General features: G+C 46.0%; 1 protein-coding gene across 1 annotated transcript; it reads right to left on the reverse strand.

Moving 5' to 3' along the window:
• Positions 1–34622: 34622 nt before the first annotated feature.
• On the reverse strand, positions 34623–89407 carry ZNF638 (zinc finger protein 638). Its single transcript, XM_056855755.1, has 27 exons — positions 88082–89407; positions 84377–84438; positions 82899–82940; positions 80654–80934; positions 80007–80347; positions 77384–77530; positions 76218–76349; positions 74733–75069; positions 72744–73174; positions 69495–69550; positions 69329–69390; positions 66812–67096; positions 66584–66633; positions 63227–63358; positions 62966–63094; positions 58112–58153; positions 55708–55848; positions 55093–55218; positions 54008–54057; positions 47824–49153; positions 47267–47320; positions 42735–43872; positions 42571–42642; positions 39451–39714; positions 37262–37354; positions 35539–35657; positions 34623–34697 (listed from the first exon to the last, which is right to left on the reverse strand). The coding sequence occupies exons 1-27, from the start codon at positions 89405–89407 to the stop codon at positions 34623–34625; spliced, it is 7317 nt and encodes a 2438-aa protein (XP_056711733.1).
• Positions 89408–132812: the final 43405 nt, after the last annotated feature.

The following is a 132812-nucleotide window of genomic DNA, read 5'->3' on the forward strand; positions in this document are numbered from 1 at the left end:
CCAAGCTGCTGGAAACCAAAAGGATCCATTAATCTCCAAGGGCAGTCCATGCAATTTGGTCCAATGCCCCTGCAGTGAGAAGCCAGCAAGCTCAACTGTGCCTTCAGAAAACAGTGATCTGACCATGACAAGGGCGGAACCTTCAGCCCCCTAATCAGATCACTGACAAGAGGCTCAGTACACAAAAAAAGGGCAAGTGTATGTCCCTTTCTATGTGTTGGGACACTTAAAATCTGAGACAGACTCATGGTTGTCACAAAGTTCTGAGCTTGACCCGACCAGGCAGCCTCAGCACGTCTGCTGAAATCCCCAAACTCAAACATCCTTGGGGTCCTCAGCACCTAGTCCAACACCACCTCTGTCCACTCAGCCAGACACCCAGCTAGTAAACTAGGTGGACAATACAACCAGCAGGATCACTAGCCCAGGACAAGGTGCCCAACACAAGGTACATACAATCACAGCCAGCAGCCTCTGTCTGCACGGGTGAGGGTGAAAGACTCACAGGGAAGAAATGCTGCCCAGCAAGCAAACCAGTTGCCTCCAATGCCAGAATATAAGAGAAATGGTGCCTCTAAAAGTGAAGGGCCCTGACCTGGATAGCTCCAGGATAGCCAGATCTCGTCAGATCTCAGAAGCTAAGCAGGGTCAGCCCTGGCAAGAATATGGATGGGAGACCACCAAGGAATACTAGAGCCCTAACACAGAGGCGGGCAATGGCAAACCATCTCTGAATGCTCTTGCCTTGAAAACCCCACCAGGGGTTGGCATAAGTCAGCTGTGACTTGACTGCACTTTCCACCACCGGTCTATCAGTCCTGACCTGGACAGTCTAAGCTAGCCCAATTTCATCAGAATTCAGAAGCTAAGCAGGGTCAGCCCTGGTTAGAACTTGGATGGGAGACCACCAAGGAAGTCAAGGGTTGCTCTGCAGAGGCAGGCAATGGCAAACCACCTCTACTCCTCTCTTGCCTTGAAAACCCTATGGGGGTCTCCATAAGTCAGCTGCAACCTGACAACGCCATCCACCACCACAATCAGTGAGAAAGTTGGGGTGCAAATGAAGTCAATAAAAATGATGCCTAAGAATGTAGAAGCCCCAGGTTGAATGGGATTTCCTGGGCTTGCTCTTTGTCACTGAGGTATTTGTGTGCCCCCTCCAGGGATGGTGGTTCATCAGGGCAAAAAGGCCCCACCAAGCTCCGCTCCTTGCAACGTGGCTCCTTTACAGCAGAAGTAAGGGCCTTACTGAACTTCCTACCAGTACAGGGTTTGCAGGTTGTCAGCTCCCTCCTTCATTGAGCTTAGTTTTCTTGTCTTTCCCTTTCTTCTTAAAGGCTCTTTTCTTGGGCATAATTACGGGGCAATACAGAGAGGGCAGGCCCTCCTCCAGTTGCCCCTACCATCTGAAGCTAGACAGGTGGCAACCTACGAAAGGGCCTTCTCGGTCATGGCACCAAAACTCTGGAACTCCCTCCCCAGGGAGATTTCATATATTCCATCTGTCTCCTTCTATTGGTTTCTTCTGCCTGTGGATGAAGGCTTTTTGGTTTCATCCAGCATACCCCCGATAACGGTTACTAGTCCTACTTTTGGTGTTTGTCTGTGAGTTTTTAATTGAATTATTTTATACTTTTAATGTATTTTTTAATCGCTCAAATGTTGTAATGTTCTTTATCTTAGGCAGGAGGTAGAAAGTGCCTGGTCGAGGTTCTTGAGGTGAATCCATATCAATTAGTTCATGCAGAAATTACCAAAATACATACAGGAATGAATTGATAATGTTCTTTATGTTCGCCACCTTGTGGAGCTTGTTCGGGGCATAATTTTTTGAAAAAACAGATATATAAGTATTAAAATAAGGAAAGACTGACAAGCTTGTTGGATGGATTCTTGTGGAACTATTGACCCATCAGAGATTCATGAAGGCAAGGGCAATGGAATCTGATGCCCAGCTTCCAGTTGCAGCAGTGGATAGTATCTGATGCCTGAGTCAGTGCATATAGTTTCATTCTGGCGGGGCCAGGACTAACTACAATCTGGGGTGGTGGTGGCGGTGGCAGCATCACGCTGCACCAGCTAGAGCTTTTCCTCCAAGGCTGCCTTATGAAGAGATGCTCTTGAATTTCCTGCCTTGATGTAAACTGCACACACCCGGGGCATCAAGAGACATCATGTCCTTCACCCGAACAAAGTTGACACGTGGGATGATAATTGGATTGTGCCATTATTGCTTCACGCTGTTTGGATAAAGATTTTTGCACCATAAAGGCGAAGCAAAAAGAAGCTAAACCTTATTTCTTTCCTTTGTGTCTGCTCCCCAGAAACACAAAACACCCCTAAGGCCAGACACAAAGACATCTGGTTGGTCTTCTCTCTGTGGTAGAAAACAAAGAACATTACCCCCCACGTGACACAAAGGCAAGACAATCCTGTGCCCCGCATCCCAATAAACTCAACTGCCACCGCCAGCCTGCACCGTTTGCAAGTGGAACTGCATAGAGACCAAAAAAGGTGAATTACAAGTTCTCTACAGCCTCACATGGAAAAAGGAAGGCCCATTACCATACCGTACTTGCCACTGGAGAAGTCAATCTACACACTACGCAGGCCGGCAACATAAGAGGCAGGCCACCGAGCAGAAACCTCTGGCAAGAAGTAGTGGCAGCCTGCCCCTTCGGTTATCTCCCTAAGCTTGTGAAGGAAGTCTCACAAGCAGCATTCCGTGACTACCAGCACATACATAGCACTACCTAGCAAAAAGAATAAAAACACACACACACTCACCCAAACTAAAACGAAAGCTTCCAGACATGAACTGCTGCTGCATCGTCTGCATCTTTTCCCACCTGTATGCACCAAAAGCTGGCTGGGAGCTCACGACAGCCTCTCCCACGTTGCTCTGCACTTGTGATGGTTCCTCGGAAAATGACACCGCTTGGTCCCCTTGTCTTGCAGTCTCCTGGCTCTCAGAGCCAAGGTCAGAAGGAACGGTTAAAGGGGCCAACAGAGGAAAGTGCCAACCTTTGCTGAGACCCCCACCTGCTGCTCCGCTAGACTGGAGCACGTGAGTAAGAATCCCGTTCTTTATTTCTTCCAAAAATATGTCAAGGCCAATGTGAGATAAACCATCTCCATGTACTTTCAACATCGGGAAGCTGTTTGAGGTTTCAGCGTGTTTGATCACTTTGCCCCCAAAGTTGGAGATTAATTTCCCCACAGCCAAGTTCACTTTCCGCAGCACCTTTTCAAATTCGCCAGCTTCTCCCGCCGCAGGGCGGGTTTTCTGTGGCAGCATCTCCGACCATATCAGTCTGACCTTGGGGAAGACTTCTTTAAGGAAAAACATTTCTGTTCTTATTATTTTAATTAACTCACGCCATGGAGTACTCTGTAAGTCCTTCTCACCCAGATGAACGAGCAACACATCCGGGGCCTGACGGTGGGCTGTCAGATTCCGCAAGGTGGGCACCAGCTCAGTCCAGGTCATGCCCTCCTGCCCGTGCCACTCCACAGCAACCCCCTGCTGCAGCCCGTCCCAGCCTCCAAATTGCAAGGCCCATTTCTGGGCAGAGACGACCAGAGAGTCCCCACAAATCCATACTCGAGGCTTAGGGACTTGCTCACGAGTCCCTGCGGAGAAATAAAGGGAGGGGAAAAATTGACTTCATATGGAAAACTCAATCTTCTGAACCAGGCACGGAGAGGCAAGCATGTGACTTACTGCCTGCAAAGGAGCATCACCTGTGCCCTCAAAGGTTCACACTCAGACAAAGCAAAATAGTGATAAAAAGAAGGGAACAATTCCTTCTCGGCATTGGATGGCTCAGGCTAGCTGATCCTGTCGGAGGTTGGAAGCGAAGCAGGGCAATTCCTGGTTAGTACTTGGATAGGAGACCATCAAGGAAATCCAGGCTTGCAAGGCCTGGATTTTGGATGAACACCTTAACATGGTGAGGGGGTTTGTGTGTGTCAGTGAAGCTGGGAGCAATGCCGTAAGGGGTCCAGACTCTATCAAGAGACTAGTCTCCCAGCAGAGTCACTCAAGAAAGAATGGTCTCAGCTGAGACACCAGACGAAGATGCATCCACCCCCTTAAGGGATCAATGGCCACATCCGCAGAAGAGAACAGGCAGTTCCAGTGGTGATGAGGGCAGAGGAATCCTTGAAGGCTAGCTACTGGGCAGCAGCAGTAGTGGAAGGTGACACTGGAGGAGGATCTTTTGTAGACAACAGCAGCGCCACCACAGCTAACCCTGGTTAGTACTGCGCAGAAGAAGGCACAGGTAAACCACTTCTGACCAACCTTTACCTTGAAAACCCTATGATGAGACAATCCAAAATGAAAAAAGATATAGTGCTGGAAGATGAGACCCCCAGGTTGGAAGGCTTTCAATCAGCTACTGGGGCAGAGTGGAGGACAAGTACGAGTAGCCCTGTTCTTAAAGATGCGACTGGACTAAAGCCGAAAGGACGTTCAGTGGTTGACGTGAATGGATGCAAAAGGAAAGTCCAAAGCTGTTCGTTGAATATAATAGGAACATGGAATGTAAGAAGCATGAATCAGGGTGGGCTTGAAATTGTAAAACAAGAAATGGAACGTTTAAACATTTCAATCCTGGGACTAAGTGGACTAGTGGACTGGATGAGGACATTTTCAATCAGAAAATTACAAAGTGTTTTACTCAGGGAATGACAAAAAATAGAAGAGTAATGGAGTAATAGTGAGGCAAGATGTAGCAAAGGCAATCAGGTGCTATAATGCAAAGACTGACTATCAGACTTCAGGGGAAGCTTATCAACATAACCATCATTCAAGTCTATGCCCTAACTACAGATGCTGATGAGGAAGAAACTGAATGTTTTTATGCAAGTGTTCAGGAAGAAATTGATCACACACCTAAACAAGATGTGCTGTTAATCATAGGTGACTGGAACACAAAAGTAAAAAACAAAGACCATGTAAAGAACAGATTTGCATTACTTAGTTCAAATGAATGTAAACCAGAAGAACTATGGGTGGAAACTAGAGATATTATCAAGGAAGAGGTGCAAAGACTATTCCTGTAGCCAAAAGAAATGAAAAGCCTCGATGGATGATTGAGGAAACTTAAAATTGCTAAGGATAGACGAGAAGCAAAAGTAAAAGGTGACAGAAACAGAATCAAAATTCTAAGTGCAACGTTCCAGTGGCTCGCACGTAGAGACAAAGAGAACTATTAAAATAACCAGTGTAAAGAAATAGAAGAGAACAACAAAAAAGGAAGAACAAGAGATCTGTTCCACAAGATCCAAGAAATCAAAGGGAAATTTAAAGCATGGTTAGGCATGCTGAATGATCAGCATGGAAATACATGGAAACAGGACAAAATAAAGAAAAGGTGGGAACAATACACTGAAGAACTATACAGAAAAGATGAAAGGATAACAGATTATTTCCAAGAAGAATCTTTTGAAGAAGAACCTACAGTTTTAGAAAGGGAAGTGAAAGCTGCACTGAGAGGAATTGGGAGAAACAAATCACCAGGAGCAATAGAGCTATTCCAAGCCACAGAAACGGAGTCCATCAAATCTTGACAAGAATATGCCAACAGATATGGAAAACAAAACAATGGCCCACAGACTGGAAACGATCCATTTACATCCCAATTCCCAAGAAAGGAGATGTCAAAGATTGCACCAACTATCGAACCATCGCATTAATTTTTCATGCAAGTAAAGTGATGCTCAAAATCCTACAACAAAGACTGTTACCATATATGGAACGAGAAAAGCCTGATGTTCAAGCAGGATTCAGAAGAGGAAGTGGAACTAGAGATCATATTGCAAACTTACGTTGGTTACTGGAGCATATGAGAGAATTTCAGAAGAAAATCACCTTGTGCTTCATTGATTACAGCAAAGCTTTTGACTGTGTGGATCATGAAAAGCTGTGGCTGGTTTTAAAGGAAATGAGTGTGCCACTACATCTGATCGTTTTGATGCGCAACCTGGACAAGAGGCCACAGTTAGAACAGAATATGGAGAAACAGAATGGTTTCCAATTGGCAAAGGTGTTAGACAAGGATGTATTTTATCTCCCTACCTCTTCAATCTGTATGCAGAACATATAATTAGGAAAACTGGATTAGATTTAAAAGAAGGTAGAGTGAAAATTGGGGGGAGGAACATTAACAATTTGAGATATGCCGATGATACTACATTACTGGCAGAAAATAGCGAGGACTTGAAATGACTACTGCTGAAAGTTAAAAGAGAAAGTGCCAAAGCAGGACTGCAGCTGAACATCAAGAAGACAAAAGTAATGACTACAGGAGAATTACACAACTTTAAGGTTGACAATGAGGGAACGGAAATTGTTGAAAACTTTCTATTCCTTGGTTCCATCATCAACCAAAAGGGAAACTGCAGCCAAGAAATCAGAAGGAGATTGAGACTGGGAAGGGCAGCCATGAAGGAGCTAGAAAAGATTCTTAAGTGTAAGGAAGAATGTGTCACTGGCCACCAAGATCAGGTTAATTCATGCCATCGTGTATCTATTACTATGTATTGGTGCGAGAGCAGGACAATGAAGAAAGCTGATAGGAAGAAAGTAGATTCCTTTGAAATGTGGGGTTGGAGGAGAGTGTTACGGATACCCTGGACCGCCAAAAAACAAATCAGTGGGTTTTAGATCAAATCAAGCCTGAACTGACCCTAGAAGCTAACATGACTAAACCGAGGTTATCATATTTTGGTCACATTATGAGATGATAAGAGTCACTGGAAAAGACAATCATGCTAGGAAAAGTTGAGGGCAGCAGGAAAAGAGGAAGACCCAACAAGAGATGGATGGACTCTATAAAGGAAGCCACAACCCTCAATTTGCAAGATCTGAGCAAGGCTGTTAAGGATAGGACTCTTTGGAGGACATTGATTCATAGGGTCGCCATGAGTCGGAAACGACTTGATAGTACTCAACACAGACAAGGCAGAGGCAGGCAATGGCAAACCATCTCTAAGAGATCACTGTAAGTCAGCTGCAACTTGACAGCACTTTCCATCACCACCACTCAATTCAACATTAATCAAGTGAACCTGCAGACCAGAATGATAGCTACGCAGTCTCCACACCTGTATGGTCTACTAAAAGTCAGAAAACTCCAAGAGACTGCCTTGGATCTCTGGTAAGCATTTTTTAAAGGGGAAGGCAAGTGATTAAAGGGATGAGTGCAAACCCCCCTATTACTCTTTAGCTTCTGTCCAAATGCAGGACGTCAAGGAAATATTTATCACAGAACAGTTTCCTTCCACACAAACAGCTACACCTCGCCTCCCCCCACACACACACACACATATCGCAATTAAACCCATCAACAATTACTCGCCTGTGCAAGGAGGGAGGCTTCCATCTACTCGCTCCTGCTCCACGTCTTGCTTCTTGGCCTTGCAGCTTCCAGAAGTTCCTGGCTGGGGACTTGGACGGGCCACACTGCAGTTTTCTGCCGTGCTGCTCACAGGCTGGGAGCTCACAGCAGCCCGTAATCTGTTCCTCTGCATATTTGATGCTTCCTTGGAAGACGAGAGCACTTCATCCTCCCGTGTTACATCCTCCCGACTGACAGAGGCAAGGCCAGCAGGAGTAGCTCGATGCCCAGGTGGATGCAAGTTTATCCTTTTGTTGCATCGACCACTTGCTTCCCTGCTGGGCTGGAGAACCTGAGCAACAATCCCGTTTTTTATATCTTCCAAAAACATGTCAAGGCCGGCATTAGACAGGTTTGTTTTATCAATATACAGGTCAGGGTCTTCCGATGACCTTCCAGGGTGTTTAATAATGCCCCCCCCAAACAGTTTGAGACACTTTCCCAAAGTAGAGTTTACTTGTGCCCGATTCATAACTCTTTCTTCTCCATGCCAGGTTCCCAAAGGCATCATCTCTGACCACAACACTTTGACTGTGGCAAAACTCTTTCTAAGCAGAAAGAATTGTTTTTTCACTCTACTAAGCGAGCCACATTCCAAAGCACACACTAAATTATCCTCCCCCAGATGAATGATCAACACATCTGGGGGCTGCCTCTGAGTTGCCAGGTTCTGTAGAAATGGCAGGAGATCATCCCACTTCAAGCCCTCCTGTCCATACCATTCCAGGATGACACTCTCCTCCAGGCCCAGCTGAGAGCCGATGCTGGTGGAGGCCGCCCGTTCTCGGGCTGCGGCTACCACACCATGCCCACAAATCCAGATGCGGAGCTTAGCAGCCTGTCCAGGAGATCCTGCAGAAAATGGAAGGGAAAAGAACAACCCAGAAAGTGAGTCCGTGCAAGGAGATGAACCTTCTGAACTAGGTACTGAGAAGACAGCACGTGATTTTCCTCCTGTGAATGCAAAGCCAAGCGTCACTCATGCCCTAAAAGGTCCGTCTCAGGCATGCCAGAAAGGGAAGATTTCTCCCCCTTTGATTCCACCTGGATAAAGCTCCTGAGACCGATTCTACTCTTTTCTTACAAGCAGAGGTTCACCACAGAACATTCTTCCCCTAAACCACCACCATACAGCCCCATCCCCCAACAATTACTTACCTGAGCAAGGAGGAACGCTTCCAGCCACCTGCTTCTGCTCCCCAACTTGGTTCTCGATCTTGCAGGTTCCAGATGTTCCTGGCTGGGGACTCGGAATAGCCACGCCGGAGTTTACTGCCTTGCTGCTCACAGGTTGGGGGCTCACAGCTGTCTCTCCGGTGTTTGTCCGCATACTGGATGCTTCCTCAGAAGATGAGACCGCTTCATCCCCCTGACTCACGCAGCCAAGGCCAGCCAGAGCAGCTGGAGTGGCAGGTGGAGGTAAGCTCACGCCTTCACTGAGTCCACCACCTGCTGCTTCGCTAGACTGGAGCACGTGAGCGCGAATCCCGTTCTTTATGTCTTCCAAAAATATGTCAAGACCGGCATTAGACAGGGTTGCTTTACCAGTAAACAGCTCGGGGTCTTTGGGTGAAATTCTAGGGTGTTTAATCACAGCACCCCCGTGGCTTTTGACATGCTGTCCCATAGCAGTGTTCATTTTTCCCCACTGCCCAACCCTTTCTACTCCATGACAGGTTTCTCGTGGTATTATCTCTGACCAGATCACTTTGGCTTGGGGGAAAAGTCCCCTGAGCAGGGACAGTTCTCTTTTCACGACACTCAATACGTCAAACTCCAGGTGAATGATGAATACATCTGGGGACTGACCTCGAGTTGCCAGATTCTGTGTCGTGGGCACAAGCTGAGTCCAAGTCATGTTTTCCTGCCCGTGCCACTCCAGAACCACCGCCTCCTCCAAGCCCAGCTGCAAACCGACTGTGCCGCTGGATGCCCGTTTCTGGGCGGAGACTACCAGAGAGTCTCCACAGATATGTACTCGAGGCTTAGAGACTTGCCCAGGACTGACTGCAGATAATTGAAAGGGAAAAAAAGACTCAGAAGGTTATAATCTGCAGTGCATCACCCAGTGCCCTCAAAAGGGACTTCTCAGCAATGCCAGAACATGAAAGGTAAAAACATGAGAACCGCTTCCCTGCATTTGATTCAACATTGATCAGGAGAGTGAAACTGGTTGCCAGGGACACCTGGAAATAAGAAGTACGCTGTTTTTAAATCTGGGAAGTCTGTTCCCAGCTATGCTGGGAGTATTCTGGGCCACACCAGACCAGCATTTGTAGGCATCCCTGGCCCAGGATGTGGTGATGGCTCCAACTTTGAAGGCTTTAAGAGGGGAGTGGACATGTTCATGGAGGAGAGGGCTATCCATGGGTCAAAATGGATATTGGTCACGATGCATACTTATTGTCTCCAGGATAAGAGGAGCATGCCTATTATAATAGGGGCTGTGGAATGCAGGCAGGGTAAATGCTGCTGCACTTGTCTTGTCTGTGGGCTTCCTAGAGGCACCTGGTTGGCCTCTGTGTGAACAGACTGCTGGACTTGATGGACCTTGGTCTGATCCGGCATGGCCTTTCTTATGTTCTTATATCCATGGCTACTAGTAAAAATGGCTATTAGTCATGATGCATACCTACTGTCTCCAAGATCAGAAGAGCATGCCTATTATACGAGGCACTGTGGAACTCAGGCGGGATAATGCTCCTGCAGTCTTGTCTGTGGGCTTCCTAGAGGAACCTGATTGGCCACTGTGTGAACAGACTGCTGGACTTGATGGACCTTGGTCTGATCCAGAAGGGTTTTATGTTCTTTTGTCAAAACTATGACCCAGTTGTGCAGTGCCAGCAGGGGCCTACAAGAATCGTGGGAAGGATTTCTCCCAGCCCACATGACCCCCGCTTTACCACTACTGTGGTGGTGCCCCCCCCCCCATTCCACCTATCCACAGCTTGACTGCAGGGGCTCCCCATGGGGGCAACTCCCCCTCAGCCCATCCAACTCAGCTGAGCTGCAGCAGCTCCCTCACTTGTGCGCTCAGTGGTGGCAACGGCTCCTCCCCCCCACCCCAGTTGCCCACCAAGCTGCCCAGGAGCACTGTCTCAGTGGATGGGGGGGGGAGTGGGGGCTCTCACTCTTCTTCCCTGCTGGCCTCCTCACTGTGCACCTGCCTGTGTTGAAAGAACAGTTCTCTGCACTTGCACACACAGGAACCTGTTCTCTATTGTTCTGAAATCCTTTGGGGGGGATTTTCTTGCAAGCCTGCGGGCTCCTCCAAGTTTGCAGGAAAATCTCCCTTCCATCGATGTGGCCCCAGTCAGCAGATTTAACTATCTTAAGCATACAGATATGGGGCCACACTTGACTATAGGAATATATGGTGAAGCTAACGACAACGATATAACGATAGTAATGCAGGACATTCCTATTGCAGAACACTCCTCAAATATGCCACAACCTGCAAAAAAAGAAGAAAAACCCCATATCTAGCTCCTTACCAGAACAAGGACGGATGTTTCCAGGTACCAGCGCCAGCTCTGTACCTTGGCTCGCTGCTTTGCTGTTTGGAACAATGTCTTGCTGGGAGCTGGGAACCACCAGGCATTTGCTCTCTGTCTCACAACTCGCAGCAGTGCCTTGGCTGGGGTCAGGATCTGCCACATGCAGGCTCTCTGCCTCTCCCTCTCCAGCAGCGCCTTCGCTCGGGCTACGACTTGCCACGCCTTGGTTGTCTGACTTGCTGCTCGCAGCAGTGCCTTGCTGGGGGCACGCACCCGCCATCCCTTGGTTCTCTGCCTTGCCACTGTCAGCGGTGCCTGGATGGGGGGCAAGGCCTATCCCACTGTCATTCACTGCCTTGTCGCTCGAGGCAACTCCTCGCTCGGGCCCCGGATCCACCCCACATTCGTTCTGTTCCTTACCGCTTGCAACAGTGCCCAGCTGCACACGTGGACTCACCACAGGTTTGTTCTTTGCAGTGCGGCACAAAAAGGTTTCTTCCTCAGGGCATGCACCTGCCTCGGGTTGGCTCTTTGCCTTGTCTTCCTTGGGGCACAGACCTGGCCCTTCTTTGCTCTTGGCCTTGCTGCTCAGAGAGGTGTCTTTCTTGGGGCACAGACTCCCTGGGCTTTTACCCTTCGCCTTGGTGCGCTTCGCAGGGCCTACCTGCGGACCCAGCCCCCCCGCTCTTTTGACAGTTGCCTTGCTGCCAGCAGAGGCCGTAGGCTTGGGGCCGGGACTTCCCACACTTTGGCTCTTGGCCTTCTTCCTGGTGGCAGTATTAACGTTCCGGGGGTTTCGATCTCTTCCACTTGTGCTCGCTCGTGTGGTCGATGCTTCTTTGGAATCTAAGACAGCTGTAATTACCTGCGTCGCAACCCGCTGGATCATGGAGAGCAGGTCGGAGGACACAGTGGACGTGCCTGACACCCCAGCAGCAAGCTCTGCAGAGCTCCCTCCTTGGCTGAGTCCTCCCCCTGCCACTCCTTGGCCCTGAAGCTGTGCCATGGCCTGAAGGACACTTTTTTCTGTGAGAGAAGCCAGGGCCAAGCGTTCCGGCTTTTCATGCAACCGTCCTTCTGGCTCCCGCTCCTTGTGTGTCTGCTCTTGGCTTCCTGCCTCATCCGCAGATGGCTTCTGGCGTGGCGTGCCCTCCTTCATCCGCCCCGAATCTTCACGTCCCTTTTTCTGGCAGACAGAACTTCTAGAGGTCTTCTTCCATTCATCATTCCCTTTTGGGGAGAAAGGCGCCATGGCATGTCGTCCCTCTGTAGGCATTAAAAAAAACACATGTGGTTAGCCTCACCCTGAGTTTAACTGTGCAAAGATACCTCGAATTGCTCCAACCAGTGGGCTTAGAAAGAAGTATTCACGGGGCTGAACTGCCAGTCACCTGCTCGCTTCAAAGAGAGATTCACGTCTGTATGGGATACCATAAGGGTACGTGGGCATACCACAACTCAATCAACATGAGGGTCCAAGGCTTTAAAGACAGTAACCAGCGTAAATTCTGGATGTGGCCTGGAAGTAAACAGATAACCAGGGCAATTGATGGAACACTGCATGTATATTTTCCAAATGACCGACCGCTAACAGGAGTTTTGCTGCCACACTTTGTACCAACCGATGGTGCCGAGGCCTTTCCAAAGGTGGCCCCATGCAGAGCATGTTTAAGAAGTTACACCAGCATGGAACAGCATGATTAGGTTGGTGGTGGAAAGTGCCGACTTATGGCAATCTCTAGTGGGGTTTTCAATGCAAGAGGCGTTCGGATGTGGTTTGTCATTGCCTGTCGCCACATGGGCTGAGACAGTTCTCAGAGAACTGTGACTGGCCCAAGGTCACCCAGCAGGCTTCAGGTGGAGGAGTGGAGAATCGAACCTGGTTCTCCAGATTACAGTCCGCCACTCTTAACCACTATGCCATGGTGAGTCTTATGACTAGGTTAGAAGAGTCTAAATAAGGAGCCAATTTATGAGTTAGATGGAATAAGCAGGCAATCCTAAAAACAGCACCAAGCTGATTATCCATTAACAAGGCCGGGGCCAAGAGCCCTTGTTGCAGCCTATCACTTATAAAGAACATAGAAGCATATATAATTGCATAAATGTGTAGAATTTTCCTATTTGGAAACATTGAACTCCTACTTAAATCCTTTGTAAGCTCTCATAAAAATCAATTTAGAGGTGTGTCTCCTCTTAGCTAGGCAAGGCTAGGCAAAGGACCCTTTCATTCCATTTAAGAAAATGGTCTTGTCTCCTTTTAGCCTCAGAGAAGTATTTCTCTGCTGTCTTTCTAACACTGTAAGGACCTTGAGGATGTGCCAAGTCTGTGGTCAGAAGGAATGCCTGCTTAGTTACTATCTGGCTTCAAAGCATTCTGACTCACCAGCTAAAGGATCCTCTATGGTGGAGGGGTCCAAAAAAATCTTACAATGAATATTATAATGGTATTTAGATTTATTTATCATAGGTATAAGATAGAATGATGATTCTATACTCTTTTTAACCGCATTTCTTAGAATATGAAGATGCAAATAGAGTTGAATATTATAGATATACTGAATAGCTAAAATATCTGAATTCTGTAAAGCTAAAACTGACTGTTTAATATGTTGTCATAACCACAGATAGCCCTGCTGAAGGAGGAAATCCTTCTATGGGAGCACACAAGGAGTGATCAGATGAAGTGGACTAGATGTTCGGGACGTCTCAGAGTACAAACCATATTATTTAGTTAATACTGAAAACATATAAAAAGAGGGGCAGGAAGGCAGGGAGGTTAGATTTTCCTAGCCCTTGGGCTAGGGGGTCTCAGAGATTTTTCTAGTTTTGCATACACTGGAGATTCTCAGAGATTTCTCCAACAAATGGAGGGTCTTGGAGGTTTACCCAGTTTTAGCGTAGACTGGGGACTCTCAGATCTCTCTAGTCCTTATGGACTGCAGAGTTTCACAGATGACATAACTGGGTAAAGTATGTATACTAATTTGCTTACTTATATTCTAGATATTGGGAATCAAGATACTTTTAACTAAATCAGATCTTATTCACTGAACAAGGAACTTACAACTATTTTTCAGATTTCTGTAACTGTTGTGTTTTTTAAATGAAATATTACTGTTTTAAGGTTTGAAACTCTGATATAGAGATTTAAGATAGAGATTGCTTGTAATATGAAATATGCTTAAGACTTATAATGTGCGAACTTTTGTAACATTTAAACATTTTGTATCCATCTACACAAATACATACTTTATATGTTAAAGACTTTACATATATACACATACACATATATTTTGATTGAGGCTATTCAATAAAAAGACTTACTCTTGCAAGTAAACTAAGCTGTTTCCTGCTTATTAGGTGACTAACTGAATAAGATAACATACTTCTTCTCAAAACGGGGTCGATTCTAAGAGCATAGGCACTGAAAGGCACTGACCTGCTTCACCCTCACCAGCGGTTAACCTGATCTATTACAGAAAGCTTAACCTCCCAAACATGAGCCAAGCATTCTGCTATCCCAACCAGCGTCACTTTGGTCTTGTCTGGATCCAGCTTCACTTAGTCCTCCCTCAGCCGCTTGGCCACAGCTCAAAGACACTGTCCTGGGACTTTCACACACGCTTCTGGAGCCTTATGTAATTCCAAGCATGACATCATTGTATATGGGTGTCAACTCCCTCCAAACCTCCTGATGATGCCACACAAAGGTTCAACATACAGAACTGGAGATAAAAATGAACCCTTGGTGCAATACACAGATCAGGTCTCCACTAGCTGCTTCTGCCTCTTGTATGGACATTCTTTGTTTCCTACCTACAAGACAAGTCAAAAACAACGCAGGCTGCAAACTACAAGTGATCCATCAAAATATTGTGGTCAATTGTGTAAATATTGTGGCCATCTGTCAGCAATGCTGATTCTGTGAACTTAGGCAGATCATGAGAGGGAGGGCAGAAAAGGCTACATAGGTGTTTGGCTCTCATGGCCCTTTCTTGCATGTCCAGGGTAGTGCCGATCGCCACTTTGGGGTCAGGAAGCAATTTTCCTCCAGGCCAGTTTGGCCAGGGATCCTGGAGGGTTTGTTTTTGGGTTTTTTGGCCACCTTCTGGGCATGGAGTAGGTGGTCACTGGGTATGTGTGGGGGGGTGGAGGGTAGTTGTGAATTTCCTGCATTATGCAGGAGGTTGGACTAGATGACCCTGCTGGTCCCCTCTAACTCTATGAGTCTATGTATCAGCTGCTGCTGATGGACCTAGCAATATCAACAGAAACTGACTTCCTTTATCCAACTGTAGACAGAGATCATCAACCAAAACCACTATGCTCTTTTAGTCCCAAATCCCAACCTGAAGCCAGACTGAAAGGGGCCAAAGGCACCCCTTGTAAGAGGGCATTTTAATGGTCTTCCTCACAAGGCCTTTCACCGTCCTCCCCAGCATGGTTTTAATTGCCACGACAGACAAGGATCAAGTGTGCAGGAAGTGGCTTTCTCCATCCCAAGCCTCTCTGTCAACACCACTCAGGGAAACCAATCTGAAATTCCCCACAGGGCTCTGACAAGAGGCTGCCCCCAATCCCCTTTCCTTCAAAATCTACCCTCTAATTCAGAAGCAGAATTGCCACAGATGATCTCCAGAGCAGAGCCGAGACTGGTGGGCCCAGGCGACTTTGGCCCCAAGTCACCTTAAATCATTTCGCCGAATGAGATTCAACCAACGCAATGGAAAATAACCCCCCTTTGCCACTCTTCCTGCCGCCTCATTGCCCCCCAATGGGCTCCACAACATGATCTGTCTGATTTGGCACGAGCTAGATGCCCGTGGCACTCTACCCATCTTCCCAACCATTTCGTAGGACCCAGTTCCCGGGTAAACCATGGGCTGTGGCCCACTTCAATGTGTGGGGAGAGGGTGCCAAGGAGAGACCTTGCCAACAGACCTTCCTGCAAATCTTCATTCCATGTTGATACAAGAGCACCCACAGAGTCTCAGCCATTTTGTGGTTCGCTCTCTCTCTCTCTCTTGTGCCAGCCGTTTTGTCCTTGTGCCCACTAACCTGTGTCAGAATACCAAAGGTGCCCACAGGATCAAAAAGTTTGGGGACCCTTGCCTTAGAGACACAGCTGGCTGAGCAAACAAGCTCCAGAATTTCAGCTCAGAAGGCATATCCATCTTGTTACCTGTAGATCTAGTTGAGTTTCCCGATCCTCTCTCCTTGCTAGAATGCCAAAACCATCCACTGGAATTCAGATGTTGCTGTGGAGCCCTTGACCGCTGCCAGGAACTAGGAAAGCGCCTGGGACTTCGACTTCTTGATCGACTTCTACTGCGATACCAAGGGCTCCTCGACCGTGACCGTGTTCGATGCCTGGCATGGCTAGAGCTTGAGTGTCTTGAACGTGTTGGACTCGGACTGAATGAACGTTGCCTTGACTGACGCCTCTCCGGTCTGCCATCTTTGCATCTGTGAAATGGGCAGATACCAAGATTTTCTCAAACTCATTTGATATGAAAGAAATGACCTCATCAGTCTTCAAATGGAAACAAAAAGGAAGAGAAGATTAGCCTGACATGACTTGTTTTTGAGAAACCTGTTCTGGCTCTTAGTAATCACAGCCATTCTTTCTAAATGCTCAAGGACTGACTGTTTGATTCTTTGTTCTAAAACTTTTCTCATTATAGCTGTCAAGCCGACAGGTCAGTAGTTACCCAGATCCTCCTTTTCCCTTCTTGAAGACGGGGACAACATTTGCCGGCCTCCAATCTTCTGGCACCTCACCTGTTCTCCAAGAATTCTCAAAAATAACGGACAGAGGCTCAGAATTTACATCTTCTTCATTGTTTATATATTAATCCAGCCTCAGTCATCTCCATAATCTCCTTGTGCACCACAAACCTTACCTCACAGCAGCAAACCCACTCGCTACCTGTAGAACACCTGCAAACTGAGAGGAAGAGTTACAGTTCAAAACACACCAAGATCCCAAAAACCTTATGAGGCTGTTTGCACCCCCTCAGAAGTAAAGAAAAGGCTTTTCACTATCAGCTTCTCCTGTGATACCTAGGGCTCCTCGATCGCGACCGTGTTCGATGACTGGCATGGCTAGAGCTTGAGCGTCTTGAACGTTTCTGGCTGGGACTGGCTGAACGTTGGCTTGACTGACGCCTCTCCTTTCTGTCGTCTCCGCGTCTGTGAAACAGGCAGATACCATGATTTTCTCAAACTCGTTTATTATGAACCTCATCAGTCTTCATCAGGTTTCTCCCTTGAGGGAATAAAGCTAGGAATTTAGGGGTGTTAACAGACCAAGTTAGAGGGAAAGGGTGGTATATTACTTTGCTGCAGACCCAAACTTCACCCACTCAGATGAGCTCATTGGCTTGTTGCTCCGGCATCCAATCACCTTTGAGAAGGGGTTTTTAGATGCTGTATTGTACACATACAAAGGTAGAAAGAAAGGGTGGTATATTACTTGCTGCAGACCCAAACTTTAGCCCCTCAGATGAGCCCACAGGACTGCTGCTCCAGCATCCAATCACCTTTGAGAAGTGGGGTTTAGATGCTGTATGGAACCAGGGGAAGACTGGAGTTGAGTTCTGCCTCAGGGAGAGAGGGGGCAAGGACAGCTCAGGTCAGGCTTAGGAAAAAAAGCACATGGAGTGATCGGTAGCTCTGCTGGTACCTGTGTGGTAGAGCAACTTAGCTCTATTCTGGGAGACAAGAGAGGGCTCGATGGTTCGGCCTCCCTCTGGTGACGAGTAGACCTTCCACAATTTAGTCTGACTCTGGGGAAAGGGCAAGATGGTATGGGTAGAATCCCGTGTGCGGGAGAGGATCCAACCTAGTGGCTAGTCAATGAAAGTCTGTTTGTGACTGAAAGCCTTGCAGAAAAGTCTGACTACTCTCTGAAGTCACAACCAGTTTAAATTTTTGTGCCTCAGCCAGGTTTCTACTTGGTCTGCCTGGAGACCTCTGCTGCTGGTTAGTTCCTTTAATCCAACCTGTAAATAAATATTCTTGGTGGTTTATATATTAATCCAGCCTCAGTCATCTCCACAATCTCCTTGTGCACCCCAAAACTTACCTCACAGCAGCAAACCCAAAGCTTATATACTCGTTACCTGAAGAGCACCTGCAAACTGAGGGGAAGCTTGATAGTTCAAAATGAACCGAGATCCCAAAAACCTTAGCAAGCTGTGTGCATCCCCTCAGAAGGAAAAAAGGCTAGTCACAGTGGACTTGTCCTGTAATACCTAGGGCTCCTCGACCATGACCGCGACCGATGCCTGGCATGGCTAGAGCTTGAGCGTCTTGAACGTGTCGGGCTCAAACTGACTGAACGTTGTCTTGATTGATGCCTCTCCTTTCTGTTGTCTTTGCGTCTGTGAAACAGGCAGATACCAAGATTTTCTCAAACTCGTTTATTATGAAAGAAATAACCTCATCAGTCTGATGATGGAAACAAGGATTCTCCCTCCAGGGAAATAAAGCCAGAGTTAACAGACCAAGTTAGAGGGAAAGGGTGGTATATTACTTTGCTGCAGACCCAAACTTCAGCCACTCAGAAGAGCTCATTGGCGTATTGCTCCCACATCCAATCACCTTCTAAAAGGGGGATGAGACAATGGATGGAACACAGCAGATGAGCTGAGTTCTTCTTCAGGGAGAGAGGGGGCAGGGACAGCTCAGGTCAGGCTCAGGAAAAAGAGCACACGGAGTGTTCGGTAGCTCTGCCTGGTACCTGTGTGGCACAGCTGTTTAGCTCTATCCTGGGAGAGAAGAGACTACTCAATGGTTCGACCTCTCTCTGGTGATGAGCAGACCTTGCACAATTTAGTCTGACTCTGGGGAAAGGGCAGGCTGGTGTGGGTGGAATCCCGTGTGCGGGAGAGGATCCAACCTAGTGGCTAGTCAATGAAAGTCTGTTTGTGACTGAAAGCCTTGCAGAAAAGTCTAACTACTCTCTGAAGTCACAACCAGTTTAAATTTTTGTGCCTCAGCCAGGTTTCTACTTTGTCTACCTGGATACCTGTGCTGCTGGTTAGTTCCTTTAAAACCAACCTGTAAATAAATACATATTCTTAGGGGTTTATATATTAATCCAGCCTCAGTCATCTCCATAATCTCCTTGTGCAACCCAAAACATACCTCGCAACAGCAAACCCAAAGCCTATACACTTGCTACCTGTAGATCACCTGCAGACTGAGGGGAAGCTTTATAGTTCAAAACGAACCGAGATCCCAGTAATCTTAGGAGGCTGCATGAGTCCCCTCAGTAGGAAAAAAAGGCTAGTCACAGCGGACTTGTCCTGTGATACCTAGGGCTCCTCGACCGCGATCGATGCCTGGCATGGCTAGAGCTTGAGGATTTTGAACGTGTTGGGCTCAGACTGGCTGAACGTTGTCTTGATTGATGCCTCTCCTGTCTGTTGTCTTTGCACCTGTGAAACAGGCAGATACCAAGATTTTCTCAAACTCATTTACTATGAAAGAAATAACTTCATCAGTTTTCTAATGGAAACAAGATATTTCCCTCCAGGGAAATAAAGCCAGAGTTTAGGGAAGTTAACTTACAAAGTGAGAGGGAAAGGGTGGTATATTACTTTGCTGCAGACCCAAATTGTCAATAGTCTGATTGGTCTGAGCAGGCCTGAGAACTTACCATTTCTGCACATAACTCAATGTTACATACTTGAGAGAGAGAATTGTGAATTGCTGGATGGATGTTCAGAAATAAATCTTGGTAGTATGAAGAACGAGGTAATCACTGGTTCAAAACCATGCCGTGGAAAAGTTAATTCTAAGCTTGGAAATGCTGACATTACAGAATCAAAGGAGACAAATGAAATGGTTTTGATAGAGACATGTGAGTTTCACGTAATTGGGCCTACATATGACAGCCACACCTCTTGAATCTCTCAGATGTGGGCTGCATGAGACAATCTTTCTGAAAGTGTTTTGGCAAGAATAGCAGGAATTGTATTCTATTTTTTAATCTTACGAGGACAAAGAATATGTAGGTGTTTCTGATCTCCTTTACATATGCCAGTATTTTTGTATCATGATTTTTTCATATTTACTCATTTCAAGAGTGATTAGACTGATTTTAAATTTAAAAATCTTAAAAGATAAACACTGGTGATCTTTGAGTGGGATACAAGGTTTTCACTTGACACCCGGTGTCCCAGGAGGGGCTCCTGCCCCCATCTCCCGGACCTTTCCCCCATCCCCACACTCACCGGCAGCCCAGCAGGGGAGGCCCCAATGGGTCTTTCTCTTTCCCCAGCGACCCGAAGAGCAGAAGGCCGACAAGAGAGTCCCGCAGCCAGAGCAGCGCGCCCCAGCCCCGCCACAGCAATAACGTCATCAGGAGGGGCCCAACCCGCGCAACAGCTGACATGTGGTCTGGCGAGGGCGGGGAACAGATGTGCCGCTCGCCCGAAGTCACGTGGCTGAGAGGAGGCTTCCTCCAGCCACCCTTTTATGGATTTCCGGGGGGAGGGCTAGGGGTGGAGCCTGGGAGGGGCTTCTCTGGCCTAGAGGGTATTAAAGGCCAGAGAAGTCAAGCAGACGGGGAGGATAGAAGCCAGAGGCTGCCTGCAAGGTGTGTCCTGCGACAACCTGGCGACGTCCGAGGGAGAGTCGAGCTCTGACTCCCCCTCGGACTGGTCTGAGGCGGAAGAGATTGTCTCAGCCACGACATCCTCCAGGGCAGAGACCCCTCTAGTGGTGGGGGCCAACCCCCCACTTAACACCTGGAATATATAAACTTCTGCTGACTCTTTAGCGGGAGGGACTGATAAACTATAGAGTTTGGTTACTGAAGCATGCCATATTAGGAGAAGGTACACTGTGGTCCAATCACTACTCAGTCAAAAGTTCACTGTGGGCCAATTGTTCGACTTGAGTTATCTCTCAGAACACCTGTTGCAAGGATAAAGTGGAAGAGGGGAGAAATCTATATGCTGCTCAGAGCTCTTGGGAGGAAGGACAGGATAAAGGAGGGGAGTCAGATGAAATTGAAACATGATAGATTTGAACTGACCCAACCCCACAGCCTTCCTCAGCAATTCTCCCTAGACATACTATCATTATACATAATTTTTAAAGAAGCCAAACTAAACACAATCTTGATTCCATCTGTTGTCAGAGCAACTTGGAGCTGAATACCCCAACTCACTTCTTTCAACAATGAAAATCAGTTACATTTTATTACTTTAATTCACAGTGGGTAGCGGTGAAGAAGTGAGCTGTGGCTCACGAAAGCTCATACCCTGCCAGAAAATATTTTTATTAGTCTTTAAGGTGCTACTGGACTCTTGCTCTTTTTTATTACTTTAAGTCTTTTATTGTTTGCCTTTCTCATGGAGAGTCAATCAGTCTAAGGCTTATTCTCCAGAAAACTCTTTTACAAGTATGCGACATCCCACTAGATTCAGCCACCGAGGACTTGCTGAGAGCAATGTCTATTGGAACTATCATATTCCTACAGCCAATCCGGCTCACATTTTCTAGGGATGCCCCAAAATCTAATGTTTCTGACAAGATGTTATATCCAGGATTAATCCTGCATTATCTGCTAAACTGTGCCTTACAGCTAGTAGTCCTATCCTAGGCTACATACCAGCTCTACAGGCACTTCCCAAGCATCACATGTTATGGCAGACTTGGCTGCCCAGCAACGTCTCTCACAGCACTGGAAATCTTATTCCTCCCTCTGTGGATGAGTGCGGATCAGTGAGATCTTTGTGTAAGCAAGAGAAACACAGAAAACAGATGCAAAGCTCCCTCTGACCAGATTCCTGATGCGTCTCTGAGCAATGAGGCCTCCCCTTTCTCTGCATTCCTTCAGCTGGGTCCACACAGCTGCCCCTTGCCTCCCCCCTTTAATCCTCGAATTTGCCTCTGTGTGCAGCTCTTTCTTCCTCTTTTTCCCTTTTCCCTTGTTGATGGGCTTTGTTGGGAGGAAAGGGTGGGGGCTTCTTACATTTTCCTGCTTCTTATATTTACCATTCCATGTGGAAAACCAGTCAAAAATCTTAATAAAAAAGGAAGGGGCGTGATTCTGCCAGAGGCAGTACACCCTACAGTTTTTTTTTTATTCATACTAGATTCTAATCCAGCAGCCCTTTAGAGACCAACAGGATTTTTGGGCTATAAGCTTTCAAGTGTCAGGAGCTTTGACTCTTAAAAGGTTATACCCCAAATATACTGTTGGTCTCTAAGATGCTACTGGATTAGAATCTAGCTAGTCTACTCCAAACCAACATGGCTAATCTCTGAAACTAAATGGTATTCGTGCTGGTGCTGTTCCTAGCACGTGTAAGAGTAACTTTAAATGCAAAATAGACTGATAAAGTTGTATTTTCATACAGATGATGCTTTCCAGCTGTGACAGATGAAGCCCAAGAGGGGGAGCCACAGAGGACACGTGCTGTGGGTTCAATGCTATGGCCAAGCCTCAATGAACCAACGTCCTGAAAGGGACCAGCTGCCATTCCCAGATGTAAACAATACATGCTCAGTACTGTCTTTACCACAGAACCACACATTGATTCACTAGAATACAATTATAAGAGAAGATAAAATACACTTTCACCTTAACTGCTGTCAAGGAAAGTCAATCATGGTATAAAAATTACCTTTTGAGTGAAGAAGGGGCTTCAGGAGTCCACTCTGGATGTCTGTTTCAAGAATGTAAATGTCAGTAATTCATCCAAATCAAATCGCTCTAGCTAGAGGCAATCAAGCCTGAACTCTCCCTAGAAACTAAAATGACCAAACTGAGGCTGTCAAGACTTTAAAAAGGAAATGCTGCCTTTTATGGTTCCTTTGACATTGCTATTTACCCATGCTGGCATCCTCTTGGACTTCTACAATACATTCTAGAGGAGATCCTATCGTAGTGTTTTTAAATAACCTTTGAACGTCCTGGATGGTGTTTGGGCTTCCTTTACCTTGCCTTCAATTTCTTTTTACGCTAATCTGCTCATTTTGAGGACTTTCCTCTTCAAACATTGAATACTGAATTTTCCTAATCAATTTTCCACTTTAGGAAAGACGATACTATTCTAGGCACTGTACCCAAGAGTTTCAGCGACATTCACATCTCTAGTTAGATGATGGGCCTTCTTCACTATTAAACTCAAGAATCTTATTCTTTCCTTTAAAAATCAGGAAATTTCAACTATTTGGCAGATCCATGGATTCTCTATCGCTCCAAGGTTTGTTCTTGTCTCATACCTTTATTCTTCACATCATGTCGCTATACAATCTCAGCCCACCTTTCCTAATTATTTTCCCACTGGCATATTTCTGAATCTTTTGTACGAAGGTTTAAATGAAAGTCCTTACTTCTGGAGCAGCCAACGACAGTTCTCAATGTGGAGAATGGTATTCTGATGGTGCATCCAGTCCTGCAAGAGAGAAAGACAGTCACAAATGAAAGAGGGCACCCAAACTGAAGTCAACTCGCAACAAATGCTGCCTTTGCATTAACTCAGGGCTGTCCAGATTACAACATGTAAACAGCAGACGGCACAGCGCTGGAACACTAATGAACGTACCTGCCAGTACCCAGCAAGATCCACTCCCAGAGTAGACTTTCCCCCTCCCACTGTGACTCAGCAAGCCACCCCAAATTGTGTGGCTAGGAAGCTGCAGCGCCTCAGGTGTGGGACAGGATGGAAAGTGGGAGGTCTGCAACAAGAGGAAGGAACTGGAAGAAACCGCGGTGACCTCTTCACAAGAGCCCAAAAGAACCTAAGAAAAGCCCTGCTGGATCAGACCAAGGCCCATCAAGTCCAGCATCCTGTCTTACACAGTGGCCAACCAGGTGCCTCTAGAAAGCCCACAAGCAAGACGACTGCAGCAGCATTATCCTGCCTGTGTTCCACAGGCCTTCCAAGTTGGCAGCCATCACCACATTCCGGGGCAGGGAGTTCTACAATTTAACTGTGTGTTGTGTGAAGAAATGCTTCCTTTTATAAGTTTTGAATCTCTCACCCTCCAGCTTCAGCAGATGATCCCGTGTTCTAGTATTGTGAGAGGGAGTCAGTATTATCTACTCGGACCAGCAGCGGTTCTCCAGGGTCTCAGTGGAGATCCTTCACATCACCTACTTGCCTAATCCTTTTAACTGGAGATGCCAAGGATTGAACTGGAGACCTTCTGCATATCAAGCAGATGCTCTACCGCTGAGCCACAGCCCCTCCCATCTCACACAGTGGCCAACCAGTTCCTCTGCAGGGCCAACAACACGGCACAGAGGCCGAAGCCTTCCTCTTCCCCCGATGTTGCCTCCCAGCACTGGGATTCAGAGGTTTACTGCCTCTGATTGTGGAGGTTCCCGTTAATCACCATGGCTAGTAGCCACTGAGAGACCTCTCCTCCATGAATCTGACTAACCCCTTTTTAAAGCTGTCTAAACCTCATCAGTCAGGGCCAGCCCAGGAACTGTTTGTTCCAGAGTTTTATTGTGTTGGTTATTTAACGTGTTAATTTGCATTTTGTATCTGTTGTGACTTGATTTGGGTCCCTTTGCAGAGAAACGTAGCACACAAACACCATAAATAAATAACTGTTGCATGATGCCCAAACTAAACTAAGTTATATCCACTACTTGGTTGTTACATCCTAGTGCAAGAAGGCCTAAAAATAATCCACAAATTTACACCCAAGCAAAACAAGTCCAGAATATATCATGTACAAGTGTATGATTGGGGGTGGGGGGTAACTCACCATCTTATCTTTACAATCTTCCTTACACAGAGAACAAACGTGTGGAAACATTCTAGGAGTCACGGCATTGTAATCGTTCATCTCTGACGGGCTAGGCAGTTTGCTCATCTTCGGCTGATCTGTGTGCGAAAAAGAGGGAAGCCAAGAGGCTTTCACCACACCAAAAGGGGACCTAATAGGGTCTTTGGCCTCATTCCGAAAATTATTCTGGCCACCTGCAGATTGACATGGAAGATTAGGAGGAACAGCCCTGGGTGTGAGCTCAAAGATGTTGCGCCCACATACAGTCTCAACTTGTACAGGAGCAAAAGGGGGCGGGCGTTGGTTCGCAGCTGCCTTATTAATGACGGGCGGGACAAGAGGAGGTTTTGCAGACTGAGGAGTAGGTTGCGCTGCTGGTAGATTCGCAGGTGGGACTGTTGCCTTTACCCTGAGTTCTGCTGAAGGCGCTTTTGGGGCAGGATCCACAGGGGGGAAGGCCCGGGGATCTCGGGTACTTGTCTGAGACCCCAGCTGTCGTATCAGTTCTTTACTGGGGTTCTTTGGACTGCTAATTAGACTGGAGAGAGCAGCAGGCGCAGAAGCAGGCTGATGGGTTTGAAATCCTTCCGTGCTCTCCTCCGCCACGAAGGTTGAGGTTTTCCCTTCCAGGGGGACTTCATTATACCCATACTTGCTTTTATGTCCATAATCAATCACTGTTGTCTGTACTGTGGTACCACAACCATCAGCATGTGAAAGGGTTTCCTTTTTAGTACTCTTAGAAGGTACCTTAGGAGCCAGTTTGGGCTTTCGGATAGCTTGCAACAGGAAAGGGATATTTTCAGGTGTCAGTTGGTTGTCTGGGTACTGACTAAGTTTCTCCAAGTCTTCATTGGATAAGCCAAATCTTGCCAAGAGGTCCAGATAAGAGGGCTTCAGGGAATGGCCCTGAACGCTTGTGTTACCATCCACAGCCCTTCCTGAAGCTGACTGGCTTCGGGTATTTTTTTCAGTGGGAAATGGACTATTCCAATGGGGAGAACGGCCACCTCTCTTCTGCGCTTGATCCATATTTATCCTTTCCTTGTCTTGGTTCCCTCGGTGTTGAGTGGCCTAAACATCTGCACTTGAAAATCCTGCCCTAATTTCCCTTCCCATCAATCACTGGAGTAATCCATAAGGAGAACCACGAGAGGTTTGTCCTTGAAGACCAGTTGGTCCTGGCACTAGAACTGGAAACAGCTCACATGAGATTGGGTCTCCTTGGTCCTGGAGTCATCTTTCCCCCAGGGACAAACATGGCAGCATTCAGAAGCACCTCATTAAACACGGCCTAAGAGAACGACAGAATTCTGTGAAGCGAACGAAGACCCAGTGCTGTCTTAATAGGAATACAAGCTGAAAGGAGGAGGGGTCCCAGCAGGCGGGCTCTCACAACGCCAAAGTTCAGAGAATCCACGACCAGCACACTTTCTTTCCAGGAATACTGCAAAGCTGGAAATTAGACCACAAATATCAGACAACAATGACTTGAAACACACTCTGTTAAGAAAATTCAATCTAGAGGCAAGCTGTTTGGGGGAAAAACACATAAACAGTTCCTTTTTCTTAATTCAACAAACTAATAATTGTAGCCAAGGGCTTCATTTATTTTGTCCATTTGCCAAACCCATGGTCCTTAAATCAACAAGATAACTGACACAAATATTTAGGTATTAAGGATTTTTAACCTAAACAGAAAAGCTTATAATTCACTCATCAATGACAACCATAAAAACTATGGTGTGAAGATGAAAAGCACTGCAACTTTATTCACGTCTACCTAAGTACTAGGTAGGTACTAGGAGCCCCGTGGCGCAGAGTGGTAAGCTGCAGTACTGCAGTCCAAGCTCTGCTCACAACCTGAGCAACTTCCCAACTTAAGTCGGCTTCAGGTAGCTGGCTCACGGTTGACTCAGCCTTCCATCCTTGCGAGGTCGGTAAAACGAGCACCCAGCTTGCTGGGGGTAAAGGGAAGACGACTGGGGAAGGCACTGGCAAACCACCCCGCAAACAAAAGTCTGCCTAGTAAACGTTGGGACGTGACATCTCCCCATGGGTCAGGAGTGACCCGGTGCTTGCACAGGGGACCTTGACCTTTGACCTAAGTGCTGACGGCAGTTTAACGACGAAGCCGCTAGGGGAAACTATTCATCTGTTTTTAACCCAAAGCATGTTGACATAGCAGCAACAAGGCAAGAACCTGCTGGATCGGACCAGCGAGGGTCCATCCAGTCCACCATCCTGTTTTACACGCTAGCCAAGCGGCTGCTCTGGAGGGCCATCAACAGGGCACAGAGGTCCAAGCCTTCCCCCAGAGGCTTCCTCCCGACACTGGGATTCAGAGTTTTACTGCCTCTGAATGGGGGTGGGTGGGTTTCCTTTTAGTCGCCATGGCTAGTTGCCGCTAACAGACCTGTCTTCTGTAAATTTCTCTAACCCCCTTTTAAAGACATTGATGCCTGTGGCCGTTACTACATCCTCCAGCAGCCAATTCATTCAATCATATATTTGCATCCTCAATCTATTTCCCTTCGACTTCAATGGATGCCCTCCTACTTTGAAAGAGAGAGAAACAGTTCTTTCTGTCCACTCCCCATGCACCAGTTTATAAACCTTCTATCATGTCCTCCTTTGGTCGCTTCCCAGATTCTTCAACGTTTCTTTATAGGAAAGGTTCTCCAACCCCTTAGCTATCTTGCTTGCCACCTTCAATACTTTTCCCAGTTCTAGAATGTGCTTTTTGAGATATTGTGACCAGATGCGTACACAATTCACAGTGGGTAGCCGTGTTAGTCTGTTTGCAGTAGTCAAAAAGGGCAAGAGTCCAGTAGCACCTTAAAGACTAACAAAAATATTTTCTGGTAGGGTATGAGCTTTCGTGAGCCACAGCTCACTTCTTCAGATACAGCTAGAATGTGAATCCATCGGTCTTTAAGTAGAGGAACAGTATGTAAATGTGAATAGCAGGCACGATGGGATTAGGTGTGATATGCAGAAGAGTCTGTGATGTCCAGGGGAGAGATGGGTGTGGAGAATCAGCATTGGTAATGGGCCATGAATGCAAGGTCTTTATTCAGCCCAGGTAAATGCATTGACTTTAGTTTGAATATCAACTGTAATTCAGCAGTTTCTCTTTCCAATCTCCCTTTGAAATTCCTTTGTAAGAGAACTGCTACTCTTAAATCTGCAACAGAATGTCCTGGAAGGTTGAAATGTTCTCCCACTGGTTTTTGAATATTGAGGTTTCTGATGTCAGACTTATGTCCATTTAATCTTTGTCTAAGAGACTGACCTGTTTGTCCAATGTAGATTGTGGAAGGGCATTGCTGGCATAAATCACATTAGAAGATGAGCAGGAATATGAACCTGAGATAGTATGGCTATAGCGTAGGGCTTGGCTATAGACATGCGTCCAGCCACCACCCCAACCATATCAGACAATCCATTGTCTATAGCCAAGCCCTACGCTATAGTCGCATCTGCTCCAATCCTTCAGACAGAGATACACACTTGAGAGACCTACAGCAAATATTTTTGCAACTACAATATCCTGCAGATATGGTGCGAACGATGATTGAGAAGGCCAGAATGATACCAGAATGATACTTACTACAAGATAAGCCCACAGAGAATGACAGCAGAACACCTCTGGTTGTCACTTATAGCTCCCAACTAAAACCAGTCCAACGTATTATTAAGGACCTACCACCAAAGCTGGATTGTGACACTTCCCTCGCTGGAGCACTGGGGGGGGGGGCATCCCTTTCTTGCTTACAGACAGCCGGCTACCTAAAACAACTTCTCACCCATGATGATAAACTACTTAACAGGAACATGGACTCTGGCACCAAGGCCTGCAACAAACCGAGGTGCCAACTTTGCCCTCATATAGATTCTAGGAACATCATCTCTGGACCCACCAATGTCAGCCATACTGTCTCAGGTTCTTTAAGGTGCTACTGGACTCTTGCCCTTTTTGAGATGTGTACACAGTATTCAAAATAAGAACTCTAAGCCGCGCCCCCCCCCCAGTCCCGACCACTGCCACGATCTGCCTCCCCCTCCCATCCCCCACTGTCTTCTGACCCCCTCCCCGCGAGGTAGGCCGGGCGGAGAGCCCGTGACCCGCCACCCCGGCAGGGCTCCTCAGGGACCGCTCACACACACACACACACCCCGCACGCAGAAAGCCAGCAACTCAGAGGCGAGCGCCGCGGCCGGAGCAGGACGGGGGGAGATTTGTCCCTCCCCAGACCTCCCCCCGCCGACGCTTCGGCTGCAGCCGCGTCGCAAAGGGCCCACCCAAACGCTCCCCCATCCCCCTTTCGGCCGCCTCACAACACCCCTCCAGGGCAGGCCGGGCCCAATGGGCTCGAGGAGGAGGGCGGCGGCGACGGCCGGGAGTGCCACCCCCCTCCCCCTGCCCCTCCCCCCCGCGCGCCCCTCCCCGCGCGCCCCTCCCCCGCCCGGGGGTCCGTTTACCTCACTCGGTCCCCTCAGCCCACCGAGGAAACGAGCGGAGCGGCACAAACGCTCTGCGCATGCGCCCGTACGCAGGAACGCCGGAAAGGGCGGGCGGGCGGCGCGATCCGAGGCGCATGCGCGGTGCGGCCTGGCCGGAGGAAGCCCGTAGAGGTACGAAGAGCGGCGCTCGTGACCAGGTGTGACTTCCGGCTACTAAGCGACGGGGGCGCGGAGGGGCTTTCTCCGGAAACGCGAAGGCGGCACCGCCGCAGTCGAGTCCACGGGCGGCAAAGCCCAGAGCAACAAGGCTCTCGGTTGCACAGAGCTCTTCGTCAGAGCCCAAGCCCCCAACGGAGGAAAGGGCGCTGCAGCACAGGCGGCCTTCGGGATGCTATCGCTGGAAAAGCAGTACGGCGTGGTGGTGAAGAGGGTCAGACTAAAATCTAGCCCATCCCCACAACAACATGGGAGAGGAATACCCTCTCCACTCCCTGCCACCCACTATCCAGCCCCGGATTCTAACATTAACTGTCGTGAGCAAAAGGTCCTGTTCCGAAAATCTTGGGGATGTCTGAAGAAAGGCAAGTATATAAATATTTTAGATAAAGAAGTTGGACAGCTAAGGAATGGGGAGCGGTAAGGTGTATTGGTAGAGCCAAATTTGGAAAGGGAAGCCAAACAGGGGAGAAGCACACACTGCCTGACCTGAAGAGCAGGGTCCGGTGCAAGGTACCTGTGATGCTCGACGGAGGTCCAAGTGCAGAATAAATGACGGACATGTCAGGGTTGGGATGTCTTCTGTATGCACCTTGAATTGCCTGGGACTCACCATCAGCTGAATTTAGCACATGGTTAGGACCTGATGGATGAGCATCGTGAACAAAAGACCCAGGGAATAATTCCTAAAGAACTGGAAATTGTATTATGACTATATGTATATGTGTATATGATAATATGAAATGCTACACTAGATATGGTCATAGTATGGTAGTTTAGTTACAACTGTTAGAATTATATCACATGGATATTATATGGTATTCCAACATAACTATATTATTTGAATAGGTAAAGTATATATTAGGTTAAAGCTTGTATTATTAAATCTATAAAACATATAGTATAATTATGTATTGCTAAGTATTTTATCATAGGGGTTGACTGAAAGGCTTACCAAATTATGCAAAATGATATCACAATAAGAATTGCATATACCCTGCAAGAAGGTATAAGTATATATTTAGATTCCCCCCTCAGAACAACAAGGTAGATTGTTATAGAATCACTCCAAATAATAACTGATGTCTTGTCATAGCTATGTAAAAAATATGTATGTTGTGTGTTTTGTTTTATGTTGTGTTGAAAGTAAAGTTTTTTTAAAAAAAGGTGAGGACCTGAGCTGGTATTGGGCCACAGGTGTCAGATGGAGCTGCCCAGTTGGTGGGTTGGAAGTGGTTAGGAGAATGGCCAAACAGGGTCCTATGGAAGAGCAGGATGCTGTGTCCTATGTGAGGTCACAAGAATACTGCAAGGAGACGGGCTTGCTCAAGAGGTCGATCGGCTTAACAGCTGTAGACAAAAGCAGAGGTGTGACTTAGTGGCTCTCCCTGGGCTTTGGTGGTCACCAAAGATGGGGCAATTTCAGAGGTGGAAACTTGCTAGTGGAGCACCCTTTCCCCCCTTGAGGCCTGTTGCCTACAATGCTGTTTTAGGCACCAGGCTGAAACATCTCTGTCGACTGCAGGCTTTTGATAAAGGAATGGTTTTTTTACCACCACTTTATAATGCTTTTAGCCTGGAAACTGTTAATTTATTTTAACAGCCTTTTATGCACTATCTGGGCTTTTAATACTATGGGGCTACAGGCTTTGAAAAAACAAGGGAGACAGGTTTTAGTTAATCACCTCTCCTCTTCCAGCTTTCTCAGGGGCACTCCTGGGGGATTCTTTTCCACCTGCTGATCAGCCCCCATGAGCATTTGTATCCCACAGAGCTGACGGGGTTTTTTATTTAAATATTTTATTTTCAAAAGAAAAGATAACATATACATACACTTCCATCCACACATTTTATGGTTACTTCAGGGATCAGTTTACATCTTAAGCATTACTCTGTTGCTATGAGATTTACTTAAACATTACTAAACTTACTCTTAGTACTTATTCAAGGTGCACGGCTATTTTCTATCCATTAAGTTTTAGTCTACCCTTTCCAGTTAACATATTCAAAATAGCATTCCCATTTCTTCTGTGAATCTTCAATCATTCTTTCAGGATGTTGGTTAATCTGGTCATCACCGCAAACTGTTCAATTTTTTGTTGCCACTTTTCTAAGTCTGGAACAGTCTCTTGTTTCCATGATGCTGCCAGCACTATTCTTGCCGCAGTCATCAAGTATCCAAAAAGTTCTCTATGGTTACTTTCCATATTTTCTGGTGCTATTCCCAATAGCATGATTTCTGAATTCATTGGAAATTTGATTTTAAGAGCTGAAGTTTTCATTTACGAAGTCCCAGATAACAATGTGGTGTAGTAGTGAGGAGCGGTGCTCTAATCTGGTGAACTGGGATCGATTCCCCACTCCTCCACATGAAGCCAACTGGGTGACCTTGAGCTAGTCACAATTTTCTCTGAGCTCTCTCAGCCCCACTTACCTAACAAGGTGTCTGTTGCAGGGAGAGAAAGGGAAGGTGATTGTAAGCTGGTTTGATTCTCCTTTAAATAAAGGGAGAGAAAGTCAGCATATAAAAACCAACTCTTCTTCTTCCTTCCCACTCAGTTGGGTCTTTCATTTAGGAGTGAGATGACAGATCAGTAGTCATAAGAACATAAGAAAAGCCCTGCTGGATCAGACCAAGGTCCATCAAGTCCAGCAGTCTGCTCACACAGTGGCCAACCAGGTGCCTCTAGGAAGCCCCCAAACAAGACTGCAGCAGCACCATCCTGCCTGTGTTCCACAGCACCCAAGATAACAGTCATGCTCCTCTGATCCTGGAGAGAATAGGTATGCATCATGACCAGTAATCCATTTTAACTAGTAGCCATGAATAGCCCTTTCCTCCATGAACATGTCCACTCCCCTCTTAAAGCCTTCCAAGTTGGCAGCCAACACCACATTTTGGAGCAGGGAGTTCCATAATTTAACTATTCGTTATTTCTCAGTTGATTTAGGCTTAGGTTTAGTAAATGCAAAACTTTAGGATTTACCCCTGCCTGTAGTTCCCAGCTCAGCTGATTCAAATGCTGCCCTCTCTACTTCATTCAGCCATATATTGGTTTCTTCATCTCTACTCTTATCTCAGACTCTAACCTGTGTTCATGCCTCCTCGGGGTGGGGGGGTGGCTACCCCTGCCTTGTAATAGGCAGTGGTGTGTACACTCCAATTTCCTCATTGTCAACCTTAAAGTTGAGTATTTCTCCTGTAGTAATTATTTTTGTCTTCTTAATGTTCAGCTGTAGACCTGCTTTGGCACTTTCTCTTTTAACTTTCAGCAGTAGTTGTTTCAAGTCTGCCAGTAATGTAGCATCATCGGCATATCTCAAATTGTTAATGTTCCTTCCCCCAATTTTCACTCCAACTTCATCTAAATCTAATCCAGCTTTCCTAATGATATGTTCTGCATACAGATTAAGAGATAGGGAGATAAAATACATTCTTGTCTAACACCTCTGACAATTGGAAATCATTCTGTTTCTCCACATTCTGTCCTAACTGTGGCCTCTTGTCCAGAGTACAGGTTGCGCATCAAAACGATCGGATGTTGTGGCACACCTATTTCCTTTAAAACCAGCCATATCTTTTTGTGATGCACACAGTCAAAAGCTTTGCTGTAATCCATGAAACACAGGCTGATTTCCTTCTGAAATTCTCTTGTATGCTCCAGTAACCAACGTAAGTTTGCAATATGATCTCTAGTGCCTCTTCCTTTTCTGAATCCAGCTTAAACATCAGGCATTTCTCGTTCCATATATGGTAAGGCTTTGTTGTAAGATTTTGACCATTGCTTTACTTGTGTGAGAAATCAATGCAATGATCAGATAGTTGCTGCAATCTTTGACATCTCCTTTCTTGGGAATTGGAATGTAAATTTATTGTTTCCAGTCTGTGGGCCATTGTTTAGTTTTCCATATTTGTTGGCTTATTCTTGTCAAGATTTTGATGGACTCTGTTTCTGTGGGTTGGAATTGCTCTATTGATATCTCATCTGCTCCTGGTGATTTGTTTCTCCCAATTGCTCTCAGTGCAGCTTTCACTTTCTTCTTCAAAAGATTCTTCTTGGAAGGAATGTGTCATCCTTTAGGACCCCCTATCACCACCCACAGTGATTATATGGGGAAGTTTATTCCCCTTATGTTCCTTATTTGGGTGTTTGCCCCTTCTGATATTCAAAGCTGCCTCCCCCGCAAAACAGTCAGCTTGGTCTCAGAGCCTTGTTGTGGCCTTGAAGCTCAGCTATAGCAGCAGAGTGGTAGAGGCAGCTCTTGGAATGAACTGACCTAGAGATGTGTGGTACATAAATCAGTTTATCCAGACAGACCAACCGACCTTGTTAACAGAAAGCTACTGCAAACTGGGAAAATGCACAGCAGAGAAAACAACTGGTTTCTGAAGATGAAACTCCTCCTAAGTCCCACACCTCTGAACATCTTTTGCCATGGAAAGACCTCTGAACATCTTTTGCCATAAGTTTGCCCTTGCCTGCCTCTGCGTAGCAACCCTGGTGGTTCCCATCTACATACCAACCAGGGCTGGCCCTGCATGGCTTCAGAGATCTCATGAGCCCAGGCTAGCCTGCACCATCTAGGTCAGGGCTAGTTAGACACAGACAGCCTTCCATACTCCAGGATTTTCAAACTCAGCATTTTATGAAATCAGTGAGTGCAGGGAACATAAAATGTTGGGGGGAGCTCCACTAAGAATGGTGGAAAGGAATGAGTCCTGCCTCATGCTCCTTGAAAGAGATGGGAAGAGGCCTCTGAAATGTTTATCAGGAGTGGGGCAGGCCCTGAATTTAGCTTACACAGTGTGTGTCATAACAACAACTCTCTATACAAAGAATTTTCTCACTTCGAGTCCTTGTGAGGACAAGGGGTGGGGAAGTAGTAGTTTAAATAAAAGACAAATAAAAAACATAGCATGTTAGTAATGCTTATCAACCACCACCCTGAACACGGGTGATTCCCCTCACCTTCTGGATTCAGAAGTAGCCTATCAAGCAGTGCCAAGGGTGGCGTTTCCACCAACCAGAACAGCCTGTATTAAATGGATCAAAAACACACCACAGGCATTTGTTGTGACTACATTTATTTAAACACTGCCAGGACTGTTACATACAGCTATCAAAAACCATCACACAATTAATATCCGTCCATACTGAGACTGGTATATACACAAAGCAAATGTCTGCAGGTGGACAAGATTAAACTGAACATAACATAGACCTGACTGGTCCCCTAAAGATCATTTGTGGTGGCTCACGTCTTGGTATCACATTGAACTCTCCCCCGCAGCGTCTCCTCCACTTTCCTTTTTCTCCTCTTCTGCTTTCTTGCTCATGAACTTCTGCAGAAAAGACACATTCATAACTCTTGTGACGACTGGAAACGTTTGTTCACTTACCATGAAGATCTTTTCTTGGCAGTGCTAGGGTGGGGCAATCACAGCCAATGGGCAGAAGCTCCTTCCTGGAGGCAGGCAGAGTAGCGAATCTTTTGCTGACTCTTTTAACCAAAGGCCTTGAGCAAAATGGAAGACGATGGTCCAGATTCTTTTACAATATACCCTCTGATCAAGACTGGTTTGATTTTTCAGATATGGAGTTAGTTCTGAGTTCACTCGCTGCAGCAAAAAATGGCTACAGCATCCAACTAGAAGCAATCGCTATCACAATCCAGAAGTGAAAGGCTTAACTGGAACATGCTTTATTGGTAAAACTGATATACTATCAAAAGGACAAAAAGGAGTCACTTCCAGAACTTTGATAAATTTAACTAACGCTGTTGTGTTTTGAAATGAGAAAAATAAAAGCTATCCACTGGCTTTTTTATGACTGGTGGTAATTCTTTTGTTATTGTACTCCTCTGTAGTATACTTTTTTGTTATTCGTAAAAAGGACTGAAGATTTTTCACAGGATCTTGGGGATTCCTGGTGTCTGTCACACTATTCCAAACAAATACAAAATTCCTTCCTCTTTAAGGCAATAGTCTACTTTTATGCATCTCTGTCAATTCAAGTAGGAACCAACATATTTGTATATACACACACACTGTGTACTTCTGCTGTTAAATCTGATATTATTTGTAAGCTGCCCAAGACCCTGGATAAGCAAAAAGATCAAAATGTTTTAAGTGAAACAAAATAAATACATTCAGTGTTCCAAAGGGAAATGGAAAAAAACGCTACCTTCTTATTTTGCTGGTGAAGTGCAGACCGGCAGTGAGTTGTCATAGACGCTTCATCCACACAGAAGCAGGAACAAATCTGGCAGAAAAAGCCAGCTTTCGGCACAAGGAAGTCTAAATCTGAAAGCAAAACACAAACAAAGATAACAAGGGCAACTCAATCTTTTCCTTTTGCTAGGTAAGGTCAATGGAGGGGGGAAATGCCAGGGGAAAGAATCCTCATAGTAGTTCTCTACAACCTCAAGGGTTCTCAAGTCTATCTTTAGGAAGGTTCTTAGTGTCCGATACAATAATCCAGAACTTTTTTTTTAAAAAAAGGATTGAAACTGTCACATCTCAATGCAGAGAATCAGGTGAAGAATGCAGCCTCTCCAGAACTTCTCCAAGGGAAAAGTAAGGTCATTTATGCATGGTAATTTTACCTGAGGTTCATGGCAAATCTATGCACCAGCAGTCTCCAAGCTTAAATCTGGAAGCATGTGAGTCCCCGCCCCTTGAAACTCTGCTTTGTAATTGGCTGTAGTGCTTACTGTGAGAGAAATGTCCGTCCCCTCATCGAAAACCCAACTACTCTGTTAAAAAGTATTTAAAAACAAACAAACCACGAAGCTCTCTAAAAGTAACGGGGGTGGAAGAAACCCAAGCCTCATTTTTAAAATCCTTTCTTCTGCTCAGAAAGAACTCCAAGGGAGCAGGAAGCATTTGAATCTTCATCCCTTTACACACTGCTTTGTCATTGGCTGTAGTGCTGTCTGTGAGAGAAACGTCACTCCCCCAAGCTTTGCCTTACGCATGGGGATTTCACCCGGGTTGACCTCAGAAGAGATCAAAGAATTGAGTTATTAGAAGAATGGGAAATCCCGGGATTTGTTAGGGCAGGCCACAAGCTCATCTCTAATGGATGGAAAACTCATGCATAATTCCAAGGAACAACCAAGACAGACAAGGGGGGCAGATGAGAGTGAAAGTACCCATGCATAAATGACCTACGTTTCTAGCACAGAAGCCTCTGAGAATTACCAAAAGGCCCATCAGATGGAGTACTTGTGGAAACTGTAGCTCACTCTATGCCTCAATTCAAGCACTGGTTTTCATTCCAAGCTGGCCCCTCGGCCTCCTGGGACCACACACCCCAGCCACTATTCTGACTTCGAAATCTGCTGATGACTAAAGGGCATGGGTAGAAAATGTACCAGGGAATATTTCTAAACTTTACATAGCTCCATGGTGCTCAGGCACAATCTTCTTGCTCCCAGGGCCTTTCCTCCCTCCCCTCCCTCAGTCACAACAGGATCTTGCCAAAACACTGCAAGGTGAAATTAGCACGATGCAGATATGCTTGGCTTAGGCAAGTTTTCATACTCGGAGCTTCCTTAGCACAGCAGAGTAAGCGTGTGTCGGGATCACTAAGCTCCAACAGCACCTGCCTCCGTAAAGAGCCACAAGGGCTCCTTTATGGTAAAGACTACCTCGTAGCAGATTCTTTGATGCTAACAACCCTTGATCTAGGGCCTGAGGACAAAGGGAAGGGGATAGAGAAAGATAAGGTACACCATGTGAGCAGCAACACTGCTTTCAATCTATGTTTGAGCTCAAATGCGAGGACAGATTAAAGTAATCGGCACCAATTAACTCCACTAGTAACTAAACAAACAAGACGCAGAAGGCAGGAATGCTCAAAGGCATTCTGATTTAGAATGTTAGGTAAACATCTCAGGTTTTACCTTCTTCCATGTTATCCGAGGTCTCCGGTTTTTCTGAAGAATTTACCGTTCTCTTTTCAGGCTCCTGTTCTTCACATTCCGATCCAGCCAATTCTATTAAAGTGAACATTGTGTGTATAAAGTGCCGTCAAGTCGCAGCTGATTTATGGCGACCCCTTTTTGGGGTTTTCATGGCAAGAAACTAACAGAGGTGGTTTGCAAGTGCCTTCCTCTGTATAGCAACCCTGGTATTCCTTGGTGGTCTCCCAAATACTAACCAGGGCTGAACATTAGTGAACAGATAAAAGGAAGTATTTTTTCACAACGTATAGTTAAATTGTGGAACTCCCTGCCCCAGGATGTGGTGATGGCTGCCAGCTTGGAGGGTTTTAAGAGGGGAGTGGACATATTCATGGAGGAAAGGGGTATTCATGGCTATTAGTTAGAATGGATACTAGTCATACTGCATACCTATTCCATCCAGTATCAGAGGAGCATGCCTATTATATTGGGTGCGGTGGAACACAGGCAGGATGGTGCTGCTGCAGTCGTCTTGTTTGTGGGCTTCCTAGAGGCACCTGGTTGGCCACTGTGTGAGCAGACTGCTGGACTTGATGGGCCTTGGTCTGATCCAGCAGGGCCTTTCTTATGTTCTTATGATTATATCCACATTAGATTACCGTAATGCACTCTGTCTTTGAAAATGGCCTGGAAACTGCAGCTCATCCAAAATATGGCAGCCAGACTACAATCAGGTAAAGGAGACAGGGGTTGTATTCTCCCCGGTGCTGGGAGATATGCACTGGCTTTTCATTTATTGCCCAGAACAACTCAAAGTGCTTTTGTTCCACTGGCACAAGAGGCTCCATGGGTGAAAGAGGGTGGCTGTGGTAATGAATTTGCTACTGTCCTCTTTCTCTCTCAGCGACTTGTGAGGCTTTTTTGTCCTCCCCGGTCCCCCAATCACCAGCATCGCTTTTTTAGCTAGGGGAAGGGAAAGCAGGAAAGCTTCACCAGCTTGAACCCTTTCTGCTGATACCACTATGGAATCCAACTTAATGTAAATAATGTTGTGGAGGAATTTCAGAATCCAAACTGCCAATTTCTGTTTTGACAGCTCTTTGCTTTCAATCTAAGCCCCTCCCCCAAATGCAAAGGACATTGTTTACTATGTTTTGTACTTTGTCTTATGAGTTGTGCCCTATTTGTTCACTATCTTTGTAACAGGTGACTAGCTGTGTCTAATACTGAAAAGATATTTTCTGTAGATTAACATTGTTATCCCACCCGTTCTCCAAAGGAGGTCAGAATGGCATACATAGCTCTCCCTTTCATATTCTCTCCCCATCCCCAGGCCAGGAAAAATGTCCATTGTTTGCAACAGCTGCCCATAAAAACCAGATGCTAATTGCTGCCCCTTGTCAGGACAATCAGAACTCAACTGAACAAAGCTGCTTCTTCAGTGGAATCTGCAAGTGAACAGGACTGTCTTCTTTCCTCCAAAAAGATTCCTATAGCAGTTTCAGCGAGGAAATAGCTCAGGAGTTTGGCACGCCCAATGGGAAACCCACGGAACCACCACCTTGTGCTACTAACATTGTTGTCCCTTTGTCACAAAGCAGCATTTTAAAAAAAGCCTTGCTCCTTTCCCATGGTAAAAAGGGAAGAAAGATAGCAAAAGGAGATGCTGGTGTTCTCCCCTTTTATTTACGAGCAGAGTAGGAATCTCCACTGCTGCAGGGCAGGTCCGACTGGACAGAACCTTCTCCCACCAGATTTAGTTCACACGGTCCTACCTGTGGAGCAAGTTTGAGCAGGGACCCTCACCATGACACCACATCCTCCACTGCTGGAGGAAATGCCGACAGAAGGATCCCCCAGGAGCTCATGCCCCTCACTGCTCAAGCAAACACAGCACGAAAGAGAGCTCGGGATCAAGCCCAACTGCCAAAGGGTCTGCTAGACAGCAGAAGGGAGCTGTTGGCGTACAGCCTGGACTCAGCTTCCCGGTTGAGCAACAAGCCAGGCAGTTGGTCTTACACAGACAACAGCGTGTATCAAATCGCGGCATGGGTGCCCAGCTCTCCCCTAGCAATGGTAGAAACCCCTCCACACACACAGATGCTGAAGGGCTTTGGGAAGCCATCTGAATTCAGTAACTACCAGCAGCTACTGAGGTGAAACTGACACGCCTGACCAGTGAGACCTACCTTTCTCGAGCTTCTCCGAAGACTGTGAGGGTGTCGCCTCTGCGCAGCTCTCCTCCTTGCCATCTGGATCCAGGGCAGCCTGTTCTGATCCTGCCTCTGGGTCCTCACTTCTTGCAGGCTGGCTGTCTGCAACAGAAACCTCCAGGGCTGGAGGAGGCATCACCACATCCCCCGTTTGCTCCTCGTGAGGAACAGATTCTGAGCATCCCTCAACATCCATTCCCATCGCTTTGGCCTCCACGTCCTCTTCATGGCTCTCCAACGCTGTTGCAACAGAAATGTGACAGCTTGCTTAATTGCTTCCCAGGAGTCAGTTTTAGCCATGTTGCTGAATGATTCTGGATTATTTAAGATACATCATTAAAATTTATCCTACTCTTGTCAGTACCAAAAATGGGCAGCGTAAGTACTTATAATCTTCATCACACAAAGATTGGACCACAAACCACATTAAGAAACACAGCATTTTCTTTTGTGCATCCCAACATACAAGCAGAGATGTGAAATTTCTGGAAATTTTCACACTATGAGGAGGGGACTTTTTTCCAGAAAAAAAACCCTGAAGTTTGGCAGAAAACTGAAATATATGCAATATTTACCTTCCTATCAACCCAAAACGGCTTTTACTGATTGAACAGCATCAAATGCACTATAACTTAGACACAATTGTACTGTCTGGCATGTTTATGGAATTTAGAAGTATGTCTTTTGTCTTCAGTAAGAAAAACTGCAATGCTTGAGGAACAGCTTTAAGCTGCTGTACCCTCTGCTATCACAGCACACATATCTCGCATTTTTGCTATCTGACAGGCTGGGGGAGGGGAGGTGAAAGCAGAAAAACAAAACCTGCAGTAAACAAAAGCAACTGGATTATCTATGCAGAAACTCTCATAGAGTCACAAAATGTAGTTATCAACATGTTTGGATATTAAGGAAAACACTGAATGTTTAAAACAATGTCCCATTCTTAAATACATTACAGCATATTGTTGGCAAAATTATTTACATGTAAACAAAAAATAGAAACTGTTATAATGTTGACATAAACAAGGGTTGTTGTTTTTCCCAGTCCTCCCCCAAAATTTCCCAGTATTTCCACTGGAAAAACAGTAAAGGCCCTTACACTTTTTCATGCTATTCATATCTGAAAAACCTTATATTAACTAGATTTTACTCGGTTCTCGTAGGTTATCCGGGCTGTGTAACCGTGGTCTTGGTATTTTCTTTCCTGACGTTTCGCCAGCAGCTGTGGCCGGCATCTTCAGAGGAGTAACACTGAAGGACAGTGTCCTTCAGTGTTACTCCTCTGAAGATGCCTGCCACAGCTGCTGGCGAAACGTCAGGAAGGAAATACCAAGACCACGGTTACACAGCCCGGATAACCTACGAGAACCAATGAACTCTGACCGTGAAAGCCTTCGACAATATTTAGATTTTACTCATTTCATAGGAGCCCCTTCCCTCCCACTGTGTGCTCCAAATTTTCCAATTTTTCTGCCAGGAACTGAAAGTAAACCCTTGGTAGGGTACGGAACATTCCTCCCCACACACACAAAAAAAACCTGTTATGGTTTTTTTCTAGATCTTCACATCTCTACATGCAAGTTCTCAAAACTCTGTACCAAGAAGGAAAACAATTCTTCTCTGAGAACTGTCCAAATTAAGATTTGCATCCGGATGTACTGCTTGGCACCTGCTTGTGGAACCGCTAGTCCTTGTTCTCCACTGTCATCACCTAGAATATTCTACGCTGGCAAGGTAAAAAGGAAGACCAAGTCACTAGAAACCCTCCTCAGCTCTGTAGCTCACTGCTATAGCACCTGCTTGACAAGCAAAAGATCCTGTATTCAATGCCTTACAAGTCCTGTTAAATGGCCTCAAGCAGCAAGACCAGGGAAGGCTTATCTGAGGCCTTGGAGAACCTTTGACAGCTGGAGTAGACTACACTGGGCTAATAGCCCCACTTGTCCTGGTGCTGCGGGTTCTACAGCTGATTTGTCTTCTGGGGGGAGGAATTGGGCTTTGGAATGCATTCCACTCACTCTCAATCAGCACTACTTGAGGGGGGGAGAGAATGGAGTAAGCCAGTGTTTTCCCCCACAGGATATTCTGCCCTTATGTGCACACCTTACACAATTTGACTCTTTTGCAGATTTGGGTGCTTGTGAGCTTTACTATGTGATACATTCATTTTCACACTGCTTTAGTTCTTTCTAGCGAGGTTCAGTTCTCCAGGCTCATGGCCAGCTAACACAAGAACATCGGGCTGTATCTTATTGATCCATGCAGCCAACCCTTGCACTAGTGGATCACACCATCCACAGCTTCATGGGGTGGTAGGATACAGCCCACAGTATACTGAAAGCCCACAGTATACTGAAAGCACTGCTTAACTTTGTCCTAATTCCTAACCAATCAGAAAGGTCCAAATATATGTTCAAGTTAGAACTCCGGAGACCTCCCAAGGAGTTCCATATGGGTAATGCAGTTTCAGAAAACCTAACATTGCATGTCTAGGATGTGCAACCTGGGACAGATGTGACTGTTTGCAGCAATTTGCAGAGATCTGAAAAAGCGTGAATGGGACACAATGCAGTCCCTGGGGCCCAGAGTCTGAAGAGGGCTCTTTCTAAGCCTGTCCTTGTGATGAGCCTCGTTACACATTTCATGCCCGTAGGTGATCCTCTGACACACCTTTTACAGATGGGGATGTCACCGTTGATGAGGCAGGAGCTGCAAAAGGATGACCACCAGTGATTTTGCCAAGCCACTCATAATATCTACCCCAATATTCCTCGTTCCAAGCCACCCCTTCTAATTTATACAAGTAGAAAGCTCTGCAACGTAAGAAATTCTTGCAGTGGACTGCTACAGGGATTGTATTTAATAGGTCATGGCTAGAACTCAGAATTATTCCAGAAGGCATGAGGGGCTCCTGGTGGTCCATTCCTCTCAGATCAGCCGTTGTGCTCAGTGCCAGCTGAGCCCTCCCAACAGCTTTTAGGGGCAGCCAGTTCAGAAAACAGCACAAAGAGAAAGGAGCAACGGCCCAACTCATAAGGTTACTCCAAACAGGTAACAACAATCATATTTGCATTTGTGGCCCTTCCTTCATCTTACCAGATGGCTGCTCAATGTCCTCCGTATCACTTTCTTTATTGTCTGACTGTTCTGTCCGATTCAAGGTTGATCCTGCAATTAGAAGGCATATAGCTCACTTTTATGGTTTTGCTCAAAGAACTTCCACCTCGTCCTTAAGTGGTTAAGACCAATTCCTTTCCTACCTGCCAAAGGCTGCTCCCTCTGTGCTTCTGCTTCAGTCTCTTCGTTGAGGGCCTGCTCCAAATCTTCCCCTCCTTCACCCTTCTTGGTTTCTACTAAGGGAGTTTCCTGCATGTCTGTTTCTGCAGCAACACTCTCCTTTTCAGAAGCCTCCACTTCAGCCTCAGATGTCTTCTTTTCCTCAGGAGGATCCTCCCCGGCACATGTTTTCTCTCCTGGTGAGGCATCATCAAGAATTACTGTTTCTTCCTGCTTGGCAGCTGACAGTAAATCCTCCGTTGGTTCAGAAACTGCAGCTGCAGTCTCTTTTTCTGGGACTGTTGTGGCAACCAATCCCTCCCCGTTTGAGCTTGTAACGGTGACCTTTTCTTCTTCTTCATCCTCACTGCCGACTTCATCTACAGTCACGAAGTTAAGTTCTCCTTCAAGATGATTAAAGTCTGCCAGGAAGTCATCGTCTTCTTCAGTCACTTCATCCAAAGTCACTAGAGGCTGATCATCATTGTCCTCATGGATCTCATCCACTGTGACTAAAGTGCTGGGATCTTCTGGCACCTGGGAAGAAAGGAGATCTCCAGGATCTTCAAGGGCCCGCTTTTCTTCTCGCCTTCTACTCGAGGTCTCAGTCTTAAGATGCAAAGGCTCGTTCAGAGTTAGCTCTTCCACTTCTCCAATTTCATCCACTGTTACTAAGGGCTCCACTTTAAGGTCTGGTTCGCTGTCTGCTTCTTTTGCAGTCTCCTGAGTAGCAGAGTCTTCTTGCTCAGAGATCTCATCCAAAGTGACAAGCGACTGTGGATTCCGGGCCACTTCGGAAATGAGTTCTTCCTCATCGTTCAATTCGTCGACTGTGACCAACACCTGGGGATCCGGGATGGCTTCCAGATGTTCTGCCGCTTGGGCTATTCCACTTTCATCTTCTCCAATCTCATCTAATGTGACGAAGGAGAGCTCCCTCTCAGCAGCTCCATGAGCAACAGAGTTCTTGCCCTTCCTTCTCTTGGAGCTGGGCTCATGGGGAGTATCCTTTCTTTTACCCCTTGGAGGGTTCCTCCTCGGCTGAGAGGAAGAGTCCACTTCATCTGTAACTTCGTCCACAGTAACAAACTCATCCAAGTTAAATGGGAAAAGTTCTTCTTCCTACAAAACAGTAAACAAACAAACAGAAAAAGCTTTTAGTGAACAAGCAGTTATCTCATTGGTGACAGTAATGCAGCTTTGAGTCAAGAGAACTCTAGACACAGACACGATTCCATCTGCGGGTCTTTCTCCCCATCATCCATTTGGATACCAAGATCAGCCATTCTCTCCCAGTCACATGAAGGCCCCAAAGGGAGTCTGAGGCTATTTGTACATGGTAGGCTGAAGGTCAGCTGGTAAAGGGCACCCATCCTGCTCTCATACCACAGGGAGACAAAGGCATGCTCAGACAGAAAACTGGCATCTCCCCACTGCCTGGTCCCAGACCATTAATCAGAGCCTCTAAGGAATTAATCGAGGTGGACAATGCAACAGCATTCCAATTAACAAAGACCTAGGCTTGTTGCAGGCCTGAGAGGTAGGGTGCCTGTACCTGTGGTTTCCCTATGAATCTCATGAGTAAAGCATTGAAGTAAAAGTTTACAAAAAGGTTTATAGAGGCTTATTTCTCTGAATTGTTGAAGTAGTAAATAAAATAAAGGTCATGAGTTGCTGGCTAAGACTATCCTCAGTATTCTGAGATAAATAAACTACAAGAGTACAAGGTTATGATATGCAATGTTGCCCGCTTGATGGTTGTGTCTGGAAAAATATCAGCAACACTTATCCGAGGTGCTCGACCTCTTCTTGACATTAACAAGATGGTCATTTCTGCCTGGGAGTTTAGCCCCTCTGATAGCTGCCTTGTGAGGAGGGAATAATGCTAACCTAATGATTCAGAGCTAGTCTTCAAACAGTGTAATAGATGCTCTCTCCATCTTGAAAGATGTAAAACTTAAGAAGATTGAAGGGAGACAACTCTGGTTGTCAGGCTTCACTCTCTTGCATACAGATTTACAGTCTTCTTGCCTAAAGCTAGAAATCCCTTTTGAAAGGGAATTCAGTTCAGCAATTCTAGTTCTCATAAAGGCTAGAATCTGAAGTGAAATGCTGGCAGGCTGCTCCATGACAAAGATGGAGACCTTAGAACTCCTAGCACCTACCTTGGAGATGGGAGTCTAAGTGTATTAGATCTTCACCATATTTGGTATATTGAGCCTCAATTGATCCTAGCGAGGATTAATGGAACCTCAAAGAAGATCTGTCTGATCCTGTTCTGGCTTTCCAAATGTTGGCAAGCATGAGGATTGTATATCCTATATAGATCCTATATAGATAATTCCCTGGACCTGTTCAGAAGTCTTTTCTAAATAACAGAAGGTCTTCAGAACATTCCCAGGGTAAGAGGCCAGAGATATTCCTGAAAAGAAAGGAAGATCTCTGTTTTCTGTGGTAATGCACAAGGCACATATAATGCAGTGCTTACATAAAACATATACAGAACCTATTAGGCTTATTTATGGAGACTCTTAACCAAGTAAACATATTCTCTGAAATTGGCAAAGCCAGAGAATAACTGAGTCTTCCATAGAACATTAATACAGCCTTAAGCTTACACATGCCCTGGCCTGGATGGCCCAGGCTAGCCTGATCTCGTCAGATCTCAGAAGCTAAGCAGGGTCAGCCCTGGTTAGTATTTGGATGGGAGACCACCAAGGAATGCCAGGGTTGCTGTGCAGAGGAAGGCACTGGCAAACCACCTCTGTTAGTCTCTTGCCATGAAAACCCCAAAAGGGTCGCCATAAGTCGGCTGCGACTTGACGGCACTTTACACACACACACACAAGCTTACACATAATGAATTATACATAACACATAAGCTCTGCATTGCTGACTGTTAAGATACACACATACTTTCAGCATGTATGTAGCATTCCTGATCTTAACAATGATCATAGGTCCATAAACATAGAATAGATTAAATACAAAGCTTATGGTATTCTATCCTCTACACACAGCATTGGGTAAAGCTAACACATACTGAAACATATAAATATCCTGAACATAAATTCAGTTCCCATGAAGTTAAGATGATTTACAAATGACATGGCAAAATAAAAGCATGTCTTTTGTCCTGAAATATTGCTATGATACCTGAAATGATTTTAAGATGTTTTTCCTAATCATATCTTCCCTCCCATTATATTAATTCATATTTTGATAGGAATTCTGAAATGATTATACATTAACTATGTTTTTACAAGATTCTGTAACACTAGTATTCTAAATGAAATAGAAATACAAGTTGAAAGGTTTAAACTCTCATAGAGAGAAATATTATGAAACAGAAATTGCTTATAGAGATTGTTTGAAACTGCTTGCATATATCATAATTATTTTATGACATGTTTTGAGAGTGTAAATATTCACATGCATATATATTATATATATATATATATATATATATATATATATATAATGTGAAATAAATGTTATTTAAAGGAAGTTCATTGGTTATAAATTTTATGGCACACTTCAATAGAAAGCCTACAGTAGTAGGAATTATCATTGACTCCTGTCTGTGAGGTCTTACTGAATAAGATAACTTCACTTCTCAGTAAGTGATACATTCTAAGAGTGTAGACCCCTTAACGACACGAGCCGTGACAGGCTCACATCTGCACTCTTAGCTGAAAGGTTTCTCTCTCTCTCTCTCTCTCACACACACACACACACACTCCTCCCCTAGACACGTGAAGGTCTGTCTAGTGGGGGGGAAAGCCAGGCAAAAATTTGACAGGAGGCGCCCCCAATTATTATTTTTTCTAGTGAAAAACTGGAAATTTTGGGGTGCAGTGAAAAAAACTCCTATGACCTCCTTTTGGAACGAGTGAAATACCTTTTAAGATAAGACTATACTCACTCCAAATGTGTAGTGTAAAAATATTTACGTAGGACAATCCACAACATTATTAGACAGTGATCATTCCTGCCGATCAAGAGAGTGAACCCATTCGTTCACCAAGATGCCTTTCTCTTCCTCCGAGCCCAAGACAAAGGAAACTCATGTTTGTCATTCAAACCCATGTCCTATCACTGCAGCCCTAATCCATCTCCAAAGCGCATTTCTCATCTGTTCCAAACCCTCAGTGTTTGTGTAGTGTCTAAAGTCCCCGTCTGCCATGCCAGCACATGGATCTTTGCCTCCCTCACCCTGGATTTATAATCTTGGATTCCTGGCTGGCCAGATGACTGGAGCCCCTGAGCATTTGAACCTCACCTCTAAGGCTCTGCTTCACCTTTCTAGCCCCACGCTCCATTCGTGAGCGATGTCAGCTGCACAATGTGCATATGGGGCAATCCATGTCAGAGAAAACAACTGGGCAACATGAACTATCTGTTCCCGGTCATGGAAAAGCAAGTCCCTTTCCCCATCCCAGAATGCCCTGAAACAGAACCCCATTAAAAACTGCAACTTGAAATTGCAGGGCCGTGTACTCGTTGGCTTCCTTACCTCTTTGGGGTTTGCACTGCTGTTAGAACTTCTAGTATTTCTCCCAACAAATACCTGAAGAGTCAGAGAAAGCAAAACAAACAAGCAAAAGTCAAAAACCATTTTCCAAGAGCACCAACACATAACCTTTTACCTTTAAACTGAGAGGAAACTGATTACACTGCTAAGCAAGTTGAAACCATGCCAACTGCTGCTTAAAACTGGGAATTCCGTCCACCAGCTACACTGCAAGTACCATTTCTTCTCCAAGTGGCCAGTATGTGCAGCAGGGCATTTTCGGGTTCAACACTGGAAGTATCACCTCACAACGAGGAGACAGAACACAAACATGGCTTGCCCATCAAACCCATCCATCTACCTACAAGAAGTTTCGGATGTTTGCCAAGGAAAACCTTCTCAAACTGCATACCCCTGGTGTCAATGTGGTTTGCTAAATGGAACACTGTACAGGAAGGGGCCGGGCACAGACTATTGACTGCACCCCCGTTTCACAGTCTGGAAGAAGCGCCAGCATTAGTTATCAGCCAGTCATGAGCCGGCACTTTCACCCTCCTCACCTTTTCTCTGTTGCCGTCACGCTTCACGGTGGACGATCTAGTTTCTTGTTCTTGGGTCTGCTTTGAGCTACCCTTAGTTTCCACTTGGGAGTCCTTGTCTTGCTGCGACGAACTCTTCCCACTGCCTACCTTAACAACAAGAGAACTCAGCCTCACTTTAGCTTTGCTCTCTGGCAAGTTTGACCTGCTGTTCATTGGCCTTTGCTGACTCGCTTCTTTTGGCGCAGGCTTCTTCTCGGCAACTGTGCCGCTCCTGGTCCCTGTCTTTATGGCGGGCTTCTGCTCCTCCTTCCTCCGTGTCGTAGTTCTTTTCTTTGATACATTTGGAACAGACATCAAAGCCTTTAAGATGGTTTTACTAACAGAAGTCATGTCTGCACTGGGTGCGGAGTCTGCATGGGTTTCACTGGATTCCTCAGGCTGGGCTTGCCCCATTTCTTTACTTGGCTGTGACTTGGGCAACCCTTGCTCAGGACCGTCCTTGTCGGCATTCTTTTTAAGTTTCTCCTCCTGGATTGAGCCGTCATTCGACACCAGCACTTCAGGCTGCTTCTCTGAGGCTGATTCAGCCTTGCCCACTTGTAGTTCAGGCTTTCCCTTTGCCACTTCCATAGTCTCAGGTTCCGCTGTCTCAGGTTCCACCTCCATGCTGCCACCTTCCACTGTGGACGAGGGATTCTCAGGCTCCTTGTCTACCTTCACCCTCACCTCAGGGGCAGACATTTCAGGCAGCTTTCTGGATGCGCTGGTCTGATCTGTTCCTGGAGATACCAGCTTGGTACTTGACGGTGGATCTCCCCCTGGCAGTTCCGCCACTGGAGCTTCAGCAGAGCCCAGTGGCAGTGTCTCACGGATGGCAGGAGCGATCTCTACTCCTTCCTCTGTCTTGGCAGGACCTGCTCCTGCCCCTCCCGTTTTGGCTGTGCTTTTCAATGCTTCTGAGAGCTCACCAGCAGGAACAGCTAATTCTTCATCTTTGTTCCCTGCTGTGGATGTAGAGGCATTTCCCAGTGATTCAGCATTAGACTTATCTGTGACCTTTTCCTTGTTTCCGATGCTGGAAGCCAAAGCTTTTTCAGATTTTACTTCAGACAAACTCAAGTCAACTAGTTTGTCAGTTGATACTGCCAATTTGCCTTTCGGCGTTATAGTCTCTGATGGCTTTGAAGGAGCTTCACATTTCATCTTCTCAAGAGGTTCAGTCTTCACTTCGGCCATCGCAGCTTTCAACTTAGAAGTGGGCTCTTCCTTGGCCTCAGCAGGCTTTGCTGAAGGAACGGGAGCTGGGCGCACCAATCCTGATCCTTCGGGATTTTTTTTCAAGTCAGTGCTAAACGTATTTAAAAAAACAGAAGAAATCAAGCTATGTTGAGAACTCCACAGTAGTAAATAACCTCTTGAGGCCAACGGATGGGATTTCCTGATGCATTAAGGCTCAGCATTGGGAAATCTAACCTATCAGCTAAATGAATTCTAACATGGAGCCAAATGCCAATTTACATAGCTTGCTAAGCCACTTCAGTATGATTTCAGCACATGATTTGAGATATGATTTCTTTGAAGGTGATGCTCATTAAACATGTGTGCCCTGCGGGCCCTGCAGGGTATTCTAAAATGTATGACTGAAGGCAGCCACACTGCACATACACATAAAGAACCACCTTCCTTTAGTCCCTGCCTTGGAAACAGGAGTGCTTAACAGGCTGCTTCCCATATACCTGAAATGAACCGGGGGTACGACCACAGGAAGCAGAAATATCCACACATACACACGCACTCGCAGAGCCTTTGTTCCCGACAGTGACATTCTGACTGTATTTCAGCCTTCTGACCGCTCCCAAGGCAGTACCACTCAAGTACTGCAGTACTTCAGAGAAGTTCCACTTACAAGCAAGGAGGTAGTTAAGAATATAAAAGCAGCCTTTTTGGATCAAACAGAGGGTCCATCTAGTCCAAGACCTTGTTTCCAGCCAGTGGCTTTAAGCAGACTATGAAGGTAATAAGCCTCCACAATCACCTATGGAAGAGGGTGAATTCTTCAAAGTTGGATATGTACTCCCCAACTCAAGAAAGGATGCTTAGATGTCAATACTTCAAAGACGTAAGAAACATGAGAAAGCATCAGATCCGGTCTCGCATTATTTAAGTGACGAGTGGTTGTTCTACTGGCAGCAGACCTGACCAAGATAAAAGCAGTTGTCCGATACATTAAAAAAGAAAAAAAAATGAGTGGGTGGGAGGCATGTGACTGTTGAAGTCTCCGCCTGTCTTCATTCCATAAACAATTAGGGCAGCTGGCCATTTCTCATTGTTGCAATGTCCAGCCAAAGCAGCAAAATGAGCAGAACGGGGATGTCCTCTTAGTCAAAGGTAAAATAGCCTCAATGCCACAACCAGCAAAGGAAATAAAAGCAGTTACACATAAAAGTAATGCGAAACTAGTGGACAACAGTTTGGCCTGTAATTAAACATAGCAACCACATGCCAAAACTCTTGCACAGTTCCCCAAAATGAATCAAACCAATTAAGATCACTCCACTTTGAAGTGAAAAAACTACTAGGATCTTCTGGCTGCAATCTGTTGGTAATACAGTTGCAGAGGTCGAGAATGAAGTTCTCCCACTTTCCTACTTGTAAAAAATGGTTTTGTGGAATTTAGCTCATTTCACTATTAACAGCCATGCAAAGAATAGGAATCCAAGGGTCAAGATCACAATATTCTTGACTATGATCAGCTTTAAACGTGGATGCATTCTCTTTAGAGACACACAATGCAGAAGTCTCTTTTCAGGCTGATTTCAGCAGGCAAGTCCCCAAATTTAACCTTGTCTACAAAGTATGGACCCCTGAGCTGGATGGCCCAGGCTGGCCCGACCTTGTCAGGTCTCAGAAGGTAAGCAGGGTCGGCCTTGGTATGTACTTGGATGGGAGACCACCAAGGAAGTCCAGGGTTGCTATGCAGAGGCAGGCGATGATTAACCACCTCTGAACATCTCTTGCCTTGAAAACACTACGGGGTCGCCTTTAGTTGTGATTTGACAGCACTTTCCACCACCACAAAGTGTGGAAAATGGTCAGATATTATTCTGAGTCCCCTAGCGAACTGAAGAGTTTGGCTTTCCAAGAAGGAAGCTGGTAGGTCATCTACCATGAACAGAGAACACTACTCACTGTGTCTCAGAATATGAGTCCATAAATGCCTTTTGACCTAAATTCAACTGAGATAATCCCAGACCTGGTCTGATGAGACAAGATGCTCTGAGTTCTTCAGAAACCCAAAGTCATCTCATCAGTTAAATCCCGAATTCATGACAGTGGAAGAAATACAGCGCAAAGAGAGAGAACTATGCAGGGCCAATGATAGTGATGCCCAAACAAAGAGGTGGTAGATTACATGCAAGTTCTCGTAAGAAAGGAAGGAACCAAGTGTGCCAAGGGCCAAGTGTGGAAAGCATCTCTCCACAGCACTCAAGGCAAGGTCCATTTCTGCACTCACAGCAAAGGTCAACGTGGCAGCCTGACTTTTGCTTCAGACTACTGAGGAACCACGAAGACACATCATGAACAGCCAACCAAGGCTATGCCATGTGTATGTGGAGGGAAGGGAGGGCCACATACAGCCACGCTTCAGTTCTTGAACTAGTCTTCAGACATTTAAGTCATGTTCCAGAAAGAAAAAAAACAGTCTGCTGGAAACACACGATTACCCACCCAAGAAGGAGGTGACCAATGATACTCAGGGAAGCCGTTCCATCACCTCCTCCAGAAAAGGATCAGGTGTACATCACTTGTCCATACTAGCTGATCATCAAGTGTTGAGAAGCATCTTAAGATTTTGTCAAGTATTTCTGATCAACCATGAAAACAAGAATATCATGGGCCATTCAATTCCCACGATAGTGAGGCAAGAGAAAGCTGCCTTCTTTTTTTATTCTCATGACTCAAAACATTTTCCTCCAGGAATATGAGCCCCTATACCACAGTGAGGAGCTCATGCCATGACTGCAGGCAAAGATCGAATGGAAGGATTAAGAGAATTTGAACTGAGAGAACAGGATTTGAAAGAAATGGCTTGTCTTTGTTATCACTCTAAGAAGCAGAGTACCTTATCCACAAGTTCAGAAAATACGGATAAAGCAGATCCATACAGCAGCGGTTAAAAGGTATCCTATGCAGCTTAGGCAAATACATCTTTCAAGGACACAACTTGCTAATGTTGAATGCCTGGTGTTGTACACGTGCCACACAGCATTCATTAGAGGAGAAACGTTTGTTTCCGTTATGTTTCTGTTGCAGGAGTTTATCGTCAAAAACTCAGCAGGCCGATTCTGTGGAAAAACCAGTACTCTGCAAAAGTAGCATCTGAACAGTTATACATACAAAGCTAAAAAACGTTTTAAGTTAACATGCCACCACAGTTGCAGCCTGTGTGCGCCTGAAGACAGACTGCTAAGGGAAACAGCCCTGAAAGAGGTATTGTTAGCACTGGTTCGAATGGGGATGTGTTCACAGTGTTGCCACTCCTTACGTAAGAGTGAAATACGAGGCGGCAACTGGAGAGGGAGGAGACAACCACCCACTGACGGACCGTTAGGCTACAGGAAGCCTCTCTGAGCCACTTTCCACGCCGAGGTTTCTCTCAGGGAGAGCTGCAGCCACCTTTTCTGTCAGTCCCACAGCTCCTACGGAGGCCCCATTTCTCAGCCATGGAAGGTCTTCTAGGAATCTCCTCTGTAACTGGGAGGTGGCCATCCCAGCCACGGCCATGCCACACCACTATTGGCCCGGCTATGCATACCAAGTCTACTGCAGGGTCACCAACCAGCCCCTCCCCCACCATTCTACTTAAAAAAAATTACGCTCAGCATGAAGAGTGTTAAACAAAACCACTTTACAGTAGGTATTATTGTGCGTATTGGCTTGAATGTTAAGTACATCCACAGGCCATACAGCCAGAGAAAAGAGATCTGCACTGCATCTAGAGAAATCTAGAGAAAAGAGATCTGCACTGCAAACATCATTTTGAGAACAAAAATGTTTATTTCTCAGCCAAAGGGTTGGATCCTGTGAATCCATTCTGCTAGTGGCAGAGCATTCTCCAGCAGAACGCGACTCCTCTGTGAGAAGAAGGCGCCCTGAGCCAAAGGAAGGCTGTGCTCCAGCAGAACTGTTTCACACGATGTAAAGTACATAAAATAGCCTTTTTTGTTTTTAGTCAAGAACAGATGAATAAGGCATTTCCAAATACAGTTATTTACTCTGCAATTTTTGATTATTTAACATGTCAACAGTGTGCATTAGATAGGGATGGCCCGTGTGCCTTGATATACTGAAATGTGTGATTTCTGTTTACCCGAATTTTCTCTATTACAAGCAAGCAACCAGGCAGCCATAGTAGCCAAGCTTTGGACTCAGTCACGGGCCGCGTGAAAGTCTGCTTGAAAACTGAGTCACACAAGAAAAGATTTGAAAAAGGCACTGAACCATCGCTTGCAAAGATTTTGAAAGCCCCAACACTTGAAATAACCTGCTTGAAATGTACAACTCAATCCTTAACGGTAGCATTTGGCACAAATGCACATGCACACACACACACACACACACACACACACACACACACACAGAAAGATGTTTTATAGCAAGTCAGGCCACTGGTCCACCCATCTCAGCATCATCTACTCTGACTGGCAGCAGCAGCTCTGGAGAGTCTAACCTACTACCTAGTCCTTTCAACAAGCAATGCCAGGGACTGAACCTGCGGAGGGCTGTTTACCAAGCAGATGCTCTGCCACTGAGCCACAGCACCCCACTCCCCAAAGTGCCATTGCTTTGTGCTAACTTGAACAAGACACCTGAATGGTTCAGGCCACCCCACTGAAGAAAATGGCAAAAGTTCCAGTAATGTTTAGAGCTGGACTGCACACACACACAAACATTCAACAACCAACTGATGCCTTCAGATGCCCTCATGGCATGACAACTCAAAAACAGGACACATGGAAAAGGATACAACAGAAAGTGTAAGTTGTTATACATGTTTATCACTGTTGTAAAGTGATCAGTATGCAGGACTTAACAGCAAAAGAGGGAGAAAGAACCAGAATACTTTGTCTAATCATGGATTTCTCTTTCTCTCTCACACACACATACACACCTCCTACCTTTAGGCATTAATAAATCATACCTCTCTTTGCTTGGCTCTTGTTTTTTCACCTCCTTCTTTGTGACTTCAGCCTGTAACAAAACATCTCCACTTTGAAGCAATTCACAAGTAACAACATGTAAAATATAAGGCTATAAAGCAGGGGACACACAAAATCCTCAGGACAAGCTAACCTCATCCGCTCCAACCCCCAAGTCCCCCCTTTCCAACCCTCCATGGCCTTCTTCCCCAAAGCTCTTGCCATCAGACCCTCAATACACTGGTGACTGGAAAATACTGACTGCAGAAATACCGCTTCCCATGCATCAGGCCTCTGGAAGCCGCTACCACCGCTACCCACCTGCTGAGGGGGGGAGAGGAACGACTGTCCAACCCCCCCTGCGCATCAGCAGGGTACACCAAAAGGCTTGAAACAGAAAGAGTGGAAGATGCACCTTCTGCTTCACCCTCTGCCTCCCCTCACCCTTGCTTCCTCTCTTTCCCCTCCAACCCTCTAGACACTGACTTATCCTAATCACTGGGTGACCTTGGGTGAGTCACTCTCTCTTGGCCTAACCTACCTCGCAAGGTGGTTGTTTGGAGGATAAAATGGAGGTCAAGAAAATAATGTAAGCCACTTTAGGTTCCTTCATTGGGGAGAGAAGTGTGGTATAAGTAACTGAATACATGATGCTGATTTTTTTTAATCCACATTCTGTGACCATATTCAGAATTGGATATGGATTGATGCTTCAGCAACATTTCCCATTTTCTGAACCCAAATTCTTTGTGTAAGACAACAGAATAGGGAACCGGGGGGGGATGGGAAAGAAACCCATTTATCATGAAATTAGCCCTGGAAATATCCCTGAACATGCACTCCACAAGTTATACATGACAAAATTCCAGTTCCTACGGCCAGGTCTTTCCAGTGAGCCAAGTTTGGGCTGCAAACTCCTAAGCAGAGAAGCAGTTATACCAACTCAGAAACTGGCGACAAAAGCAGTGGAGCTGAGGGCATGAAAAACTAGGGAGCATGAATATCCACCGCTCAGTTTCAGTTGCCTGCCCTGACTGTGAAAGGCAAACAAGCAAAAAGGTGTTTAAACTGAAGAAAGTTCACTTACTGGCCAAGGTTCAATCTTTGGAGATCGTGAGACTGTCAGCTTTGACTCCCCCAGACTGTAAGGGTATCTTCTTAGAAAGCGGCACATGGATGCAGCTGACTCAGCGCTATCCAACTGAAGAATCGCCTTAAATGTTTAAAACAGGCATAAAGTCAGCCTGGAAGTATCAATCTGTGCAGGCCATAATTAGAGTTACATGGATCCACGACCACCACAAAAAAGTTGCAGAAGTTAGCGGTGTTGCTCTGAAATAGATTAGACTCCAATAGCACCTTAGGGACCAAAAAGATTTTGGGGGTATAAACGTTTACCCCTCAAAATCTTTTTGGACTGTAAGGTGCTACTGGACTCAAATCTAGCTGCACCACGAAAGGACACATTCTTCCTACAAGTTGGATGCAGTTCACTAAGACATTAAAAAACAACAACCCTTTTGCCACTGTGTGCTCACAATTCTTGTCCACTGAGCTGCTGCCCACCCAAGGTTTGTGGCATAGTGCTCCATGAGCACAGAAGGTGAAAGCAACAGCTTTCAGCGGTTATTAACATCATGATGTCTTGGAGAGGCTCCCTGAAGTGACTTCTTTGTTCTCAAGAGAAGAGTTTTACGTTCACCTTTTTCTTATTGCTCATCACCACGTAGTGATCCACTCGTCCAAATCGAAGCCCGACGCACAGTATTTCGAGTTCCGAGTACCCTCCTTCAGGCAAATTGCCAAGATGTACAAACTGGGCATGAAGAGCTTCCACATTTGCCTAACAAAAGAAAATGCACAAATGCTGGTCAGCAACTCCAAAATTCAAAGGCTTTTGCTGAGAGTTTAACTACCTACTCTCTGGGGCAGATTTTCACATCAGCAAAGCTCTCTTAATTGTGCAACTGTGCAGGTAACACATGGCACAGCACACCTCAGTTGCTCATTCCTGTTCTTTGGTTGAGGCATATGGAATTTTTGCTCCCTTCTAACTGCAATTCTAACATCAGGACTATTACTGGTTACTGTGAACACGTTATTTTTATTCTTAAGATCAAGACAACAGAGTCTGCCTTGTAAATGTCGGGATGTGACGTCACCACATGGGTCATTAATGACCCGGTGCTTGCACAGGGGACTACCTTTACCTTTGGAATGAGTGAAAAGCTTTGTATGACAAAGTTTTTCCCATTCAAAAAGAAAATATTTCATATGAGGGTTTTTCCAGTGCTACCACAAATTGCCCAATTTTTCCATTGGAAAAACAGAAAAAGCCCTGAGATCTTTTCATACTATACAAATTTGAAAAATAATTGCTAAAAGAAGCATTGCAGTCATTATAAAATAGAAAATATTACAAAGGCATTTCTTTTCAGTGTTCCCTCAAACATTCTAATTTTTCCATCAGAATTTTTTAAGACCCCAAAAAGAAACAAGGGGGGACCACCCCGACCCCCAAATTTTTCCAGTTTTTACCCCAGTCCATTACATCTTTATATGCCAGGAATGGGGAGCTCCAGGACCCTGCCATTGAAACGTGGCACAGCACGGCTCTCCTCGAAACTGTTCCGGAAGCCACAGCGTGCAGGAACGCCCTTTAAACCTCCTCTCGCTGCCTGTCTGCTGTTGGGTGGCGAGAGAGAGAGGGGGGAAGAGGAAGAAGCCAGCCGCGAGCGTGCGAGGCAGAAAGCCTTCAGCCCTTCTGGGCTGCGCGCGTGTGCACACGGGGGGAGAGGGAGGCAGTGTGTTTGCGCTCTTCCCTGCCGCCCCCCTCGAAGGTCTTCGCCAGCGGCAGCAGCACCGAGCCAAGCCTGGTGGACGACAGCGGCGGCAGCCTGGAGCTGGACTTTTGGAAGCCGCCTGAGGTGGGCAAGGAGGAGCTGCTGCTGGAGCCTGGAGGAGGAGGAGGCCTGGCCTCGTTGCTGCTGGCCTCCCCACCACCGTCCCCCGGGGCTGGGCTCGGTGCTGCTGCCGCGGATGCCTTAGAGGGGGGCGGCAGGGAAGAGCGCAAACACACCACCTATCTCCCCCCACATGCGCGCGCGTCAGCAGGGCTGAAGGCTTTCTGCCACGCACACGACTGGCTTCTTCCTCTTCCCCCCCCCTCGTCGCCCAACAGCTGACAGGTGGCAAGAGGAGGTTTAGAGGGCGCCGCAGCGTTCCTGCCTGCTGTGGCTTCCAGAATATCGTCCTCCTCCTCAGGCCCCTCTCCCCGGCTGTTTTTGCCCGCCCGGGAAAGAGGCCTGACGTCTCCCTCCGTCCTTTTCTTCCTTTCTCCCCTCTCTCCCACCTTCATTTCTTTCTCCATCCCTCCCCTTCTTTCTTTCTTCCTTTCATCCTTTCTTTCCCAGTTCCTTCCTTCCTCTTTCTTTCTCTCCGTCCCTCCCCCACTTTTTTCCTTCCTGCCATCCTTTCTTCCCCAGTTCCTTCCTTCTCTTTCCTTTCCCAGTTGCTTCTCTTTCTCTCTCTCCGTCCCTCCCCCCACTATTTCTTTCTTTCTCCGTCCCTCCCCACACTTTCTTCCCATCCTTTCTTCCCCAGGTCCTTCCTTCTCTTTCCTTTCCCATTTTCTTTCTTTGTCCTTCTTTCTTCTTCCCTTCCTTCTCCAGTTCCTTCCTTCTCTTTCCTTTCCCAGTTCCTTCTTTCTTCCTTCCCTTCTTTCTCCCCCTCCCTTCTTCTCCTAGGGTTGCCAACCTCCCGGTGGTGGCTGGAGACCTGGCAACCCTAGCATCTCCCCCCCCCAGAGATCTACACCTGGTATGGCCCCCGAATGATGTTATAAATATGCGAATGGCCCTTGGCAGGAAAAAGGTTCCCCACCTAGTCCATGTGCTCTCAACATATAGAATCACCTTTTGACAAAACACAACACATGACTGGTATTTACTGGCGATTACTCAGAAATATCAAAGAATGACCCCAGCAATTTCCCAAATGAAAAGAAGAACTATTATCACCTATTCCTTTCTCATTCCATCCTAGGAGGATCTAGATGAGTCACAAGTGAACATGAGTAACCTAGCAGGTACATGTCTCTTACTTACCTGTGGGTTGGCGTCTTTAATCATAGCAATAAATATAGTTTCCTAGAAAATGAACCAGAACAATTCAGTTAATGAACTAAATGTGTTACCTTTTTATTTTAACAGTATTTATGCACTAACAATATTTTTGGATGGTAGTAATTGGCCAAAATCTCCTCCTGGCTCAAAACGATAGATAATCCATTTTACACAACTAAATTTCACAAATAGATTGCCACCCTTTTTGGAATTAACTGGGGAATCTAAGCAGCAAATCCATCCCAGTTTAAGTAGTCAAATCTAGAATATTTTAAATGTTTTACAAACTACTCGTATTCTATACAATGCGATTACATCATGCTTACTGATCCAAGTATGGGTATTTTGAAACCCCAGTAGTTATTATTATTGGTCCTTTCTACATAATTAACCATTTTATTCATGGAATTATGCAGTTCTGAAATATCCAAAGGTCCTACTAAGGATTATTCATGTTGGCAAAAGCCTTTCCATACACCCATGTGTGTGCGTGTGCGCATTTGAACAATATCATACACTAGTGCTGTCTTCATTATGATTTTCCTAAGTGAGATGCCTCAGCCATTACAGCTGTTAACCAGCCTAGCAAAATTAGAAAAATTGATAATTACTTCTATTGTGAATGGCCTCTGTACTTTTCTATTACATTGCATTTCATGACCCTTTGACTCTACCTTTAAAAAAAATAACCTCTACGGATATGCCTAGTAAGGACCCACTACAAGTATCTGATGAAGCAGGCTCTATCCCATAACAACATATGCCAGAATAAAATCACCAGTCTTTAAAGCACAAGAAGATAAGAGCCCCTGGAAAAGGCAGTAATGCTAGGAAATGCTAAAGGCAGCAGGAAAAGAGGAAGACCCAGCATGAGATGGATTGACTCAAATCAAGGAAGCCACGGCTCTTCAGTCTGCAAGACCTAAGCAAGACTGTTAAGGAAGTCTCAGAGGTCACTAGTTCAGAGTCAGGCACTGAACACACAAACAGTCTTCAAAATGCGCCAGGACTGTTTATTTTCGCTCCAAAAGCCTAACACAGCCTCTGGAATTACTCCCAAGGATGGAAATGCATTGAGTGTTTTACTAGATAAGCTGGCTGAGAGACAGCTCATTCCTGAGCCCTGCAGCAGCCGGGGACGGTGTGGCCAAGGTGCTGCTGTGGCGCCTCCAAAGAGGTTTCCCAGCCACTCTAAGGCTTAAAAGCCCCTTTTTAAAACTAAAAATTCAAAAATGGGGGGGGAGCCCCACTGCAAACAGCAATGATGCGCAAGGAAAAACCTTGTGCAGCAATGCTGTTGCTGGAGGGGCGGACGTTCCCAGGCTGCAGGGGCTTTGTAAGCTGACTACCATTGACTCTCCCCCGGGAACCGCCCCCCCATGCCGCATTTCTCTTCCAGGATTTAGGTCCTGCAGAGACTGGCGTCGGAGGAATGGTGTGCAGCTCCACGCACTGTCGCCAGCGTAAGTGCCTCTTGTTCAGTGGAGATGGTTAAAAAAAAGCGGGATAGCCACTTAAGGATGCCCAAAGGCACATGCCAGGCAAGTCAAAAGAGAGAGACAGTGTGGAGGTGTTTCTATGCTAATGCTAGAAGCCTCCAAGCAAAAATGGGGGAGTTAAGAGTGCATGGTTTTAAGAGAAAACATAGATATAGTGAGCATTACAGAAACCTGGTAAAGGGGAGAGAACCAGTGGGATATTGCCATCCCTGGTTACAAACCGTAGAAATGACAGGGAAGGGCGTATTGGAGGGGGTGTTGCTATGTATATCAAGGAAGGCATAGTGTCTAATAAGCTAGAGACCATAAAAAGGGCAGACTCGTCCACAGAATCCTTATGGGTGATGATTCTGGGCCCCAAAGGTGATTTAGTACTGGGGACGTTTTATTGGCCCCCTGACCAAACGGCTCAGGGTGATCTTGAGATTGAGAATGAAATTAGGGAAGCATGTAAAGCATGTAATGAAGTAGTAATAATGGGCAACTTTAACTAACCTCATATTGACTGGATAAATGGATCCTCCAGTCGAGCCAAAGAGATAAAAAATTTTAGACTTCCTAAATGACTGTGCCCTTGAACAGTTGGTCATAGAACCAACCAGAGGGGAGGCGATTCTGGATTTAATACTCTGTAATGCTGCCAGTGACATGGTGCGGGATGTGGATGTGGCTGAGCCAGTTGGCAATAGTGACCACAATGGCATCAAATTTAGTTTATATGTAAGTGGGAAAGTGACTGGGAAATCTCACACAATTACCTTTGACTTTAAAAGAGGGAACTTCTCTAAAATGAGAAAACTGGTAAAGAGGAGGTTGAAAGGAACAGGAGGGTAAAATCTCTGGAAAAGGCATGGGGGTTACTCAAGTCCACATTATTAGAGGCTCAGCTAGCTTGTATACCGCAGGTCAGGAAAGGTAGTAATAAGTCCAAGAGGTCACCACCATGGTTAACGGGGAAGGTGAAGGAAGCAATTAGAGAAAAAAAGTCTTTCTTCAGAGACTGGAAGGATTGCCCAAAAGAGGCAAACAAAAGCAAACACAAGCTTGCACAAAGGAAATGTAAGCAGATAATTAGAGATGCAAAAAAAGATTTTGAGGGGCATATCGCTAAACACATAAAAACAAACAATAAGAAATTCTTTAAGTATATTAGGAGTAGGAAACCAGCTAGGGAAGCGGTTGGACCATTGGATGACAATGGAAATACAGGAACACTAAAGGAGGATAAAGCGATTGCAGAGAAACTAAATGAATTCTTCTCATCTGTCTTCACTGTTGAAGATACAGGGCAGATTCCTTCTCCTGAAGAGATTTTGGAGAGGGGAGAATGAGGAACTGAGGCAAATAGTGGTAACAAGGCAGGAAGTCTTAGTTTGCAGTTTGTCTAGACCATCTAACAAGTCACAGGGTCCAGATGGTATTCATCCTAGAGTTCTTCAAGAACTCAAATGGGAAATTGCTGAACTCCTAACAAAGATATGTAACATGTCCTACCAGAGGACTGGAGAATAGCCAATGTAACACCCATTTATAAAAAAGGTTCCAGGGGGGACCCAGGAAATTACAGGCCAGTTAGCTTAACGTCTGTTCCGGGTAAACTGGTGGAAAGCATTATTAAAGATAGAATTGTCAAGCATATAGAAGGGGAAGGCCTGATGAGCAAAACCCAACATGGCTTCTGTAAAGGTTGGTCCTGTCTCACTAACCTATTAGAGTTTTTTGAAAGTGTCAATAAGCATGTGGACAGGAATGAGCCTGTGGACATTGTGTATTTGGATTTCCAGAAGACTTTTGACAAAGTCCCCCACCAAAGACTGCTAAGCAAACTTCATAGTCATGGGATAAGAGGACAAGTCCTCTTATGGATTGAGAGCTGGCTGAAAAATAGGAAGCAGAGAGTAGGAATCAATGGTCAGTTCTCACAATGGCGGGATGTGAGCAGTGGGGTCCCTCAGGGATCTGTGTTGGGACTGGTGCTTTTCAACCTGTTCATCAATGACCTGGAGTTGGGATTGAACAGGGAAGTAGCCAAGTTTGCAGATGACAAATTATTTAGGGTGGTTAAAACAAAATCGGACTGTGAAGAGCTCGAGAAGGATCTCTACATACTGGAAAAATGGGCATTAAAATGGCAAATGAGATTCAATGTGAGCAAGTGTAAAGTGATGCCTATTGGGGCAAAAAATCCCAACTTCACATATACACTGATGGGATCTGTGCTGGCAGCGACAGACCAGGAAAGGGATCTTGGGGTGGTAGTGGATAGCTCAATGAAGATGTCAACCCAGTGTGCGGCTGCTGTAAAAAAGGCAAATTCCATGCTGGCCATAATAAGACGAGGAATAGAGAATAAAACTGCTGATATCATACTGCCCTTGTACAAATCTATGGTGAGACCACACTTGGAATACTGTGTACAGTTCTGGTCACCACACCTAAAAAAGGATATTACAGTGCTTGAGAAGGTACAGAAAAGAGCAACCAAAATGACTAGGGGACTAGAGCAACTACCCTATGAGGAGCGGTTAAAAAGCTTAGGGCTGCTTAGCTTGGAAAGAAAGCAGCTAAGGGGAGACATGATAGAGGTCTATAAAATTATGCATGGTTTGGAGAGAGTGGACAGGAAGAAGTTTTTCTCCCTCTCCCATAATACTAGAACGAGGGGTCATCTGCTTCAGCTGGAGGGTGAGAGATTCAAAACTGCTAAAAGGAAGTATTTTTTCACACAACACATAGTTAAATTGTGGAACTCCCTGCCCCAAAATGTGGTGATGGCTGCCAACTTGGAAGGCTTTAAGAGGGAAGTGGACATGTTCATGAAGGAAAGGGGTATTCATGGCTACTAGTTAAAATGGATACTAGTCATGATGCATACCTATTCTCTCCAGGATCAGAGAAGCATGCCTATTATCTTGGGTGCTGTGGAACTCAGCAGGATGGTGCTGCTGCAGTGGTCTGGGGGCTTCCAAGAGGCACCTGGTTGGCCACTGTGTGCGCAGGCTGCTGGACTTGATGGGCCTTGGTCTGATCCAGCAGGGCTTTTCTTTTGTTCTTATGATAAGAGGTCACTTACACTGGAAGCAGAGTCAGGCCGCCTCCAAAGAACTTTCGGCCCCCCACCTCAGGAATGCACTGAGAGACTCTGAGGTCACACTCTCAGCTCATCCCATCAGGCATTACTGCCTCAAGACTCAGCAGCAACTAAACGAATTGGCTAAAATAAAGAGTCTGCAACAAGGGGTGGGAAGAGCACAAATGGAATTTGCCTGAGGAGAAGAAAGAAAAAGCAGCTCCAAACAGATTTCACTTGTATTCTTAAATCATTTCCTTCACTTACCTCGTCTTGTATATCCTTGAATTCAGGGGCCATATTAATGCACAGCTTGTTCGTTTCCACACACATGGGAAAGCAAGAATAATACTTCACCAAGGAGTCTGCAGATTTCTGACTTATTTCTAGGTATGCCTTTTGAAACACAAGAAATATGCATAAAGATACATGCAGACATCTCAGTGATTCATTTGTAGAAAGGCTGTTTATACAAATTAACCATTCCTATTTTTCTACTGGAACACCCAACAAGAATGGCTCAAATACCTTTTTATGTGAAGACAGAACTAAAACATCTTTCAGTCCTCCGAAGGGCTTGGTTAGGTTGGAAATTTCATCCAGAGATAACCCTCCCTCGGGTAGATTAGAAATCACCACCACACAAGTCCCTTCTGCTTCCTGGAACAGTAAACGGGGTGAATCAAATACTGCACTTCGCACAATAGTGGACAAAGTCTTTCATCCAGCATCACACGACTTTATTTTAAAATGTGAACCAATGTGAAAGATTTGTGTTATAATGTGGCTTATAAATGAAAAAGAATATAATCCATGGTGTATTTTTGAAGGCGTCAACAATGGCATGTTGGAGGAATTTATGGTCTCTCTCTTATGAGAGAAAAATATCATAAGGGTGGTAGGTGGAGAGGTAAAATTTTAGGAAATTTTTAAACTACTGGAAAAAGTTTTGTTTTTTAAAAACTGAAATATATGCAATTCTTACTTTCCTATCAAACTGAAACTTTTTTACCGATTTAACAATAACAAACATAACTTTTTTTTTTGCCGTCAAGCCACAGCTGACTTATGGCAACCCCGTAGGGTTTTCAAGGCAAGAGACCTTCAAAGATGGTGTTATGGTTTTCAATACATTTATGATTAAAGGTATAGATTATTGACAACCTACAGCACTGATCTAAAATCCAAGTTAACATTTACGGTTTCATAACTGAGCCTGCTTGGACACAGACACTTGAGAAAAACAAGTTGTTTGTGAGACAGGATGTTAAACCACAAAACCAAGTCAGACACTGGATAGCCTGTCAAGGATACTGATAATACCAAATAGTGGGAAACAAGTTTATCTATCTTTGTGGTTTTCTCTTGCTTTCAAGTCAAAATGAGAATAACAAGTTTATTTGTCTTTTGTGGTTAATAAGCTTTGAAGATGAAAGTGTGAGAATGGAATGTTATTTTGAGAAAAGAGACATATTTGGGTTATTCCAATGACATCTGTTTGTCTGATATGAGATCAAAGATTGGGAAATATGTTCATTAAAGGGATGTTTTGTCTTTTTATACATTGTGATGTCTGGGAATTTCGTAACAATTTCTTGTTGATTCTCATTGGTTCTCATAGCCAAAAGTATATAAAGGGGCTTGAGATTGTGAGAGGTTAAATATTCTTATCCAGGTAGGCTTGCATGCTTGCTGCCAGCTTGGAGCGCTTTAAGAGGGGAGTGGACATATTAATGGAGGAGAGGGGTATTCATGCTGCTAGTTAGAATGGATATTAGTCATGCTGCATACCTATTCTCTCTAGTATCAGAGGAGCATGCCTATTATTTTGGGTGCGGTGGAACACAGGCAGGATGGTGCTGCTGCACTCGTCTTGTTAGCAGCTTCCTAGAGGCACCTGGTTGGCCACTGTGTGAACAGACTGCTGGACTTGATGGGCCTTGGTCTGATCCAGCAGGGCCTTTCTTATGTTCTTATGTTCATGCTGTCTGTCTGAGAATTATAGGGACATATGAGTCCGGATCGGAGAACTGCAAAAGTCGTGGTCGGATTAAAATATTATAAGTCTGAGGAAGACAGTGAAACAAGACGTACTGGAATCTTGTCACACCTTGTCAATTTCAGGGTCGGGCACGGCTACAGTTCTAGCAGCCTCCAATCCTGTTGCAGTCAGCGGTTTTGTCTATTTTCTGGGATCAGGAATGGCTTTAGATACAGATGAGCCTCTGATTCAGTTACATTCAGTGGAATGTAATACGAAGTAAGTTCCTCCTCTCCATAATTACAGTGCCAGCAGGTACTTTGGAAGCTGAGAGCTTGCATTTGGAAACAGATCAAGCTTTGTGTGCTCAAAATTCTGATCAGGACAACATTTAGCCTTTACCAGCTATTGGCTACAGAAGCTTGCACCACGAAGGAAGGACCACTGTGGCGTTTACGGGTGTGAGCCCTGCATTTTCTTGGAACTGTCCCACAGTTCTTCTCTTGTTCCGGAATACGTTGTATTTAATTATTGTCTATGTGGTTTAGCTGTATTTTGTATTAGAAGAATTGTAACATTTGTTGTATGTCTTGGTTATATATGCACTGAAATTTCATAGTGGTCCACGTTGCTGGTATCTTACTTACCTTTTGAGAATTATCCCTGGCATGACACATTGAAGGGTATGTAACTTTACTGCATTTTTTCATTGAAATTTTTACAGCATTTCAGATCTGTGTTATTTTATTAGAATCTGTTAGATGTATTCATGTAATCTACTTTTCATATATACTAGTGAGTGTTTTACTTTTTTATTAGTATTATTAAAGATCTTACAATAAAAAGGAATTTTTTGAAAATTCAAAGTTGTGCCATTGCTTGAGGTGGCTAGTTAAGTAAGATAAAGTATTTTTTAGTAAAATACAAAATCTAGAAACATAGCCACTTATCACAGCAATTGATCTGCTTCAGTAGTTTGCCACTGCCTGCCTCCAAGTCATGCCCCTGGTATTCCTTGGAGGTTTCCCGTTCAAATGCTAGCCAGGGTCTGGGCTGAGAGGTATGACTGGCCCAAGATCACCCAGCAAGCTTCCAGGGCATGAGTGGGGATTCAAATCTGCGTTACACGTCCCAGTACGACACATTAACCACTACACCATTCTGGCTCTCAAGTATAACTTATCAGCATATAAAAGTGTAAATACTTTAATTTTCTATAAGGAAAATTGAAAATATATTCAATACTAAGAAAGAGTTGCAAACTGCTGGACCCCCTTGCTACCATACGCAAGTATACTTTAGTTTTGTTATCCAAGAGTTAGGAAAAAATAAAAGTTGAAGGTACAAAGCAAATTCTGTAGTAAACAAAACAAAGTATACTGTTTGGACAGAAACCCTATCAGGATCACATAGAACCAGCACGCTCAGACATTAAGTTAAACTTCGTAAAATTATCTGATGGAGGGAGCTTTGACTCTCAAAAGCTTATAGCCCCAAAGTTTTGTTGGTCTCTAAGATTCTACAGGACTTTGTTTGGACAAAAGTGCAGTGGGGGGGGGGCAGCGTTTGCCCAGTCGGAAACAGCCCCAGGGAGGCACTATCTCCCCCATGAGGCAAACAGTGTACGCTTGCCCCAAAGTGGCAAACTGGGGCTCCCTGGGGCAGTTTCAGATTGGGAAAAGAGCACCAAGGGAGGCTTAACATGCCCTGTTCCATTCGTAATCCCGACCTGAATCAGACTCGTGCACACCTGATTGGGGGGGACACACATGCTGGGGGCTCTATTTCTGTATAACATGACTTGAGTATCACCTAAATGATACCTTATGCTGTTGTAACCCCTGAATATGGATTTGAAATTATTCTGTGTTTTTTTTCTTGAGGTGTAATGTTTTAAAAGTTACCTTAATGTCTGGGTCACCTGCTTCTGTAGTTCGTACAGCCTCTGCAGTGTCTGTAATAAAAAAGGGGGGGGAGACATTAGAGTATGACCGCAGAGCAACCCAGGAAATGTGTGACAGTTAAGTTCCCAAATCCTGCAACTAGCAAGCCCAAATGTCAGCCTGTCATTTTATTTCTGAAAAAACACACACACAAGTTCAAATGAAAACCACACTTTTAAGCTCACCTACCTGGCACATCTATAGGGTTGTTGGTTTCTTTTGCCTTGGAATCAGCAGTTTTCTTGGAGTCAGCAGTTTTCTTGGAGTCAGCAGTTTTCTTGGAGTCGGTGGTCTTGTTGCCAACTACTGGTTTTTTGGCCTCCTCAGTCTTCTTTGGATCTGCAGGTTTCTTTTGTTCCACAGATGCCTTTGTACCCCTAGATTTCGCCAAATCGACTCCCTTCATCAGTTCCACGGCTACCTTTGCCTCCCCAACCTTTGGAGGTTCTCCAGGCTTCTTCTCATCAGGTTTTGCTAAAAAAAAAAACCCAAAAAACAGGCCACTTGTTTATACAACGCAATGGAACATCACGAGTTCTGTGTAACTTGAGTATCTGGGAGAACATGAACAGATTAGTTTAGGGAAGACAGACACATCAGAATACAGAAATGTTTAATTGAGTTCTGACAACAGAACGTTTTTCGTTGTAAATTAAAATCCACAATTTTGATCAAAGGTAAAGACTGATGCATAACCACAGTGCTGCAAAGTCTCTCAGCATCCACTCGTATCTCCACATACTTCTAATACATAACATCTTCAGAACATGAAATCGAATTCCATTATCCAAAGCTGAAAAGTACCTCACAAACCTTTCGACAACAAGAACTGGACTTGTTTGGCCTCATTGTAATACCACAACTTAAAAAGCAAAGTCTACTCTGCAATGTAAGCAGTGAATAAATAATTTTTTTGGATCATACTGTAAAACAAAATAGAGAAGTTGAAAAATCAATTTACCAAAACCTTTTCAGTTGGCTTCCAACAGACCATTTTGAACTCCCAGCTACAATCTTCCCATACCCCTGGGGAACTCCCTTCCCGCCATACAGGATACTAATTAGTCCACCTTCAGGGGAGGGGCCGTGGCTAAGTAGCAGAGCGCCTGCTTGGCATGCAGAAGGTCCCAGGTTTAATCCCGGGCATCTCCAGCTAAAAGGATCAGGTAGGAGGTGATGTAAAAGACCTCCGCCTGAGACCCTGGAGAGCTGCAGCCAGAGTAGGCAATATGATCTCGATGGACCAAAGGTCTGATTCAGTATAAGGTGCTTCATGTCTGTTCATTTTAGATGACAGACAAGTTTTCCTATATGAGTTTCTAAAATATGACAGGTCACCATGGATAGCCATGTTAGTCTGTCTGTAGCAGTAGAAAAGAGAAGGAGTCCCAATAGCACCTTAAAGACTAACAAACATTTCTGGCAGGGTGTGAGCTTTTGTGAGCCACAGCTCACTTCTTCAGATACCAAGAAGAAGTGAGCTCATGAAAACTCAGCCAACTGCTGTTGAGGAAGAAGACTTGGTTTTTATATGCCGACTTTCTCTACTACTACACCATGCTGGCTCTTGAAGCAGAGCATGCAGGACCCTGCACAAGAAGGGAGGGCTGCAATGAGGCTGCTTGTGGTGGGAACTGATCCCTTTCCCCAAGGAGGAGGGTGAGTCTGAGCTGAAAGAGAGCAGGTATTCAAGCAGAGGTAACAATTAAGTAAGATAATTGCATTAGGGAATTTTACTGTTCTCTAGCCAGATTCTTTGCTGTGTACATTTTCCCCCTGTATGGTTGTGGTTAATTCTTCTCTATTTTCATGACTGTTCATTATTTTTGTTTTATTTATTTATACCCTGCCTATCACCCCAATGGAGATCAAAAGCAGCTTACATCTCCTCTCCCCCATTATATTCTTACAACAACTCCATTAGATAGTTTAAGCTGAGAATGCGTAACGGGTCCAAGGTCACAGGCTCCCAGGGCAGAGCGGGGATTTGAACCTGGGTCTCCCAGATTCTAGTCCGACATTGTAACTTACTGAATTAACTGTTACAGTATTCGGTAAACAGATTAGTGTTTTTTTGCCTGGGCCCTTGGTGCCTCACACTGACCTAGAAGGGCTATGCCTGAAGGGGAGCAGGCAAGGAAGGTGCTTCGGGCCCTCCCCCAGTCAAGCCCAAGAACCAGAGTAGAGGCAGCTGGTTAAGGCCCTTGGTGTAAGGGGAAAGAGGAGTGTGTGGAAGTGGAGCACTCCTTGGAAGGGACCCCCGCCCACACAAAAAATCTCTGCGCAGGTCTGACCTTTCCTACAACAGATCTGCATGAGGATCCACTGATTTCAATAAAAAAAAACCACATAACAGGATAGTGACCATGATTCAGTTTTATATATTTTAGTCATTTATTTTAAAGTGGTGATCTGAATATAACTGTGTGAGGCTTTGCAGAATCTTGCAGATTTTCCCTGTCTGAATGTGGCTACTATATTTTTCAGCTCACTCCTTTCTGCCCAGGACCCAAACCAAATTTTCTCCTAGCTGAAAGACAACAATCAAAAGAAGCCCAGATAATTTCTCTTAGGACGCCTGTGTGTCATATCATGATTCATATCATGGTCATATCATGAGTCATCATTGGATGAAACAGAAGCAGAACACCACAAATTTGGAGTGGAAAAGAAGGAAAATATCTAGAGAAAGCAACTGAAACTCACCAGCAGAGGTCATAGGTGAAGCTATTTTAGGCGTTTTAGCAGCAGAGTTGGTCTTATCTTTCCTAAAAAGTAACAGACCACAATACTTGGATTAGAACAACACCTGAATGAACAAAACAGACATACCTAATTTCTACAGACAAAAGTTAAGCATGATCACACTCACTTTGTATTCAGCGGAGGCTTGACATTCTGCACAGCTTTCTTCTCATTTCCTTCGTTCTGCGGCTGGAAAAATAATCTTCATTCTGATTTCTGCCCAGTAATAATCCATTTCTACTATGAACATGCCTTTTCACCACTGAATCAAGCAAAAAGAAAGCTACCCCCCCACACATACACCTGCCCTTGCATTTGAGTTAATAGCTGCCCGTCAACTTTCAGCATTGTGTGTGGGAACTGATCTCTAACTGAAGATGAAACCACATGAAATTCAAAGATCAAAGTCCAGTCCATAAACTCTTCTGGTTAAACCATATATGGAAACGGAGCCTTGGCTTACCTGCGAGGGCTCCTTCTTTGAGCGGAGAGGACATCTGATGATTGGGTTAGTCTGTTCCTATGCTCAGGGAGAGGCAGGATTCACAAATCTTTACTTTCTGTCCCTGTGCTAGGACCGCCCCCCAACTTCCTGTTCGAGGACTTCCCAAGCATAATTGTAGACAGGAAGATAAACATGTAAGAAAAAACATTCAACCAGTTCTCTACGAACCTGAGAACAAGAATATCAAGTTAGTCACAAAGAACACATTGGACTAATAAACTAGTGTTAACTGTGGGTAAGATATCTTCTTTCCACTTTTTTTTTTTGGTTGTTGTTGTTGCTGTGGATCTTTGCCCTGGGTGGGCCAGATGTCCTCTCCGCTCAGAGAAGAAGGAGCTCTCACAGGTAAGCCAAGGTTCCATTCTCTCTGAGCTTCGAGGACATCTGATGATTGGGATTTTCAGAAACTGTCCTAATCTCGGGTGGGCACAGGTCTCGGTTGCTACGTGTTGAAGTACCCTTCTTCCGAAGGCTGCATCCGCTGAAAAATAGGTGTTAATTTTGTAGTGCCTCACGAATGTGGACGGGCTAGACGTCACTGCCTTGCAAATTTCTTCTTGTTTGTCAAAGGCAGCCAAGGTGGCAGCGCTACGGACCGAATGTGCCGTGATGCCCGTTAGAATAGAAACACATGAGTGTTGGTAGCAGAGTTGGTTGCATTTGCTAATGGAGGCATTTGACATCCGCAGCCCCTTATTAGGGGGAGTAATTGAAATGAAAAGAGCCTCAGATCTCCAGAATGGTCTTGTCCTATTCAAATAGATGCGTAGTGCCCTTTTAACATCCAATGTATGCCAGTTCTTTCTCTCGGATGGTGGCAAAAAGATGGCAGATGTAGCTATTGAAGCCTATGAAATTTTGTGTTGACCTTGGGAATGAAGGTCGGATCGGGACGTAGAACCACCTTGTCTGAATGGAACACGCACAGGCTTTTTCTGGAAGAAAGAGCCCCTAATTCGGAAACTCTTCTTGCTGAAGTCACCGCCGTCAGAAAAAGCACCTTCATGCGTAGCAGCGCAGGAGAAACCTCCCATAGTGGCTCTAAAGGGGGCTTTGTCAACGCGTTCAAGACCAGGTGTAGTCGCCAGGTTGGGAACCTGTGTATTGTGGGAGCAGATACGGTGGAAACACCAAGTGGTGATGTGAGGATGCCTGGTGGTAGGGAATCCATCCAGTTGGGGAATTATAGTGGCAATAGCCGCTACCTATCGTCGTAGAGTGGATGACTTCAGGTTCTGAACTAAACCGTCTTGAAGGAAGTTCAGGAGGCTAGCTGTAGAAGTATGGAGAGGATCTAGGTCAGGGGTCTGCAAACTGCGGCTCCCGAGCCGCATGCGGCTCTTTGGCCCGTTGAGTGCAGCTCTCCGAACTTGGTTCAGAGCCCCTGCTCTCGCGCCCACTCGCACTGGCAGCCGGGCTGCGGAGCCAGCGCACCTGAGAGAGAGAGAGAGAGCAGGCGCACTGTCTCTCCACCCCCCCGCCGTGGAGAATGGCCAGGTCCCCCTTTCCCTTGCCCTCAATGGTTGGGAGGCTAAAGCCTCCCCTCCCCTCTAGCCACGAGATTGCTGGGCGGGCGGCTCGGCAGTTCCTGCCCCCGCCCGCCTATCAGCTGTTGGGCGGGGTGGGCTTCCTTTGGTAGACCTGGCCTCCGGCTGAGTCTCATTGGGAGGCCATGTCTACCCACTGGCTTTCTTGGCGGTAGACCTGGACTCCGAGGAGGGGGAAAAGTCCCCCTTCAGAGGCCAGGTCTACCAATTGGACGGCGAGGCCAATGCGGTGCAATCAAGACGACATGGGCTTGCTCCTTTCTTATCTTTCGTAATACTTTTGGGATGATCGGCAAGGGAGGGAAGGTGTACAGCAGCGCCCTTGGCCACGGAGATTCCAGGGCGTCCACCCTCTCAGCTTTTGGATGGGTGAACCTGGAGAAGAATCTGGTGACCTGGTGATTCTAGCCGGATGCGAATTGATCTACTTCCGGATGGCCAAACCTCTCTTGAATTTGAAGAAAAATGTTCTTGTTGAGAGCCCATTCTCCCTCGTCCACCTGTTGCCTGCTCAACCGTCGGCTTGGGTGTTCAAGGCGCCCTTGATGTGTTCCGCTCTGATTGAGGTGAGGTGTCTTTCTGCCCAAGTTAAGATGATGAGTGCTTCGGCGTGAAGGGATGAGGAACGAGACCCTCCTTGCTTGTTTAGATGGGCTTTGGCCGAAATGTTGTCAGTCCTGATTAGGACGTGCTGGTTGGTGATCATTGGTTGAAACTGTAGGAGTGCTCTTTGAATTGCTTTCAACTCCAGTCTGTTGATGTGAAGACGAGTCTCTTTTGGGGACCAATGCCCCAGGGCTATGTGGTGGTGAAGGGTGGCTCCCCATCCCTCTAGGCTCGCATCGGTAAAGATCTGAATAGCCAGGCCCTGAATGTAGGATAGGCCCTTTGACAGGTTGGGTCTCTTGGACCACCACCCCAGGCTGGTACTTGCTTGCGACGTTAGGATGAGGCGCGGGTTCTTCTTTTGAGTTATTTGACGCTGATATGGTTTGAGAAACCATTGAAGAGCTCGCATGTGAAGACGGGCCCAGGGGACCATGGGGATGCATGATACCATCAATCCTTGAAGTCTGTCTAGAGCAGATAACCTTATCGACCTTGTGGTCCTGGAGGTTCTTGCTAAAGTAGTTATAGTAGCTACCTTGTCTGGAGGTAGGAAGACCATGTTCCGCGCTGTGTTGATAATTGCTCCCAGATGGTGAAGAGATTGAGTCAGTAGAATCTTGCTTTTTGTCATGTTTATCATGAATCCGTGTTGAGATAATGTCTGAAGTACTCTTTGTGTGTGCTGTACCACTAGAGAATTGGAAGGAGCACTCACCAGGATGTCATCGAGATAGGGAAATATGTGTATTCCCTTTTCTCTGAGATGGGCCACCAGGGTGATTAGGATCTTGGTGAACGTCCTTGGAGCTAAGAGCCCGAATGGGAGGGCTCGGAACTGATAGTGGCACCGACCGTGTGTGAAGTGGAGGAACTTGGGATGTGATGGGTGTATCAATATATGCATGTATGCCTCCGTGAGGTCTATTGATGTCATGTACGCCTGCGGTCTCAAGGCCTCGATGATGGACTTCAAGGTCTCCATTCTGAAACGCTTGAAAACGACGAACCGATTTAGGAATTTTAAGTCCAAGATGGCGTGCCAGTCTCCATTGCGTTTTGGGACTGTAAAGAAGACGGAGTAGACCCCTGTGTGCTGCTCCGTGTGTGGTACATGATCTATGGCTTGGATTTCTAGCAGGTGCTGAGCTGCGGAGTTCGGCGACATTTTTCCGGTTGTTGAGACGTGGGTGATATTATGAAGCGGTCTGGAGGGTTGCTTCTGAGTTCTATTCTGTAGCCTTCTTGGATGACTCTTAGTACCCAGGTGTCGGGGTTTGATGACTTCCAGGTGTTTGCGAAGGCTTGAAGTCTCCCCCTCCACTGGGTCTGACCTGAGGTCATTGCTTGTTTTGCTTGTCACCGAACCTGCTAGCCTTGTCGGATCCCTGTCCTTGAAATTGGGACCCTTTTTTGAATCTGGGACCTCTCCTGAAGGACCCACGGCCAGCATTCCAGTTATTTCGGCGGTTGTCCTGTCTAGGTCGTGCCTAGATGTCCTGAAGGGACGAAAGGAAGATGAGAAGGAAGGTTTGCCCTACCTCTTGATGTATTTGGGGAGGGCCTTCTTCTTATCTTTTGTCTCAACCAATATGTCGTCAAGCTTTGGCCCGAAAAGGTGACCTCCTTCAAAAGGGTAGCCAAGGAGCAGTGCCTTTGAACCGTTATCGGCCGACCAAGGACGAATCCAGAGGGCCTGTCTGGCTGCGGAAGCTGCGACTAGAGACCTGGCTGAAAAGGACATAGAGTCCAATGATGAGTCGGCCATAAAGTTGATGGCCTTCAGCAGCCTGTTAAGGCCATCCAAGACCCTTTTATTGTCCTGGGGAACTAAGTCAATTATTTTCCTTGTCCACATAATGCCAGCTCTGGCAAACAAGGCGGTGGTGGCTGAGGCTTGAATGGACAGTGCCACCGCTTCATGCGTTCTTTTTGTGGCGTATTCAGCCTTCCTGTCCAGAGAATCTTTTATGTTGCCTGTGCCGTCTTCTGATATCAGGGTAGGCGACTGGAGAGCTGTGACAGGGGCCTCGACTAGAGGAACCTATAAAAGGGCCATGGCCCTAGGCTCCAAGGTATACATCTTCTTTATAGAAGCGGGGACCTGTTTGTTTGACATGGGTTTTTCCCATTCAGAGCGCAGCAGGTCCTCAAAGTACTCAGGGAAGGGAACTGCACATGATTTTGACTTAACCCTCGCAAAAAATTCCTGGTTCCCCTGAATTTTGTCTGACTTTTGATAGTCTCGGTATCCTCATCCTCATGGAGGTCGAGGGCAGCCAAGGCCTTGCAAAGGAGGGGCTGATAGTCCTCACTAACAAAAAGGCGTGACTGATGATCCTGGTCTGGGACCCCTTCTTCCCCTTCCTCCTTCTCTTCTTCAGAAGAGAACTCTTCCTCCTCTTTTTCATCTTCTCCCTCTATGGAGATTCGCAAGGTGTGCCCTAGCCTGGCTAGAGGGGGGAGCTTTTCTGGCAGCCTTGGTAGGTCAGGGGTTTTGGAAGCCACTGCAGGACGCCCTGTCCATAGGTTCTGAGTAAGCGGAACCCCTGGAAGGAGATGAGGCCCTTGAACTCATAGGGTCCCTACAGGAGGGGTCACTGAGGTGAGCTAACTCCTCTCTAAGGGCTCTCCGCATAACTTCTAGCATGCCCTGCTCGGCCGCCCCCTCCCCCCACCGACGGAGGGAAAGGAGCTTTAACGTTACCGCCTCCGGTGCCTGCAGCAGATTCTCCCTCAGAGCCGGCATTACAGGCTTCTTCCTCCACCGCACCCTCGTTACTCTCAGGGGCCGAATGGGGGGTGGCAGCCGCGACCTCTGCAGTGCGCGCGTCTCCTGCAGCGATCGATCGTTTGGCACCATCTTTTTTCTCTTCCGCCAACTGCTCTCTCTTTTGAGCTCGCACTGTTTTGCCTGGGTGGCGGCTTTTCTGGACGTTTTGTCCGCAGCAGCATCTTTGCAGCGGGGAAGGAGCCCCACTACCTGCTCCTTGTCCCCGCACATTAGTTCTTCCCCGGACTGTTCTCCACTCGCCGCCATACCCCTCAGGCAAAAAGGGCGGGAAGAGGTGGGGAGACGGACAAAGACCGGAGAAAAGGAGGAAAAAGGATTTTGGGGACAAAAAGGAGGGTAGGGTGTTAAGGTTAATACACTAGGATACTGTGGGTATAGACAGATAGGTAAGATAGTAAAAAATAGATAATAGACAGAGAAGGCCTAGCTCTAGAGCTCTCTCAGACACTGCTTCTCCCTCTAAGGCAGGACTAGAACTGGAAGTTGGGGGCGGTCCTAGCACAGGAACAGGAAGTAAAGATTTGTGAATCCTGTCTCTCCCTGAGCATAGGAACGGAATAACCCAATCATCAGATCTCCTCGAAGCTCAGAGAAATTAAATGAATTCACACACATGATTATTTATAATTCAGCAAAAATAAGATAAAAATATAAAATCAGTAGACACATGAGAAACATTAAACACATGAAAACAAGTAAAGGAATTTGATATGTAGAATAATAAACCCATGTGATTAAAAAAAGGTGACTGGATAAAATAAAAAATGTTAACAAGCTCAGGATGGCCAGAGGCTCTCCAGGAGACATTTACTTTTTAGACATTTATATCCATTTCTCCCCTTCTTCATTTTACCCTCTCAATATCCACCCTGTAAAGTAGGTCAGGCTGACTGTGGGTGGCAGGACCTAGCAAGTCTCCATGGAGAATCAAGGCTGGGTCCCCCAGTTCAGACATTTTGGAACGGCATTCACCACACCCTCTCAACATTCCAAAGATGCTGGCAGGTGGAAAAAGGTTGGGCACCCCTCCCATCCTCTAACCACTGAATAATGATACTAAGGGCGCACTCACACATGCCAAATAAAGCACTTTAAATCCACTTTCAATGCACTTTGCCACTGGATTTTACTGTGTGAATTGGCAAAGTCCATTTGCAAATGGTTTTTAAAGTGCATTGAAAGTAGACTGAAAGTGCATTATTCAGTATGTGTGAAAGTGCCCTAAGTCATGGAAGACCCAGATATCACCTCACAGTACTTTGGCCATACTTCCTGTCTGTGAAAAAAGAGACAGATATGGAAAGTGTAAGCACCCTGTGAGTAAAAAACTAGTTCAAAAGATGCAATGGCATTTAGGTCCCAACCATCCTCTGATTACCACAGTATCTTCCTGCTTACCTGGCTGGGAGGTGCTTTGGGCTTTTCTGCTAGGCTTATTTTCACACGCCTTCCATTAACCAAAACTGGAACTGTTTCACCGTATTTGACAGCTGCTATTACCGCTTCTTTATAATGCATTTCTAGGAACGCCTAATAAAAAAAGGGGGGAAATTGCATTTAAGATTTTGTTTTTACATATTTACTTTGAATGAGGTACTGAAGAACTACCAAACAGGACCCAAGTAGATGGTGTTTATTTTCCTGTACTTTTAAATGGTCTTTTTCAATGCAGCTGCAGCTCAACTAATAAATAAGATCATTTCCTAATAGTTTTCTTGCAGGCAGATGATGTGCAGACACCAGAGATAAAAGCCTTGAAATTTTAAGCCTTCTTCCTCGAGCGAGAAATCCTGGCAAGTCACATAACCTCTGCAAGGAACTAGGAGAAAACGGCTCCTAGACCAGTGGGGAGAGGGAGAGAGAAGGACCAACTTTTCTAGAGGCACAAAACATCGTACATTTGAGGAACTGCTGAAGCAGTATCCCCAGCAGAAGCTCCTCTTGAAATACAATTCCCCAAATGACACGGCATAGCTGTCCCTGACAAACCAGAGTGGGAAGTGCCAGTGGTGGCAAAAACCTCCACCCATCTTTATTTTGGGGAAGTTTGGGGAAGGAATGAGAGACCAAGGGCACAAATCACCTTGCAACAAAACACTGAAAAATGACTCCATAATCAGAAAGGCAAAGAAGCACCAAGATGGCACAGAAATTCTAATGGCTAATGCTCTAAAATCCTGTAATTGAAAAGAATGGGGGGGGGGGCAGAGATGTACAAACAAAAACCCAGCTAACCTTGCCTCAGGGGACCATGAATTACTGTGTGTGTGAGTTAAGTGCCGTCATGTCACGTCCGACTCATGGCAACTCTATGAATCAATGTCCTCTAAAAGTCCTATCCTTAACAGCCTTGCTCAGATCTTGCAAATTGAGGGCCGTGGCTTCCTTTATAGAGTCAATCCATCTCTTGTTGGGTCTTCCTCTTTTCCTGCTGCCTTCAACTTTTCCTAGCATGATAGTCTTTTCCAGTGAATTACTACTGCTAGGTATTCAACTATTACCATTACCACCCCCACACGTTATTTTCCAGAAATACCATGATCAGAATTTAAGACACTGCTTACCTCATTTCTAGAACGAATCACTAAGTAGTCACTAACTTTTCCAAAGGGCTGAACAATTTTCTTAATATCTTGATCTGTATAGCCATCATCTGGTAGATCAGATATATGAAGAACTGTACCACAACTCAAGAGTTTATCTGTCAAAAGCTGCAAATTAAACATTTAAACAAAAATGTTAATCCCTTAAATTATTTCCCTCTCTTGTGTATACACAGGTACAAGCACACTAAGAAAGAGCTAAGATAGTTTAAGTCACTAGCAGTGCTTCCCCAAAGCAGGTCTAGTCAATGGACTTTAAATACAGATATGATTGCACTGTAAGAAGGGTCTTACACCAGGGAAATAAAGGATAAAAATCTATGAAATGACTACAGGAACAATCCCTCATAACACTGAACTTGTTATTCAAGTGCCTCTCGACAGGGCTGCAAAACAGTGCAGCCCACATACAAGGTGGTTTCTTCACAACAGGAGAAGTTGAATGTCAGGTGAAGGAGAGAGAAAAAGGAAAACAGGGAGATGATGAGGAAACAGTGTTGGGCTTTGTGCGGGTGTCATAACATTCTCAAGAGGAGACTAGAGCCAAAGGATGAATACCATAAAATGCACATCTTCTTCTTTCCATCTGTCAAGCAACAATTCAATCACTTTTTAAGTACTCTGACTACTTAGACAAGTTGGAAGAGGAACTGAATTAGGGCTGGAGGGAAATGAAACAGATTTACCATGAGGGTTTCTTGTCATCAGCATACTGAAAGGTACCTTTGTATAGGTTATACCTCTCCCACTTTGCTTGACAAGGCCAGGCATGTGACAATCCAGCTAGAGGCAGATCTTCAGTTCATAGCCTCCCAAGTTCTCAGGCAGGAAATCGCCTGACACACACACACCCCCGGCAAAAAAAACTACATCAGGGAGACTGGAAAAGATGGAGAGAAGGACAGCCTTCTGGACTCAACTATCCAGCCAGGACAAATGCAATTAAGCTGGAGTACCTTTCAGAGGGAGAGGCAGATGCCCCAGTGACTGCCCTACAGATCTTTGCCAAAGGTTACAAAGGTGTAAAAAGGGCAGAGTCCTACAAAAGAGGGCTGAACTGTCTGAGAAAGCTGAAGGTGCTGGACCTTGTCTGTGAGGAACTACATGCTTAGGTCACTCCAGTAATAATTACAAACCATCCTTCCATCTCAGGACTATGAGACAAACAGGCAGTCCAAGCAATGATGTAGGGCCATGCTTCTTGAGGTAAGACCTCTATGCCCCTTTTTTCAACTGACTTGAGATGAGGGGAAAAGAACAGAAGCCCATGGCTACTGAGGAAGATTGAATTCACCCTAAGGATGAATGGTCTGTCCTTGGTGCTGTGGAGTCCTTCTGAAGGAGCAAACCACCTGAATGATTGATGTGACAGAGTGGGGAGTTCCAGGACCCTATGAGCCATTAAGAAGGCCATAAGGAATGTGATCTGGAAGGACCGGTTCTGCTGTGAAATTGACCTAAGGAGCTCAAACAATAATTTGTGCAGTATCCAAGGGATCTTGTGGAGAGCCATGGATGGGAAATTTGTGCAGTCTGAGGGACAGGGACTGACAGTCCCTTGAGTAGAGACATAAAATTTCCAGAATTTTTAGGGGAAATAGAAATATATGCAATATTTACTGTCCTATCAAACCTTAACTAATTTTCCTGCTTTAACAATATAAAATGCATCATTATAACAGCATATATAATTGCAATATTTGACAGAGTTAAGAAATGTAAAAGTTATAAATAGATTTGTACAAGCAACATTGCAAATATACCCAATACTTGACAGAAAACTGCAAGCTGATGCACCATATGCTTCTTTAGCACATGGACCTTAATTTTTGCTATCTGGTTCAAGAGTCCTCAGTTCTCAATGAAACCTTTCACAGTTTTCCTCTGAGGCTTTGCTGTAGTTTCTAGCTTTTTCTGATCTTTTCTCCTCCAGGAAGTTAGCATAATAAGATACTTTTTAACCCAACCCGGGAGAGTTGAAAAGGGCAACCACAAATCAGGTCAAAAAGACAACAGAAGGTATACAATAGTTAAAGACAACGAGATCCCTGCATGCCTCCTCACTGAAGATGAGGTATCCTTCTGGATGCTAATTTTGTGTCCTTAAGCATTTCTCCTCTGCTCCAATCAAGCTGATTCCTTTTTTGCATTGTACCTCTGCATCCTGAGTTCCTTCTTTGCACACCCTCCCACCTTCTGACTGAGCTATAAGGACTCTCCATTCTGACTTGTATCTGACGAAGGAAGCACTGACGCTCGAAGGTTTAAACCCCAATAATCTTACTGGTCTCGAAGGTGCTGCTGGACTAGAATCAAGCTGTTCTACTACAGACCAACATGGCTACCCTTTGAAACTGTACACAATATCTATCTCTTGTTAGTACTGGTAGGAGTTAGAAGTCAGACCCACCAAAAAAACAAACAGCACAGGAGTAGGACCACACGACAGCTAAGGGGAGTGAATGACTGAGGGGTTTGAAGGAAGAGCTCATAACAACAGTGACATGAACTGTATTTGACACCAAGTGTTCAGGCACAGCCACCACAAAGAAGTTTAATAAAAGAAACAGAAAAAGTTACTCACCCTATTGTAAGGAGGGTGGGCAACACTTGCATCCTTTGCTAGTGCACCCATGGGCAAGTTCTTGTTTTTGCCTTCCACAGCCAATCCTCCTTTGTTTGACGTAACACCAGCCTCGGGCAGCTTTATTTTGGCATCAGACAGGTTGTAATGAGAAAGCGAGTCTCTCTTGGAAGTCTTCTGAGGGACAGGAGGACCACTCGCATTCTTCTTCACGCTCCCAAGCGACTTCCCTGGCTCAGGCGGCATTCTCCTTGGTTCCGAAGTCCCTCGGCCCGCACTTTGTTGCGACTTCTGTTTATTGAACTGTTCGACAAAACGGTGCCCCAAACATTTCACTATCGCTTCCAAGGCCTTGTCTGAGAGGGGAAATGGGGAAAACAGAGGAAAACAACATCAACTAATTTCTCCCAAGAATTCGGTTCCCTCCTGCTGGATGAAACGGCAGCCAGGGAATGCAGAGAAAGGGCTTAAATAGCAGTGGGAAATCAACTTTCCTATATCTCCCTTCAATCAAGGAGCAAACAGTCATATGAAAAGTAGGGTTGTTGTTTTTAATCAGAAGAATATCACACAACTTAACCCCCCTCCAGTATTTGTCAGAAAGCATGACTCTGCCACTAAACCTTCTGTGCCATCCACGTTCTTACCTTCAGATGTAGTAGATCTTCCTAATTCTCTTTCCTTGCTGAAAGATCTTGAAGGCTGTGCACTAGAATTCGGAGGCCGCCATGGAGACCGTGACCTATGTCTGGGACTAGGAAGGCGCCTTGGACTTCGGCTTCTTGGCCGACTGGTCCTGCGATACCCTGGGCTTCTGGAGGGTGACCAACGCCTGGCATGGTTAGAGCTTGAGCGTCTTGAACGCTTCGGGCTAGGGCTGGCAGAATGTCGCCTTGGAGCATGAGTCTCCTGTCTGTCACCTTTACGCCTGTGAAACAGAGGCCAAAGCCTAGATGATTCCCAGCTTGTTTAATATGAATATACCAGCCTTAAATTGACATAAGATTTCTCTTTCACTGAAAATAAAGCTAGTTTGAGTAAGTAACAGTAAAAAGTGGGTGGGAATAGGTGAACTGAAAATACTGTACTTAAAAATTTCAAAGGAATATACAGAACTACTAAATAAACTATCAGCCTGCAGGAATTCCACCTGAAGGATTACCTCATAACCTCCCCTCCACAGTTCCTTCCACTATAATTAAAGAAAACACTACAGAATGGGAATCCTACTTATCCTAATTGGTGTGGCATGAAAAGACAGTGTCGTGAGTCAGCCTGAGAATTACTCTTCAGAAGAAGAGGCGGCAGAACAAGCCCTCACTCCCTCTGAAGAGATAACACCAGAACAGCAAGACGGGGCCTCTGAGCCAGAAGACCGGCCGGCTGAAACAAGAGACCAGGGAAGAGAAAGCCTTTCACCTTCAGGGTCTCCTCCACCAGTGGAGAAAAGAAGAGTAAAAGGTAGAATGGCACTGCAGCAAAGGAGAAAGTCGGCCCGGCTTTTGGACAAAAGACGTAAGTTGGCGCAGGAGGAATCAGAGTCTGAAGCCGACAGTTGAGCTGAAACACCTGGAGAGTCACGAAGGCAATATAAGCAAGACTGACCGTTAAGTGCCTCGTGGGAGCAAATGTTATTGCATGCTGCCTGTCTCTTATCTTGAGAAGCTTCATTTGGAGTCCGGTTTGCCGTGCTGTTGAACTTGGAAGAAAGCCGTGGCCTGCAGCCAAGACCTTCAAGGCAAGGAGCTTGTGTCTGTTTGTGACCCTGTTCCTGTATTGTGAGTATATTGCTTCTGTCCTTATTAAGGAACTGCCGGGCCCTCCCAGCAAGAGTAAAATACGCGTCAGGCTCTGCTTCCTTCAGCACCGATACGTTGCTGTGTGGAAAGCAGAGACTCAGACCTGCCTATACGCAACAGACAGATATGCCTGAAAAGGAGAGATCTGTGCTGGTAGCCTTGACATAATTTTCTAAAGACAAAACCATGGCATACAGCAGTACTTTAATAGTGAAGTGATTGGGTGACAAAGGGAATAAAATCTCTGTATAACAGGGTGAACCTCCAGATATACAGTATAATATTAGCTTCCCCTTGACCCACATACTGGGGAGGGGAAAAAATAGGACTAGGGATTATACATGTGCACAGCCAAATGCTGCCAAAGAAAATAAGCAATGTAAGAAGAAAGCATTGGAACAAGCCCTTCTAGAAGAGATTTCCACTCAGCTAGCTTGAGTTATGCCCTGATCTGGATAGCCCAGGCTAGCCCGGTCTCATCATATCTCTGAAGCTAAGCACGGTAAGCTCTGGTTAGTACTTGGATGGGAAGTCCAGGGTTGCTACGCAGAGGCAGGCAATGGCAAACCACCTCTGTTGGTCTCTTGCCTTGAAAACCCTGCAGGGTCGCCACAAGTCAGCTGCAACTTGATGCAAAAAAGAAAAAAAGCTTGTTCCATTTTCTCAGAAAAAAAGGAAATGTAGGGATAGCCTGAAATATATACAATCCCATATACATGGAGAGATACACAATACAATTCATGCTGGTGCTGCTCCTAGCATTTATTAAGAGTAACGTTAAATGCAAAACAGACTGATAAAGTCATATTTTCACACAGATGATGCTTTCTAGCTGTGACAGTCAGTCCAAGAGGGGCAGCCACAGAGGACAGTTGCCAAAGTTCAATGCCATGGCCAAACCTCTACAAACCAACGTCCTGCAAGGGACCAGCTGCCATTCCCAGATACAAGTAATGCATGCTCAGTATTTACCACAGAAGCACACACTGATTCGCTATAATGTGTAAATAAGAAGGGGGAAAGAGACTATTGCACAATGACTGGTATCAAACAAAAGTAACCATGACTCAAAATAACTGAGAAGTTACGTTACCTTTTTGATGAAGAGTGAGACTCAGGATTCCAGTCAGGGTACCTGTTTCAAGAATAAAAATGTGCATGAAAGAAGCTGACTATCTACATTACTATTTTAACATTAACTATCTTGTTATGATATAACTGAGAACCACTGTCCTTCCTTGCATACATCCTTCAAGTACCACCCTAGGACTACCATCCCCCACCTGAATTTCAGTGTTCAGCCAAACTCATCCAGGGAGGACTGACCCTTTCATGGGGAGAGACTTAATGGGGTCTCCTGAGAGACACACATTAGGGTCTGAAGAGAGGTGACCAGATGGAAGAAGCAGCTAAAACTATTAACAGGGTCTGAATAACAAACTTGGAACCATTAAGATATTTCTGCCTATTCTCTTTAACATCACAGAGATAAACTACAGGCCTATGAAAAGAGAATGTATGTATACCTATTTCATTTCCCCATACTCAGATGTTTGGAGCCTTTCACATTTCAACTGTAAACTGTGATTTGTCTTCACTTATTGCTTGTATGTGTAAAGATTTTTTTTAATTTGGTCTTTGCAACCATGGAGAAAGCCCTCTGCTTTGACTCACACTTAGCAAAGAAAGGAAGAAACAGGGAGCGTTAGAAATATCTCTAACCAGTGAGATTCCCAAGAGTACCCCCCCCCCTTCATGCTGTCTAAATTAAGGAGGAGATTCTAATTTTTCTAGACAGGGTCTGACTGCTAGCTGTCAAGCTGAAATTCTATTAACGACCTGCTGGTGGCAATGGAGAGTAAGCCCTATTTGTGAAAGGAATGAGTGGGATAAAGGTAGATGGGTGAGTTCCTCACTGGGGCCTAGCTACTTGAGACCTGGGCCAGCTGAGTAAATCTCTCATTCCCTGTGGTAAAGGCAAGCTCCTGAAGGGTCAAATTAACTCAAACCTCTTCTGATCATTTGGATAGCATCCTGGATTGCATAACACTTGAAGATGACTTCCAATATATAGTCGAAGGCTTTCACGGTCAGTGTTCATTGGTTCTTGTAGGTTATCCGGGCTGCGTGACCGTGGTCTTGGTATTTTCTTTCCTGACGTTAGGCCAGCAGCTGTGGCAGGCATCTTCAGAGGAGTAACACTGAAGAGAGACACTGTCCTTCAGTGTTACTCCTCTGAAGATGCCTGCCACAGCTGCTGGCGAAACGTCAGGAAAGAAAATACCAAGACCACGGTCACACAGCCCGGGTAACCTACAAGAACCAATGACTTCCAATATTCTGCCCGTGAGCTATCACCGTCTCTTAAAAGGGCAGCTCTAACAACCTTGTCTCAGACATGCTGCAAGACATGCAGAAGCTCTAATACAAACAAAAATGCCAAATAGAATAGTTTTAAATTAGAACTCCAATCCACATTCCATTGAGCTCAACACACAAGGGAACAAATGACCACATGAAGTACTATAACACACCACCGTAACAGCACACAAGTTAAACGAAAGTCCTTACTGTTGGCGTAGCTGGCGACAGTTTTCAATATGGGTAGTAGCGTTCTGATGCTGAATCCAGTCCTACAAGAAAAAGAGAAAGACACAAATCACGTGTTAGCCCAGCATTTTCCAGCCTGTAGGTCCTGACCCAAAAGTGGGCTGCAAAACCTGTGGAACTGGGCCCCAGGCTTCTGCAGTTTCATTGATTTAAGCATGCTCTGATTTTTGTTTGTTTTTTAAGTGGGCCACCATACCAAGTAAATTGGATCTTGTGGGACACCATACCAAAATGGTTGGCATGAATTAAACTATGTACACCCAGGAGACTGAAATTCAAAAAGCAGCCTGGAGCTTTAAAAAAGGTACAGGTAGTCCCCTGTGCAAGCACCAGGTCATTACTAACCCATGGGGTGAAGTCACATCCCAAGTTTACTAGGCAGACTATGTTTACGGGGTGGTTTGCCATTGCCTTCCCCAGTCATCTACACTTTACCCCCAGCAAGCTGAGTACTCATTTTCTCGACCTCGGAAGGATGGAAGGCTGAGTCAACCTTGAGCCAGCTACTTGAAACCGACTTCCGTCAGGATCAAACTTAGGTCGTGAGCAGAGCTTTGACTGCAACAAAGATGCTGAGGGGTCTGGAGACCAAGTCCTATGAGAAAAGGTTGAAGGAGCTGGGTATGATTAGCCTGAAGAGGAGAAGACTGAGAGGGAATAGGATAACCATCTTCAAGTACTTGAAGGGCTGTCATATAGAGGAGGTTGCCGAGTTGTTTTCTGTTGCCCCAGAAGGTTGGACCAGAACCAATGGGTTGAAATCAAATCAAAACAGTTTCTGTCTAGACATTAGGAAGAATTTTCTAACAGTTAGAGCGGTTCCTCAGTGGAACAGGCTTCCTCAGGAGGTGGTAAGCTCTTCTTCCCTGGAGGTTTTTAAGCAGAAGTTAGATGGCCATCTGTCAGCAATGCTGATTCTATTACCTTAGGCAGATCATGAGAGGGAAGGCATCTTGGCCATCTTCTGGGCATGGAGTAGGGGTCCATGGGGGTGTGGTGGGGGAGGTAGTTGTGAATTTCCTGCATTGTGAAGGGTTGGACTAGTTTACCCTGGTGGTCCTTTCCAATTCTAAGCTTCTATGAGTACTGCAGCTTACCACTATGCACCACGGGGCTCTTTTATCTGAGCTTTAGTCTATGAAAATAATCAGTCTCATTTTAGGTACCCTCATCAAATGACAAGTTTTAGCTGTGCACCAATTCAGGCTGGTCAAAATCACAGCACATCGAACAACAGAGTATAAATAAGCTCATTTGTATACTGCTCCAGGTTCATATACTTGTTGGCAAAAACACCCCAACCACTGCAGAGTGTTACAGAACAAATATTGCTGTCACAGTGTTTCTCCCTGGATAAAAAGGCCAATGCAGAGCCTCTCTGGCTATCTGCCCAAGAATAAGATATTCCAGCATACCAGCCCAGGGCTGCAGAGATCATGAGGCAGATGCAGTGGGCAGGTGATGGGAGATGCAAGAGCAAGGAGAGCCACAGACATGTTGCAAACTGTGCAGCTCCAAAATATTGTCGAAGGCTTTCACGGTCAGAGTTCATTGGTTCTTGTAGGTTATCCGGGCTGTGTGACCGTGGTCTTGATATTTTCTTTCCTGACGTTTCGCCAGCAGCTGTGGCAGGCATCTTCAGAGGAGTAACACTGAAGGCTTCAGGCTAAAAGATTAGCCTACCTTTCTTGCTGCATGGTGATAGTAACAAAAGCAAAATACACCTTGCCAACAATGCCATTTTGGAATCTACTCACATGGCGATGTGGCAATGCTATAGAAAATAGCATTCTTTCTAGCGTCTCCAAAATGGCAGAACACACTTTCCAAATGAATGTTTTAAATAAACAATAATAAATGTCTTGAAGTTATCAAAATCCAAGTATTCTTCATAAAAAACAAAAGTCTTTCCACCTCAGTCTTTGCCAGTCAGGGTTCAAAATCATAAGTTGTTCTTACTTAAAAGGCCAGTTTCAAATTAGATATCTGTTTAATAAAATGTTGAAGATTGAAGGATGTACACTCTAGGCTTCTAAACAAACTAGGCACATGTTTAAACAAAATTTAGAAAGCAGCTTGTATGCAAAATACACGACAGCCAATCTGAACAAAAGATGTAAATAGCATTGTTTCAACAACAAAAATTTGTTTAGCAAACATGAAAAAAAAACTGAACACAATGGATATATTTAAAAAGGACAAAAGCTATTTTGCCATGAAGTTTCCTATCCAAAAACAATCTTAATAGTAAAGAACCTCATGTTTGAATGCAGCTACAAAATTGAACCCCAGTGTGATTTCTTTTCCTAGGCTTCATTATGAGAAATATCATGGATAATTTAAAATATGAACGACAAAGATCCAAACTGTCATCATCATGTTGTTAAATAAGTACAATTTATATCATTCATTTAAAGTCTGAGCCTCCAAATGGAGGCTCCGCCTAAAGTTAGAAAGAGGACAGAATGTAAAGAGCCCCAAGTAGTACTTTCTTGAAGGATAGGTATGGCACAGAAGAATGAGGTGTTCTGTAAGAACTGAGCAATCGTGTAAGAATGAAATTATAAACTTTAAATATTTCTCAATGCATTTAATCTTCTGGATGTTGCGATTATACAAAGGCGTATCTACAATACACTTCTGGAAAATGTTCAGAGAGAAAACGTAAGAAATAACACAAATGCCCAAGGTGTGATAATGTCAAGCCAGATCTATTTTGAAAATATTTGTGAGACAAAAATATACCACAAAGTTTGGAAATAAGAATCCAATTAATGTTGCAAATATCTCAACTTACCTCAGATATGATCTCCCCTTCCCAGAAGTATTTCTGGCACTACAATTCTGACATCATGGATCTTTCCATGGGGGCATATAGGCCTCCTTCAAGAATACGGACTTAATCCAATACTCACAAAACACAGTGTTAGAAGTATACGTTGCTTTTGTTGTCTCTGCTTGACAAGTGTCTCCTTATGGGCACTTGTAACAGAAGAGAAGCCAGTATAGCCTGTGCCAGCCTCCATCTGTATTAAGGGATTTGTGGCATACTCGTGGCATACAGTAGAGCCTGCCCAAAGAATAGGCTGCCACAACTGCCCAAATCCTCACATTTCCAACGAGTGCTGCCACAGCCTTACAGAAACAGCTTGTGGTTACTGAATAATATTGCCCAAACAAGTTATCTCTAAGTCTTGAATCTTCATAACTTAGTGCAGGGGTTCCCCAACGTGGTGCCTGTGAGTACTATGGCACCCATGAACACCTTTCCTGGTGTCCAAGTGTCCTTAGAAACGGGGTGGGACCAGGTGGGGCTTTTGCCTAGCAAAGCTTCTGATCGGCTGTGCAGAATTTTTTTAATGTTGCTTCGGCGGCAGCTGCCACCAGAGCACAAGGATCTTCACCGTGTGACTGAAGATAAACAGCGGCAGCCATTTTATGCCTGGTCTGCCTCTTATGACAGCCATTTTGCGACTGTGCCCCACCATGCTGTGTCAGAAAACCAAAAGTGCCTGCAAACTCAAAAAAGGTTATGGACCCTTGTCTTAGCAGAATAAACTCTAAACATTTTTCATAGGCCATTTCCACCCCCATGAACGCGTGGAGAACAAGTGAAACGTATACACTCTTGTGGGGGGAGGAGGGGAGGGAGGGGAATCAACTCACCTTCAAATGTCTACATTCTACATTACACAGAGAACAGATATGCGGAAATATTCTTGGAGATGCAGCGTAGTAGTCATTCATCATAGAGGGAGTAGGGAGTCTCTTCAGCTTCTGTGCATCCGCGTGTGAAAACGCTGGAAGCCAAGAGGCCTTCACCACACCAAAAGGGGACTCAATAGGCTCTTCGGCCACTTTCTGGAAATTCTTCTGACCCCCCACAGGCCGAGGGGGGGCCTTAGGAGGAGGCTTGGCCCTGGATTCTTGCTGAATCCTGTCGCACCTGTTCAGAATCTCAAGCATTTCGGGAGCAAAAGGGGGCGGCGGCTGGTTCATAGCGGGCATCATGGGCTGGGCGAGAGGGGGTGGAGGCAAAGACTGCTGGACAGGAAGCATCACAGGCTGAGGCATGGGTGGCACCATAGGGGGCATCATGGGTAGGACTGGTGGGGCTGCCAGAGGTACTCCAGGTCCTGCTGAAGGCAGACATAATCCAGGCATACTGTTGGCAGTATTCATGACAAAAAAGTTCTGGGGATTTGGCGTACTTCTCTGAAATCCCATCTGTCGTATTAGTTGTTCTACAGCATTGAGTGGATTGTTGGCTATGCCAGCAGGTGCCGTAGACACAGGAGCTGCCTGCTGAGGCTGAAACCCTTTCACAGTCTCATCAGTCGCTACGCCAGAATTGTAAACTTTGACTTCAAGCGGACTTTCAGTATATCCGTACTTGCTTTCATGCCCGTAATCAATTACTTTGCTCTTTACCATGGAGCCACGGCCATCATCGCTGCAGAAGGTTTCCTTTTCCCTGCTCTGAGCAGGTAAACTGGGCAACTGACGAGACATTTTGCGCATTCGGATATCCCGCAAGATTAAAGGCATGTTTTCAGGTGTGAGCTGATCATCCGGATAGCGACTAAGTTCTTCCAAGTCTTCATTAGATAAGCCAAAGCTTGCCAAAATACTCGAAGCACTCTCATTTGTGTAACGGCTCTGAACGTTTGTGTTTGGTTCTGCAGGCTTTCCTGAAGCAGGCTGGCTCTGGCCACTATTCCCACATGGAAGTGGATTATTATCCCAGCGAGTAGCACAGCGTTCTTCCTTCTGCTGATTTCTCCTTTCCCTTGCTTGTCTTGGATCCATTCTATGTTGAGTGACCTGAACATCTGGCCTCGAAAATCCTGCCCCCGCTTCTCTTCCCATGAATTCTTGGGGTATTCCTAGGCGAGGACCAGGTGAGGGCTGTCCTAGAAGACTACCTTGCCCCCGAAAAGGCTCACGTGGGATTGAGTCAGATGCATTAGGTCCCCTCGGCCTTGGATGCATATTTCCTCTAGGGTTAAACATGGCGACCTTCAGGAATGCCTCATTTAACAAGGCATAAGATGCTACAGAATGATGTGAGGCAACAGAGTTCAACTGATGAAGAGCCAACTGTGTCTTAATCTGAGCAAGCTGCAAAGGGCCCAACAGAAGTGGGCTGGCAATGCCAAGATTCAGAGAATTCACAAGGGGTGCAAAACTTTCCAAGAACACCACAAAGCTGAAAGTTAAAAAACAAATATTAGATGACATTTGTCTTTGAATTCACTTTCTATAGCGGGCTCTGCCAGCAAGCAAGCTGTTTTGGAGAAAGCTCACCAATTTTCTTTTTCAATTTACTATTTTTAGCAAAAAGGCTTAATTTATTTTGTCCACTGCTAAGCCCATCATACAAAAAAAAAAAGCTTGACTGACATAATTGGGCACTCTTGGTTTTTACTCTAAATAGACAGCCAAGTTTTCATATTCTAACCAATATCAAGTTAAGCTACTGTGATTTTATTCCATTCTACCTAAATATCAGGAACAATTTAATGATAAGACCATTAGGAAAACACAGTTCTTAGCACAAGAGTACATCTGTGGTTCACAGAAGGTACATTTTCGATACAGCAGGTAACAGCAATATTCTTCCCGCAACCTGCTGTTGGAGCAAAACTAAGGGGGGGGAAAGGTTATGCAATATTTTCAGATAAATTGCTTCCACTGTTTCAAAAAGATATTTAAAGATAAACCAGATGTGCATGAAAGATTACAGCAGCATAGCACGGAAAGTCCATTACACGACTACCCAACCTAGTCTGTCCTCCTCCTTCATTACAGGACCCCCATTACATGTTACCCTGCCACAATAGCTCTTTGTAATTGACAACACAAGTCTCACACACATCAGCACCTGTGGAAAATCTAAATGTTTAATCCATTTTTTTGTTCACGGCAAACATGTTTTTTAACATAAGGGCTTCCCTGACCCAATCTTGCAGTGAGGATTGCAGAGTTTCTATTAATGGAACCTTCAAAGAGCGATGCATGTCTGTAACTCATGAGCACAGGAAGGCTTGCATATACAGAGGCATGCAAGTCAATGGAGGTGGATGTATTCTGAGGGATAAATTGAGAGAACTTTTATTCTTAGGGATAATTTGTGATAACTTTTAGACGATGTAAATATATCGGTTCTCATACATTGTTTTAAAATTACTGAAACACTGAACTGACTTTGCACTCAACTACTAGCTGTGACTTCTGCTTAAGAGAATTACAGGGTGGCTCTGCAAACAAAGAGAAGAACACACTACACAACCACACTGAGGAACCAATAACAGTGCAGCGGAAATCAGCAGAAGTTTTATTTTTTCCTTTCTGTTTTGCAAAATAAATAAATAAATAACTACAGCAGAATTTGTTTATGTTTGCACTTCTGTAATTTTGATAAATGTCAACACAGCACAATAGGAAGGAAGGGGAAAAAAGCAAGAAACACTGTTCTTCACAGACAAATGTTTATTGATAAAAATATAAATCCAAGGCTAGCAGTCTCTCAAAATGGCAAGTACCCATATAAGTCAAATGTTTACCACTTTCAGGAAAGTTTCAAGACCTTTGAAAACCAAAATATGTAAACCACAGGATTTATCGACTCACACTGGAAATCCAGTAGTATGTGACAAGAGACCCTTTACTCGGCCCAACAGTTCAATGATTTTGGAGCGGGGAAAATGAGGAACTGAGGCAAATAGTGGTAACAAGGCAGGAAGTCCTAGAACGTCTAGACAAACTGCAAACTAACAAGTCACAGGGACCAGACGGTATTCATCCTAGAGTTCCTCAAGAACTCAAATGGGAAATTGCTGAACTCCTAACAAAGATATGTAACATGTCCCTTCGATCAGCCTCTGGCCATTCTCCAGTCCTCTGGTACAATGTAACACCCATTTATAAAAAAAGGTTCCGGGGGGACCCAGGAAATTACAGGCTAGTTAGCTTAACATCTGTTCCGGGTAAATTGGTGGAAAGCATTATTAAAGATAGAATTGTCAAGCATATAGAACGGCAAGTTCTTCTAGGCAAAACCCAACATGGCTTCTGTAAGGGTAGGTCCTGTCTCACTGACCTATTAGATTTTTTGAAAGAATCAATAAGCATGTGGATAGGAATGAGTCTGTGGATATTGTGTATTTGGATTACCAGAAGACTTTTGACAAAGTCCCCCACCAAAAATTGCTAAGCAAACTTCATAGTCATGGGATAAGAGGACAAGTCCTCTTATGGATTGAGAGCTGGCTGAAAAATAGGAAGCAGAGAGTCAGTTCTCACAATGGTCAGTTCTCACAATGGAGGGATGTGAGCAGTGGGGTGCCTCAGGGATCTGTGTTGGGAAAAGTGCTTTTCAACCTGTTCATCAATGACCTGGAGTTGGGGTTAAACAGTGAAGTAGCCAAGTTTGCAGATGACACCAAATTATTTAGGGGGGTTAAAACAAAATCGGACTGTGAAGAGCTCCAGAAGGATCTCTACATATTGGAAGAATGGGCATTAAAATGGCAAATGAGTTTCAATGTGAGTAAGTGTAAAGTGATGCCTAGTGGGGCAAAAAATCCCAACTTCACATATACACTGATGGGATCTGTGCTGGCAATGACAGACCAAGAAAGGGATCTTGGGGTGGCAGTGGATAGTTCAATGAAGATGTCAACCCAGTGTGCGGCTGCTGTAAAAAAGGCAAATTCCCTGCTGGCCATAATTAGACGAGGAATAGAGAATAAAACTGCTGATATCATACTGCCCTTGTACAAATCTATGGTGAGACCACACTTGGAATACTGTGTACAGTTCTGGTCACCACACCTAAAGAAGGATATTACAGAGCTTGAGAAAGTGCAGGACTTCCGTATCGGAGGGGGAACACAGCGGATCGCGTGTCGTGTCGCACGCTGGCTTGAAGCGGCCGGGGGCAGGGAAAATGGCCCCCTATCATCTGGCAAGCAGCACCCCTCGGCGTAACAGAGGATGCTGGATCGGGTGCCGGCGGGCTGCCTGTCATCGTAGCGATCGCCGCCGAGAAATCGGCGGGGGTCGCTCTGACGGGTGCAACCGAGAAGTGGGCGCCATTTTAACAGGCACCTAAAAAAGGATATTACAGAGCTTGAGAAGCTGCAGAAAAGAGCAACCAAAATGATTAGGGGACTAAAGCAACTGTCCTATGGGGAGTGGTTAGGACGCTTAGGGCTGTTTAGCTTGGAAAGAAGGTGGCTAAGGGGAGACATGATAGAGGTCTATAAAATTATGCATGGTTTGGAGAGAGTGGACAGGGAGAAGTTTTTCTCCCTCTCCCATAATACTAGAACACGGGGTCATCTGCTAAAGTTGGAGGGTGAGAGATTCAAAACAGATAAAAGGAAGTATTTTTTCACACAACGCATAGTTAAATTGTAGAACTCCCTGCCCCAGGATGTGGTGATGGCTGCCAGCTTGGAGGGCTTTAAGAGGGGAGTGGACATGTTCATGGAGGAAAGGGGTATTCATGGCTATTAGTTGGAATGGATGCTGGTCATGCTGCATACCTGTTCTCTCTAGTATCAGAGGAGCATGCCTATTATTTTGGGTGCGGTGGAACACGGGCAGGATGGTGCTGCGGCAGTCGTCTTGTTTGTGGCTTCCTAGAGGCGCCTGGTTGGCCACTGTGTGAGCAGACTGCTGGACTTGATGGGCCTTGGTCTGATCCAGCAGGGCCTTTCTTATGTTCTTAATGCCTATTATCACACTATTCTCAAATCGGTACAGAGTTACAACTTAGGATGAATTCACTTATATGCTCTATGACAGTACTTTACTCCAATAGCACATTATTTTAATTCTCTACTCTTCTGTACTGTCAGCTCAGTGGGAACGTCCACTGAGCAGTCAGTGAGAATAGTAGAGTAATCATTATTTTACTACTGAGGGAAAGAGGTAGGCAGTAGAAAGGATTGCAGTACTGACTGTGGTAGATTGCAGTTTTGATTGTTCCACTGGCTGCTCCATGCAGTTATGCTGTAGCCTATTAAAACTGGGACAAGAAACTCTGACCGAAGGAAGAAAAAGTCTTTGGAATAGACAAGACTGGCTCTGAATACTCATGGAAAGGACTGAATCAATCGAAGAAGGAAGAAACACCGGGGGAGGGGGGCTTAATACAACCTTATCACAATGAAAATGAAGATACAGGGGAGGGGTCAGAATTGAGAGACAAACATTCACATGCTGGTCTAGCTGAGGTTGTGGCTAAGAGGAGTGCCATTTCTAGGGACAACAGACGCAGATCACATGCAGCAAGAAGCTCAAAGGTGCATCCCTAAATTGTAAGAGTAGAGCTTAGAGTGTGAAGGCAAAACCCTTGAAGAATAGTTTCACCAAGAAGAGAGCAAGGTCCTATAGCTTGGTAGGATACCAATATGGCTATTAAGTGACCCTGCTCGCGGAGAGCCAAGTCCTTCGGAATGTACTTTAAAGAAGCTACTCCAGAACTGACACAGCTGGTATGCCCTCTTTGATTCTCACTGACCCTCCTTCCTGGTTCATGTGTCTGTTTTAACCATTTTGTATATGAGTTTTTAACTTGTTTTTATGTTTTTATTGTTGGCCGCCTTGAAGACCCTTAGTTGGGTGGAAAGGCAGCCTAGAAATGTTACTTCAATAAGCCTTTATTATAATATTTGTAAGTTATGGGGCTGGTGCCAACCAATGGAAGAAGTGAACTACCACCAGAGGCAGCTGAAGAATTCTGGACTATGGGCCACAGAACAGTCAGATATTAAAGATGAACCAAGCCTGGCAGAAGTGACAATGACTTGGGTTATAGGAACATCAAAAGTTGATGGAGTTGCTCCCAGTTCCCATACAATTAAGCTCACTGTGTCTGGTAACCTTCACGCAAAAGCCAGCATTTGAGGGGGGGGCTCTAAAATTGTTGTCTTCAGAACAAGAGATCACAAGATGCAGGTGACCATGGTCCAGAAAAAAACAGAGGACCAATCCCACTCATGGCTGTAGGCCCTACATACCGTATATACTCGTGTATAGGCCGAGTTTTTCAGCCCAAAAAAAGGGCTGAAAAATCCCAACTCAGCCTATACGCGGGCCTATACGTGGAGGGAGGGGGGAACTTACTGCTGCCGAGGCCTTCAGCAGGCCTTCCCCCGGGCCAGGAGCGGCCAGAGAAGCCTCCTGCGCGCCGGGGAGGGCCTGCCACCGCCTTCAGCGCGGCTTCCCCCTGGCCAGGAGCAGCCACAGAAGGCTCCTGCGCGCTGGGGGGGCCCCCGCAACCGCCGCCTTCAGCGCGGCTTCCCCCGGGCCAGGAGCGGCCACAGAAGCCTCCTGAGCACTGGGGGGGGGCCCCGCCGCCGCCTTCAGCGGACCTTCCCCCGGGCCAGAAGCGGCCACAGAAGCCTCCTGCGCGCCGGGGAGGGCCCACTGCCGCCTTCAGCACGGCTTCCCCCGGGCCAGGAGCAGCCACAGAAGGCTCCTGCGTGCTGGCGAGGGCCCGCCGCCACCAGCTGATCGCCGCCTCTCCTGGTAAGTAGGGGGTTCAGGGGCTCTTTCCCCTCCCCCCCTAGGGTGGTGCTGGGGTCGGGGTGGGTCTTTAGGGCCCGGGAGACCGGGCGGGAGGGCGACCTGGGGGTTGTATAAGCTGACCCTCAGCTTATACGCAGGTGCCTAATTTTTCCCCATTTTTGGGGTGAAATTAGGCACCTCGGCTTATACGCGGGTCGGCTTATACGTGAGTATATACGGTACATCTTACCAGCAAAATGCTAGATCAGAAAAGGAATAGAGAGAAGCAAAAACAATAGGGGTCCCAATGGTATAGTTTCTTGTTTTATGGTACTGGTTGAGTATCCCTTATCCAGAATGCCTGGGACCAGAGGTATTCCGTATTTCGGATCTTTCCATATTTTGGAATACTTGCATATACATAATGACATATCTTGGGGATGGGACCCAAGTGTTCACCTGTACCACAGCAATCGAATGCAGAAGGACTCTACTACTGCAAAACGGTTTTATGTACCACCCATTTAATCCAATGAACACTTGTTCAAGCATCTGACTGCTAAACACCAATGGAGGAGTTCAGATCGGCAAAGTCATGCCCTCCTTATCTCCCAGCAGATGATTGTGCCTGTTATCTTCCTTGTGGCCATCTGGTTGATGGTGTGAGTCTGCCATTTTCTGAGCAAGAACTCTGCCCCTGCAACCTGTGGCGCTGAATTTCCCCAACTACCAAATTGAGTGCCCCGAGGCTCATCTATGACATCTTCTTCCAGATGCCGATCAGTGGCACCTCCCCAGCTTTGTCAGGCAAGGCAACAACCAGCCTTGAAGCCTCTTTCTGCTGTGCTGTCTTTCCAGTGCCACAACCTAATGCACTTCCCACTACTGTCCTTGCCAGTAGAAAAGGCAATTTAATACAAGGGAATTCTATTATCAGGCACCATCTTTAAAGTAGTTTTGTAATAGCTCTGGTAAATTTGTTTTAATTGTTAATGAATGTTATATATAGGATTTTATGATTAGATTTTCAATGATATAATTGTAGCCTGACCTTTGTTAGGAAGGGAGGGGCAGAAATTGAATAGACAAACAAATAAATACAATTTATTTTTTAAGAGCACTCACCAAGTGGGAAAGGGGGGGGGGAGAGAAAATGCAGATCTAGAACTACAAAAAAGTCTGCAGTAACGCAGCTCCTGTAAAGCTCTGCATTCACTCCCCAGGCAGGAAAAGTACTGAAGGAGAGATGATTCCCCATCCAATCAAGGCAGGAACCTGAAGAACTATCCCACCTCCAAATGTCAGTGGGAGGAAAGCTCTCCTCTTCCAAATCCCATTTCCAAGAAATCAGCTGCAGGTTGCAACAGTTTTGCCAAGGCTGCTTAAAGATGCATACATCTCCTTTTTTTAAAAGGAAGAACAGCAAGTAATGCTTAATGTTTGTTTCACCTAATTTTTTTCAAAGTTCTAAAGTATGTTCTAATGGATTCTAAAGTTAGATCAATTAATAGGATATGGAGAATTAACATTCCAGGCTAAAAACCTATACTAACAGCTGTATTTTCCCATTTTTAGTATCCTATATCCATTCTTTTCTCTCATATGAGACCATGCTGTAATTGACATAGGGAAAAGCTGACCATTGGACCAGTCAAAAAAAGATCTGGTCCACTGATTTGTTATTGTTACCTATGTGTCAAATATTTGTAAAGCATTAACTTTATCAGAACATGAAAAAAAGAAACTTGAATCATCAGCAAGCTTGATACAGCACTCTTCTTTCAGAGGAATATTTGACCGCACTAGACAAGGATAAAGAAGAAAGGACTTACGTGGGGCCCTGAAAGCTTAAGGCCCCCATGACAGCAGGAAAATCTGTTCAGTAGAGCCAACTTCATGAATGCTAATACAGCATCAACCTATTTTTGAAGAAATGCGAGCATACGCACGTTGTCACAAGCGCCATTTCAGATGTGAACCCTCCTGGGAGAGCGATGGGGAAGGCTTCCCTTAATATTTGAAATACCACTTGCTGTTCTTACTGGTACACACATTTACCATCACTTGTACAAGCAGTTTCATCGGCAAGTAAATGCCAGCCTACGCCTACCATTTGACACAGCAGAGCAGAAGCTCAATTGGCAGGCAATGTGGGAATCTTTCGCCACAATAAGCCAGTTACTGGTTAAGTTCCAACAGGACTGTACAGAGGATCTTCAAGCATCAGAGCAGAGACATGGGTTCAAGCACCCACTGGGGTCACAAAGCTTGCCGGCTAACTTTGAGCCAGTCGCTTTGTCTCAGCATACAGCATCTCATAGGGTGGTGAAAGGAAATGAGGAAAGGAGAACTTGTATGGTTCTCTTTGGAGAACCAACGCAGAAAGCTGGAGAAGAGGGTCACATCAATGACAGAGCAAAAGGGGGAAAAACAGCGTGGCTGTGGCTCAGCGGAACAGCATCTGCTTGGCATGCAAAAGGTCCCAGGTTCAATCCCCAGCATCTCCCATTAAAAAGAACCAGGCACCAGGTAATGTGAAAGACCTCAACCAGTGACCCTGGTGAGCGGCTGCCAGTCTGAGTGGACAATAGTGACCTTGATGTACAAAAGGCCTGATACAGTGTAAGGCAGCTTCAAGTGTTTGCACTGGGGAGACACTATGCAAAAGCCTCTGTGCGCAGGTCCCAGGTTCAATTCCTGCCATTAGGTGATGTGAAAGACCTCTCTCTGCCTGAGACCCTGGACATCTGCTGCCAGTCAGAGTAGACAAAACTGACCTTTGATGAACAAAAATATTTTCTGGTAGGGTATGAGCTTTCGTGAGCCACAGATCACCAGAAAATATTTTTGTTAGTCTTTATGGTGCTACTGGACTCTTGCCCTTTTCTACTACTGCAGACGAACACGGCGACCCGCTGTGAATTAAAGACAGATGGATTCACATTCTAGCTGTATCTGAAGAAGTGAGCCTGTGGCTCACGAAAACTCCTACCCTGCCAGAAAATATTTGTGTTAGTCTTTAGGGTGCTACTGGACTCTTGCCCTTCTCTTTAGGATTGCAATGTAAGTGAGCTGTGGCTCACGAAAGCTCGTACCCTGCCAGAAAATATTTGTGTTAGTCTTTAGGGTGCTACTGGACTCTTGCCCTTCTCTTTAGGATTGCAATGTAAGTGAGCTGTGGCTCACGAAAGCTCGTACCCTGCCAGAAAATATTTGTGTTAGTCTTTAGGGTGCTACTGGACTCTTGCCCTTCTCTTTAGGATTGCAATGTAAGTGAGCTGTGGCTCACGAAAGCTCGTACCCTGCCAGAAAATATTTGTGTTAGTCTTTAAGGTGCTACTGGACTCTTGCCCTTTTCTACTACTGCAGACAGACTAACACGGCGACCCACTGTGAATTACCTTTGATGGACCAACGTGGCAGCTTTCCATGTATTCAGTTGGTGCAGTGGGGAAAACAGTCTCCTTCCGTCCTACGGCCCCAAAGGACATTTCACCTCTGCTTCTTCTGGGGGGTAGGCATAACAGCCTCTGACCCCCCCACCCCACCCCGAAAAAGCACTGAGGTCGCCAGACCGGCTGGAACTATTCTTTTTCTCATCGCGCCCCTGCTTTTTCGCCCTCTTTGGAGGAAAGCCCCAATAAACGCGCGTTAGAGTAACGGATTTCCACAGCACGGGCCTCCCGGGCTCCCCACTCTTCCTACAACAGCCCTGCACGGGAGGCCGGCGTCCTGGCGTCCGCCCCCCCCCCCCCCGCCTGAGCGGCGAGAGACGGGGCCGCGGCCCTCGGGCTTCGGCTCCACCAGCCAGCGCCGCCCCGGGGCGCCAAGGGCGGCAGGAGCCTCGGCCCGAGAGAGGGCCTCGTCACGAGGCCCGCACGCAGAAGGCGAGCCCCTCAGGCGCCGCCTCTCTCAGCACAGGCCTCGGCAGGCAGGCAGGCCCCACCGCCGTGTCCCCCACCCCCACCCCACCAACCGCCGTGTCCCCCACCCCCACCCCACCCCACCCCACCACACCAACCGCCGTCCCCGCCGCCATTTTGACGCCCTTTACCTCAGGCCGCCGTTGGGCCGGTCCAGACCGAGCCGCGCGGCCTTCCTCGCACCGGCCGGGAGGCGACCCTGCCGCCGCCGCTGCTGCCGCCGCCTCTCCCCTCACAGGCCGCGCCAGAAGCCCCAGGCCAGACCCCAGCGGCGCCGCGACGGTGAAGGCCAGGCCAGGCCGGCGCTCTGCGCGTGCGCGTTTGCAGGGGGTGGAGACAATGAGGGGCGCTCCAAGGGCTGAGAGGAAAGCGGGGGGGGGAGCGCGCCGGAGGCGGGAAAAAAACGCGGGGGGAGGGAGAGTGACGCTCACGGGCCGACAAGCCAACCGACGCTCGGGAAGCGCCAAGCGGCCGCGCATGCGCGAGGGAGCCGTCTCTGGGCAGAGGAGGGGCGTAGAGGTGCAAGGAGGAGGAGGCGCGCGCTCTCCACGCCGTGTTGGCGAGCGGCGGTCGCCGTTGGCGGGGAAGGAGGGGGGGGGGGCCAACAAAATAAAGCAAGAGACTTAAAAAAAACAAAAAACACGCCCAATCTGCCCTAAATCGGCTTTAATTGGGGATGCTGCTGGGCGCTGATTGCGCCGGGCTGCTGCAGTCTGGACGCAGCTTCTCCAGCTGCAGGGATCAGGAGAGGGACACGGTGGGTTGGAGCCCTGTTAGTCTGTCTGCAGTAGTAGAAAAGGGCAAGAGTCCAGTAGCACCTTAAAGACTAACACAAATATTTTCTGGCAGGGTACAAGCTTTCGTGAGCCACAGCTCACTTACATTGCAATCCTAAAGAGAAGGGCAAGAGTCCAGTAGCACCTTAAAGACCAACAAAAATATTTTCTGGCAGGGTATGAGCTTTCGTGAGCCACAGCTCACTTACATTGCAATCCTAAAGAGAAGGGCAAGAGTCCAGTAGCACCTTAAAGACTAACACAGATATTTTCTGGCAGGGTACGAGCTTTCGTGAGCCACAGCTCACTTACATTGCAATCCTAATGAGAAGGGCAAGAGTCCAGTAGCACCTTGAAGACTAACACAAATATTTTCTGGCAGGGTAGGAGCTTTCGTGAGCCACAGCTCACTTACATTGCAATCCTAAAGAGAAGGGCAAGAGTCCAGTAGCATCTTTAAGACTAACACAAATATTTTCTGGCAGGGTACGAGCTTTCGTGAGCCACAGCTCACTTACATTGCAATCCTAAAGAGAAGGGCAAGAGTCCAGTAGCATCTAAGACTAACACAAATATTTTCTGGCAGGGTAGGAGCTTTCGTGAGCCACAGCTCACTTACATTGCAATCCTAAAGAGAAGGGCAAGAGTCCAGTAGCATCTTTAAGACTAACACAAATATTTTCAGGCAGGGTAGGAGCTTTCGTGAGCCACAGCTCACTTACATTGCAATCAAAAAGAAAAGGGCAAGAGTCCAGTAGCACCTTAAAGACCACCAAAAATATTTTCTGGCAGGGTAGGAGCTTTCGTGAGCCACAGCTCACTTACATTGCAATCCTAAAGAGAAGGGCAAGAGTCCAGTAGCATCTTTAAGACTAACACAAATATTTTCTGGCAGGGTACGAGCTTTCGTGAGCCACAGCTCACTTACATTGCAATCCTAAAGAGAAGGGCAAGAGTCCAGTAGCATCTAAGACTAACACAAATATTTTCTGGCAGGGTAGGAGCTTTCGTGAGCCACAGCTCACTTACATTGCAATCCTAAAGAGAAGGGCAAGAGTCCAGTAGCATCTTTAAGACTAACACAAATATTTTCTGGCAGGGTAGGAGCTTTCGTGAGCCAGAGCTCACTTACATTGCAATCCTAAAGAAAAGGGCAAGAGTCCAGTAGCACCTTAAAGACCAACAAAAATATTTTCTGGCAGGGTATGAGCTTTCGTGAGCCACAGCTCACTTACATTGCAATCCTAAAGAGAAGGGCAAGAGTCCAGTAGCACCTTAAAGACTAACACAGATATTTTCTGGCAGGGTACGAGTTTCGTGAGCCACAGCTCACTTACATTGCAATCCTAAAGAGAAGGGCAAGAGTCCAGTAGCACCTTGAAGACTAACACAAATATTTTCTGGCAGGGTAGGAGCTTTCGTGAGCCACAGCTCACTTACATTGCAATCCTAAAGAGAAGGGCAAGAGTCCAGTAGCACCTTCAAGACTAACACAAATATTTTCTGGCAGGGTACGAGCTTTCGTGAGCCACAGCTCACTTACATTGCAATCCTAAAGAGAAGGGCAAGAGTCCAGTAGCACCTTCAAGACTAACACAAATATTTTCTGGCAGGGTATGAGCTTTCGTGAGCCACAGGCTCACTTCTTCAGATACAGCTAGAATGTGAATCCATCTGTCTTTAATTCACAGTGGGTAGCCGTGTTAGTCTGTCTGCAGTAGTAGAAAAGGGCAAGAGTCCAGTAGCACCTTAAAGACTAACAAAAATATTTTCTGGCAGGGTACGAGCTTTCGTGAGCCACAGCTCACTTCTGAATGAAATAGTAGAAAATGAATGAAATAGTAGAAAAGGGCAAGTGTCCAGTAGCACTTTAAAGACCAACAAAAATATTTTCTGGCAGGGTATGAGCTTTCGTGAGCCGCAGCTCACTTACATTGCAATCCTAAAGAGAAGGGCAAGAGTCCAGTAGCATCTAAGACTAACACAAATATTTTCTGGCAGGGTAGGAGCTTTCGTGAGCCACAGCTCACTTACATTGCAATCCTAAAGAGAAGGGCAAGAGTCCAGTAGCATCTTTAAGACTAACACAAATATTTTCTGGCAGGGTAGGAGCTTTCGTGAGCCACAGCTCACTTACATTGCAATCCTAAAGAAAAGGGCAAGAGTCCAGTAGCACCTTAAAGACCAACAAAAATATTTTCTGGCAGGGTATGAGCTTTCGTGAGCCACAGCTCACTTACATTGCAATCCTAAAGAGAAGGGCAAGAGTCCAGTAGCACCTTAAAGACTAACACAGATATTTTCTGGCAGGGTACGAGCTTTCGTGAGCCACAGCTCACTTACATTGCAATCCTAAAGAGAAGGGCAAGAGTCCAGTAGCACCTTGAAGACTAACACAAATATTTTCTGGCAGGGTAGGAGCTTTCGTGAGCCACAGCTCACTTACATTGCAATCCTAAAGAGAAGGGCAAGAGTCCAGTAGCACCTTCAAGACTAACACAAATATTTTCTGGCAGGGTACGAGCTTTCGTGAGCCACAGCTCACTTACATTGCAATCCTAAAGAGAAGGGCAAGAGTCCAGTAGCACCTTCAAGACTAACACAAATATTTTCTGGCAGGGTACGAGCTTTCGTGAGCCACAGGCTCACTTCTTCAATACAGCTAGAATGTGAATCCATCTGTCTTTAATTCACAGTGGGTAGCCGTGTTAGTCTGTCTGCAGTAGTAGAAAAGGGCAAGAGTCCAGTAGCACCTTAAAGACTAACAAAAATATTTTCTGGCAGGGTACGAGCTTTCGTGAGCCACAGCTCACTTCTGAATGAAATAGTAGAAAATGAATGAAATAGTAGAAAAGGGCAAGTGTCCAGTAGCACTTTAAAGACCAACAAAAATATTTTCTGGCAGGGTATGAGCTTTCGTGAGCCGCAGGCTCATGAAAGCTCATACCCTGCCAGAAAATATTTTTGTTAGTCTTTAAGGTGCTACTGGACACTTGCCCTTTTCTAATAAGTGGCAGAGAAAGTCGGCGTATAAAAACCAGCTCTTCTTCTGAAAGAGGTGCTCATAGAATAGAATCATAGAGTTGGAAGGGACCACCAGGGTCATCTAGTCCAGCCCCTAGTGTTGTGATTGAGTAACCTCATTCAGACACACAAGCTACACGCATGCCCAAAGAACCCGCTTGTCAGTGGTCCCAAACCCCCACTCTCTTTAGCCTCAAGCAAGCAGGCATACACACAAACATCCCAAAGGCTGGAATGTTCCCTCTCACATAAGGGAACAGCCCCCCTCCCCTCCCCTCCTTTAAGTTTCGTTTCTCCTTGTAAGGGAACAATAGAGGTCTATTCAGTAAATGTAGCCATGCTCACAATGGCAGGGTAGAGGCTAATGACGGTGCAGTGACAAGCTACATCGGATGTTACTGGAATGTCCAATGTCTATAAAACCTCTTGCATTGCCCCTCCCCGTGTGTGACAAGACTGCAGAGCTCATTAGTCTGTGTCTTGGCTCACCCGGTTATGGTTCCTTGATCAATAAAGCAAGCCGTTAGCTCAAATCCAGCCTCCTGCCCTCATTGATCCATTGGACTCTATGTTAATGGGGGACCACGACCACATCACTAGCACAATTCAAGAAAGTCACAACTACCTCCCACACCCACAGAGACCCCTACTCCATGCCCAGAAGATAGCAACAACAACAAATCCTCCAGGATCCCTGGCCAATGTAGGAAAATTTATGAAATATACATGCATGTGTGTATTATCTGTGTGGGGAGAAAGGAGATAGAATGGGTAGGAGTGAGTCTTGCCAAAAAAACGTCCACAGCTGTTTTGACACCTTAAAAGAGGCTGGGGGAGGACAAGGTTGCCTGGCGCTGCTATGCCACAATTTTTAAATTGTTAAATTCTGTTCTCCAATGGCGTTGGCATCTGTCTTTGCTTACAATGAATTTCACCTGCCATTGACCCCTGTGCATCTCTTTGTTGTTCCTTTGTGAACAAAGGTTGTGTACATACAGCTTCCACGAGCTCTGTACATGCAACCTGGGACCGTGGAAAAAGCAGGGTGTCATCTACCACTTCTGACACCAAATAATTTATAACGAAATTAAAACAAGGCATAAACTTTGTGCGTAATTCCTTCCCTGGCAAGATGCCCTCAATGACACAGGATTCTCCTAAAAGGGAAACCACCGCAGAGCCACAAGCAGCAATGGCCATAGCAGTGTTGCCTCGGTCGTTTGAAAACTGACTTCATCCCAAGGCACAAGAAGCACTTTTTCTGTGACTTAGAACTGAGACCAAGGATCCATCTGACAGCTGCCACAGTCACTGCTCCAGCGAGACGTGTAGGAGGCACACAGCATGTGCACCTGCTGCCTGTGGTGACTGCATTGAATTGCCCAGCCAAAGGCCAGACTAGCTGGGACCGGGGAGACCCATGATGGGAGTTGTCCGTGTTTTCTTTTTTAAAAATGCAAAAGCAGCTGTCCCTATAGGGAGGATTCAGAATGGACTCAAGGTGCTGGAGTAGCCAGTTGAGCTCTCCCCATGACTACTGCAAATCCCTCTCCTCCAGAACCATGTCTCGCCCCATGGGGAAAAGCATACCGGTACCTAAGCGGTGGCCAGCATGGTGTAGTGGTTAAGAGCGGTGGTTTGGAGCAGTGGACTCTGATCTGGAGAACCAGGTTTGATTCCCCACTCCTCCACATGAGCGGCGGAGGCTAATCTGGAAAACTGGATTTGTTTCCCCACTCCTCCACATCAAACCAGCTGGGTGACCTTGGGCTAGTCACACTCTCACAGCCCCACCTACCTCACAGGGTTTCTGTTGTGGGGAGGGGGAGGGAAGGGGATTGTAAGCCAGTTTGAATCTCCCTTAAGTGGTAGAGAAAGTCAGCATATAAAAACCAACTCTTCTTCGTCTTATTTCCGCTGCAGGCAAATAGCAGCTCAGGTGTACTGATTGAGATCTGGAAGTGGCATAAGGAAAAGGTACCTCTCCCTCCCCGCAGGGCCAGGGCCCCAGTTCAATTCAGGCCCCTCCATGGTTCCTTTGACTTCTTTAACAAAAATAGGAACCCAAATTGTGGGTCTCCTCCTCATTTATGTTTAGCTTGGCAAAACTCCTGCAACTAACTTTCTCTGTGGCAAGAACAATTCAGTTTTTATGACGCCTCACAGGCCATTCAAAAGCAGCAAGAAACACTTATAAATTAATTGCCTACATAAAATCTCAGCATACATCATTCATCTTAAAATAACGTATATTTTAAGGGATAGTCAGGAACAGAAAGTGCAAATGAAAAGCTTAAGGAATTCTCTCCTTTTTTGATTCTACAATCCCAACAAGCCGCTTCTTATGCATCTGTTCATCCAGCTACCACAAGGGACGCCACACTTTTAAGCTTCTAGCTGGTGACTAAGGTTGCCAAGTGCCCAGTAGTGGCAGGCAAAACCCCGCTAATACACCAGGCTGCCCACCGACCAACTGAGGATCGGCAGGTGAGCCTGCACATGCATCTACATGCCACGTCACTTCAGTGTACACCTGGAAGCGCCACATCGCAACTGGCCTTTTACCACTCAGATTGGCAGTTTGAGTGGTAAAAGGCCCGTTGTGATGAAGCACTTCCGGGTGTAAACCAAAAATGATGGGATCGCGTTGGTGAGCATGCGATCCCTGCCTCAGCCCCGACCCAAAAACTTCCCACCAGAGGAGAGGGGGGACCTGGCAACCCTACTGGTGAAGGATGAACATCAGGTACACATCGGATTCCACCAACAAATACACCTTGTGAGTGAAGTCTTTTGGAAGGGTGTTCCAGGTCTCCTTGTTTCCAAGTGCCAATAAAGAGAGACTGGGCCCTGTGGAAGGAGAAGCACCCTATGGAGGTATGCTTCAAGGAGATCCCGGACCAAGCATGGGTGCCGGTCATTGCCCTGAGCAGAACCACTCAACTTGGGATTTTGTATATCCACCCAACCCTGCCTGGATGGTCCAGGCTAGGGCGATCTCATCAGATCGCTAAGAAGTGTTGGTTTTTATATGCCAACTTTCTCTACCACTTAAGGCAGAATCAAACCGGCTTACAACCACCTTCCCCTCCCCAAAACAGACACCCTGTGAGGTAGGTGAGGCTGAGAGAGTGTGACTAGCCCAAGGTCACCCAGCCGGCTTCATGTGGAGGTGTGGGGAACAAACCCAGTTCTCCAGATCAGAGTCCACCGCTCCAAACCACTGCTCTTAACCACTACACCACACTGGCCCTTGGTTAGTACTTGGATGAGAGACCAACGAAGAAGTCCAATGTCGCTACGCAGAGGCAGGCAATGGCAAAACCCCTTAGTTTGTCTCTTGTCCTGACCTGGATGGCCCAGGATAGCCTGATCTCCTCTGATCAGCTAAGCAGGGTTGGCCCTGGTCAGTGTTTCAGTAAGAGATCTCCAAGGAAGTCTAGAGTTGCTATGCAAAGACCAGCAATGGCAAACCACCTCCATTTGTCTCTTGCCTTTAAAACCCTGCAGGGTCGTCCATAAATCAGCTGTGACTTGATGGCATTTTATACACACATATAATCCCCCCAGTGATCTCTAACTTAACCCTCTCTTGTACATAAGAACATTGTTGCACACGCACACAAAATACAGCACTAAGGCTTGGTTTGTTTAATGGTTGGATAGTCATGGAGTTAACTCTGCAGTAGGGTTGCCAGGTCCCTCTTCATCACAGGCAGGAGGTTTTTGGGGTGGAGCCTGAGGAGGGCGGAGTTTGGGGAGGGGAGGGACTTCAATGCCATAGAGTTCAATGGCCAAAGTGGCCATTTTCTCCAGGTGAACTGATCTCTATTCCTTTCCTTTATCCCTTAGAAGCTCCTTGATCCATTGATCTTGAGCAGCATAAATCTAATGTTTGAGGGATAAAAGGACTGAAATAAATCTTGCCACTGACAATGTAGCCTTGGGATCCCTGTCACTTAATTAAAAAAAGGCATTATGTCAAAGATAGATGCATTAGATTTATATGTTAAAAGGGGAGAGATATAATGTGATCGAAGTTCCTCATAAAAGCGGCATTCCAAGAGGGTATGAGCTAATGAATCAATAGAGCCAGAAGAGCAAGGACAGGTCCGTCTGGATATGGTATATTCAAAATCCTACCCTGCATAACCATAGAGGGGTTAGCATTCAGTCTAGCTAAACAGAAGGCTCTATAAAGACGAGGAGTTGTCAGATAGTAAGTATAAGAGGACAAACCGCATGGTGGTGGTATTCCGAAGAACTGAGATGAACAAATGCAGCGAGCACGAAAAGTAGTGCTGTTCTAATCAAGCTCTTTAATGCGCTTTTTAACTTTGGTGAAAGCTTCAGTTTCCCCAAGATCTAATAACATATCCTGGCTGATCTCTATTGGCTGGAGATAAGTTGTAATAGCAGGAGAGTTCCAGCTAGTACTTGGAGGTTGGCAACCCTTCTCTGCAGGCCCTTTCCCCATGTCAGCTCAAGCAGCGTGTGCAAATCGGAAAGATGCCTTGCGACAAAGCTGGGGAATTTGTAAACAGCAGGTGGGTCAGGAGTACCAGGGGAACGGGAGGTTCCAAGAGAGTCTACGTGATGCCTCAGAATGCCCGGGCCCAGCAGAACGAAAAGTCAAAGCCACTTGGAATGCCAGAAGGGAACCATTTGACCTCTGGGAGTCCGATTCCTGCTGGATAACATCACTGTCTACAGTGTCCATACTGACTGGGCCAGTTTACTTGTCTGTTAATTTCCATGCGTACAGCTTTCTGTCGTTTCTATTGCTCCGTGGACCAAGGGAGGGGAAGTGTAGCATCATAGCTAAATGACTGGGTCTGCTCCAGAAGGTTGCTGGTTCAGATTTCTTCTCTCCCATAAAATTATTAGGGAAATTCTTCTGTCTGCAATGTGAAGATATTAATACTGGCCTACCGTATAGGGCTGTTGTACGGATTACTGTGATAATGCCCGTGAAGTTCTCAGAAAACTGCATGCACCAAGAATGATGATTCTGTGAAGCGAGACTTTAGCTGGTGTTAGCTTCACTGCGGGGGTGGGTGGGTGGGGGTCTCCTCTCCAGTCTGTTGCAGTGAAACTTGAAAGGAGCAGGGGGCTACAGCTGGCAAATGCTTCCGCTGGAATAAAACATTGCTGGCATTTCAGGTGATACCAGGTTCCTGTTTATTTATGTGGCACCTTAAACCCCAAGAGACTGATTGAAGGGGATCCTCTATAGATCGGTAGGAATCTGATCCATGGTGTTCTCCTCGGAAGGAATGCACAGATGACCAAATGCCACATGCCTGTCTTAGGCAAAGGGAATGTGGTCCAGTCATGTTGCTGGCCCTGGACTTTGTCCCCCTCAGGGATGAGAGGAGCTCACCGTATTATCAGACAATACCAAAACAATGCCCTGACCTGGTAGCCTGGCTAGCATGATCTTGTCAGGTCTCAGATGCGTAGCAGGGTTGTTACTTGGATGGGAGACCATCAGGGAAGTCCAGGGTCGCTACGCAGAGGCAGGCAATGGCAAATCACCTCTATTTGTCTCTTGCCTGGACCTGAATGGCCCGGGCTGGTCCAATCTCATCAGATCTCAGAAGCTAAGCAGGGTTGGACGGGAGACCACCGAGGAAGTCCAGGGTTGCTCCGCAGAGGCAGGCAATAGCAAACCACCTCTGTTTGTCTCTTGCCTTGAATACCCTGCAGGGTCGCCATAAGTCAGCTGATACTTGATGGCCCTTTCCAGCACCACCAAAACAAATCACATTTCAGGATATCCATTGACCCTTGCCGGCTTTGTGTGTGCTGCAGATTACTACTAACAGGACAGAAAATTGGTTCTTGTAGGTTATCCGGGCTGTGTGACCGTGGTCTTGGTATTTTCTTTCCTGATGTTTCGCCAGCAGGTGTTACTCCTCTGAAGATGCCTGCCACAGCTGCTGCCGAAACGTCAGGAAAGAAAATACCAAGACCACGGTCACACAGCCCGGATAACCTACAAGAACCAATGAACTCTGACCGTGAAAGCCTTCGACAATATTTAGGACAGAAAATATTCAGCATGATTTGATGCCAGATTTGACACATTATATTTCAGAGTTGCCCTGCCTCAGCCCTCCAGCACTGCCTTGCCCCAAACTCTAAATAAACAGGAGATGACTAGGGGAAATTACCAACGCTGCACTTGGCCAGTATGTTTGCGCATGTCTGGGTTTCGGCTCAAGTTCCCGGCTCAGCTTTCCTCATTTGGCCTCTGGCAGCTTTCACCACCTGACTGGGATTCATCAAGATCCCTGCCAGGCACGGAGCGCTTCCTTCCATTCAGTCAATTTGCTAACTAGATTTCACCAGCTGCCCTTAATCTCAGGCTTCTGCTCCTCCCTGTCCTGGGCAGAGCAGCTCTCTGTGGTCACAGACCAGGCATGTTGTCCCCTGGCAGGTCAAGGGCAGTGCCAAGCCCCTGACTTGGTGCAGGCATGAGAAACATTCTCTCCACTACAGCTCTGATCTCTCGTGCCATGTTGTGAGTCGTCTTTCACTTACCCCCTTTATGGAGTTTCCTATTCTCAAGTCACCTTTGCTGGTAGGGTTGCCAGGTCCCTCTTTGCCGCCAGTGGGAGGTTTTGGGGGGAAGAACCTGAGGAGGGCAGGGTTTGGGGAGGAGAGGAGGGCAGGGTTTGGGGAGGGGAGGGATTTCAACGCCATAGAGTCCAATTGCCAAAGCGGCCACTTTCTCCAGGTGAACTGATCTCTATCGGCTAGAGATCAGTTGTAATAGTGGGAGAGCTCCAGCTAGTACCTGGAGGTTGGCAACCCTACCCTTACCCCTCAGCTCTCTGATCTCCAGTAAATACTGCTCCTAGGGGGAAATTGACCCCAAGGAACAACAAGGATGGTCAGCAGTTGGAAGGGGGAAATCAGTGGAAATAGCCAATGGAAACACCCATTGCCTGCACATGATCTCCATGGAGGAGCTCATGTGGGGGGGGGTTCATTCCTGCAACTGGCATCTCCCACCTATCACTTCAACCAGATGAGTGCCCTTTGACATCATCATTTTGCACCACAATGCCTCCTGAGGATCTTTTTGTCTTTTGCTGACGTCCTCTTGCTGTGTGGAATGACTTTAAGGTGGTCCTTAATGGGGAAGGATGTGATCAGGGGGTCTTCCCTGGGCCCAGTGGCTGATCTCTGCCACCCTCTGTGTTCTTCCTTGGCTTGGTGCTGCTGCTATTCTTCTTCCTGTTTAATTTCAGTCATTCCTTGGCCTCTTTCTTAAATGCAGGTAGCTAAAGATGGTCACAGTGTCCCACCTCATCCCTTTCATTTGGTTTTCAGACTATGCCCTCTAGACTCTTGATCATCCTCTTTGGTTCTTCCCAGCATGGTACAGCTTGTCAACAACCCTCTTGAAAATCTCTCATAGGCAGCCCATAATTCAAGGCCATGACTGTCACAGCGGTTTCCTGAACACTGTGGTGCTCAAACTTTCTCAAGTGGGGACTCTCTTCTAAACTTACTATTGTTTTCAGGATTCAGTTGCACAGTAACTCCACACTAGTTCCTCCTCCCCTACATAAAATCCAAGAATTTCAACTCAGTGAACACTGAGCAGGATTATATCTTATTTTTCATTTTTAGTATTTATAAATAGCTTGCATTACTTAGTAACATGCTTACCTGCATGGTCATTCCATGCACCATGCAGAGAGAAGGCAACTTTCCCCTCTAGCCCCCCTTAGCCTCTTCTCTTAGCTCCCTCTCTTCCACCTCCTGGCTTCATGACTCCACTGCAAGAGAATTATGACCCACCTTTCAGTCCTGAGCACAGTCTGAGAACCACTGATATAGCAAAGCAGGAATCAACCGTGAGACCAACAAGATTTCCAGAGTATAACCTTTCAAGAGTCAAGGCACCCTTCAGCTGATGCCAGCAGGAATAGAGATCTCTGAGTCCTTATATCCTAGTCAGAAGGTGGGAGAGGTGTTGCAAAGAAGGAAATCAGGATGCAAAAGGACAATGCAAAATATAATCAGCTTGATTAGAGCAGGGGAGAAATGGGGTATAAGGGTTCAAGGATCTCCATTCCTACTTGTGTCTGATGAAGGGAGCTTTGACTCTCAAAGGTTTATACCCTGGATATCTTGTTGGTCTGTAAGGTTCTTACTGGACTCAAATCTGGCTCTTCTACTGCAGACCAACACAGCTACCCACCCAAAATCCCCTGACACAGGAAGTAAACCAAACCAAAAAATCTAGTTTCTTCACCAGTGTGTATTTTAGCAATAGGGGAGAAGAGCATCTGCTTGCCATGCAATCCTCGGTATCTCCAGTTAAAGGGACTAGGCAGGTAGGTGATGTAGAAGACCCCTGCCTGAGACCCTGGAGAGCTGCTGCCAGTCTGAGTAGACAATACTGACTTTGATGGACAAGGGGGGTTGATTCAGTATAAGGCAGCTTCATGTGTGTTCAATAGATCAGAATGTCAGCTCTGGGAATGGGCTGGATCTTTGCCTCTGGAAGTTAAGAAAAGTTTGAGTTGACAGACATCCAGATAACCCTATCAAGGGAGACAATCTCTGAAGTTCTTTTCAGATCTGTCATGGGGTGGAACAGATAGTCAGCTAACCTTTGGGCCCCATCCTCCACAGCCTCTCGCTACAGCGTTGACTTACCGTCTTAGTGGATCCAGAGGCAGCTGAACAGCTGGCTTGGCACTCTGTGCTTGGCTGCCTGCTTTTTTGTTGCCGTCTTGCATTTTCCCATCCAACAGCCCGTGGGGCGCCTCGGCAGAACAGCTTCTTCCCAGGACCCTGAGATTATCGACACAGCATACAGGCAGCAGAAGATCTTTGCTCAAGAAAATCCAGCCCAAGTTGGTTCTTCCATCTCCGGTGGGAGTGGGCAACCCCACCCGGAAGAGAACTTGAAGGACTGCCCTGCAAGAGGAGCAAAGGGAGCCGAGATTCTCCTCCCCTTCTAGTTAAAGGTCTCCGCCTGCCACAACCTTGACAAGGGTTCAGCATCTCCTTTCGGAAACAGAAGACAAGGGTCCCGCATTCTTCCTGGATGAAAATGAGATAGGTCATGTGAGCGCAAGGACAGCCTGCCGCCTTTCTCCAAGGAAATCTCTGTAGCCCTGTGCCTGACCGCTGAGAGAGTCTCATTAGCTGACCCTGGAATGCAGCACCCTTAAGCACAGACACCTGTCACTCATGTCTAGTTGGCTGGCAGAACGTGGGGCTGGGGGAGGTATGGGGTGGGGGGAGCACCGGCTCACAGAGTGTCAGGTTTCTCTTCTCTGCTGTCTGGGGGAGGGATCTGAGAGAGACACAGTCACAGCCTGATCCTACTGGCAGACTTTAAGCAGAGGCTGGACAAGCACTTGTCAGGGATGCTCTAGGCTGATCCTGCATGAAGCAGGGAGTTGGACTAGATGGCCGGTATGGCCCCTTCCAACTCTGATTCTATGATTCTGCTTGTATGGTCAGGAGAGGAATGATGCCTGCATGTGTATGGATGCACACATATGTATATACACATCTGGTTTTGCTGCTGCTGTCTCAAGAAAGGATTTTTTCTTTTCTCGGTAATGAGTTCCAGTTACCCAAGTACTTTGCAGGTAAGTGCAAAGAATTTACTAGCCAACCACAAGATTTACCTCTGGAACCTATCTTTAACTGCACAATATTGTCCCATTAGCTAGAACATCCAGATCAAAGAGTGACAGCTGGCCTCCTGCTTCATTGAGTTCCATGTTTATATCAAGCTTAGAAAGTTCCCAGAACTTCACAACAAGCAGATCAATACTCTTATCCTCATGTTCAAGCTTCTTCAGGGGAACTGACCTCTGTAGTCTACTACTCTGTAGTCTACTACTACTGTTATTAACAACTTAATTTATCGCTCACCGTTCTCACAGAGAGTCAAATTAGGTTACAAAATATGAAAAGCAATTCAAGCTGATAGCAGATCCCTCCAGTTAATAATGCGGTACAACTAGGATCAACGAACTGGAGAGCAGTGTGAACAAAAATCTCTTTAAAGCAATAAAAACTGTTGAAGGGATGACATAACCATGATAAAGAAAGGGTGTAGAAGAAATGTAGAAAGACACTGCAGTAAAAAGGGGGAGGCGAAACATACAATAAATATTGCGGTTGACCACAATACTATTCATTTACAGAAGCGGTCTCCTGCGCCATTCCATGACCTTTCTGTTTAAACCTCTTTGGGAAAATCCCTCCTGAGCATTTCTATTTTGCACGTTCTGCAAATAACAGAAGTATGTATGTGTCTGTGGGGAGAGTCCTGACCTCTTTACGCAAGCCATTCTACAAGTAGGGTTGCCAACCTCCAGGTAGTAGCTGGAGATCTCCTGCTATTACAACTGATCTCCAGCCAACCGAGATCAGTTCACCTGGGAAAATGGCTGCTTTGGCAATTGGACTCTATGGCATTGAAGTCCCTCCCCTCCCCAAACTCCACCCTCCTCAGGCTCCACCCCAAAAACCTCCTGCCTGTGGTGAAGAGGGACCTGGCAACTGTATCTATAAGGGCCTCTACGAGGACTGTCCATGAGGAGGCAGTCCTTTATTTCACCCATTTTTAGGGTGGCACCTTCAAAAGCTATTGCAGTTAGGGTTGCCAACCTCCAGGTGGTGGCTGGAGGTCTCCCGCTATTACAGCTGGTCTCCAGACTACAGAGATCAGTTCCACTGGAGAAAATGGCTGCTGTGGAAGGTGGGCTCCATGGCGTTATACCCCACTGAGGTCCCTCCCCTCCCCAAACCCCGCCCTTCTCAGACTATACCCCCAAAATCTCCAGGTATTTCTCAACCCAGAGCTGGCAACCCTAGCAGGAGAGGCAGTTGTGCAGGGCGGGTGGGGATGGGGGTCCAAGGGCATTATTCTGATCTGGACAACCGGGTTTGATTCCCCACTCCTCCACATCAAGCTGGCTGGGTGACCTTGGGCTAGTCACCACCAACCTCACAGGGTGTCTGTTGTGGGGAGGGGAAGGTGATTCTAATCCGGTTTGATTTGTCCTTAAGTGGTAGAGAAAGACAGCATGTAAAAACCAACTCTTCTTCTTCCTTATTTTATTTAAATTATCTGTCTTTCTCTGGGTCAAACTAGATGTTACATTGTGACATGTGGACGCCAACACCATTTTAGATCTGAATTTGGCTGTTTAAAAATGCCGTGATGCAGTGCAAGGGTTGCCAACTCCAGGTTGGGAAATTCCTGGAGTTTGGGGGGGTGGAGCCTTGGATTGGTGGAGTTTGGAGAGGGGTGGGACCTCAGCAGGGTAGAATGCCATAGAGTCAACCCTCCAGAGCAGCCATTTTCTCCAGAGGAACGGATCTCTGTAGTCTGTGGATCCACTGTAATTCTGGCGTAGTGCCCAGATATAAGGGGTGGTATAAAACACTTTATGCCCCCTTCTGGATGCACACCTTAACGTGGTGAGGGGGTTTGTGTGTGTCAGGGAAGCTGAGAGCAATACCGTAAGACTAAACTCCTAGCAGAGTCACTCAAGACGGAATGGTCACAGCTGAGACACCAGACGAAGATGCATCCACCCACTTAAGGGATCAATGGCCACATCCGTAGAAGAGAACAGGCAGTTCCAATGGGGATGATGGCACAGGAATCCCTGAAGGTTAGCTACTGGGCAGCAGCAGTAGTGGAAGGTGACACTGGCGGAGGATCTTTCGTAGACAACGGCAGTGCCACTACGGCTAACCCTGGTTAGTACAGCACAGAAGAAGGCACTGGTAAACCACTTCTGACCAATCTTTACCTTGAAAACCCTATGATGAGACAATCCAAAATGGAAAAAGATATAGTGCTGGAAGATGGGACCCCCAGGTCGGATGGCACTCAACCTGCTACTGGGGTAGAGCAGAGGACAAGTACGAGTAGCGCTGTTCTTAATGATGCGATTGGACTAAAGCCAAAAGGACGTTCAGTGGTTGACGTGAATAGATGCAAAAGGAAAGTCCAAAGCTGTTCGATGCATTTAATAGGAACATGGAATGTGAGAAGCATGAATCAGGGTAAGCTTGAAATGGTTAAACAAGAAATGGAACGTATGGACATTTCAGTCCTGGGAGTAAGTGAATTAAAGTGGACTGGATTAGGACATTTTCAATCAGAAAATTACAAAGTATTTTATTCAGGGAATGACAAAAAGAGAAGAAACAGAGTTGCTTTAATAGTGAGGCAAGACGTAGCAAAGGCAGTCAGGAGCTATAATGCAAAGTCTGACCGAATAATATCAGATATTATTACACAGATATTATTACACAGATATTATATCAGATATTATTACACAGCCCGGATAACCTACAAGAACCAATATCAATCAGACTTCAGGGAAAGCCTATCAACATAAGCATCATTCAAGTTTATGCCCCAACTACAGATGCTGATGAGGAAGAAATTGAAAGTTTTTATGCCAGTGTTCAGGAAGAAATTGACCACACACCTAAACAAGATATGCTGATAATTATAGGTGATTGGAACGCAAAAGTAGGAAACAAAGCAGAATCAAATGTTGTTGGCAGATTTGGGCTAGGAGCACGGAATGAAGCAGGAGAACACCTCGTAGAATTCTGTGAAGACAACAATCTGTTAATTGCAAACACATGTTTCAGGCAACCAAATAGACGATTGTATACATGGACATCACCAGACGGCCAGTATAGAAATCAAATAGATTATATAATTGGAAGCAGAAGATGGAGAAGCTCTATTCTCTCAGCCAAAACAAGACCAGGAGCCGACTGCTGTACAGATCATGAATGGTTAATATTGAAAATCAGGATAAAGCTTAAGAAAAACACCAAAACATTAATAGCACCAAAATACAATCTAAGCTATATTCCAGAAGAGTTTAAAGACCATGTAAGGAACAGATTTGCATTACTGAGTTCAAGTGAATGTAAACCTAAAGAACTATGGGTGGAAACTAGAGATATTATCAAGGAAGAATGTGCAAAGACTATTCCTGTAGCCAAAATAAAAGAAAAACCTCGATGGATGTCTCTTAAAATTGCCAGAGACGAGAAGCAAAAGTAGACGGTGACAGAAATAGAATCAAAAGTCTAAGTGCAAAGTTCCAGCGACTTGCACGTAGAGACAAAGAGACCTATTATAATAACCAGTGTAAAGAAATAGAACAACAAAAAAGGAAGAACAAGAGATCTGTTCCACAGGATCCAAGAAATCAAAGGGAAATTTAAAGCACGGTTTGGCATGCTGAAATATCAGCATGGAAATACATTAACTGAACAGGACAAAATAAAGAAAAGGTGGGAACAATACACTGAAGAACTATACAGAAGAGATGAAAGGATAGAAGATTTTTTCCAAGAAGAATCTTTTGGAGAAGAACCTACAGTTTTAGAAAGTGAAGTGAAAGCTGCATTGAGAGCAATCGAGAGAAACAAATCACGAGGACCAGATGGGATATCAATAGAGCTATTCCAAGCCACAGAAACGGAGTCCATCAAAATCTTGACAAGAATATGCCAACAGATTTGGAAAACAAAACAATGGCCCACAGACTGGAAACGATCCATTTACATTCCAATTCCCAAGAAAGGAGACATCAAAGATTGCAGCAACTATCGGACCATCGTATTAATGTCTCATGCAAGTAAAGTGATGCTCAAAATCTTACAGCAAAGGCTGTTACCCTATATGGAATGAGAAATGCCTGCTGTTCAAACTGGTTTCAGAAAAGGAAGAGGCACTAGAGATCATATTGCAAATATACGCTGGTTACTGGAGCATACGAGAGAATTTCAGAAGAAAACCAGCTTGTGTTTCATAGATTACAGCAAAGCTTTTGATGGTGTGGATCACGAAAAGCTATGGCTGGTTTTAAAGGAAATGGGTGTGCCACTACATCTGATCGTTTTGATGCGCAACCTGTACTCTGGACAAGAGGCCACAGTTAGAACAGAATATGGAGAAACGGAATGGTTTCCAATTGGCAAAGGTGTCAGACAAGGATGTATTTTATCTCCCTATCTCTTCAATCTATATGCAGAACATATAATTAGGAAAGCTGGATTAGATTTAGATGAAGGTGGAGTGAAAATTGGAGGGAGGAACATTAATAATTTGAGATATGCTGATGACACTACATTATTGGCAGAAAATAGTGAAGATTTGAAATTACTACTGCTGAAAGTTAAAAGAGAAAGTGCCAAAGCAGGACTACAGCTGAACATCAAGAAAACAAAAGTAATGACTACAGGAGAATTACACAACTTTAAGGTTGACAATGAGGAAATTGAAATTGTTCAAGACTTTCTGTTCCTTGGCTCCACCATCAACCAAAAGGGAGACTGCAGCCAAGAAATCAAAAGGAGATTGAGACTGGGAAGGGCAGCCATGAAGGAGCTAGAAAATATTTGGAAGTGTGTGTCACTGGCCACCAAGACTAGATTAATTCATGCCATCGTATTCCCTATTACTATGTATGGGTGTGAAAGCTGGGCAGTGAAGAAAGCTGATAGGAAGAAAATAGATTCCTTTGAAATGTGGTGTTGGAGGAGAGTGTTACGGATTACGTGGACTGCCAAAAAAACAAATCAGTGGGTTATAGATCAAATCAAGCCTGAACTGACCCTAGAAGCTAAAATGACTAAACTGAGGCTATCGTATTTTGGTCACGTCATGAGACGACAAGAGTCACTGGAAAAGACAGTCATGATAGAAAAAGTTGAGGGCAGCAGGAAAAGAGGAAGACCCAACAAGAGATGGATTGACTCAATAAAGGAAGCCACAGCCTTCAATTTGCAAGATCTGAGCAAGGCTGTCAAAGATAGGACATTTTGGAGGACTTTCATTCATAGGGTCGCCATGAGTCGGAAGCGACTCGACGGCACTTAACACACACACACAAAAATCCCCCACTATGTACTCATATGCACATGACATACATAGAAGCTTTAGGGAAGTTGGCATCCAAAGGCTTTGAACCAACAAATCATACTCTGCCTGGTACTGCCTCTCACCAGTAGAGAGAAAGCTGTCTCTGAATTACCTCTAACCTTAGGAATGTAGTTTCTGTTTCCTAGCTCACAAGATCAAGCACTTTCCCAAGTTACGCCTTTGGGCTACACTAATAGGCTATGCTAATTAACGTAGAGTAGACACCTAATGTGTATTGGTTCTTTTGTAATATGAAATGTTTCCTTTTAAGGCTATGTACCTTCCCCCGATCCTAAGGTATAAAGGATTTATCCCATGCTTTGTTCCTTTGTGAGTAACCCTGTGCCTTATCTGTGGTTCTCACCCAGCTCTGTGCTTAACTAAATAAAGAACTGTTGCTTTTAAACTTAACCTCCTCCTTGCTGTCTGTTCATTGCTCTATGAGACAGCCAGGCACTTCACTGGGAGATCTCCAGGCCCCACCTGGAGGTAGGCAACATCACAGCCGAACCTCATAGCACATGGATCTCACTGCAGCTTTGCCTGTACCTGAGTTGTTGGACAGGTATTTAGAGAGGGTTCCTCTGCTCCGTGGTGGGACAGAAAGGCCTGGAGCCGCCTCATACCTTTGCTGCAACCAAATCCGGGTGAAAAAATCGCAAGGGCTGAAGCAGGTAGAAGAAAAAGGAAAGGAAGAGTAGCAGAGTCTTTTTTGGTGTGTAAGGAACCAAAGGCAAAGCATAGACAAAAGATTGAGGAGACAAAGCCGAGGCACACAAAGAGAGTAAGAAAAATGCACAGAAGCCATTGAGAATTGTGCTCTCACAGAGATAAGAAGCAGAACTGAAGATGGGCAGTGGGCACTCCCTTCTGTTGGAGATGGAAATTGCAACCTACTTCTGGCCTCCAGAAATATGAACAGTGATATTCCCAAATCTAACCTCCTCAAGTGAGAACACGTTGGTCCTACTTCTCTTTTTCATATAGTTCCACTGATCGTTTGAACACATGAAGCTGCCTGAAACTGAATCAGATCCTTGGTCCATTAAGGTCAGTATTGTCTACTCAGACTGGCAGTGATTCTGCATGGTTTCCATGTTACCTGCTACCTGAAGGTGCCAGGGATTGAACCTGGGACCTTCTGCATGCCAAGCAGATACTCTGCTGCTGAGCCACAGCCCCTCTCCTTGATGCCAAAGGGCTGCTCAGAGGTAGAATGCTGCAACCTAGACTGATGTGCTATGAACAGATATGTGGAACAGTTGGTGGGCCTAACGTGATGCTTCTGTGTCTGTCAGGCAGTTGTACATTGGGGTCCAGAAATGGACCTGTTGTGTGGATTAGCCCACCCTCAAGTTGATGATGAGGTGAGAGGTTTCAGGATCCTGGTGAAATCTCTCAAGAATTTCCTTCCTGTGTGTCTAGATCACTGGTTCCCAACCAGGGGTCCATGGACCACCAGGGGTCCGCGAGAACTAAATTAAGGTCCGAGAAACAAAGTTATAAACCAATAATAAATTAATATTTTCAATTAAAAGTTCTCTATTATAAAAATATATTCGAATATTATTCTGTTTAATGTTTAACTAACAGTTATGATTAATTTTCAAATTCTCGGAATTTTTATTTTGAACCTTGGAGTCCCTGCACCGAACAAAAAAGTCCTAGTGGTCCCTGGTCAAAAAAAGGTTGGGAACCACTGGTCTAGATGATGCAAATGTCATTGGTAAATTTCAGCTACAGGATTGGTGCCAGTGGATAGGATTTGAGGAAGCGTTAATCTGAGTCAGCCTTGAATATGTTTGCATACTGTGGAGCTATGGGCTATTGCTCTTCTTGCATTTCATGGTCTTATGACCCTACTGTTTACAGCTCTTTTCCTTCATACACACACACATTATAATTCTACTATAAAAGAGAGAAGCTGCTAGTGCAAACCCACGCCATGCATTTTCCAAAGCAGGATCTATTTAATGTAGGGTTACCAACTTTGGGTCATAAAATTCCTGAAGATGGGGGGGGGGGGAACTGTAGAAGATGTAGTTTAGGGAATGACCTCAACCAGAGTAATGCCATAGATTCCACCCTCTAAAACATTTTATCCAGAAGAATTGACCTCTGTAGTCTGGAGAACAGTTGTAATTCCAGATCTCCGGTCCTCACCTGGCGATTGGGAACCCTAAGTTAACCACAGCTTCTGATAGGATATAAAAAAAAACCTGGTGCTTATTAAACACTCCTGTTTGGTTTTGGCGCAAGACTGAAAGGGCTACCGGAGGGATAATTGGAAAAGGTGTTTCAAAAAAGCAATCTCAGGAACAGGAAAAATGCAGAAAAGCGCGCCCCAAAAATAATTTAACGTTTTGGAGGACCTTCCCTGGAAGCAAAGGCGAAGGAGTTCGGGCTTTTTAGTTTAGGGGAAAAAAACACGCTCAAGCGGTGCATGATCCCGCGGGCGTTCACACATGACGCACGCTTGCATGCCAGGCTTCCTGACTCCGTGACCCGCGATTGAGCGGGCAGCGCGACTCCGATTTGGCTGCCGCGGGTCTTCCCTGCGAGTAACGCACTTGCAAGGGATCCCCCCACAGAACATCGCAGGCAGGACAAAGGGAAGCCCTTCGCCGCTCCGTGGTCACACGCTTCCCTCTGATTGGTTAAGACCCTGAAAGGAGCAACAGCCCGCTTTGTCCAATCAAGGGCCTGGATGGACTCGCCTGGTGGCGAACGACCTAATAGCTAGGGCACGTCGCGTCCACGTGGGTAACGCGCGCGGCCGAGGCTTGATGGGGGGGTGGAGCAGAAGGACGCGAAGTCTCCACCAATCGGAGCCCGCTTCGCCTCCCTCCGGCGGAACGCAGGATCAAAGGGTTTGGCGTCAGAGACAGAGGAGGCCCTGCTGGCCAATGGACTCGAGAGTGCGCTGAAACGGGGGGGAGGGGGCCCCGTCGGAGTCCTGAAGGAGGCGGAGTCTATGGGAGAACCGCCAAAGGGGCGGGGACTCCAGGCCGGGCGTTGCCCGGGCGCCGCGTCGGGCCACTGAGGGCGCGAAGAGAGGCTGCGCGCGCACCGGGGCGGCGCGCGGCGCGGCCGAGTGACAGGCGGGGCGTCCAATGGCGCGAGGGCGGCTGGGATCCGAGGCAGCGAGCGGGGGAGCGAGCGCGGCCAGGGCTGAGGCGGCCGAGAAGGGGCGGCAGGAGGCGGCCATCGCGGAGCGAGCGGCCCTGTGCGGCCCCCGGAAGGTAAGGCCGGGGCGCCTCCCCGGGGGAAGGGCAGCAGCCCGCCCGGCCTGGCAGTCGCGGGCCGGCCGAACGACCAACCGCCCAACCGCCCTCCGTGGCGGCGGCTTCGGGCCTTTCCTGTCAAGCGGCGCCAGGCGTCTCCCACAGACGGCCGCCCGCCCGCCCCTCTCGCTGGGTACCCAATTCCGCTGTCAAACAACTCTTGCTGTAAAAAAACCCTTCTGCTGATATCCAGCCGGTGCCTTTAAACCCACCATTTATCCATTTGATCACTCTTATAACCCGCTCTACCCCAGCAAGACAGGCTCAGGGTGGTTCATATAATCCCTCTGGAAGCGTGACCTAGATCCATTTTTCACGGTTTGTGCGACCCACGAGAAAATTTGGCCTCAGCTGTGGGCCGCGCACGAAGCGGCCTCACACGGAATGGCAGTTGGTCCGTCACAGCCAGCATTGTCAACTCAGGCCGGCAGCAGCTCTCCAGAGGCTCGGGCCTCTCCCACCTGCTGCTGCTGCCTGGTCCTTTTAACTCAGTGGTTCCCAACCTTTTTTTGACCAGGGCCCACTAGGACTTTTTTGTTCGGCGCAGGGACCCCAAGGTTCAAAATAAAAATTCAGAGAATTTGAAAATGAACTTTAATCATAACTGTTAGTTAAACATTAAACTTAGAATAATATTTGAATATATATATTTTATAATAGAGAACCTTTAATTGAAAATATTAATTTATTATGGGTTTATAACTTTGTTTTGCGGACCTTAATTTAGTTCTCGCGGACCCCTGGTTGGGAACCAGTGATCTATAGGCTATGCTAATTAATGTGAAGTAGACACCTAATGTGCACTGGTGCTTTTGTGTATCAATCTGCTTGTCAGCAGCCATGGGCCTGCCCCATGCGAATGCATAAATATTTCTGAGCTTCCTTTGTTTCTTGGGTGAGTAACTCTGCAACTTATTTGTGGGTTATTTCACCCCAGGATCTCTGTTTAGCTCAGTGGTTCCCAACCTTTTTTTTGACCAGGGACCACAAGGACTTTTTTGTTTGGCGCAGGGACCCCAAGGTTCAAAATAAAAATTCAGAGAATTTGAAAATGAACTTTAATCATAACTGTTAGTTAAATATTAAGCTTAGAATAATATTTGAATATATATTTTTATAATAGAGAACTTTTAATTGAAAATATTAATTTATTATGGGTTTATAACTTTGTTTCGCGGACCTTAATTTAGCTCTCGCGGACCCCTGGGGGTCCACGGACCCCTGGTTGGGAACCAGTGTTTTAACTGGAGACGCTAGGCATTGAACCGGAGACCTTTTGCATGCCAAGCAGATGTGCCACCGCTGAGCCACAGCCCCTTCCCTGTCATCCTTGGTGCAGCATCGCTTGCTGGCTTTCTCCAGGAGGCCCCGATCCAGGAGGTACGCTGAGGCCCTGTGACTCTCTGGAGCAGTGGTTCCCAACCTTTTTTTGACCAGGGACCACTAGGACTTTTTTGTTCGGTGCAGGGACCCCAAGGTTCAAAATAAAAATTCAGAGAATTTGAAAATAAACTTTAATCATAACTGTTAGTTAAACATTAAACTTAGAATAATAGTTGAATATATATTTTTATAATATGGAACCTTTAATTGAAAATATTAATTTATTATGGGTTTATAACTTTGTTTCGCGGACCTTAATTTAGTTCTTGTGGACCCCTGGGGGTCCACGGACCCCTGGCTGGGAACCAGTGCTCTGGAGGGAGGAGTGGCTTAACCTCTGTGCGTTGGCAGCAGCTTGGACACATTACCTGCTTCTGGGAGGGGAGCCCCGTATCCAGTTAGGAGTCGGTGTCTTCACTCTTGCTCAGCCAGAAAAACTTGTACTTTGTGTGGTGTGTGCTGGAGGGGCCCCTGAGCAAAGCTGGTGTGTTGGGCAAGTTTGCTGGGGCAAGCCAGAACAGCGTGGGAGCTCTGGCAGGTTTCTGAGCTGGTCTGGAATGGAGGTGTTAGAAAAGTATTCCAAAGTCTGGGCTTTAAGAAGTGTCAGGGATCCTTCAGGCGGTGGTTGGAATAAATATGGCATCTGATCCTAATGTGCATACGTATCTTTTGCTTTCCCCATTTGGATTGTGCAATGCAGAGTTTTTTGGCAGGGGACTTTGTATTCTTTCTACATGTGATATTTTTCTTGGATCTGGGAGTGATGGCAGGGAGATTAAACTTGAATTCTGTATGGCGCATTTTTTTTTTAAGGTTCTGAGTTGAGGGCCTTCCTTCAGACTGCCGTGCACTTCCCAAATACCCCTCCCATTTTTTTTGCACCCTGCACTCAGACATGTTTTAAATTAAAAGCTAAGTATTTATTTGCGTATACTCTGCATGTCTCCCTAATGTATCATTGTATCATTCTCCTATCTTCACAAACAACCCTGTGAGGTAGGTTAGGCTAATAATATCTGATTGGTCACATACAGTCCATCTCAACAAGAGATGGATTGACTCAATAAAGGAAGCCACAGCCTTCAGTTTGCAAGATCTGAGCAAGGCTGTCAAAGATAGGACATTTTGGAGGACTTTCATTCATAGGGTCGCCATGAGTCGGAAGCAACTTGACGGCACTTAACACACACACACACACATGTGACTGGTCCAAGGCAACCTAGCAAGCTTCCATGGCGTGGGAATTTGTACCCAGGTCTCCCAGATTCTAGTTTGATACTCTAATGGCTACACCACATTAGTGCTCTATCTCTGGCAAAGAGAACAAAATCTGATCCTCTGCACCACACTGGCTCTGTTATAGCTACGTATTTATATATATGTGTGTGTGTGTATACAATACTAATATTATATATATACAGACACAGACACACACACAGTTCAAATTGCATGGAGCAAGACTCTGTGGCAGGGGGTCCCCAGCTTTTTTGAGCCTGTGGGCACCTTTGGAATTCTGACCAGACTGGCGGGAGAAACCACAAAATGGCTGCTGCAAGAGATGGAGTCCCCCACATAGAAAATGCCCAAGTGCAGATGAGAAGGGTAATTTAAAAATACACTGGGAAAGAAGGGTGAGGGAGAATAGAACAAACATTGAGGAGGCAGGTGCTACTGAAACCATGTTGTTTTAATCTGCATAGCTGATGAGATCTCCAGTGGCCAATCAATAGTCCAGGTGGGCAAGAGCCCCACTCACTTTCTTAAAACATTTGGTGGGCATCAAGAAAGGTTTTGGTGGGTGCCATGGTGCCCAAGGGTGCCATGCCCCTACTCAGTGGGCACAGTCTGGTGGGAGAAACTGCTGCAGAAGCCCCACTGGAAATGAAGAGGAGCTGCATAAGCGCACGGTTGTGCTCATGCTTAGAGTTTTTTCTCACGAGATGTTGTCCTGTGTCAGTGATGTTGTCCTGTGTCTTGCTTGTCCCTTTTTTTTCCTGATGAGCTACTAGGAGAAAATTGTTGCATCGATTTGATCTGCTAATGACTGAACTGGCCTTAATCACAGTTCAGCAAAAATATCTGGCAACGTTTGGTAAATCTTCTATATTTCCATTTATAATTAGCTTCACTCATATCCCACCTTTCTTGCTGAGACCAGGTGTATTGCAAAATATGAAACGCAATTAGTCTGACAGCAAAGATCAATGTAGTAGGTTTTACAGATTACAGAACTGTTAAAATGATGCAGACAAAATAAAGCTGTCTAAGACAAGTGTGTCGAACTCAGTTGTTACAAGGGCTGGATATGACATAAATGTCACTTGCGTGGGCCGAGCCATGCCTCACCGGCCCAGTTCAAGAGTGGGGTATGTGTGGCTGCCTCAGAGTGTGGGGGGGTGTAGCTCATGGGCTGGACAAGAGCTCTCAAGCAGCCAGATCCAGCTCGCGGGCCTTATGTTTGACACCCCGGTCTAAGGCATGACATACCATTATGAAGAAAGGGAGTTACAAAGGTAAAAAACATCCCAGTAAAAAAATTGAGGCAAATATGTACGGCACGTTACACTACTATCACTTATGGAAATGACCTACTGTTCCTCTCTTTTTTGGCCATCAGTCACAGCTACTGGCCCAAGGTCACCCAGCAAGTTTCCATGGTGGAGTGGGGATTTAAACCTGGATCTCCCCTATCCACTTTAACCACTATGCCATGCTGGCTCTCACTGTTCCATTATACCACTATTCTAATCCATTTGTTAAAATGCCCTCCGGGGTGTTTCTGTTTTGCCCGTTGTCCAAAATGATAAAAGTGTGGGATATGATGCAGATGTGTTGGCTATAAGCAGGAACTCTGCTTCTTCTTGGGTGTGAATTCTGTTAACCGTAATTGGAACTTGGTTCCAAGAATGTTTACTTCAGAACATCACCTGGAGGTGTACTTCTGGTGTGCATTCTTGCTTGGGTATAAGTTCCATTGAGCTTAGGGGTGCTTCAGTTCTTGCATAGGGACAGGCTGCCTGCAGCCGAATTATTATTTAAAATTCACCTGCTTAGTGGTATGGTGGGTGCTCTGCAGACCTTGAGACTGACATAGTAGTTTTTGCCCCAAGGCCTTAATGGGTGCAGTAGGTAGGGATGGGAGGCCCTCGGCAGAAGGAACGACTTGGGGAGAGTTCTGTGGAGGTGCCTGTGGTTCTGGCCAGGTTCTCTTGAACAAGTGGAGAAGAGATTTTGAAGGGGAACAGAGCCAGCATGTCGGAAGATACTGAGGTGATTGTTGGGGGTGAAGGGGGTTGTGTGGCAGGTGACTTTGAGTGGAGGGGCGCATTAGGGGAAACATGTGGAGGGAAAACTGGTTGAAGGTGGAGACGTGGAGTACTCAGAGCAAGCCAGGGAGCCCATGGAAGGGGTACAACTGCCAAAAAAGCAGCCGAGAAGGTGGGCTGCCAAGTCTGCTGTGGCCTCTTGCAGCTGCTCCCATTTCATTTGTGTTGCCAGGGTTGGCACTGCCACCTGAGCCATCTGCCCCTGTTTGTTTGTTTTTTGCTTTGGTTTGTGCTTCTCCCTGCTTTGCAGCGGCCTCAGGCTGCGTGGCCTGTGCCTTTTGGATGTCTGCATTTTCTCTCGTCAGCGCCACTGTTCTACGCAGCTTATGAGGGCTGGATCAGAAAAGGCAGTGCGGTTGACTCACTGTGGCGAACGTCCTGTCTCGGGGCTTTGGGCCAAGGTGCTGCTCTCACTTGTGCGTTCTGCTGATTCTCTTGGCACTGGGGGCATCATCTGCCTAACTCTGCTTTGAAGTCCGTACTGCTTCAAGTTTTGTTGGGGCAGTAGGTGTGACCTTCCCCACCCAGTCTTTTTCGTCCCCGAAGATACTGGCGATGTCTCCGCTGGGTCCTTTCCTGGGCTGTTTGGTGCTTGGCACTGTCTAAATGTCCATCGTGCACACGGCTTTGCCAAGCAGAGCATTGGAGCTTTTGTGGAGACTCGGCTTTGTGTTTATGCCAGCGCTGTCACTGAGGGCTCTGAGGCCTCTTTGGCATTCAAGTTTCTCGGACAAAGGGGATCTCTCTGGGCACATGTTAGTTTTAGGCTTTTTTCTGGGTTTTCAAGTGGAAGGCTCTGTCTCTTTCTTGAGCCTGCAAATTTAAAGTTAGGTCAGTCCCATAAGAGAGGAGAACTCTGTCTGCATACCCTACCTCTGTTTACATCCTCTTACCTCCTAAGGCTAATGCTGAAGCGTGAGGCCCCCATGTCTCCAGTTCACAAAGGAAGGGAGAGACCCACATCTCTGATGCTCTTGTTCTTCTCCCTTACTGTGCGAGCAGGTTCAACAAGCAGTGCAAGAGGCCAGCATTAAACCCTGGCCAGGGAACTTCCATCTAGCTCTGTACTCGATCTGCTGTTTTTGACGAGGATGGTCTTCAAAGCCGGAGCGTACCCCACCCCTTTAGTGAAGCCAGCCTCTGCCTGAGCCCTGTCATCTCCACAGGGAAGCACTCTTCTCATGTCCCCGGCCTGGTGGAATAGTCTTCCTGGTGACATCAGGGCCCTGTGGGATCTTAAGGCGTTCTACAGGGCCTGTAAAACGGAACTAATTTGCCAGGCCTATAATTGAGGGCAGCCTCAAGTTTATCCATCGTTGCTGGGCCTCCCCATCCTCCCCCCCCCCCACTCTTGACATCTGTGGGGGTTGACCTGCTGAAATCCAGTTACATGGTGGCGGCACCTGGGGTTTTAATGCCACCTTGTTTATGGTTTATTATATGATTTATCAATGGTCAGTGGCTCCTGCTTATTTTGAGCATGCATCTGTTCACTGGAGCAAGGGTATGAGTTCTGATAATGCCAGCCAAATTGAACAGTATCTTCTTGGAGAGTGAACCTTTGAATTGGAGTCCTTGAATTGAAATGGCATAGATGGAGGTTCTGGGAGGTCTGTGCTTGGCGAGTCACCTGCTCAGCCCTGGCTGCTCCCTGTTGGCTAAATGGAGACAGCTGTTAACAATCTGTTTGCAGATTATTATTTTTTAAAAAGAGCAGTTAATAGCAGTAGAATGGAGTTGGGCAGCCTGCCCAAACCAGAGACCAAAAGGCCTCTGAAGCACTGGATATGAGAGGGCTCGAATCCAGTGTCGGTGGTGCATGCACTGGAATTCTGGAGGCTGAGCTGACATCACCGTGCATTTAGCAGGACAGATTTGCCTTCCAGGGGGAAGTCAGGGAGGCAGCCTGCTGAAACCTCCCAAGCGTGGCCCTGGCTTGGCTGGACAGCCAGTTTCTGCAGCGGCCTCCTTGGCTTGGTTGCTGGTCTCTGGACACGGGTGAAAGTGACCTGTGCCTCCAGAGCAAGATCTTGGCAGGCACAGAGGCCCGTGTGCTAAATCTTAATGGCTCAGGGTTTTTAAAATTCTTTTTGAAATGGGATGGGGCTGTCTGACATCTTGGAGAACGGCTGCCCTTTGGAGTTGACAGGGCTGGACTGGCAGGACCAGAGGTTTGTGTTGCTACAAGACAGCATCCTATTGAGATGAGCTTAATTGCCTATGAGCAGGGAAGGGTACAGATGGCCTTCGTGGAGGATTTTGGCCACCGTCCTTCAGTGTTACTCCTCAGAAGATGCCTGCCACAGCTGCTGGCAAAACATCAGAAAATAAAATACCAAGACCACAGCCCAGATAACCTACAAGAACCGATTTTGGCCTCATTTCTTAGGATTCGTTGGCTGTCAAGCAGGCCAGTGTTTCCCAGTCAGCCCTCCAGCGTTTGGGGGGAGGAGAGTCAGAATCATGTTGATGTAGGGCTGTCAGAGCAATTTGCTTGCGTTCTCTTCATAATCCCTGCATCAGCCCAGAAAGAGAGGTCCGCATTATTGCTCCAGCCATCTTGTGCATGGGATAGGGGATGCTGCAGCTTGCCTAAGGGTGATCTCGAGGCTGATCTTCCTTCCATGAAATTTATTGTGGCTGAGGCCGGCTACTAATGCCAGCTCTCAATTTGTAATTTGGAGGTTATTAACCTCCTTTACTGGGTGGTTGTGAGGAGTTCACGTGGGTTGCTCAGCCTTACCAACAGAGTGCTGTTTCTGTCTCTATCTGCCGGGGACTAGCTGAGCCAGTTGCTGGGGACTAGCTGAGCCAGTTGGCAATAGTGATCACAATGGCATCAAATTTAATTTATATGTAAGTGGGAAAGTGACTGGGAAATCTCACACAATTACCTTTGACTTTAAAAGAGGGAACTTCTCTAAAATGAGAAAACTGGTAAAGAGGAAGTTGAAAGGAACAGGAGGGTAAAATTTCTGGAAAAGGCTTGGGGGTTACTCAAGTCCACATTACTAGAGGCTCGGCTAGATTGTATACCACAGGTCAGGAAAGGTAGTAATAAGTCCAAGAGGTCACCACCATGGCTAACGGGTAAGGTGAAGGAAGCAATCAGAGGGGAAAAAGTCTTCTTTCAGAGACTGGAAGGTTTGCCCAAACGAGGCGAACAGAAGCAACTACAAACTTGCACAAAGGAAATGCAAGCAGATAATTAGAGATGCAAAGAAAGATTTTGAGGGGCATATCGCTAAACACATCAAAACAAACAATAAGAAATTCTTTAAGTATATTAGGAGTAGGAAACCAGCTAGGGAAGCGGTTGGACTATTGGATGACAATGGAAATACAGGAACACTAAGGGAGGATAAAGCGATTGCAGAGAAACTACATGAATTATTCTCATCTGTCTTCACTATTGAAGATACAGGGCAGATTCCTTCTCCTGAACAGAGATTTTGGAGAGGGGAGAATGAGGAACTGAGGCAAATAGTGGTAACAAGGCAGGAAGTCCTAGAACGTCTAGACAAACTGCAAACTAACAAGTCACAGGGACCAGACGGTATTCATCCTAGCTTTCTTCAAGAACTCAAATGATAAATTGCTGAACTTCTATTAAAGATATGTAATATGTCCCTTTGATCAGCCTCTGTACCAGAGGACTGGAGAATGGCCAATGTTACACCCGTTTATAAAAAAGGTTCCGGGGGGACCCAGGAAATTACAGGCCAGTTAGCTTAACGTCTATTCCGGGTAAATTGGTGGAAAGCATTATAAGAGATAGAATTGTCAAGCATATAGAAGGGCAAGGCCTGCTGAGCAAAACCCAACATGGCTTCTTTAAAGGTAGGTCCTGTCTCACTAACCTATTAGAGTTTTTTAAAGCGTCAATAAGCATGCGGACAGGAATGAGCCTGTGGACATTGTGTATTTGGATTTCCAAAAAGCTTTTGACAAACTCCCCCACCAAAGAGTGCTAAGCAAACTTCATAGTCATGGGATAGGAGGACACGTCCTCTTATGGATTGAGAGCTGGCTGAAAAATAGGAAGCAGAGAGTAGGAATCAATGGTCAGTTCTCACAATGGTGGGATGTGAGCAGTGGGGTGCCTCAGGGATCTGTATTGGGACTGGTGCTTTTCAACCTGTTCATCAATGACCTGGAGTTGGGGTTAAACAGTGAAGTAGCCAAGTTCGCAGGTGCAAACTGTGGAGAGAGTGGACAGGGAGAGGTTTTTCTCCCTCTCCCATAATATTAGTACGTGAGGTCATCTGTTGAAGCTGGAGGGTGACAGATTCAAAACAGATAAAAGGATGTATTTTTTCACACAACGCATCATTAAATTGTGGAACTCCCTGCCCCAGGATATGGTGATGGCTACCAACTTGGAAGGCTTTAAGAGGGGAGTAGATATATTCATGGAGAAAAGGGGTATTCATGGCTATTAGTTAAAACGGATGCTAGTCATGCTGCATACCTATTCTCACAGCTGTATCCAACATCCTTCTCAATAACTTCCGATCTTCAGTGGTAATATCCAGACCTGAATATACTACTTGCTGCCAAGTAGAGCCACACTTGGAGCAGAGCTTTGGAAAGAATGGGCCCTGCCCACTTGAAGATATCTCTTTTGTTCTTGCCAATTTGCATTCATGTCAGCAGGGCTTGCAGAAGACCTGCTTCACTGCTAGCTGTCTCCATAGGTCTTATCAGTGTGGATGCAGCCATGTTTGGAATGAACATAAGAACAATAAGAAAAGCCACACTGGATCAGACCAAAGCCCATCAAGTTCAGCAATCTGTTCACACAATGGCCAACCAGGTGCCCACAAAGAAGATGACTGTGGGAGCATTATCCTGCACCCAATATAATAGGCTTGCTCCTCTGATGTTGAATAGGTATGCATCATGACTAGTAGCCATTTTGACTAGTAGCCATGTATAGTCCTATCCTTCATGAACGTGTCCACTCCCCTCTTAAAGCCTTCCAAGTTGGCAGCCATCACTACATCCTGGGGCAGGGAGTTCTGCAATTTAACTGTGCATTGTGTGAATGCTGCCTTGCATCCAACCACCCATGCATGGAACACACTTGGAGCCTTCCTACATTCCCCCTGCCCCTTCCAGCCCCCAGAAGATAAATTCTGGGGTCATGGGACTTGTGTGGAGGAAAAGCCATGTGGATCAGGATACCATGGTGAGGCTTATGGAGACTTGTGAAATCAAGCTTGGGGTGGAGAAAGCGTGCTATTGTGTTACAGCCAGTGTGGTGTAGTGGTTAAGAGTGGTGGACTCTTATCTGGAGAACCAGGTTTGATTCCCCACTCCTACACATGAAGCCTGTTAGGTGACCTTGGGTTAGTCACAGTTCTCTCTGAACTCCCTCGGCCCCACCTACCTCACAAAGTGTCTGTTGTGGGGAGAGGAAGGGAAGGCAGTTGTAAGCTGGTTTGATTCTCCTTAAAAGATAAAGTGGCATATAAAAACCAACTCTTCCTATTCTTCCTCTTCCTCCTTTTCCTCTTCTTTTTCTTCTCAACCTATCCTCCCCTCACGAGGCTTTATTCATCTTTGTGTGTGTTGTGTAGGGAAGGGTGTGCACGTATTGATGGTCTAAACATTGCTCAATTCAGGAAGTTGTCAAACTATCTTGAGTTTGCAGTACCAGCAGTGTGAGTGGCCAAAATAAATCTTGCTGTTCACAATACTTCCATGGCTCGATTTCAGTTGTCTTTGAACTACCATTATCCCCATCTCTTGTTTAGAGCCGAAAAACAAGACCAGCATCCGAGTAATACCTTTGATTGGTTCCAACCAAATGGGCACATAACATTGTGTGAGCTTCCAAGCTCACCACAACACTCTTCATCAGGCTGGAGGTTTCAAGATTGTATAGAAGGGTGAAAACCAGATTTTTCAGGTCAGGATGTTAAGATCTGATCTTGCATGCATCCTCTGTAAGATGCAAAGCTGGCCATTAGCTCAGCTTCATTGTTCAGGCAGCGTCTCGTTCCACCTTGTTCTCTGGGAGGCTCTGTTCAGTCCACGTCATCCATTCTTTGTTCTTTCACTGAAATACAGAAGCCACTCAGAGTCCACCTGTTTCAGAAAATAGAATTAGCCCTTCCAGTCTGGTCCATTATTTATTCGGGTGTAAATCCATCTCTTCATTTTAGTCAAAAGTAAGTGTGCCTGGGATTGCAGCCCTTGTTGTGTTAGCATAGCCCCAGTTCTGTAAGACTGGAGCTTTAAGCATCCGTTAGATCATCTGGAAAATGTGAGTTGAAGCTTCGAAGTGGATGGCCAGGAGCCACAGCATTCTCTCACAAGTTCGTCAGCTTGAACTTTGGGATTTGCAGTTTTTCTTCGAGTAAAAGCTAGTTTTCAGTACTAAACTGAGTTAATGCATTATTCCTGCGCTTGGGATAGTAAATAGAAAACTGGATTTGAACCAAGGACCTGTGTCTCAGTGATGGAGCATCTGCTTGGCACGTGGAAGGTCCCAGATTCAGTTCCCAGTATCATCCCCAGTTAAAGACCCTAGAGAGCTGCTGGAAGTCTGAGTAAACAGTACTGGCATTGGTTCATCGATCATCTGATTCAGTAGAAGGCACCTTCATGTGTTCATGTGAACCGAGTGTTTGTGATAAGCCATGACTGTTATGAAATGTAGCTCTGTATGAGATCTCTCTTTATGTGAGAGTCTGCCCCTTGTTTTGTTCTACTTCTGTGGAGGTTTCTGACTCTAGTTGGTACCCAAATCTAATTGAACTTCTCTCAGGGAAGGGATTCATATCTGAATCTGAGATTGAAATGGGATCTGATTGTGTGATTGTCTAAATATCTGGAAAGCGTGATTGACTTGGCCATCTGGTGAGTCTATGTGCCTTAGCTCGGCTGATGGGCAAGCAGTTTTTTGGGATGTTGGTGCAACCTGCTTGAGAATGGGTGCCATGTTTGGTTGCAATGCTTTTTTGCAAACTGGAGGAAGGAGGTAAAATTTGGAAGATGGAGGAACTCTTGATTTTCTTAGCCAGTTAGTTGACCAAGTACGTTCTGGGTGGTCACAACTAGAGGTACCTGGTTGGTCACTGTGTGAACAGACTGCTGGACTTGATAGACCTTGGTCTGATCCAGCATGGCCTTTCTTATGTTCTTATGATGTTATTTAAATATTGAAAATTTAAAAATCTGGGTGTGCAGATAATTG

This window comes from Euleptes europaea, chromosome 9 (assembly GCF_029931775.1).
Source record: "Euleptes europaea isolate rEulEur1 chromosome 9, rEulEur1.hap1, whole genome shotgun sequence".
NCBI classification, from domain to species: Eukaryota; Metazoa; Chordata; class Lepidosauria; order Squamata; family Sphaerodactylidae; genus Euleptes; species Euleptes europaea.

Coding starts and splice junctions, on each gene's coding strand:
- ZNF638 (XM_056855755.1), bottom strand. CDS start 89,407: ATGCATCCAAGGCCGAGGGGACCTAATGCATCTGACTCAATCCCACGT. Junction 58,154..62,965: donor TCAAGGATATACAAGACGAG/GTAAGTGAAGGA, acceptor TTCATTTTCTAG/GAAACTATATTTATTGCTAT. Junction 55,849..58,111: donor TTAAAGACGCCAACCCACAG/GTAAGTAAGAGA, acceptor TTCTTTTGTTAG/GCAAATGTGGAAGCTCTTCA.